This window comes from Arvicola amphibius, chromosome 15 (assembly GCF_903992535.2).
Source record: "Arvicola amphibius chromosome 15, mArvAmp1.2, whole genome shotgun sequence".
Classification (NCBI taxonomy): domain Eukaryota; kingdom Metazoa; phylum Chordata; class Mammalia; order Rodentia; family Cricetidae; genus Arvicola; species Arvicola amphibius.
In genome coordinates, this window is record NC_052061.1 from 24,924,104 (window position 1) to 25,068,282 (window position 144,179).

The 144,179-nt window shown below is 43.8% G+C and overlaps 2 protein-coding genes across 8 annotated transcripts; both read right to left on the reverse strand.

The window, feature by feature from the left end:
- Positions 1-18,761: 18,761 nt before the first annotated feature.
- Tom1 (target of myb1 membrane trafficking protein) lies at positions 18,762-54,461 on the reverse strand. 4 transcript variants are annotated; one of them, XM_038312693.2, is made up of 15 exons: positions 54,310-54,461; positions 41,001-41,085; positions 37,377-37,455; positions 36,120-36,269; positions 35,728-35,862; positions 35,489-35,635; positions 33,136-33,252; positions 30,463-30,596; positions 29,488-29,521; positions 28,869-28,962; positions 27,130-27,250; positions 24,659-24,734; positions 21,382-21,441; positions 19,707-19,746; positions 18,762-19,613 (listed from the first exon to the last, which is right to left on the reverse strand). In XM_038312693.2, exons 1-15 carry the CDS (start codon positions 54,359-54,361, stop codon positions 19,459-19,461), a joined length of 1,479 nt encoding a protein of 492 aa, XP_038168621.1. In that variant the 5' UTR covers positions 54,362-54,461; the 3' UTR covers positions 18,762-19,458. The 4 variants fall into 4 exon arrangements, with proteins under 4 accessions (XP_038168621.1, XP_038168623.1, XP_038168622.1 ...); XM_038312695.2 differs by having other exon boundaries at positions 41,001-41,096; positions 54,310-54,442; XM_038312694.2 differs by lacking the exon at positions 54,310-54,461 and adding an exon at positions 46,821-46,935.
- A 1,615-nt stretch (positions 54,462-56,076) lies between these two features.
- On the reverse strand, positions 56,077-97,688 carry Hmgxb4 (HMG-box containing 4). Of its 4 annotated transcripts, none has more exons than XM_038313325.1 (11): positions 97,634-97,688; positions 92,403-92,507; positions 91,672-91,820; positions 91,488-91,566; positions 89,770-90,722; positions 68,323-68,404; positions 66,283-66,347; positions 64,824-64,929; positions 63,515-63,684; positions 58,409-58,531; positions 56,077-58,018 (listed from the first exon to the last, which is right to left on the reverse strand). In XM_038313325.1, exons 2-11 carry the CDS (start codon positions 92,431-92,433, stop codon positions 57,974-57,976), a joined length of 1,803 nt encoding a protein of 600 aa, XP_038169253.1. In that variant the 5' UTR covers positions 92,434-92,507; positions 97,634-97,688; the 3' UTR covers positions 56,077-57,973. The 4 variants fall into 4 exon arrangements, with proteins under 4 accessions (XP_038169253.1, XP_038169252.1, XP_038169256.1 ...); XM_038313324.1 differs by having other exon boundaries at positions 97,515-97,687; XM_038313328.1 differs by lacking the exon at positions 92,403-92,507 and having other exon boundaries at positions 97,634-97,672.
- Positions 97,689-144,179: the final 46,491 nt, after the last annotated feature.

Below are 144,179 nucleotides of genomic sequence, written 5' to 3' on the forward strand. Positions count from 1 at the left end.
TAAAACATTTTCAAAAGGCAAAAAAAAAGGTGGTGCATACTTGGGGATTGTTGTTTCAAACTAATTTATTAATTTAAAGGCAAGGTCTCATGTAACACAGTGGGGCTTGGAACTGATCCTCTTGCTACTACCTTCTGAGTGCTGGGATTACAAGACTGTACACCACACGTGCTGGATGCTGGGGATCAAACCCAAGACTTTCTTGCTTACTGTGCAAGCACTCTAACAACTGATGCATGTCTTCAGCACTAAAACTCTCAATGAAAAGCCCAGGGATGTTAGTGCAGCTGGATCGTAGAGTATGTGCCTAGCATGTGTGAGGCCCTGGATTCATTCAATCTTTGGTAAAATTCTACACCAAAAAAAAAAAAAAAAAAAAAAATCACATACACACGTTATTTAAGTGCAGCTGTACCCAAATCCTGTTCATTTGAGGGACAACTTTGCTGTTTCTGTACTCTGTGCTATCCTTAACCTCTGCCTTGTCACCTTAATGTGTTTCAAAAACACAAGCCAGCTATTTTCTTTGTGTTGGAACCGAGTCCCGTGCCCAACCCCCCCCCCCCCTCCGGCTATGTAAGCGCTGGGAATGTGCGAGTCAGCACGTCTGCTCTCCTTCCTGCCAGGACTCCTCCTCCAGGAGTTCAGCCAGAAGCAGTTCAAACCATGACTCAGCGCAAACAGACCTCGGGACCGTGACTCAGCACCACGTTGCCGGTACCGTGACCCAGCACCACGTTGCCGGGACTGTGACCCAGCGCCACGTTGCCGAGACCGTGACTCAGCACCACGCCGCTCCGAACCTTGACTCAGCAGAAAAGGCTCAGTCGGGGGATTGGATTGCTCGATCCTAGTGGATTGTTTAGGACTGCAGAGCTCCGGGCGGGGTCGGCTCAGGCTGCTGCTGCTCCCTGGGGATAGCTGGCTCACTTTGCACCCTGGCCCCTTCCCCTTCCATCTCTGAACCCTGGAACCTTGTGTGGGACTTGTTTGGAGACCTTGCTGAGAGCCTCAGAAGCTTCGGAAGCAGCTGCATTTTCACACCCACAGTGGGATGCTGGGGAGATGGGTTAGTGGTTAAGAGCACTGACAGCATCCACATGGCAGATTACATCTGTCTGTAATTCCAATTCCAGGGGCAAAGTAAATAAATTAAGAACAAAACAAACCAAACAAAAAAACCCTGTACAACAGGCTGGATGCGGTGGCACATGCTTTGTTGTTGTTGTTGTTTGATTTTTTTGGGGGGGTGGTGGTCTTGAGACAGGGTTTCTCTGTGTAATAGCCCTGGCTGCCCTGTCCTGGAACTCTTTCTGTAGACCAGGCTGGCCTTGAAATCACAGAGGTTCGCCTGCCTCTGCCTCCGAGTACTGGGATTAAAGGCATGTATCACCTGTTAGGCCCAGATCACAGAGTCCCCCCCCCCCCCAAAACCAACCTAGGAGACCCAGTCCTGTATGTAAAAGCAAAGCGCCTTTATTCTTTTTTTTATATTTATTTATTATGTATACAATACTCTGTGTATATGTCTGCAGGCCAGAAGAGGGCACCAGACCTCATTACAGATGGTTGTGAGCCACCATGTGGTTGCCAGGAATTGAATTTAGGACCTTTGGAAGAGCAGGCAATGCTCTTAACCACTGAGCCATCTCTCCAGCCCCAAGCGCCTTTATTCTTATACAAGTTTGCAAACTCAGACTCTCTCTGTGTCCATCGTATTGGAGTGGTCAGAGAGCTCTAAGCTCAGCTGAGGTTGGGTTTTTATAGGAGCAAAGTGGGGGTGAGGGATTTCTAAGGTTCAGGACCCCTGATTGGCTGACATTTGTCTAGGGGTGTCCTGGTGAAAAGCATGGGTGTATGCTGGCAGGTGACCCTAGCTACAGTGGTTGGAATGTTAGGAATTTCCTTTGGATGGTCTGTTCCTGGGTGGTGCCTGGGTGGTCTCAGTTTGTGGTCTTTCTTGGAACCAGGGTAAACTACTGAGACTCCGGCCTCGATTGAGCTTGTCGTGTCTGGGTCCTACATCACCATGTTCGGTTGTCACTTGCCTTTTTAATCCCAGTAGTTGGAGGTGGGTCTCTGAGTTTCAGGACAACCCGGTCTACAAAGTGAGTTCCAGGAAAGCCAGGACTATACAGAGAAACCCTGTCTCAAAAACAAAACAAAACAAAACACCTTGCTCATCAGGAGTCTGGAGACAACATTCGGAAATGATGGAATAAAGGTAAAGGCTGACAGAGATGAGTCCTCTCTGAAAGCAGCCATGCGACTGCCCAGGATGTGGCCCAGAGGGGCAAGGAGCTGGGCATCCCTGCCCTGCATATCACTCTATGCCACAGTACCAAGACCCTGGACTTAGAGCCAAGTCAGCCTTCAGCTCTTGCACACTCAGGCATGAAGATTGGTCAGATTGAGGATGTCCCCTCAATCCCTCTGACAACACTCGAAGGAAGAGGGGTCATGTGGACACCATCTGTGATCAGGGCTTCTCAAATTATTTTCTAACAAAACCCTGCTCAACAGACTGTTTTCCTTCCACTTAATACTATCCTTGGCTGTTACACAAAAATTTAAGTAGTATGTTTTAAAGCATGCAGTACAGTCCTTGATCCATCTCCCACAGAGAAAACAAAACAAAACACATTTTAGACTCACTAGTTGTGGAAATGATGCCTAGTGGGCTTAGGAGGAGCTGGCTCAGTAGGTAAGATCCACCTTCTTTGGGAGTGCCTCCACCGCCCGACTGCCTCCTAATTTCTTATCTTTATGCCCATAGATGAGTGGATCACTCAACTCTCATCAGAGAAGCTTCTTTCTAAGGAAATGGAGATTTACACAGAAGCTAAGAAATAGTAAATGAGCAGAGAAGAAGAGACTGTGGAGTGCTCAGATCAAAGTGGGACCCCCTTCCAATCCTGAAACTCAGAGATCGTCTCTCAAAGATTGTTAGAGCCAGAGGGAGTGGATGTCTGTGAGGAAATAGTCCTTGCTGGGTATCCCAGCACAGTCGCACATGTACAGTGACAGTAGCTGGGACCAGTCCAGCCCCAAATCCCAGCACAGGCCTGGAGGAAGGGGAATTCACGGAAGTCCTACCTCTATCTGAGGATCACTGGAAGTGCTGTGTTAGTTTCATCGGGGCTGTGGTGGCTAATTGTAAACCCGGCACGATTGCCTGTGATGAGCACACTAGTGATCACTTTCAAGACCTCAGTCCTCAGTCAAACTGTGTTGCTCACAAGAGACTCAGGCACAGGCCTGTGTGGGCATGAAGGGCATTGTGAAGGTTCCCGGAGCAGGAGATGGGAGAGATGAGCAGCATGACTAAACAGTGAGACCTTGTCTCAACCAACCATCCAAACAAGCAAACTAACAAGCAAAAACAACAACAGGAAAAATCAACCTATTAGTAATAAACTGTGGGATTAAACTTGACTTCCTCTCCTATTTTACATTTACTTATTTATGTGGAGGTCGTGCATGCAGAGGCGAGAGAAAAACTTGCTGGACTTTCGACTTAGTTCTTTCCTTTCATGTGGCTTCTAGGGACTGAACTCATGTCAGGCTTGATGACCAGTGTCATTCCTCAGGGGGCCCTCTTGTGGTCCCTCTTTCTCCTTTAATGTTGTCAAAACTTGAAACCAAGGCTTCGCTTGGGGTCAGCAGTAGCTTTAGCCCCCCAGAGCCCTAAGCCCTCTACAACTGGTCCCTGATGGAAAGACACAGGTGTGTCCAAAAAGCAAACCATGCTCTTTCCCTCAGTGCTGCGTCCTCCCTTCCTCCTCTCTGCTCTTCCTCTTTCTTCCTCAGCCTCACCAGCCAAGCCGCTTCCCCTTCCTCAGACACTGTTCAGCTTCCACAATTTGGCCAGGCAGCCATGGGGGCAGGGATAGTCCGGGTCTTGTGCCTTTAAACAAAGTGTTTATAGATGGAATATTGGGTTCATAAAGCTGGGCAGAACCCAGTTCAGGATCAACCCCAAGCGGTGTGGATGATGTCATGTGATGGGGTGAGAGGTGGTTACTGTAGTGTCAATGACTGTGCTCTGAAAGGGGACACTGATGGCTGGAGGGGCCTCGGAGATGTTTGGAGGACTTGAGAGGGCGCTCTGTGCCCCACAGAGATTCTAGATCTTCCTAGTCCCAAATGAGTTACTTATTACCTGTGTGACCTTGGGAAAGTCGCTTGCTCACCAAACTTGCCGGTGATACTGGATTGTTAGATTAGAATTCAGGGGACTGCAGGGAGGGCCGGCCGTGTGACAGGTGCTGTGTGCAGGGACTGTGGCCTTATGGAAAACAGTGATCCTCACTTTGTAAGATCACTGGAGGGGCTGGAGAGATGTGGTTAAGAGGTCTGGCTGCTCATCCAGAGGTTCTGAGTTTAATTCCCAGAAACCACATGGTTGCTCACAACCTTCTATAGTGGGTTCTGATGCTATCTTCTGGCATAATTTTGTACATGCAGATAGAGCACTCATATATAAAAAAATTAAAAAAAAGATGAATGCTAGAGTCTCAGAGTGGCAAAACCAAAGCAATTTATTTTTCAACTTTGCAAAATTGGACATCAACCTAAAGAAAAGACAAAATGGCTAGCACCAGCTTAAAACAAAACAGTGAGTTTTATAGTTTCAAGTCACAAAAAATTTGTTGCTCTCTTCTTTCCATAGGCTGATACTCCAGAGAGTAACAGTCTCTCCCCACCTCAACTCCCCTATTGTCTTGGGGGGTCCAGTTCCCCACTTTCCTCCTAGTGAACTCAGTCATGCAGCTGATTGTAACTTTTCAACTCCAACCTAAGTAAGCAGCATCTGCCCTATTGGGGGATGACAGAAGCCTAGCGCCTCCCGCTTCTCCGTTATTCATTGATGAACTCTAAATGTACATCACACTGAAAATAGACAGAATGATTTACTTCTTATGGCCTGATGGAGTTCACATGCTTCAATTAAAGAAGTAGATGGATTTCAGTTCAAACAGATTCTTGCCAAGGTCTCACATAACCCAGGTTGGCCTTGAGTTCCCTAGGTAGCTGAGAATGACTTCGAGTCTCTGACCCATTTGCCTCTATCAAAGCCAGGGCTACATCTCCATCTCCCCTTACAGTTTCTCATAAAAACTTAGAAGCCTCTCATATAACATATATAATAGAGTGAACTAAAAAAAGTAAGAAACTAGCTGGGTGGTGGCATATGACTTTAATCTCAGCACTCGAGAGGCAGAAGAGGCAGAGGTAGGTAGATTTCTGTTAGTTCTAGATCAGCCTGGTGTCCAGAGCTAGTCAGGACAGCCAGGGCTGCACAAAAAAGCCCTGTCTCAAAAAAAAGAAAACAAGCCGGGCGGTGGTGGTGCATGCCTTTAATCCCAGCACTCGGGAGGCAGACGCAGGCGGATCTCTGAGTTTGAGGCCGCCTGGTCTACAAGAGCTAGCTCCAGGACAGGCTCTAAAAAAAAAAGCTGCAGAGAAACCCTGTCTCGAAAAACCAAAAAAAGAAAAAAAGAAAAAAAAAGAAAACAAACAACAAAAAAAAAAAGAAAAGAAAAGAAAAGAAAAGAAAGGGAAGGGAAGGGAAGGAAAGGAAAGGAAAGGAAAGGAAAGGAAAGGAAAGGAAGGCATAAGCCAGACTGGTAGAGGCTCTGGGCTAGCCTAGGCCTTATGCTCTCTAGTTGGCTGTATCCATGGGGTATGGGTCCTGAGGTGGTGGTGGCTTCGGTTATAACAACTCCTACCACCTTGCCTCTTCTTCACCATATGCTGCTCTGTCACTTGACATTCCCCAGAGGCCAATAGAGATTGGGCCTTGTATCATCTTGTGCTGTTGTCATCCAAGAAGTCAGGCAGGTTGCCAGGGCCAACACCCAGGAGGCCAGCATCCCCAGTGACCTTGTGGGGTCAGGAACCCTACAGCTTTCCATCAATAAATGAGTCAATCATTTGATGGATCAGTCAGTCGTGGGATCAAGAATAGTGACTCTTCCCTGGATATATTCTCAGCACCCAGCACATTAGACCGTGGTGTGGGAGGATGCTGGTGAAACAGAAGAGGTGGGAGAGGCCTTCACTGAGTGAGCTCTCCAGGGCCTCGCCTCTCATCCCTGCAGGCAGGGCAAGCACTCCTCGTCTGAACCACACCCTCTGCCTCTGCCAGTCCAGTCCAGTAGCAGTGCCCTTCAATCCCAGTACTCAGGAGGCAGAGGCAGGTAGATCTCTGTCAGCTCCACACCACCCAAGCCTACATTAGACACAGTCTCAAACAAACAAAATAAAAAGTAGCCTGTTATAAGAATGCAGCTTGTATATTAGGAAACTTTGCTAAAAACTGTGGCAAAGAGGCTAGGGAAAAGGTTTTGTTAGTAAAGTGTTTGCTGTGTAAACACCAGTACACAGGTCAGGATTCTCAAAACCCTTGTAAAAGCCAGTGCTAGCTGACTGGGGGCTCAGTGGTCTACAGATCTTGTGGTTCTTGCAGAGGCCTTGGCTTTGACTCCCAACACCCACATGGTGGCTTACAATCTTCTGTAACTTCATCTCCAGAGGGTTCAATGCCCCCTTCTGGCCCTTTGTGGGCACACATGTGGTGTACACATGTGGTGTACATCACCAGTGCAGGTAGAACACATATAAAATAGAATAAATAAATCTAAAACCAGAAATGTTTTTAAAGTCAGTGCTGGGGATCACAGACAGGAGGGACAACTGGAGCTCACTGGCTGGCCAGTTTAGCCCACTGGTCAGCTACAGGTTTAGTGAGAAGCCCTGTCCTGAAAAGCAAGTGTAGAGCGATTGAATAAGACACTAGACATTGGGCTGGAGAGATGGCTCAGCGGTTAAGAGCATTGCCTGCTCTTCCAAAGTTCAATTTCCAGCAACCACATGGTGGCTCACAACCATCTGTAATGAGGTCTGGTGCCCTCTTCTGGCCTTCAGGCATACAGACAGAATATTGTATACATAATAAATAAATAAATATTAAAAAAAGACACTAGACATTGACTTCTGGTCTTCAGGGACACACACGTGTATACATGTATACATATACAGGAATATGCACAGAAATAAGAAAAATAAAGGAAAACTTGTAGTAAACACATAATCATACTGTCCATCTCTTGAAATTTCCCACCAGCCTGCACCAGAACTCTATGGACTCCACTAAATATTGTACCAGTTTACTTCTATGGCTTAGTTTGTGGGCAGAGTTGGGGGATGCTGGGAGAAATGCCCTAACATTGGAGGTGTGCCGATAAGACCTAGGGCTATGATGTCAAGGTTGGCTGTTGTGGTATGCCAGCCTATGACTGTGTGAGTCTCTGCCGGCTGCCAGTTGAGGCAACGGCCGATTTCTGGTTGCTCCTGAGAAGATGGTTTTGCTGTAGGGATGGGTTTTGTGCTTCTCGGGGACATGTTTTGACCTGCAGCTTCCCTGCATTAAAAAACCAGCAGAGCCGTAATCAAGCTTCCTGTCTCCCAGGGCCCCAGGCTTCAGCGGGCCACCTCAGGCCCATGACAAACATGGAGAGCTCATTCTCTCTCCTGGACGGGAGGGTGGGTCTGAGAGTGTGATTGAAAATATGACAGGCACTGCTCCCAACGGCCACCTCCTCCTCTCCACAATGGACCTCCAATTTGTTTTCATGTGGACAATACATCTAGGGATGGTGCTGCTGATCCATGAATGAGTCACACATATCTAAGGTGTAATGAGCCATCTTATGATCCTTTCATTCATCTTGCTATTGTAATCACAGACAATTCCATGATTGTTGAACATCTGGTCAGGAGGTTAGGGATGACTAGGCTGAGGGAGATGACACATTGAAGGACAGGTGAGATAATTTGCGGGAGGGGCATGTTTTACAGGGAACAACAAACATCTTCTGTGGAGACCATAGGGTGGGGGCACAGGAGTTTGAGGCATGTGTATGTGGAAACAGTCTGTGTTCTGAGTGTTACAGGGGCCAGACCCAGGAGCAGGAGCCTTGGCCAGGACAGAACATGAGTGAAGGATTTGATTGCTTGAGGTACTGAAAACATTGGTCAAGGCAAGTGAGATGGCCCTGTTCATAAAAGTTCCTACTGCCAGCCTACTGACTTAGATAACCTGATTTTGATCCCTGGGATCCATATAGCAGAAGGGGAGACCTGAATCCTGAAAACTGTCCTCTGACCTCCCTAGCAGGCAAGTACACATACTCATAAGTAAATAAATAAATACACAGACAAATAAATGCAATTATAAAATTAAATATAAAACATGGTCAGGCCGGGCGGTGGTGGCGCACGCCTTTAATCCCAGCACTCGGGAGGCAGAGGCAGGCGGATCTCTGTGAGTTCGAGACCAGCCTGGTCTACAAGAGCTAGTTCCAGGACAGGCTCCAAAGCCACAGAGAAACCCTGTCTCGAAAAACCAAAAAAAAAAAAAAAAAAAACATGGTCAGAAGAGGACACAGTTTGGTTCCCATTACCCAGGTTCCACGTCAGATAGTTCACAATCACCTGTAATTCCAGCTCCAGGAAAAGCAATGACCTCTTCAAATATACACCGTGCTCTCAAGCACCTATCTATAAACACACATATACATATATACACATATGTCTGTATGTGTGTGTATACATATATACATATATGCACTTAATTGAAAAATTAAAACAGCTGGGCAGTGGTGGCGCACGCCTTTAATCCCAGCACTCGGGAGGCAGAGGTAGGTGGATCTCTGTGAGTTCGAGGCCAGCCTGGTCTACAAGAGCTAGTTCCAGGACAGGCTCCAAAAGCTACAGAGAAACCCCCCTGTCTCGAAAAAATAAAAAAAAAAAAAAACAAAAAAGAAAGAAAAATTAAGATAGATACCTACTAATAGAATATATTTTTTAAAAAGAACATCCTGGCAGCCAGGCAGTGGTGGCACACGCCTTTAGTCCCAGCACTCAGAAAGCAGAGGCAGGCTAATCTTTGCGAGTTTGAGGCCATCTGGTCTACAAAGTGAGTTCCAAGATAGCCAGGGATGTTACATAAAGAAACCCTATCTTGAAAAACAAAAAAACAAAAACAAAACAACAACGAAAGAGCACCCTGGCTCTGCGTGGAGGGTCTCCTACAGGGAGGTCAGTGCCCAGTGCCTATGCTTTACCCCTAACAGCAGATGATAGTCCAAGTCCTCCAGGACACTTGGAGGTGTGGAGGGTGGAGGGGAACTTCTGCTTTTCATGGAGCCCCAGCACCCAGTTCTTCACAGGGCTTCCTGTTCTGTGCTGACTCAGGCATGAACTGTCACCCTTCTCCTGTTCCACAAAGTGCCACTCTTGACAAATATTTGTAGACAGAGCATCTGAGGACACTGGGAGGGTTGCTATTAAACCACTTAGAGAAGAAAGTAACATGACACGTTAGCCATTCTTCTGGTTGACTTTGGTCTCCTCTCCCATCCAGCAATTCATCTCAGAGCCTGTAGACTCTGCCTGGTCCCAGATCACTGCTACTCTCTGGTCTCCTCTCTTTTTCTCCTTTCTGGTTCTGTTTGTTTTTGTTTTGTTTTGGTATTGGATTTTTGAGACAGAGTAACTCTGTGTAGCTTTCGCTGTCCTGGAACTTAAGAGGACCAGGCTGGCCTTGCATTCACAGAGATCTAGCTGCCTTTGCGTCCTGAGGGCTGAGATTAAGGCGTGTGCCACCATGCCTGGTTTCCTTTCTGGCTCTGTGCTCTGATGCCCTTCTTCAAAAGTACACTGGGATGGTATGGTCACTGCTCTGTTCCTGGGAGGAGCCTCAGCTCTTCCCTTCTTCTTGGGTTTCCAGATCCGACAGCATGATTCACAATTTGAGCAGACTTGGCTCCATATCATCCACTAGCTGCCCTGGAAGTTGTGAGCCAGTTCCCACTCCTTTGCTTGCTTTTTGACAGTTTGGGCAATGCCACTCACTGTCTTGTTCTGTTCCTTTTATGCAGGAAAAGTTCTAGCCTCGGTCAAGCAAGGTGGATTATGTCTGCATCCTCAATTTAGGTGGTAAAGGAGGAAGGATTGCGAGTTTAGGTCATCTTCAGCTACACAGGAAATTGGCTGGCTTGGAACTTGTTGTGTAGACCAGGCTTGTAGTGATATTTCTTTTGTATTTTAATAAATAAAACTTGCCTGAAGATCAAAGAGTAAAATAGCCACTCTGGTCAGCCTTATAGACCAGGCAGTGGTGACACATATCTTTAATCCCAGTAGCCACACTAGCTTGCCATAGAAATTGGGCAGTAGTGGTGCATGCCTTTAATCCCAGCTCTACAGAGGAATATAAAACGGGAGGAGACAGCTCTTACTCAGTCTCATTCTGAGGATTCCTGGAGGCAGGATCGCCATTTTGGACCAAAGTAGAGGTAAGAGCCAGTGGCTGGCTGTTTGCTTTTCTAACCTTCAGGTTGAACCCCAATATCTGTCTCTGGATTTCTATTAATTGTGCTACACAGGCTGGCCTTGAACTCAGAGATCTGCCTGACTCTGCTTCCTGAATCCCAGCACTTGGGAGGCTGATCTCTGTGAGTTCAAGGCCAGCCTGGCCTACAAGAGCTAGCTCCAGGACAGCTACTGCTGTTATACAGAGAAACCCTGTCTCAAAAAACAAAGCAAAGCAAAATAAAGGCGTCCAGCATCACTGCCTGGTCCTACACAGTCAATTTGAGGCCAGCTTTTGCTACAGGAGACCCTGTCTCAAAAAAGAAATTAAACAAACAAACAACAAAACAAACAAAAAGACCCCACACAATGGGCAGGTATGTGAGATGGCTCATCCTGTAAACACTAGGCCTGCAATCCTGAGTTGGAGAGCAAAGAGAAACCAACTCCCATTTGCTCCTCCCTGACCTCCACATGTTCAGTTGTGCACATGTACACTCAGGTAAGTGTGTGTGTGCATTTAATATAATAGTAATCATTTAAAAACTGTTTAAAAATACAGGGACTGAAGCAATGGCTCAACAGTTAAGAGCACTGACTGCTTTATGAGAGTTCCGGGGTTGGAGTCCAGGCCTCCACGTGGATGCTGACAGACCTGTAGCTCCAGTTTGGAAGACAAGTCCTCTCTTCCTCCTCCTCCTCCTCCTCCTCCTCCTCCTCCTCCTCCTCCTCCTCCTCCTCCTTCTCTTTTGTTTTTCAAGACAGGGTTTCTCTGTAGCTTTGGAGCCTATCCTGGAAGTAGGTCTTGTAGACCAGGTTGGCCTTGAACTCACAAAGATCCGCTTGCCAGTGCCTCCCCAGTGCTGGGATTAAAGGCGTGTGCCACCACTGCCCAGTGACAAGTCCTCTTCTGACCTCCATTGGCACTGTATGCAAGTAATTCACAGACATACAGCAGGCAAAAACACCTCTAGGCTGGAGAGAAGGCTCAGAGGTTAAAAGTTCTTTGCTCTTACAGAGGACACAGGTTCAGTTCCCAACACCCACACCAGTGGCTCACAGCCACCTGCAAAGGCACACATGCACACACATAATAAATAACAAATAAATCTTTAAAAAAGTCAAACCTTGACAGTTAAACCTTAAATCTCATGAATACCCTCTTCTTGTGCTCATGCAGCACCCCAGGTATGCCTAGAGGGCTCCTGGTGACTGGAGGTTGTGCGGCCCTATGTGCCTGAGCACTGCAGCTAGGATGGCAGCGTGGCAAACGGGCCAAGGCTGAGCCAAGAGGAGCCTGACAGAAGAGGAGGGGTTGGAATGCACCACTGTCTGGATGTGGAATGCTCCAGTCTGTCTCCAAGCCACACTTTGTGCAATACAGGAGAAAGCATAGGTGTCTGCTCCTGACCTGCAGCTAGCTGGTGGACTAGAGTTAGCGCTCCTGGCACAACAGTGACTGAGGAGGGGTGAGGACATGGACACCAGGAGGGGATAACACAGACAATGGCAGTAAAACAAGAAGCCAGCGGAAGGCATAGGCTGCAGAGCCGGGAGAAACGCCTTCAAGGACAGTGTGTGCTACTGGTGGTTAATGAATGAGCATGTCCACAAGGTTGAGGTTAAGGTTGACCAAGAGTGTTTGTCTCAGAGGCTGTAGCGCAGTGAGTCTGGTTATCCTCAACTCCTGTCCTTTAGGGTCAGGGGTTCTGCCGCAGGCAGCAGGACTGCACAGCCTAAGGCTGGGCAGGTAGAGTGTCTCTGATGGGCAATACTGGACCCAGTTTGATTACTGAATTATAAAAGGGAGAAACAGTAACTGCCTAGCATATTGAAATACAATGCAGACAAAAGCACAAATGTGTACATCTATACATGAATGTATACACAATGATGTTCCCAGCCTCCATGTAGCCCTATGCACAATCCCAGCATTTAGAACATACCAGCCTAATGCCCTCCAGAGTTCCTTCTTTAAAAAAATTGTAAAAACAATTTGTTTTTATTTCATGTGTATTGATATCTTGCCTGCATATGTATGTCTTTGTGAGGGAGCCAGATTCCCTGAAACTGGAGCCACAAACAGCTGTGAGCTGCCATGTGGGTGCTAGGAATTGAATCTGGGTCTCCTGGTAAGGCAACCAGTGCTCTTAACCACCGAGCCACCTCTCCAGCTTCTAGGGTTCCTTCTTGAAATGAGGCAGAAGTGGACCTTGACCCAGCTGGCCTCACCAACCTCATCCCTAGGGCTCTGGTAAGGGCTGCATCCCATAGGAGCACAGTTACCTGTAACTCCCTCCATAGTCCCCTTTACTTCTTCCTCTTGCTAGGGGTGGGACCAGGGGGCAGGAATGTACCCTAGCCTGAATTTCACTTCCCCCACTTTTTTTTTCATGAGACAGGGTTTCTCTGTATAGCCTTGGCTATCCTGGAACTCACTCTGTAGATCAAGCTGACCTTGGACTCAGACATACTTCTGCCCCTGCCTTCTGAGTGCTGGGATTAAGGGCCTGTGCCACCACCCAACTGGTCTCTTTCTTTGAGGCCTGCTGGATCTTCCCATCTGCTGTCCATCCAACCTGCCGACAGATGCTCTCTTCTTTTGGTGGTCTGGTGGGCAGCATAATCTAACCCTGCTTTCCTGCCTCTACAGATGACTAGGGCTTCTTGTCTTGTGTTCTCTTCAGCCTTCTCTGTTTTGAGACAGGTATCCTTCTGTAGCCCAGGATAGCCTGAAATAATGTAATCCAGGCTGGCCTTCTACAGATGATTTGGGCTTCTTGTGTTCTCTCCAGCCTTCTCTGTTTTGAGACAGGTGATGTGAGAGTCCCCTCTCTGTGTTGCTTTTCTTGGTTAATGAATAAAGAAACTGCCTTGGCCTGTTGATAGACCAAGTAGGCTGGGAAGACAGAACTGATTGCTGGGAGAAGGAAAGAGTCAGAGAGATGCTGTGAATCCTCCGCCAGAGATAGACGTCCTGGAACTTTGCTGGTAGGCCACGACCTCATGGTGATACACAGATTAATTAAAATGGGTTAAATTCAGATGTAAGAGTTAGCCAATAAGAAGTTAGAGCTAATGGGCCAAGCAGTGATTTAATTAATACAGTTTCTGTGTGATTATTTCAGGGCTAAGCTAGTCGGGCAACTGGGAAATGAACAAGCAGCCCCCTGTTCCTACAGACAGGTATCCTTCTGTAGCCCAGGCTAGCCTAAAATAATGTAATCCAGGCTGGCCTTGAACTTCTGAACATGGGGATGATAGGTGTTTCATTCTTTCCTGAAGGGGGTGGAGAAGTTTGAAGGCAGACTGGAAAGAATAACATAGGGGGTGACACTTCTATGGGTTAATGAATGGGGCAGCTGAAGCCATTTGCCTCAAAGCAAACAGTATGATACACGGATGTGTGAGGCAGAAGCTGGTCCTGCTTGTTGACTCCCAGGAGGACTCCAGCCACAAAGCAACTTTCTCAGAAAAGGTAGGCCTGGGGGTCCCCATGCTCTGGCCCTGCACTGCCTACCTGGTGCTCACATCTGGGTGGGAGCTGTCTTTTCCCTCAGCTAGGCTGAGACAGTGGTATAGGTAGAGGTCTGAGTTCAGAGGTTGCCTGCCTCCTGATTTTTGTGCTCCCATGCTCAACTAAAGATTGCACCAGGGACACATAGTTAGAAATAAACTAGAGACTGTTTATTAAGAAAGGACAAACGGCTGTGCATGGTAGCACACTTTTAACCCCAGCACTTGGCAGGTAGAGGAAGGTGGATCTCAGAATTTGAGGCCAGTCTGGTGCATAGAGCGAGTTCCAGGACAACGGTGCTAGTGAGCAAGGAAAAGACTTCAAGTCTCCTCAGCAAGTTGGCCTGAGCAAACGCCACTCATTGTATGCAGCCTGGGTGGGGAAGTTTTCCAGCCTTTGTCACCTGGCTTTTTTTTTCTGGTATGTTAATCTTTTTTAAAAACAAGATGTAGCCGGGCGGTGGTGGCGCACGCCTTTAATCCCAGCACTCGGGAGGCAGAGGCAGGAGGATCTCTGTGAGTTCGAGACCAGCCTGGTCTACAAGAGCTAGTTTCAGGACAGGCTCCAAAGCTACAGAGAAACCCTGTCTCGAAAAACAAACAAACAAACAAACAAACAAAAAAAAACAAGATGTATTTTATGTGTCTGAGTGGTTTTTTTTCTTGTATATATGTCTGTGTACCATGTGTTAGAATTATGCTGACCTTCCCTGTCACCTGGTAGGATGAGCCCAAACAGTAGCCTGGCCCTTTAAGAGACAAGCTCCGCCCACTCCCAAAATCTCCCTTCCCGCCAGGGCAAGCTGCCCCCCCCTCTCCGCCCCATTCTTCTGAAGAGGCAGCCTCCTTCTCTCTCTCTTCCTCCCCTGTACACCACATTTTAATAAAACTTCACATTCAGTCTCTGCCTGCACGCCGTATTCCCGACCACGTTCCTAACCCACCATGGGACCCACTAGGGTCCCTCTCGCGCAGTAAATTTGAACACCATAGACATGTCTGGGACCCATAGAGGCCCAAAGATAGCTCTCAATTTCCCAGGAACTGGAGCTTGTGACCTTGTAAGCTATCATGTGGGTGCAGCTGTGGGGACGGGAATGCAGGGTGGCATCTGGCAGGGGAAGAGTGCAGAAAGGCTAAGCAAGGGGGCGGGGCGGGAGGATGGGGATCCAGATGGGGGCCAGTGAAGCTTGATTGTTGACTGGTAGGTGCTCCTTTCAAATGAGTAGACAGTCGTAGTACAGGTAGAAGCCCCAGCTGTACTTGCTGGACCTGAGTCCTTTCTGTCTCTTGTTCCAGCTCTGCTCTGGGTGGTTCTGGAGCTGGGCCAAGTATGATCAGTCATTGCAGATCTCCATGAGGACAGGGATGGAAGCAGGTGTTACATGCCACTGCTCTGTACAGTGGAGTCTGTGTGTGATACTCATGGGCAGGATATGTCCTTCCAAATGCATATGTTGAAGTCTTTGGGTGTGACTGTATTTAAAGTCGGCACCTCTGAAGAGACTAAGGTTCTCTGTGGTCATTGGATGGGGGTAATCCAACAGAGCTATATCTTCCTAAGAGGAGGGTGTCAGGGTGAAGATGGCTATCTCCAAACCAAGGACATCTTTGCCACACCTGAATCTTGGACTTCCAGTACAAATGTCTGTTGTTCAGTCAACTGTGTGTGACTCTTTGCTGGAAAACCATGCAAGGGAATTGAATGGACCAAGGATCTCTGTGGAGCTTTCTGATGTTGGAGGTGGGGAGACCTCCTCCAGGGACAACTACAGAACTGCCCAGATGTGGGGTCTGCCTCGACAGTAGGTTGTAGATGTCACTCCACTGTCTGCCCTTTCTCCCATCTTCTTCCCTTCCTGTCCCAGATGAGTAGCAAGATAGCCACTTGTAGTGAGGGGATTGCAGTGGCCTAGAGGGAATACAGGAACCTGAGCAGGAGGAGTGGTATTTGGACACAGACATGGGGTCCAGGGGATGATGGCCTGGAGGACCTCAGATAGGGACAGCAACAGATTGGTGGTGATGGGACGAAACAAGAAGCAGTAAGAGTGGACCAAGTCAGTCATGAGATGATGCCCGAAACCACAACACTCAGAATTTGAGGAGGGAGGTTAGGAAGTTTGTTCAAAAAATGAAAAGTAAGGGCTGAAGAGATGGCTCAGAGGTTAAGAGCATTGTCTGCTCTTCCAAAGGTCCTGAGTTCAATTCCCAGCAACCACATGGTGGCTCACAACCATCTGTAATGAGGTCTGGTGCCCTCTTCTGGTCTGCAGGCATACACACAGGCAGACATTGTATACATAATAAATAAATAAATGTTAAAAAAAATGAAAAGTAAGTGGGGTGGCGCCTACTTTTAACCCCAGCATTTAGGAGGCAGGGGCAGGTGGATCTCTGAGGTCATGGCCAGTCTGGTCTTCAGAGTGAGTTCTAGGACAGCCAGGCCCACACAGAGGAAACCCTATCTTGGAAAAAAAAACAAAAACAAACAAACAAACAAACAAAAAAAAACCAAAAACCAACCAACCAACCAACCAGAAAAATGAAAAGTAAAATATGCAGTGGAGCTGCTTCCCTTTACTGGAGAAGTTGGGCTCCAGGACAGCGCTGGGCTATACCCAGTGCCATTCCTGACTTCCTGCATGCATAAACAGCTGCAGCTGTCCATGTGCAGAGGAGCCACTAGCCTGCATGTCAGGCTTCTCCAGGAGCACTGGAAGATGGGCTCTATCTAGCCACAGCCTCCCCTCCAGTCTGCTGCTGACTCCCTACAGTTCAAAAGGCAGGTGGGGTCAAAGCTGAAGGTTCTGGGAGCAAGTCCTTAGCTGAATTTTGAAGGAGGAACTTCAGATCCTTCAGCCTCCAGCTCTGTTTCACCAGTCAGAGAAGTGAGGGTAGGGGTGGGGAGGTATTTGTGTGTACATATACACTCTGTGTGTGTGTGTGTGTGTGTGTCTGTGTTCAAGCTGGGGAGGAAGGAGAGTCCCTGTGCTTGCAGCACTGCTGCCATCTTGTGGTCACAATGAGACACTGATACTGAAGCCAGGCCCACACAAGTCAGAACAAGACAGCCTTCCAGCTATCATGGAGTGGGAGAGGCTTCATGAAGTGCTGGCCTGGGCAGCAGACTTAGAACCAGAATCTGTGGTCAGTCTCCGCTTCACTCCTATTGCTTGGATCGAGTCAATTGTGACTATCTTGGGAGGGGAGAGCCTGTGCTGCCTTCTAGGTCTCCAGCAGTTGTCCCGAATGGACACATACTGGGAACTGGGAAGCAACACTGCAGGCTGCACTGAGGAACCAGAACAGCTGTGTGTCAAGCCATGCTGCTGCCAACTGACCACCCTGGTTTCCTGCCAGCATACCCTCTCCTAGCTGTCTGTATGGTCGCCAGAGAGAGAACCTGTAGTCTTGCCCAGTCTTGGTGGAAATCTGGGGGTTGATAGATTCCCACTTCACAGTTAGTGCAGTGGCCCCTTTATCTCAGATCTAATCCTTACTGTCCCTTCCCTTTATTTACAAGTCCCCAGGCAGGAACATTTGTCACATTCCCATATGTATTCCTCACACTGAAAACCATGTCTGCCCTACAACCAGCACTTACGACAATATCGAACCCTGATAACACACAAGATGGTAGTAGTGGAGGGCTGGAGAGATGGCTCAGAGGTTAAGAGCATTGACTGACTGTTTTTCCAGAGGTCCTGAGTTCAATTCCCAGCAACCACATGGGGACTCACAGCCATCTATAACGAGATCTGGTGCCCTCTTCTGGCTTGGAGGCAGAATGTTGTATACATAATAAATAAACCTTTTTTTTTTTTTTTTTTTTTTAAAAAAAAAAAAAGAGCTGAACAAGATGGTAGTAGTGACTACTGGTAGGGCCCTAGGCTTCTGGAGTGGTCTGTGGAAACTTCCCCGGGTTTTCTAGTTTAGACAGGAAAGCAGCAGCCTTGGCTTTGATCATTCCAAAGTCAGCTTCCCTAAAGGGGTTCAGATATGGAGAGAATGAAGGAAGCAGGCAGAGAAGTAGACTGGGGTCCCTTTCCTCCATGACTTAATTAAGTTACCAATCAAACAAGGCCCTTCTTATCTACTTGTAAAGGGTGGTAATACCATGGATGTTGTTGGACCAGGCCAGAGGTAGATGGGCTTGGCCTGGACATGTACTCAGCCCTTCCCATGCTTAAAGATAGAACAGTCAGGGGCCATGCATGCTATCCCTAATCTGGTTCCTTCATGCAATTGTCCCTAGAGAGCTGGGTCAGGTCTCAAAATGCAGGTACCACACCCTGTGTGCTGACTACTTCAAGCCTTCTGCTCTCTTGCTGCTAAGGGTTGGGTTAGCAGGTACCCACAGCTCAGAACAAGGCCTCTTGAGGGTATGTTGAACCAGGGAAGGTCTGGATGCTTATACCTGATGTGTATGGCTTAGTGCTGTGTGCCAAAGTGGCCATGAGTTCTAGTCACCAGCATGCAGACAATGCAAAGTACCTGGGCCATGGCCGGCACCAGTGTCCTCCCTGTGGCCTGCTACCCCAACATGCTAACACTGTCTACCAATACTAGGCTTCTTCTCTTGACCAATGTGCCACTGTCATAGGATGGGCAGAAGCATGGGGGTAGTAGTGTGTGAAAGAACCCAAAGAGGCTGATGCTGTCCTGTGCAGAGCAGATGGAGGCTGGATTTGTGTGGTGAAACAGGGGTTGTATCTGTGAGTATGGCTGTGCACTCCACCCTGCTGTGCCGTGAGTGTGGTCTCCAGACCACACTACATCTATAGATGCCCACCTCTCAGATGGCTCAAAGTAGGCCCTGCTCATCAAAATGCTTCCTGCCAGAAGCAGATCACGCCAGCAGGTGGCTTTCTACTTTTATTTGAGGACACAAAAGGCACCTCTTCCTGTCTGTACCTGAGGACCAACCAACAGATGAGCCTCAGGTGGGTGGAGCCCTGCTGGAGGAACAGAGCAAAGATGGGGGAAAGGCAGTGGAGGAACTGGGGGGCTCTGGATACCCAGAATCCCCAAGGTCGCATCTTGACACCTGGACTGGTGAGGTCTTGCCTCACTGGGTGCAGTTTCGTACCTGGACAGTGGGTAGCTCAGCAAGGGCCACCACAGTCCACCCCAACAGGCAGTCAAGGCCTTCTTCAGGCCCTGCTCTGCTGGTACAGGGATGGGAGAGGCTGTAGTAACACCTCCTCTATCACCTAGACTGGAAGTGTGGATTCTGGAGGGCTCCCATGAGCTTCCTTGGGGAAGGAGCCAGGGGGATTTCATGGAAGCAGTCTCACACCAGGACAATCAGGTCAGCTTGTCTGGGGCTCCAGGTCTCAGCAAAGTCAGAGTGGGCAGGAGGATGGAGGAGGCATGACTAGTCAGGATCCCAGTGGAGGGCTGACCTGTTCCCCCAGTTCATTCCACTGCTGCCCAGGCTCCAGGAGGAAAGAAGGGGGGGTAACACCCCCAAGCAGCCTTAACACCAAGGGAAGGAGGGAGGGGCCCCAGTGGGTATGAGAGTGCCAGGCCTGGGCTGCAGGGTGCCAGGCCCTACATTCATAAGGCAAATAGCATGTCATCATCCTTCTCCTGGGTCTTCCTTCGAGGAGCTATGCCAGGAGAAGGTCCCGGAGGTCCCTCAGCTGAAGGGCTGGCCAGGTTGGGCAGTCGATCGGCAGCCTTGGCCCGTTCTTCCAGGAATTTGTCAAATTCTAGTGAGAAAGAGTAGGCTTGTAGGCTAGAACTGGGGAGGGACAGGGCTATTAGTTTCAGGGGAAGAGTAGGTAAATAGGGTGGTCTGTTACCTTCACTGGTGACACCAGAGGGATCCTCAGAACTGTTACCCTGAGAATGCAGACGGAAAGATACAGAGGTTAGTACTGCTGGGAGCATGTATAACCTGCCACACAGTGGGCAAAGGACCAGCCTCGGTGTTGTACTTAAGTTAACACCAGCCTTGGTGTCAGGACCTGAGCATCAGGGCTCTAGGTGTCCTAATTTCAATGAACCATGACTTTATTCTCCTTTGAAACAGGGAGGCTGGGTTTTAGCAGCTGAACGCTCACACTATTCCTACAGATGACCTGAGTTCACTTCTTAGCACACATATAACAGCCTATAACACCAGGTTCAGGGGAACCAATGACCTCTTTTGACTTCTGCAGGCACTGCACTCACATGAATACACACACACACACACACACACACACACACACACACACACACACACTTAAAACATAAAATTAGGGCTGGAGAGATAGCCCAGTGGTTAAGAGCACTTTTTGCTATTGTAGAAGACCCAGATTTTGTTCCCAGCACCCAAATGGCAGCTCACAATCAATTGTAACTCTAGTTCCACGGATCTGATGCCCTCTTTGACCTGTTCAGGTACCAGGTATGCATGTAATGCATATACATACGTATATTAAGGTAAAACATTCATACATATAAAAATAAATAAATCTTAAAAAATTAAATCTTTTTATGTTAAGAAACAGGAAAAATGGCTATGTGTAGTGGCACATGTCTTTAAACCCAGCACTTGGGAGGTGGAGGCAGGAGGATCTCTGAGAGTTCAAGGCCAGCCTGGTCTACAGAGCTAGTTCCAGGATAGCCAGTACTACATAGAGAGACCCTGTATCAAAACAAAAACAAAAACAAATGAAGGAAAAAGAAAGAAAGAAGAACCTGCAGCCGAGGCTAAGCTGGTGGATACTGGAAGCTAAACACAGATAGTCAAGCCCTGGTGTGGTACCCAGCAGCACATTCCTTTCCTCCAGGATCCAGAGACAGGGTCTGTCTAGCTCCATGGATGGAAGGTCAGCCCCCACTGGGGCTGTTTGAGCTAAAGCTGTGCCCATGTCTGCTGGAGGTGAGCTACAGCCCATTAACCACCTGAACATGCGGGGCATGGGGTGCAATGAGGCTTCTGCTCAGTGAGCAGGGCCTGAATCTTGCCTAGTCCTTGATCTGATTTGGTTAGAATCAAAGTCTTGCTGCTTATGGGCAGCGGCCCTTGGAAGGGAAGTGCCCAAGCTGTCACTGGGTCGTTAGTGTCCACAGAAGTGGTGGTGGAAGCTGGGGGAAAACCTTGTTGCCAACTCAGGACTTGTGCCTTCTGGTCCCTTTATAAAGTGGTAGCCAGGAGCTGGGTCCCTTGTAGTTATCAGCCTTTTTGATATGAAATGGGGTGAGAATGATGCCTCCCTCTGAGTGGATTTAGGTCTCTAGGGGCTACTGTAGGTACACAGCTTAGTATCCCTCTTGGTCTATAACCAATGCCATCTCCTGAATGATGGCTGAGACACACAGCGACACACTGAGGTGTGATCTGGGACAGGGAGGCTGTTGCCTGGGAGAGGATGGTGGCTAACCAGATGAAGATATTAATACTTACCTCTCTTTACTAGTCATTCACCAGGCCCCTCTATAAGACAAATGGATCTTTGCTTGGTAGGCAAGAGGGGAACCCCAACTTACCACATCTGTGGACAGCCACTGTTCAATGTCCTCCATGATGCGGGCCTGGGTGGCGGGGATCTGGAAGGAAGGTAGGAGTGAGGCAAGGAGGAGCAGTAGTCTGGGTGCTGAGAAGGAAGCTGAATAGTCCTTGGAATTCACTTCCCCACCTGGATCTGAGTTTCCTCCATCTCCTGCTGGGGTATATATCCTAGAATTACCTGTTCCAGCTATTTAAGACCACTCTGCAGTGGTGCCAGGCTGTGGGTTAAGGAGTACAGATGCAGAAGAGTAAGGAGGGACTGTGCTCCCAACAGCCGGAGTAGGCAAAAGGCAAATAGAAGAGAATGCATGTCTGGTCCCGACAATGGGAAGTGTGGGGAGGTATTCCAACTGGAGACAGGTTTTATGCCATGATCCAGGACAAAGACAACCCTGATCACAAGTGTTCAGAGCACTGCCAGGGAGGCCCAGTCAGTTAATGGGAGAAGCAGAAACAGTAGGATCCAAGAGGAAGGAGGCGCTGAGTGCTTCAGAAAGGCCAGGCTCGTGGTCTCAGCTTTCTAGATGGGCACAATTGACTCTGGGCCCAACACATGATGGCTCCTAAAGGGAACAGGGGCTGGGGTCTTCCACTGTTAATAGTTTCCACAGTGTCTATCTGGTTGGAGGTCACGAGCACAGCATGGTCTGTTATGGCCCCTGGAGTGACTCCTGGCATCTTACACAATGTTCTGGTACTTGTCTTCCTGACAACATGACCACCATTCAGAGTGCTGTCAGGAGGAGGTAAGGCAGGCAGAGAGCCCATACAGAGAAAGGCTGGAAACTCCAAGTTCCCATTTGGCTGCTTTTGGACAGAGGAGAGTTAGAGTTTCTGATCAAACCAGTTTAGGGGCCAAGCTTATCACCTAGTGCAGGGAAGAGGCGGGGGCAACTTTCCAGCAGCAGGTGCTCTTGGCAGGCCAGGCCTGCCCAGCTAAGTGTTGCCCTTTGACTGTTAGAGGAAGGAGTAGTTAAATTGGAGCCTTAGCCCTCCTCTCTTGGGGCTGCCTAGGGTCATGCTCACTAGTACCAATTCTGTGGCCTGACAATTCATGTAGGTTCTTTACACGATCACCTCTCAACCCAGGCAAAAAGCCTCACCATGGTGGTGGGCAGTAGCATTAAGTTCAGGGCCAGTGGCGGGCTGGTAGCCACTTCCATCTAGATGTTCATGTGTACACATGTGACTGTGTGTGTAGGTGTGTGCATACACTGGTATGGCAGCAGAGAGACAAGGGATAAAGGAAGCTACACAGTGTGTCTCACTAATGGGAGAACCACGATGGTAGGAACCCAGAACTTCCAGACTGGGTTAATGTGAAGAACAAATAAAAAACAGTAACTCCTTGCCATTCCCACTGAATTCCAAAGGTTGGCGTGCACACTCTAAACTGAAGCCAGATTAGGACTGGCCAAGGGCTTCTGAGGGGCATCCAAGTTTCAGAAAAATTGCTTTTCCCACCGCTTTCATAGTGACCAACAGTAAACAGGAAGCCTTCTAGGCCCCAGAACAGGTAAGGGGTGGAGGGACTCTGGTCCATTATTCACTGACCTCCCTGTCCACTCTACACAGACCAGTGTAGGCCTAGGCCACTGCTGCATCTCAGGAAGAGAAGGAAGAGGATCTGGCCCTTTGTGCAACAATGTACACCACACAAGTTGTGAGTTCTGCTGAGTCTTGGACAAAGGCACTGCCTACCGCTTCAGTTTGGACTTCAGTCTTGAATCACATCCAGGTAGTCAGTGAATTATGTGGCCTTGACTGACTGCCTGGGAGTGGGTGCTGGCTTGGTCTTCAAAACAGAAAGCTGCCCAAGTAAAGAGGAGAGGGCATAAATGAATGTCATGCTTCTCAGTGAGTGGGGCTGTTCATGTATTTCTTACTGTGGGCTACAGCAAGGTGCTGTGGGAGTCTGGAAATACAACACTGGTCATGCCTGTGGTGGTTGGTTGTCCTGGAAGATGCCCCCATTTCTGGGTGGCAGCAGGAGTGGACTATGTGCTGATTCCTACGAGGGGAACGTGAGGGCTTAATATAAGGCCAAGCATATAGAGCATAGGCTCAAGAGGTGATGGCTCAAAAGCATGGATAGGCACTGAGGCCCAGTGCAGGTGTGCTCTGTTCTACCCAGCTGTGGCCCTTAGACTCCATTAAGCCTGCCTGCCTCAGTGTTCTGTGCCTCTTCTACTCTGACTTGAAATGGACCCCAAGCAAGGAGCTAGGAGGCACAGGAGTGCAGATGGAGAGTTCCTGGGAGTCACCAGATCTGCTCCATCTGAGCAGGACCTCCTAATGGAGCTCTGGTTTCCTTCTGGAGTTGAGTGAGGTCCCTCCTGTGCCCAAGACTTTCAAATGGCTTTTTATCTCACAATGTCCACGGTCCTACCCATCCCTTAGACCTCTTTTTCCACTTCTCAGGCCCACTTGGCCTCAGAGTCCACCTGCCACACTCCTCCTTTGTGACCTCCTGGCCCTCCCCTACCTCCTAAGTGGGGTGTGCTGTTTATCGCTACCCCACCCTCCCAGTGACTTGGCTCACTATAGATTATACTTGGAAATCTTGTCACTGGGAAGGGTGGCCACAGAATTCTCAGTCTGGGCATGTGGCTTCCACTCAACACACAGCCAAGAAATTAACTGAACTTAAAAGAGTACCTGGGAGCCTGGGTGGTGCTAGTGCACACCTTTAATCTCAGCACTTGGGAGGCAGAGGCAGGTGGATCACTGTGAGTTCCAGGACAGGCTCCAAAGCTACAAAGAGAAATCCTGTCTCAAACAAACAAACAAACAAACAAACAAACAAAAAATGAGTGCCTGGGAATTGTGCCTCTTGTTCTAGGGACTCCATTTTATTCCCCTCTGCCCATGCTCCTGTTAGTGACAGGATGCTGTTTTCTCACAGGCTGCTCTGAACAACTACTGCTGTTAAAAGTTCCAGGGAAAGAAGATGAAACAGGGATAGTGGGTTGATTGCCTGATGACCCAAGTTGGTAGGGATGAAGTAGGATGTGAACTAGGACCACACTGGACACGAGTTCCTGAGGCAGGATTGTGTTTGAATCCTTGCTGGGTGAGTGCCTCCTTGGCTCTCAACTGGGGAAAACAAAACAAAACAAAACAAACAAACAAAAAAAAAAAAACTGAGAGCCAAATGGGAAAGGGCTGTGCCAATCCAGTGCTGAGCTCGTAGTGGGCCCATAGTCCCTTCCTTTTGGAAGGCTATGGGTAGAACAGGACTTTTTTTGTACTTACTGCTCCAGTGTTTTGCTGCCGGGCATCCAGGGCCCCAGCCAGGCCATCTGTGGTTTGGGGGGCTTCATATTTGACCCTGAAATACAGAGCAGCATGATATCAGATGCTACCTGACCACACTGGGGCTGACAGGCAAGCCTCAGGTCATAGGATGGCCTGACCTGAGGCTCCTCTTCAAGCCTGGGAAGAAGGGGCTCCGTTTTCTGCTATTGGGGTTATGCTCAGATATGTGCCCCATAATGATGTGCATCAGCCAAGAATGAGAATCTAGGGATGGCATGTGACCAAACACCAGGAACAAAATCACACATGGCTATGACCACACTGGGCCAAGTTGAGGGACTAGGAAATAGATTCTGACTCAATGTCTATGGAGAATTTTTTTCTTTTCTTTTTTCTTTTTTGTTTTTTTGAGACAGGGTTTCTCTATAGCTTTGGGGCCTTTGGAGCCTGTCCTAGAACTACCTCCATCTACCAGGCTGACTTTGAGTTCACAGAGATCTGTCTGTCTCTGCCTCCTGAGTGCTGGAATTAAAGGTGTGTGGGACCACTGCCTGGTGAGAATTTTCATAGGTTCATTTTTGAGCAGTTCCCATCTGAATTTCATCAACTTAGTTCTGTTTAAGGGTCTAATTGAATGGAGGCATCCCTTCTACTGTCAAAATGAGTGTGACTATCTGACATTGGCTTGCCATCAGGAAGGCTCCCTACCTCTCTGATGAATGTGTTACAGATCTTCTACATGTCCCCAAAGGGAGGTCAGCCAGGCAGGCAGGTGGAAGGCTAGGGCTGGGAGGGATGGGGTTGGCACCTGGCTGCTGGGACATGAGGACAGGGAAGGAGTATGTTGTGTGGTGTGTCTGAAGTACAGCCCCAGGGGAGTAAGAGGTCACCCTGGAGTGGGAGAAAGGTCAGGACAGCAAGGAAACTATTTGGGAGAAAAGGTCATCCAGGTGACCACATGAGAGGATCTATCACAGCATGAAGGTGGGCTAGCCAGTCAAGAGAACAAAGAGAACCTCATAGCTAGGGCCCAGTTCTGTGTCTGTGGGTACATTCTATAGGGTGGGGACCAAGCACAGTGAGGGGTACAGGTAAAACAAAGGCCTAAGAGGGTACAGAATGGCTATGCTAGTCAATGGGAGCTGCAGAGATGCAAATCTGCTAGGAAATGCTTCCCCTGCCCCTGTTGTCCTCATGCCAACATGAGGTCCTCTAAGTATCTGCTCCCTTTCTCATATGTGTGCCCAGTGAAGGGCCAGAGCTCAGCTTTCTCACCTTGCCTCAAGCCTTTGCACGTGCTGTTTCTAGAACCTAAACCACTTCCTAAACCCCTGTCTGGCCTTGAGTCCTCTGAGAGCTACCTGCCCCATCAGTCAAGCACGGTACCACACAATGGCCATGCACCCTACTACATAAAGACTCTGCCCCACAGGGCAGGCTGCATTTGTGCCTTCCCTGTGGAGGGATGATGGTGCAACAGTGCATTCCAGCCATGCTGGCAAACCAATTCAGCACCAGGCACTCTCCAGTGTGCTCAGTCGTTTTTGTACACTTGAGTCTACGTGGACAGGCCACACTCTTGAGTGCATGTCCCACGAGACTCATTAGCTTTCATCTGCATAGCAGCTTCTGCAGCATCCTTAACTCCATGGCAATAGTAAGCTGCTAGTCCCAGAGCCTCTTGGGCTCGGCATAGTATGGACCTGCTGGCTGCAGACTATTAGATTGTATCTGGATCTGTAGTGTACACAGGGATTCCTCTTTCAAATTTCAAATTTCCTAATGACAGAATAGTCACTAAGGAGCCATATGGGAGCAACTAGGAGGCTTCTAGAACTTTCCTTGGTTGTAAGACCCATAGCTGCCCATAGCTCAGTCAAGGTCGTAAGCAAAGGGATAAGAAAATAGTAGCAAACCTATTTCCTTCAACAAGCCACATGCGGAGAAAGTACAAGATCAGCCAAAGCAGGGAGTGGCCTTTGGAGAACTACTCCATTACAGGCTCTGACTGACGACATGGCTCCTATCGATAGCCATAGGAAAAGACATACCTTCTCTGGGGATGAGGGTGGCTATGGGACAATAGTTAAGACCTGGAAGTCCCTAAGGCTTTGTTAGGTGCCTTCTTTGCCCATGGGGGTTTGGGACTGGCTACACATTACATAACACAGTGGGCCAGCCAGACATAATATTTTGAACAAATGGCCAAAGGCTCCCAACATGGTGCTGTCCTGTGGCTTATGGTCAGCTCTGGTTCTGGTTCTGGTCAGATGCTGACATTTCTTCCCTGCACATCCCTTCCTGTCTGTGGACCACAGTGCTCTCCAGGCCAAGCTGGACTGAATTTAGGGACTGTGTGTCTTTCCTTATGCCTGCCTACTTCCAATCCAGACTCAGAGATCCTGAGTGATGCTCTCTCCAATGGAGAGCCCCATCTGCAGGAGAGCAGGACGGAACAGAAAACTTACCCTTTCCTTTGGTCAGCCAGCGAGCTACCCCGAGTCAGAGCAAACATGTCAAAGTCATCTTCCAGGCGACCTGAGGTCTCCAGAGATTGTAGGCCAGCTCTCACACTGCTGGAGCCAAGGTCTGCAGAGACAGAAAGGCCGGGTAAGATATCCACCTGTTTTTCCCATGTCCCATCAGGGTCTAGGGCTGTCTGCTGGAGGAGCATCAGGGCTTCCTTTCTGTTGAGTATACTCATCTCTAAGGTGGTCACACAATCACCTTCTCCTGGCTGTGGTGAGGATTAGAGAACAGGAAAAACACCTGCTAGAGCAGCAGTTCTCAACCTGTGGGTTACGACGCCTTGGGAGGTTGAATAACACTTTCACAGGGGTTGCGTATCAGATACTTATATTACGATTCATACCAGTAGTAAAATTATAGTTATAAAGTAGCAATGAAATAATTGTATGGTTGGGGATCACCACTGCACTAGTGGAAGAGGCTGGCAGCAGGACAGTGATGAGATCTGACTTTTTACAAGAATAGTGCCAGTTATTCAAAGTGGGAGATGAATGGATTCTTAGGGCTTGGCATGGAGTAGGCAGTCAACATTACACCCAATCTTAAGCAGACCTGGTGGTGCAGGCCTGTAATCCTAGGTCTAGGGGAGGCTGAGGTTAGCCTGGGTTACAAAGCATGTTCTAGGACAGCTCGGGGAACTTTGTGAGGTTGGGATACAGTTCAGTGGTAAAGCATTTGCTTGGCATACTTGAGGCTTTAGGCTTTATCCCCAGCAATGCACTGTATAAAACAAAACACCAAAGGGTGAAAAACCCCAAATAACAACAAAAAGATCAGGATGGTAACTGTTCATATTTATCAAGAGTATAGTCAGGTGCACTCACCTGTAATCTCAGCATTTACAGAACTAAGGCAGGAGGATGGAGAAAGTTTAAGGCCAACCTAGACGGGTTACTAAGCATTTTTAACAACATGGATCAAGCCAGTGGTGGTGCTGCTCACCTTTAATCCCAGCACTTGGGAGGGAGAGGTAGGTGGATCTCTGTGAGTCTGAGACCAGTTTGGTCTACAGAGTGAGTTCTAGGACAGGTAAAGCTACACAGAGAAATATGTCTTGAAAAACAAACAAACAAACAAACAAACAGATCCAAAACCATAAAAATCAAAAAACCTAAAACTATCCACTCTTTTCAAAACATTAAAACACCAAAAGAAATCAATAAATGAGCTGGGAGCATAGCTCAGAGGCCGAATGCTTGTCTAGTGTGTGAAAGGTCCTGGGTTCTACCCCCAAGTACCACCAAAACACAGAGTGCCTTCTGGCTCAGCCCTGCTGGAAGCTTGTTTCTGGCAGTGTCTTGTTCTACCCTCCCAACCTTGAAAAATGAGCCCACTCCTTTAAGTAGGAACTGATTACTGAAGCTGAGCAGCAGACTTTCCCAGTGCCCTCAGGTTGTATAGGTGGGGGTAGGGTGGGGAAGCTATCAGTGCAGAGGTATGGTCAGAGCACAGTGGGATTTATTAGACCCAAGGGGCTTCGGAGCCTTGGTACTACCAAGGCATTCTCACAAATTTTGTCTCAAGTGCTCAACCCTGCAGTAAGATTTGGGTTGGGATCTAAGCAAAGTGAGACCTGGACCAATGCATTGCTGTTGGGAGTACAGGAAGGCACCCCCAGAACTTTGAGGCTACATATGCATTGTAACATACCCTTGGCTGGAGCCCCCAACATACTTACTCATTCCTGCCAGTTGGGATGAGAGGTTGTTGGTGGCTGTGGGGTCAGGACCCATGTCAATCAGGTCGGCAGCTGACTCAGTTTCACTGGAGGTCTGAGAGAAGGGAGATGATCCTTTCTGGATGCAGTGATATGTCTCCAGGCCCCAGCTTCTCTGAATGGGAGTTGGGGAGCTTCTCCCCCTCCACTTGGGCTCTAGTTTGGCTGTACCCCTGGGAGGCTGGGAAGGCCTGAGGTACCAGCTAGTTGTGGCAAAGCCTTATTTCCCTTAAAGGGGCAGTGGTATAAGAAGTCAGAAGAGGGATGGAGAGGTGGCTCAGAGTTTAAGAGCACTGGCTACTCTTCCAGAGGTCCTGAGTTCAACTCCCAGCAACCACATGGTGGCTCACAGCCATCTGTAATGAGATATGGTGCCCTCTTCTGGCCTGAAGGCATATATGCAGACAGAAAACTGTATACATAATAAATAAATCTTAACAAAAAAAGAAGACAGGAGAAACTTCCCTATGAGTCTAAAATGTACCAGTACCCTGTGCAGAGCTTCAGGGAGAGGGTGAGAACTTTCCTCTCACTTCCTATCAATACAGCACAACCTAGTCCCTTAGGAGATGCCTCTTACCTTGGCTGTCTGGCCTGTTCGGAACCGTTCAAACCTACAAGACAGAAAAGACCCCTGTCAAAATGTCAAACTGACACAGTCCCCAGAGGACCCCTACGAGGGTTTGAAACCACAGGTCACTAGCAGGGTGATGAGATACACGGTCCTCCCTAATAGATCCAGTGCATAATTGTGGTTCCCACATCACCACTAGTTGAGCCCCTCTTTTACTTGCTCAAGGGCTGGGAGTTATATTTTCAGTTAGAGAGCCACCCTGTAATTGTCAGCAAGAAACAAGTTGACAAAAACACAGAGGAAAGAAAGAGACACTAGCAAGAAGAGAAATGTGTTGTTTTGTCAACTGACTCAGCTACCTGCTCTACACTAGGGAGGATCTAGCCCTGACCATCAAGGGACTGAGGAGGTGGATGGAGAAGATCCTGTGCATCCTACTGGAGTTGTGGCCTGGTGTAAAGGACATCACTTCTGAATTCATCTTCTGGTCTAGTATAATGTCTCTGGGTACCTACCTGCCTGCCAGCTAAGGTGATGACTTAGTTGAGAAACTAAGTAGCAGTGGTTGGCACTGGAACAGACTGATGAATTAGAGGCCTGATGATAGGGTATCGGGGGTCTACCACACAATGTACCTCAAGATGGCAAGGAGGAGGTCTTGCATTCTACTGGGCTAATAAATAGGAGAAGCTGGCCCATTGTTGCTCTCAGGGGCCCAGCCTCTCTCAACTGACTGCAAATCACACAGCAAGTGGGGAAAGATAGAAAAGAGGCACACAGAGTGAGATGTGGATAGATAATAAACCCTGTTCCCAGGGAAGCAGAGTGCTCTGCCACCTTCTTTCATGACTCCTCACTACCCAAGCATCTCAGTGACGGGCCGGGAGCTAGAGGCATGTGCCCCTGCTGGTGTCTGAAGAAGGCACAGGGAAAATGACTGTGGAGAAGCCAAGGCCAGGGCCCAGGGTGGAATGGGACTACCGTTCATGACGCAGAAACACGTTGTTGAGGTTGTCATTGACCATGAGCAGTTCCTCAGTCAGTTGCTCATTAGAGATGCGTGGAATGAGCTCCAGGACCCGCTGCTGCATGGCACGGCAAGTGCGGTTGAGTTCCTGTGTGGAGAAGTGGGACATTCAGGCCACGTGGCAGGACAAGGCTATCCTTCATGGATAGTACTTCATCTGGGCCTGTTGTGGAGGAAGGGTCTTCAAGGCACCACAAAGTAGGTTTGGGGGCTCTACAACCCTGTTTTCAAGATCACTTCTCAGGGTGCTCAATTGTAATTACATTATTTAATTGGGAGATGGGGGTCTTACTATGCTGCCTAGGCTGATCTGGAGCTCTTGGCTTCAAGTGATCCACAGTTTCTGGAGTAGCTGGGACTGTTAGGGTTCACGCTAACATTTAAAGTGCAGGAACTCATCATGTTAGAGATTCTGCTGGCTTAAAGGGACTGCATGCAGACTGAAGAGTCAAGTTTCTGATACCACATTTGCTTCCTGGACCAGCTAGTCTGGCACATGTGGTGAAGCAGCACAAGAGAGACATTGTCTCAGGCAGAGTGGAAGGAGAGGACCGGCTCCCTAACGTTGTTCTCTGACTTCTATATGCATGCCGTGGTGTTCGCATGTCTTCACTCTTACACACACCATACACGCAGATGCTCACAAAAGGGAAAAACAAAGGAGGATGGGAAGGATGACGGCTGTGACAGGTCTGAGAATGGGGGTTAGGGATGGGAACAAGTTGTAACATCTTTGACTGTTACCCCCACATATCCTGATTTTGAGTTTTTGCCTCATTATTCTCATTAACTGGCTTTTTTCCTTTTGATAAACCTGTTTTGGGATAATTTTTCAGATTTATTGAAGAGCTGCAATGATGGCTCAGAGTTCCCTGTGCCTTTACCCAGTTTAACATTTATCCAGACTAAGACATTAACACTGGTATTAACTAAACTACATGGTCATGTTTTTACCACCTTTTCTGCTATCTTTTTTTCTGTTTCTGGATCCTGGCATTTAGTTATCATGTTACTGACTGGTTTTAAATCACAGTTAAACTTGTTTTGGAAAAGGAAAAATATTAAGAGGCTGGGTATGATGCTATGCACCTGTAACACTGGCAGTAAGTGGCTGAGGCAGGGGGATAGAATGCTCAAGACTAGCTTTGGCTGCATAATGAGACCTTGATTCAAAAATTAAAAAAAAAAAAATAAAACCTCCTTTGGTCTATAGGCAACTGGTAAGACTGGTCACTTCTTACCCAGTACCTGTCACTAGGCTATGGACCATGGTCACATGCCAGCACACTTTCTCTTGTGGGGATCAAAGATGAGGCTCTGCACTAATCTTTGGCTTCCTGTGGGCCTTGTTCCCCACCCACTCCTAGGTCAGGCGTAGTGTTTCTTTATCTGCTCAGGGTGACTTCCAACATCCCTGGGCTCCCTTTCTGTGTCTCCCATGATGAAGCACACCTGAGAATTAGTTTGTTTCCTATTGGGCCCCTCTGGACAGCAGAAGAACACAGCTTGAAGCTGTTGCTTCAAAAAATGAATCCTAGCTTTGCTACCTATCAGCCATATGCCCTAGACATGTTACAAGACCTCTCTTTGCTTTGGTTTCCTGATCTGGAGAAAGGGTGTAGTTAGGGCTATGAGTGACTGTGTACCAGGTACCTACATAGAGTTTGACACATGCAGAGTGCCCATCATGTGGGCACTGACTCTGGGTCACCCTGCCAGTTGGTTACAGTCTTCTGAGTATCCCAGACTGCACATATCCACGTGAACTTGGCTTGGGACAAATAAAATTAACAACAACCCTTAGTGAATTCCCTTTCTTCATCTAGTTCCACACTCCAGAGTCTACTCAGTTAAGATACTTCTATTTTACCCCACCCCTGCCCCCACCAAGTATGAGGATCTCGGAGCAGTCACAGGGGCATAAAGACCTTGCCCTAAACTGCTCTCTGGGGGCTTGTGGGAGAGCGATGCATGAACAGCCCACTGAGCATTCTGCACACACATCCTGCCCTCCATGCATTCTGGAGATTCCTAAGCTTTGGCACTTTCCAACTTTCTTATCTTCTCCCTGAATATCCTCCACAGGAAGGCTGCCTAGCTCCCTTCACTCCGGTACTGCACCCCATATGAGAATAGGATCAAGTGAATGTCATCGACAGTCAGGAGCAAAATTCAGTATTTCCCACCTGCCTCAGATCCTCAAGACCAGATATTCACTCTCTCAAAGCCCATATTACTCTGTTCCTCCTGCTTGCTCCCTCAAATACTGTGAAAGGTAGAAATCAGCCCTTCCAGCTTTTCCCAGTGCTGCTCATGCTATCAGTACTGGGTGTAGGACTAGTTGGTTCACACATACTATCTCATTTAATTCCCATGTCCCACTTGTAGCAAAGCAGTCACATAGATGGAGAAAATGAGGGGCTAGTTTGTTCAAGTCAGAAAGCAGCAGAATTAAGATCTTATTTCCCATATGATGAAAATCCAAGGCTCCTCTTTGTAATATTTTCTATTGCCTCAGAGTTCCCAGCAAAACCAAAAGAGTGCCATGTGGGCAGGGAAGAAACAGGTATGCATATACACAGGGTCACCTGGGTGGGGCTGAACCTGGAGGCAGGCTCTTTGCTCACCTGCAGTAGTTCCAGGTCTGCAGGCTCTATCTGGGTGGGTACCAGCTCTGTCAGCATCTCCGACATCACTCGAACATTTCCACTCACCATCTCCAGCTCACTGCGCAGCTTCCCAATCTGAAATGCACCAGAGTGAGGGGAGAGAAGGCAGAATCTAGAGCCCATGCTGTCCCTACAGACATATGGCCCAAGAACTGCCCCACCAACACTTTCTCTGCACAGCTTCTCTCCTGACTTCTGGGTATGGTCTGTACTCAAGAATCCCACCACATAGCCCCTCACAGAGGTGCTACCAACCGCTGCCATCTCTAAACCAGGAGTCAGGTGCAGAGGAGAGGTTGAAAGAAGTGTGACAATCAGAGAGGAATAAGCCAGTGAGTGTGGTTGGAAGAGCACCAGCATCTCCTTGGGCAAAGATGGCAATTAATGAGGCCCTAGAGAGTGGCAGTTCTCCCAAGGGAGTAGGAAGGTTGTAGGCCCTTATGTCTAGGAGGACAAAGTGTTGTTCTATGTCTTTCCCTCTCTTAAGAGAATTGGGATTTTGTCTTGTCTCGGTTCATTTTTGGGCACAGGCTCATCCAAAAATAAGTCCCAGGCCTGCTACCCACTCGAACATGAAACTCAGATCCAGTACTTGTACCCGTGATTAAAGACCTGAAACATAACAATAAAGTTGGTCAGTGTCCTCAAACATATTAGGTTGTGAGGGTCACTGTGCAATGTCTTTTGTGAACTCTGAGAGACTTCATATTAATATGCTCATGGGCACTATGTCTACTTTGAATGCTGTGAATCATACAAAGGTTCCCCCAAATGTATCTGGATCAAGACTCACCTTATAATGGGATGGCTCATGAGTCTAATGGTTAGAAGACTACATTTTGGGAAATACTGGTATATTCCAAATTGTGTGGCTGAACAACAATGAATTTTATGATTATGACAACAGCTACCATTTACTGACTAGTTAATGAGTGCCAAGCACTGAACACATACCATCATGTAGGCTCAGACACCTTTAAGGAGCTTGAGGATGAAGAAACAAGCATGAAGAGACAAGTACCATATCCACTGAAGCTGACCAACAGCACACCCACAGTGTCAGGCAGAGTGACTCGTTTAATAACTCTCTGGTGTAAGTGGACAAGCTGCTCATCACCAACAACCACATCCAAACCCAAAAGGACCTAACCACAAAGGAGCTAGGAGTTACATCACCACACTGCAACATCTTAACATGCCCCAAAAGGCAAAAGGGGCTATGAAATCAAACAAAAATACTCAGTTTTGTTTAATAAGAATTTTCTAGCACTAAAGTAATCAATCAGTCTTAATACATAGACATTAGAAAAACCAGTTAAAACTAGAAGCAAGGTAGACAATTGCTTTGGATAGCAGGGTAATTTTACAGTTTTTTAGGCTTTAATTACTTGCTTAGCATGCTAGCCATCTCTAGTCATGTTTGCTCTGGTGCATGGTTTCATAACTTGCTATAAGATAGCATGGAAGTTTCTCTTTGTGGAGCTGAGACTGTACACTGCACACAAGTGGTCAAGAGACCGTTCTTTGGAATGAAGCTTATCTAGATCATGTTTGTGAACCTTCACCTCCATCACACTAAGCATCTAAGTGAAGCATCTAAGTGAAGTATGCTTCACTGATGGTGGTCGAAGGTCTGTGAAGACCTCCAGTCCAGCTCCGTACCTCATCTCAAGTGACTGATGATCTAGATTACAGCTACCTGGTCTGGGGCAGGTAACCCTCTATAGGCTAGGAAAATTTCCCCAGAAGCTAGGCCTCCAAGCTTTTTCATGTGGCTTGTGGGAGGCCTCACTGCGGTACATATGCATGTCTCATTCTCCCCCTCTCTCCACCCTACCCTCTTTTTCTGAGATGAGGTTTTGCTATGAAGCTCTGAACTCACACCGAGCCACCTACCTCTACCTCCCAAGTGCTGGGACTGAAGGTACGCCACCAATCCCAGCAAGCATATAGATCCTTTAAGGTTGTCCTCAATTAGAATCTTAATTCAGATGAAATTCTATGTGAGCCTATTACCACAAAAATAATGTGGAGTGGCCCAAGTGGAAGAGACTGCCTGCCTGCTGGCCATTTCCTCTCCTTGGTGCTGCACAGGAGGCTCCATGGAAGGAGGAGTTTGGAGGTACTGCCTGCACGCCAGTACAGATAAACTGGAACTGGAATCCCAAAGGATTCTGAGTGAACTTTATCCTGAACATGGTAAGAATAGTATACATCTGTGGGCTGCTGGGAGGACAAAGAAATCTCCAGTGCTGGGACCATATCTGATACTGCCCTCGACCTATGGTTCTGTCACAGCTTGTCTGTTTACCTGCTCAGGAGTTGGCGTGATGGGTGAGTCACCTGGGAGGACAGCTGGAGTGGGCAGAGGGGCGGCATGTTGGCTTAGGTCTCCTCGCTGACTGGTGTCGGAGACCACAGAGTTCTGTGCAGGAGGTGTCTCTGAGTTGAACACAGTCTAGGGGGCAAAATAAAGGGTAAGTGAGGCCTCCTGGGAAGGCACTCTAGGCCCCTCAAGATAGCTCCTGTCTCACTCAAAGTTCTCCTTACCCTCTGCGGTGTGTGGATGGGTGACAGCATGTCCAGGTCAGTCATGGGGAACTCCAGGCCTTTCCTTCGCAGGTCCTCATAGACAGCAACAACACCTGTCAAATCAGGTGAGCTGCGGAACGCGTCAGCCCAGGACTGAGAGGGGACAAGGACATGGCCGGTAACCACTGCTCACCTTCTTTTTGGTGAGACTGCCCCACCGTGGCACCTAGACAGAGGACAAAAGTGCTTCCCCTTCTTCCTTCTGCCTGGTCTTCTAACCCCGTGCACCAGGCTCAGTAGACAGTGATAAGAAGACAGTGAAAGGCAGTTCCTTAGCTGACAGAGATCAGCCTCCGCACTCCCTGACCCCTTGAGGTTACTAAGCTACCCCACCCTGTCAAAGAGCTCACCTGGATCAGGTTCAACACCTTGTCATGCACAATAGTTGGTGGATTGTTCTTTGGCAGGATGGTCCTCACCAGTACACTCTCCACAAAGTCCTGGCTGGCCACCAGTACATGGAAGCGGTGCCCGCAGTTCTTAACACATGTTTCCAAGACCTGTAGGTGAAGGTGCCCAAGAGAGAGTCCTATCAGAATAGGTGAAATGGCTGCCACTCCAGTGAGGCTCCTCTTCTATCCCAGAGGGAAGCCAAGCAGAGGAAAGGAGGGTTCCAGAGGGTATCTCCTAGGACATGGGGATGGGAGCATTGCTACATTCGGGGGCTTGCCACCTAAGAGACTGGGACATGCAGAATGATCTGACAGACAGAACTCCCTTCCTAGTAGGCCAAGGACTACTATAATATAACCGTACTTCGTAGCTCATATGGTCTTGATCAGTAGTTCTCAACTTCCTAATGCTACAACACTTTCATACAGTTCTTCACGTGTGGTCACCTCCAACCATAAAAATTATTTTCGTTGCTACTCTATAACTGTAATTTTGCTATTTTATGAATCGTAATGTAAATATATGATGCAGAGGATATCTGATATGTGACTCCTGCGAAAGGGTCATTAGACCCCCCAAAGGGGTCATGACCCATAGGTTGAGAACCATTGGTCTAGATAGAGTTTCAGAGGTCCTCCAGTAGGAGTCAGAGACAACTTGAGTTTTCCCTATTGGTAGGTGACACTATGACTCAAGGACCAAGCACTGACCTTCTCTTCCTATACCTAGTCAGAGTTGCTTGTGCTTTGCAGGGTAGTAGGACCATCTGGATCTAAGTACCACCATGGTAGAGGCTAGGACAGGGTGTTCTCCTACCCACCCTTCAGCCAGGCTGTCCTAAAGACAGGATGGATGTCTGGTTTGTGGCCCATGTTGGCCTGGCTCAGTGCTGTGGCCAATGCTGTTCTTAGATACTGGCATTTGTTTTATGTTCATTTTTCAGGGTGCAGTTTTAGAGGGACATGGTTCCGGTGTGTCTACCTGCCATGCTAAGGCTAGGAGCTCCTTCTCAGCTCTCTTGCTTTGCCATCCACCTCTACTAGCACTGTGGATGGGAAAACAATTTCCCCATGGTGCTTTCCTTTCTTAGTCCTCGGACGAGAAAACCAAGCATTGATAGGAGCCCCACTAGACCTAAGTAAGAAGCAGCAGCTTTCAGCAGACCATGATCCAGCCATGGGAGCAATTATGGAGGGATAGACAGACAGACTTACCGTGAGGGCCAGCATGACCTCATGGAAATTCTTATTACCCACGATTCGCTTCTTTATTGCTCGGAAGGCATCTTTGGGGCTGGCAAAAAAAAAAAAAAAAAAAAAAAAAAAGAATGGTGGGTGTAGGCCTAGAACCCTCTTCCCCAACACAGGAGGCTAGGCGTCCAAGTTCAGGAGACTCTGCAAAGCTAGAGTGGGTAGGATCTTCCCTCCTGCCTCTGCCTGATCTGTGTGCCCTGGTTCTGATCATATCAGGATACTGTTGCCCCACTGTGGCCTTCTCAGGAAAGCCTGATACTAACACCATGTAGACCCTGGGCCTTCTGTCACAGACTCATGTTGGGCAAGGTATGAGTGCCTGTCTAAATTGCAGACTCCTAGGCCTCAGCTGAGATTATCAGAACTCATGAAGTGGGGAAGTCCCAGAATTTGCTATTTCTCATGTACCCCACAGCTCCCAGGGCCTTCTGGGTGTTGGTGTTAAGGACAAATGACCACAGGGAGAGTGTTCTAATCCCATATCTTAGATAGTTCCACTATCCATCTTTCTGTCAAGTCTAGCCAAGCACCTGTGCGTGCATGTATATGAGTGCATGTATACAAGTGCGCATATACATTACTTCCAAGGATTCTGGGATAACTGAAAGAAGAAGCAGTCTTGAGGGAGAATGGGGTAGGGTCTAAAAGACTCTCAAGGAAGTAGTCAACCCTAAAGGATGGGGAGGACAAATGGGAGGATAGCAGAGAGAATGGGTTCAGGTGCAGGAAGGGCTTGGTGGGGAAAAGCTGCTTTGGAAGGACAGAGGAGACAACACAATGTAGAGATGGAGGGCCAGGAACCTGGATGTGCCTACATACAACAGGTGATCAGAGAGAGCCTGGTGGCCTCCTGTCTTCCCTGATCCATTTGCTAACTATTCCTCCCTAGCATTGCCAGAGCTGCTCTGCCCTGAAGGCCTCTGTGGGACCCTGCCCATGGTTCAAACCCAAGGGAAGGTCTAGTGATCCACGAAGCCTCCAAGGGGTTTTCCCCTCTAGTGTGTCTTGTCATGGAACACAAACCTATCTGGGCAGAGAAGACAGTTCCGAGACAGCAGGCAGGCAATGTCCTTTAGTCACTGTCTTCAGAAGAGCTGGCCCACTGCAGGTGCCCTGGCAGAGGGGCTTTGACGTTTATTCTGACTCAGCCTGTCTGCAGAAGTGAAGGCAGAGGCCAAGCTGTGCAGGTGCTCAGTGCTACAGTGGAGAGGCCAGGGCGGTACAGGAGGCTGTCCAGAAGGGTGACAACAGTCTGTACTCAAAACCTCGGACAGCTCCCTGCTTTTCCCTGGCCAGTTCCAGAGGCACCTTGGCTTCAAGAGTCCTTGGTGTCAGCATTGTGATACTGTTTGGATCCTGAGTATCCCCCAAAGGCCCCATGTGTTTGAAAAATGTTTTCATGCTCACAGTGGCACTTTTGAGACACTACAGAAATGTTGAGGTGGGGTCTAGGCTGGGGGAATAGCTCAGTGACAGTGCTTGTCAAGCACGGAAGACCTTGGATCCACCCCAAGCGTGGTAAATACATGGGGGTGGGGTGGCGCTAGAACCTGCTGGTGGTCTTTGTGTCATCAGAAATGTGGCTTTAAAGGGCACTGTGGAACCCTGGTCCCTGTCACTTTTCTTTGGTTCCCTGGCCATGAGGTGTGAGGTTATAGCTCATTACACATTCTTCATGGTGCGTAACATCAAGACTGTGAGGCAAAATAAAAACTTCTGCTTCAGCTCCAAAGTGAATTTGAGGCTAGTGAGACCCTGTCTCAAAAACAAACAATCAAAAAGCAAACCAAACCAAAGCAAAACTGAGATAAATTTTTTTCTTTACAAGCAAATCATCTCAAGGAGATTGCTATGGTCATGAAAAGGTGACTGACATAGTTGCTGACTTGTGGACCACGTTAGTATTTGTAAGGTACTTATTCCTACTTATGGAGTGGCTTGGAGAAAAGGGGTCAGCACTGACAGTGGGCCATGTATGCACAATAACACAGATAAAACATATGGCAATGGTATGATATCAATGAAGACATAAAAGTTTAGATAAGATTAGTGAGGCCAGGGGCTGGAGAGATGGCTCAGCGGTTAAGAGCATTGCCTGCTCTTCCAAAGGTCCTGAGTTCAATTCCCAGCAACCACATGGTGGCTCACAACCATCTGTAATGAGGTCTGGTGCCCTCTTCTGGCCTGCAGACACATACACAGAATATTGTATACATAATAAATAAATATTAAAAAAAAGATTAGTGAGGCCAAGAGTCATGCCTGTCATTGCCTACTGCTGGATCCTCAATACCCTGTGCCATGTTTTGAACATTTAAAGTGCTCAGATGAACAGTGACATAGCCAGTGAACTCTGAATACAGTGCTTTCCAAGTTTACCATGGAGATGGGAACACTGTCTGCTAGGCCTTTTCAGAGGCTCAGTAAGCATCTCTGCCTTCTGTCTTCTTTCCTGGTGGTCCTGACACCTGCCCACTTGCATCCCATCCTCACTAAGGTCTAGATGCAGATGTGGGAGTGAGTCACAAAGCACAACTGAGGTTCCCTGTACTTCCAACTGTATTCCCTGTCTCCTGACTGGGAGAATGTTCTAATTTAACAGAGCAGAGGCTCATCCTGCTGTACTCCCTGTCTACTATGGCTACCCACACTCCATATTCACCCTACCTTCTGCTCCACTCAAGGACTTAGACTAGAGTTCTGGCAGTTTGAGGAAAAAGCCCTGGAGAGGTAATGTGATTGTCTATGGTCCTATCACACAGCTGGCTTGCATTAGGTAGAGGAAGACAGGACCCTAACACCTTTCCCACACACACCAAGTGCTCTGGCTGGGCTCATCATTCTAAGTAAATGCCAGGGCCCCATGCCTGGTTGCCTGTAGACACCCACTCTGACCTATAGCTCTGCTCTGTTTCACTGACTGCCCTCTCCATGCCCCGGAGGCCCTGCTGCTTTCTAATCTTAGGAAGAGAAAGTGAGGAGATGTAGCTGTCCTAGGACTCCAGCTCTCAGCATGCAGAAAGGCACCAGGAACTCCAGCTGGCTTTGTCCCAGGGAGGTGATGCACCAAGGCTGGGGCTCCAGATCTGTGTGACATCTGGGCACAAGTTCAGAGATACTGTGTGTGTGTCACAGGACATAGGAGGCAGCTGGCCCTTCATTTTTTTTTCCCTGAGACAGGGTATCTCTGGGTAGCCTGGTTGTCCTGGAACTTGTTCTTATACCAGGCTGGCCTTGAACTCAGAGATTTGCCTGCCTCTGCCTCCTGAGTGCTGGGATTAAAATTGGGGGTCACCACCGCTTGACTTACACTGTGTCTTTGAATATAACATTTCTGAGCTTTTCATCCACCTGGTGAAGGCACTGGACTAGATCATGGTCAAAGATGTTTAAAATGCCGTGTTGTTGTCTAGGCTGGGGCAGGACACTGCATAGCAGGATTAGACTTTGTGACTACAACAGTGGGGGCCTAGGGAGGATCATCTAGTAGGTCACAGATATGAATCAGTGTTAGTGTGTACAGTGTTACAGTTAGCTGTCACAGCTTGTACCACCTCCCACACCCCTCCTTCCCAGGGCCCTTACCCTTCCTCTGTCTCGTTGATGATGTCACAGATCTCCATGTTGAGGGCCCAGTCCTCGCTCTGTAGGGAGCCATCTGTAGCTTTCTCTGTGAAGAAACTATGAGTCACAAATGTATGGGGGGGGTCCTAAATAGGCAGACTCAAATAGTGGAGAAGGGAATAGATAAGACAGAAGATAATGAGTGCTTGCTTTCTGGGCACCCAGGTTTATACACTGTCCCACTTGTCACTGGATTGTACCAGTTATGTGAGGCCAGAAGTGTCCTTGCTTGTTCATGGGTAATGAAATTGTAGCTCAGAGAGTCACAAGTACATAAAGGGGGCCAAGAACTGAGGCAGGCCTGGCCTCAGAGGGCTTGTTTGTAATAGGGCAGCAGAGACCATGTATTGCTTTATTAGTGTAGGCAATACACAGCTCTTCACTTCATATTATCCTTTGAGTTGAAAGTAGTCACATGATTTAAAACATAAAAAGTTACAAAGAAGTATTCAATGGGGAGAAACTGTCCCTACTCCAGGTCTCATTTCTACAGGCCGCCGCACATGACACTCACACTCTGTTCTACCTCCTGTCATGCCTGGGCTGGCAAAGCAAATGCATGCATTTTTATCACATGTAAGTGGTAGCATGACAGTTTCTTCTTTTCTCTCCCGGATGGGACCTGGCTTTCCATACCACCATGAGGCAGTTCCTCTCCATAGATTGGGCCAATGTAACAGTCTCAAGCTCAGGCAATGTTCAAAAGGCATTTTCTCAGAATGGCTATGAATGCTGCTGGGGAATTATTCTGTTCCTACTGGGGCCTGAATGCAGGGTCTCAAGCATGGCAGGCAAGTGCTCTACCACTGAGTTGCTTTCCTAGCCCAATTCTTCCTTTTAAATCGATACAAAAGTCATAACACAAAATAACACCTCCAATTGTGTAATTAGCTGGTACAGTCATAATGCTGTGTAACCACTTCCACCCCTCACAGTATTTTCATGCTAGGCTAATCCTTAAGGTAAGCTCTGATGGGTAGGTGAGCATGGTGGCATGCATGCAGAGGCAGAGGGACTGAGTGTTCAAGGCCAGCTTGGTGCTACACAGCCAAGTCCAAGGCCAACCTAGGTTACATAATAAGACCCCATCTCAAAGAGCATCAATGGTGTTAAGTGAATGATGAATCCAGGAAGACAATGTGAGGGCTTTCACCAGCCCTTCACACACACACTACCATGTCTATTATTCACACACAACACTCACACTTTGCTCTACCTCCTGTCAGGCTCGGGCTGGCACAGCAGATGTATTTTTACCATAAGTAGGTTGTATGATAGGCTAACATTCAATATTCAGAGGGTGAGATCCTTGATGTCTGCCCAAATTCCCCTCCTCCTTAGCTGCCATGCTGTTCTACCTCCTGTCATGCCTGGGCTGGCAAAGCAAATGCATGCATTTTTATCACATGTAAGTGGTAGCATGACAGTTTCTTCTTTTCTCTCCCGGATGGAACCTGGCTTTCCATACCACCATGAGGCAGTTCCTCTCTATAGATTGGGCCAATGTAACAGTCTCAAGCTCAGGCAATGTTCAAAAGGCATTTTCTCAGAATGGCTATGAATGCTGCTGGGGATTATTCTGTTCCTACTGAGTCTGAAGACTCTGGCTGTAGGTGGTGTACTGCTGATCAGCCAGTTTGGCTGGTAGTGTCACTTGTCTCACAAGGAAGACTGTCTTTATTGCTGGGTGGTGCTGACAGCTTACCATTGCATAGTTATTTGTAAGCCAGGCCTACTCCAGGCACTGAGATGCCTGGTGGACAAAATGGTACAGTTCTCACCCCATGGAATCTGGAACAGGCCCTAGTATATTCTCAACAGCACGAGGAGAGGATGAGGGTGATCTCCGTGTGACCGAGAGGCCCTGCTCCTTTCAGCCTGCAGCAATGCCCCTGCTGGGCTGGGTAAGCAGCCTTCAGTTCCACCTTTGGTTCCTGCAGACAGACAGATGCTTGTGTGGCCCAAACATACGACAGGAGGCTGAGATAGAAGGGCAGCTGCTTTGCCACTGGCTTATGGCCAGGGGAGGAAGACAGGCCTTTAAAGGGCTGGAGATAAGGCCTATTCCTTCCACAAATATCTACTGAATGTGGCTTTTGTGCTCCACTTCTCATCTTGAACCCAAGTGTCCCCTTGAACAGGTTTTGACCTACTACAGACTGCCTGGGAGCAGGGGCTGCTTAAACATGAAAACTTGCTCCCCTTCCACAAGCTATACTCAGTCAGATGGCCAGCAGGTACCGAGTTATCCTTGACCTCAGACCTATCTCTAATAGTCACAGTGTCTTGCCAGTCCCACCTCCCAAGTCTGTATTGTATCCATTCTCTTCTCGCTCCCTCCCCATATCTACCTCTTCCATGAAAATGACCATGTCCTTCCTGTGCCTCACAGCCTTCCAGGGTTTCCTAGTCTTTGTCTACAAAACCCTTCTGTAATACTTTAACCTCTTGAGCTATATATTACATAATCACCAGTGTAATTAGCTAGTTATATAAAACACAAGATTTAATTGTCACCCCATGAATTGTATACTACTACCTCATCTCACTAGTGAGGAAACCAAGACAGAGGGGTTAGTCCCTTAAAACAGACACCCAGGCTGGCCACAGTGGTGCTCACCTTTAATCTCAGCACTTGAGAGGCAGAGGCAGGCTGATCTCTGTGAGTTGGAGATGAGCCTGGCCAACATAGCAAGGCCATCCAGAGCTAGTGAGATCCTTTCTCAAAACATCAAAGCCAAAACCCAAAAAACTCAGAACAAAAAACAAAATACCAGCCATCTTATGGAAAGGGGTGGCTGAAGAAGACAAAAACAAAACAGCAGCTATCCTATGGTGAGGAATGGCTGGTCTTTTGCAACAAACTTGCCAGGTTTGCCTTGCTGCCTGGCTCTTACTGGGGTCAGGACATTCCAAAGCATCCTCCTGACCTTCCTGGGCTGTGTATTCTGCCCTCCTGGAACTCAAGTCTTTCAAGGGCCTCTCAGCAGTTCTGCTGCTGTTGGCCACTGACACACCCTGGTAACTGAGCACCTTCTTCTCCTGGGGAGAGAGCTAAAGTTTCAAAAGGGACATAGCTCTGTGGGAAGGCCAGAGGCTGGGGAGGAAAAGCTGGGAAATCACAGGTGGTTATGAGGCAGGGGCAGAAGTAATCTAACTAGTGTGGCAAGGGCACCAGCAAAGCTGAAGATCTGGGTGACAAGCAGAGGGGAAAGGGACTATGACCTAAACAGAAGGGGGAGAAAAAGAGGAGGTGATGGCAATGGTAAGACCATCTGAGCAGTTTAAGTGGAAGTTGGCTGAAGGAAGGCCTGGTGGGTCTGCACAGGCTACTGCTTCTCAACCCAGGTCTTCTGGGGACTGAGTAGCTGCAGAATCCTGGACTTCCTTCTGATGTGTCCTGAAAGTGTGGAATCTGACAACGTGTCATGTTTTGCTTTTAACCATGAAAATAATTTTTTTTTTTGAGACAAGGTTTCTTTGTGTAGCTTTAGCTGTCCTAGAACTAGCTGTGTAGTTCTGGGACTTGAACTCACAGAGATCCACTTGCCTCTGAGAGCCTCCCAAGTGCTGGCTGTGCACAACCACTGCACGGCATAACTTGGCTGGGTGGTAGCACACGCCTTTAATCCCAGCACTTGGAAGGCAGAGGTAGGTGGATCTGTGTGAGTTCAAGAACAGCCTGGTCTACAGAGCAAGTTCCAGGACAGCTAGAACTGTTACGCAGAGAAACTCTATCTCGAAAAACCAAAACTAACAACAAAACAAAAAACCAAACCAAACCAAACCAAAACCCACTAACTTGGTTACTAGCTCCCAGAGCACAGTAACTGACTCCTTCACCTCCAGATGCTTGGGAGGTGACCTTCAAGGGCTGCTGGGCAATGGCTCTTGTCTCCCAGCTCCTGCAGGTATCTGCTGTTATTAAGGGCTTGCTAATGCTTAGGGATAGCAGTCCTGTGGTCAGCAGTTTGTCCTGATGCAGTATGTTCTGTCTAGAGGGTCCCTCGTCTCTTATCTGGCACAAAAGGAACACTCCTCCCTTTATAGTGACTTGATCTGGGCAGTGGCCTGGGCCTGCTGGCCATATCTCGTAACTCAAACAAATTCACTTATGGGCCAAAATGAGCAAGTTCATGTCTACATGTATCAGATCAGGTTGAACCTGCCTGCTTCATGGCAGTGTGGCTTCTCAAGTCAGTTGTCTCATGTCAGGTGAGAGCGGTGATGATCATCTGGGTCTGACTGTAACTTGGGCCAAAGGAAAGTAATGAGCCACAGCCAAAGGTCATGCACTTGACTGTGCTCCAGGCAGTTGCTAGGTGCCTGCCTGCCATCTGTTCATCGTCAGTGCTGATCTACAATCCCTGGCAGGACAGCTGCCCTCGTGGTACCACAGGGGTCCTGCTCTTCTGTCTCTTGGAACCATTTTGTAGGTGCTCAGTAGAGCTACAGATAGAATTACAGCTATGGCCCATTGCTTTCCTGTTGCCACATTGTGGTCTTCTCACCTGCACAGGTCAGAAGCTGCCAAATCTCTCATGACAGGCTAGCTCTGGACAGGTGCCATCAGCTGCCCAGGCCTGGACTGTCACCCCCACGTCCTTTTCCTCTAATGTGATTCTAAGCAGAACACTTTTCTGTTGAAAAGTTATCTGTAGCTTTGCTACAAGGGTCATAATCCAAACTCTTCAGAGAGTTAGGGAAGCAGTCAATATCGAGTCCTACCTTTAGAACCCTTTCTTTTTCACATTCTTGGGTCCTACCTGGAGGCCATCCTTCATGCAGTCAGACAGCCAGTTCACACATACATGAAACATAGGACTGAGAATGATCTGCACACAGTGACACTCACTACCCTCAGAACAGGCTAGAACAACTGGGGGAACAGAGAGGTCTGTAACTTGTCCACAGCTACATGATTGGTAAGCTGCAAAACAGAGACTCACACTACAAAAGGTCTTCTCCTCAAACCCACTCACTCTTTTTTGTTTAGAGAAAGAATTTTGTTTTAGTATTTTTTTTTGGTTTTTCGAGACAGGGTTTCCCTGTAGTTTCTAGAGCCTGTCCTGGAACTAGCTCTTGTAGACCAGGTTGGCCTCGAACTCAGAGATCCGCCTGCCTCTGCCTCCCGAGTGCTGGGATTAAAGGCGTGTGCCACCACCGCCCGGCTCTTGTTTTAGTATTTCATTGACACTCCTGAAACTTCTTCTGTAGCCAAGGCTTTCTCTGTAGAGAGGAATGGCTTAGGACTTACTGTGTAGAAAGGATTTGTTTGGGATTTACTGTGTAGACAGAACTGGCTTGGGACTTACTGTGCAGACTAAAGCTGGCCTTAGATTTACTGTATAGATAAGGTTGGCACAGAACTTACTGCATAGACAGGCTGCCTGGTGCTCACTCTGTAGGCAGGGCTAGCCTGGGACTTGTATTGGTCCTCTTGTCTTTGCTTCCCACCTGGATTACAGGCTTAAACAGACCTGTAACCACTATTACATGTCTCACAAATGCCTTGAAACAAGTCCAGGCTCTGGAGGAGACATTGGTGCGCAAGGCTAACAAGGTCCTGCCATTAGCAAATGTATAGTCCAATGGAGGTTATGGTGGGTGATGCAGACAGCGAGACTGAGTCAGCACATAGGCTGTGGGGCTAGGAGGCAGAAGAGGAAATGAGTCTGCTAATCCACACCCCACCCACACCCACCATTAACCACCTCCTCAGCTAGCCTCCTCCAGTACCATGAAATCACTAGAAAACAAGATCAAATGACCAGCACTCACGAAGCAAGTGTCTGTGCAAGAGCTCCATGACCCTCCTTTTCCGTGTCACCTTGGTGGTATGTCAGCCAATGCTGAAGAAGACAGGCAAAGTCTGCTTGTTTACACTAACCCAGAGAGCTGGCCGCTTGCCGTGTCCTCTGAAATCGACTACTTGCTCAGCTAATAATTCTCCAGGTCCACACTCTGGGTGTCAGAGAGGAGAAAGTCCTTGTTTGTTTGTGCAACAATGTGCTGAGTCTCCATGCTGCCAGGTGTTTGGTTCAGTGCGATAGCCTGGACCTTCTTCTCCCAGTACTGTTTGTTGCATTTCATACCCCATCCTCCATGCTAATGACAGAATAGAGCTTTGGTAAGGACAGTATTGAGAAGTCAGCCCATGGGAAGCTGTCTCTCTCCAGATTTCTTGATAGGTAAACAAGTGGTTTCCTGTTGCCAGAGGCAAGTGGATTAGGATTCCTCTATTGGGACCTATGCCTGGCTTTCCTACTGGCTATGCTGTGGTACCTATAGCATGAATTTGAGTATCCTAGGCTTCCTGGAGTTTGACAGTCAGGATCCAAGTGCTGGGATGGTCTGAACCTTCTCATAGCTCAGCTTCCTATCTGCTGTGTCTGGGCCTGACGGCTCAATTCTTCTGGGACTGTGCCCTTGTCACTTAAATCAGGTCCTAGGTCCAGCAATAAGGTCAGGTGGTCTTCTGGATACCTTGAGTCCTCTCTGTTTGCTCCTGCATTCAGTGGGCCACCAGCATTCTGCACAGAATATAACTCTTAGTAACTCTCCAAGAACCCAGGTTTGGTCTGTCTGTCCTTTGCATTAGAGTGTGATGCACCTGGAGACAGGTTAGAGCTCATGAGTCTCCCAGTTCTCTACGGATGACGCCTGCAGGACCTGTTTGCAGCGACTGGATGGTGATGAGGCTACATTTTCAGCATTGTTACCTGTACAGCTGAAGTGCTGAAGTGAAGAGAAGCACCACCTCCACTTGACATTCCTTGATCTCTTGTAGCTATTCTTCTCCCCTCCCCTCCCCTCCCCTCCCCTCCCCTCTCTTCTCCTCTCCTGTCCCCTCCTTCCCCTCCTCTTAGTGCTTTTTCATGACAGGGTTTCTCTGTAACAGTCCTAGCTGTCCTGGAACTTACTACGTAGACCAGGCTAGCCTCAAACTCACCTGCCTCTGCCTTCCAAGTGCTACCATACCTGATCCAGTTCTTTTCTTAATCTGCCCTTTGACCTAGCATCCTTGCCCCTGATGTGAGTTGATTCTGGACATAATCCCCACAGCCAGCACCATCCAAAGTGAGCCCTGGGATGCAGGATGGTTGTGCCAGCCACCTGGAAGTACAGGGTGGGCATCTACACATGATTGTAACTCATCTGCTCACAACGGATACTAGGGCTCTGTGGACACCTGACATATGACATTCGTGAGAAGAGGATCAAAGTGTGCATGTAGAGCATGTCATGTCCACTGAGTACAGTGTAAGCACCAAACAAATATTACCCACTACAAAAGTATCAGTCATAAAACCATAGTCCAAAATTTATCATACAGAGTAGCCAACTATTTTTTTTTTCTGTAGCCAGCAAGTTGTCTTGAAGCCTATTTTCCAAATGACCAATTCTTTCCAGACCCAGACTGGAAAGTTCTATCAGTGCTGAAACACCCTTTCTTAAAACCCTGGTTGTCTCTCCCTGTCATTTTTTTTAAAAACCATGGCCACAAAAGAAACTTTAAAATACCTTATGGAAAACAAACAAACAAAAAAAAGCAAAAAACAAAAAAACAAAAACAAAGCCGGGCGGTGGTGGCGCACGCCTTTAATCCCAGCACTTGGGAGGCAGAGGCAGACGGATCTCTGTGAGTTCGAGGCCAGCCTGGTCTACAAGAGCTAGTTCCAGGAAAGGCTCCAAAGCCACAGAGAAACTCTGTCTCGAAAAAACAAAACAAAACAAAAAAAACCCCAAACAAACAAACAAACAAACAAACCAAAAAAACAAAATACCTTATGGAGGGTACTGCTTTCTCAGTCCACATTTTTCAAGTTGATGTAACTGTAATTCCTTGCTGAGAAACTTTCGGTTAGACAAAGGGGAGTTTCTTAAGCTGTTTAGGCAGGAGGGGGTGTTGGTAACATTCTCATCCCCACTTGGGATTGTGAAAGATGTGTGGACAGCCTGGGTATAGGAGGTGAAGAGGGTGCTGGGATTAGTTAGGGTTCAGAGAGATGGAAGAAAGGCTAGAGAGACAGTTTGATTGGTTATGTGCTTGCTGTTTTTATTTAGACCTTGTTTCTGATCCCCAGCACCATGTAAGAAGCTGAATGAGGAGGTGTGTACCCAGTGTGCAACACTGGGGAGGCAGAGACAGAATACCAGGATCTGCTGGACAGGTAGTCTTGCTGAATTGGTATGCTTCAGGGCCAGTGAGAGAGCTACTCTCAAAAAAAGTGAAGAGCAATCAAGAAAGACATTCAACACTGACCTCTGACTTCTACACACATTCACACAAGTGCACATGACACCATGCATACACATATGCATGCATATATCATGCAACACATGCATTCAAAATAAAAATAAAAGAGAAGGCTGGAAGAGTCTGCAAGAGAGAGCGTGTGAGCATACAGATAACAGTAGGCTCATTGACTTTAAGGCATGCACACCTATGACTGTAGAGGCTTGGCAGGCCCAAAATCTCAAGTCAAGTGAGAATCAGCAACAGATGTGTCTGTTGGCAGTTTCTCTTGCTCTGGGGGGATGTCAGTCTTTCCAGGAAAGTCTTCAATTGATTGGGTAAGGATCATACACATTAGAGAAGGCAATCTGCACTTGTCAGAGAATACTATTTCATTATTAACCTCATCTAAAACAGCTTCATCAGGCTGGTGAGATGGCTTAGTGAGTAAAGGCGTTTGCTGTCATGACTTCAAGGATGTAATTGTGAAGGATAAGGTTAAATGAGTGAGTGAGTCAATTAAAGGAAAACACTAGGAAAATAATAATAATAAAGGAGGTATGCAGATACAAAGGTTAAAGGGCAGCAGATGAATGTGACAGTGTGAGAGTATTGGCCTAGATCAGGACCTCCTTCATCAGAGGGTTAAGAGTTAAAAGTATCCTGAATCCATGGGCTCCACACTGAGGGCTTTAGTTTAGCTGCCTAAACACTACCCCCGGAGAACAGAAATCCAGGACTTTACTTTTATTCTCAGTGCTCCATGTGAGAACAAAACCTATTCAGCAGCTCAGTCCATAGCCAGGTTGAGCCCTATCCTCAGGAGAAGCTGCTCCACCCTACAGCTTGAAACATAACCTGCCTGTGAACAAACATGCTGCCACCCAGGCAGTGACTGCTCATATCCCAGGGACACAAAGACCAACACAAAAGCTGCACTGGAGTCTGGGCCCTGCATTGTTACCTTAGCTCTGCCACTAAGTGTGCCTAGGAACAGTGACACCACCAAGGAGAGTCCCCATGGCTAACAGCTGTGGACTCCTCTTGTCTGGCAGGCGCCAGGCCAAGTGCTTCAAATGCCACACATTACACAGCAATCCTACCTGACAGGTGGATTTTACAGACAAAGAACTAGAAGATAGTAAGGTTAATAACCTATTCCAGGTCACAGAGCTATTGTTCGGACTCAAGGTCACCTTGGGCCTTACTAGTATTTGTCCAGCCAAGGCAAATCCTTACGTAGACACTGTTTTGAGATAGGGTCTCACTACGTAGACCAGGCTGGCCTGGAACTCAGAGATTTTCCCGCCTCTGTCTCCTGAGTGCGGCATTAAAGTCATGCAACACCACACCCCCCAACAAGAATAACATTTAATGGTACATGGAAATGACATGAACTCAAATTCTATGGCCCATTTAGTTTTATTGGAGATGGCCACACCCATTCATTTATCTATTATCTCTGGCTACTCTTAGGCAATAAGTGCCTTGTTGAGGTATTTAACAGAGACCATATGGCCTTCCTAAGCCTTGAGGATTGACTATTTGGTCATTTGTGGAGTAGGCTTGGTCTAGTACACCCTGTCAATCGATGCAAGAGTCTGCTGAGGCTCCCTGTCCTTTTTCATCAAGAGTGGGCAGGGGAGCTCATTATAAACAAGATAGCTGGCTTATCTCTGACTTCCTACTCTAATACCACCCTGCCCCTCTGCCTTGTAGTGGGGGTGCCTTTGTGTTTCATCACAGACGGGGATGGGAGAGATAGGACTGCACTAGTCAGCAGTAGACAGAGAACGATACCATCTCTTCTAACCCAACCCAATGACTACAACATGGCCTAGCCTGTGGGTTTCTAGCCCATCTGCTCCAAAGGAAACTCAGAACTCTGATGCTGATCATTCACTTCTGATTCCTGTCTATGGGCCCATGGGTAGGCTTTGAAAAGCCAAGGACAGCTCTAACCTGTGTGGGTGTGTGTCCCCTCCCTATCTCCTCAAATAGGCTGGCTCACTGGCTATGCTCTCCCTTTAATCTACAATAAACTTTCTCCTCCACCATGCTTAGGAGCAGTCATGTCCTTTTCTTTTTCTTTCATTCACCCATTCACCTTCTGCTAGGTGCTGAGACAATAAGAAAGGAAGGGATAGATAGCTCCTGACCTCAAGTCAAAGCCCAGCTTGAGGGCAGACTTGCAGGGATAGTGGTGCATCAGTGTGGTGGAGGTGGAAACAGTAAATTACAGTAAGGCAGCAGGAGCTGATGCTCCTCAAACCCTCTCACTGTGCAGGCACTCTGCAGAACTGGCTTTCTTACAACCACTCTCAAGCAAGAGAGTTTAAGTTTACAAACCAAAGCTCCCAGAAAAGCTACACAAGGCTGACTGTCTACAACTTTGTGGTTGTGGAGAGGGGAAATGTTGCAGATCTCGAGACCAATTAATAGAAAACTAGTGTCCACCAACCCAAGAGTCATCAGCTAGCACCTGAGACATGCAGCATAAATTTTTGTGCTTTGAGGTAACCTAATTGCCTGATTTCTGGCTTGCTTTTGTTCTGCAGTGACAAAAAAAAAATCATGAAACCATTTCCCACATTGGAACATGTTATTTGGGGTGATATGAATCTGTGTTCCTGGGTCACAGAAATTCATATTTGGCTCAAGGATAAACTATCTCTGATTTCCCTTGAGGTGAGAGCTGTGTTGTGCCTCTGGGAAGCACAGGGACAAGAGAAAAAAAGAGCAGAGATTGGAGCAGGAGTTAGGAAAGGCCTCAGAGGGGAGGTGATGGTGTTCGTGCTCTAAGGGATGAGCCCAGCTCACACAGAAACAGACCAGCAAACATCAAGGTGTCTGTGAATTGTGAGGCCAGTAAGGTCCTGATTAGCACCATTTAGTGACGCTCTCCTCTTATGCTGACCATACAAGACTCTCCTTTCAGAGCATGAGGTCAGACCTGAGAAGACACCATTTTACTCCTGTAGCAAGGAGTGGCCTTGATTACAGGAATACAAGCAGTTAACACCTGGCTGCCAATCATCACAGCCAGCTAGGCCCACTGTACAAGTGCAAAGTCTTTAATACTTGTAAGCTGGTGGGGGAGGATTGCTTAAGTTCATAAATTCCAGGCCAACCTGGGCAATACTGAGACTGTCTCAGACAGACAGACAGACAGACAGACACACTTTCAATCTCCAGTACTTCTGTCTACATACGGATGAGTATGTCACACTGATATTGCTATTCAAAGTCGGGTTCTCTATGTAGTCCAGGCTGGACTTGAATTCAAAATATTCCTGCTTCAGCCTCCTGAGTGCTGGGATTATAGGCCTGCTCCACCACACCCGGCTTTTACAGCCTCTTCAGTAGCCCCAGAAGGCCTGTTTCAGTTGTGTTATCAATTCACTGGGCTTTTGGGATTCAGTCATCACCATTTTCCCTCTGTAGAACTCAGTCCCTCCCCTCAGTAATAGGACTGTGCAGATTGGTAGTTTTGTTTTGATACAGGGTCTTACTCTGAAGCTCATACTGCTCTGAAACTAGTCCAGATAGCCTGGGATTTGGTGGTACTCCTCCTGTCTTAGTCTCCCAAGTGCTAGGATTACAGGTGTGAGTCACTGCTTCTGGTGGGAGGTTCTAAAATTTGTGGTCTCCCAGCCAACTGCAAAAAGCACTACTGGTAACCCCACAGCTGCCAGCCTGAATCTCAGATGGGTCCAGCCTATTCTGACATGAATCCCAAGGCAGAGAGAGCCCAGCAGGGATATTTAGTCAGTGTGCTGAGGTATTGATGTAGCAGCATTCTGTCTGTCCAAAAGATTGCCCAAGGAAGGCAATCTTTCAGGGCAGGAAGAGATGTTGAGTTTTGAACAACTTTAAGCATACTGAGCCCAAATAAGCTTATCCAGAAAGTCTCAGGACTTTGTGGCTGGTTTTTCAGACCAGACTAATTTGCTTGATTTTACATAGAAAGTCTGTGAAGAGGGCTGCCTTCTCTTTCCAGGTCCCAAACAAGGATTCGCGATGGGGCTTTTGTGAAGCACCTGGGTTTCGGACACTAGCAGTCTCCGGTAGAGAACTGACTAGAACCTCAAAAGTGCCACTAATTGCCGCAGTGGCGGTTACAACACAGAGCTGAGCTAACGACTTCGGGGAAGCCTTGGCTGCCAAGGCAGGAAGAATGCAAAGAATGATTTAACTAAAAGATCCAGTCTTCCCAGTCTGGACTCAAGGCGAAACGCCACCAAAAAGAATTTCACAATGCTGTCGGGATCCTTCAGGCAAGAAGTGTGTGTGTGTGTGTGTGTGGTCACACCAAGACCACCCATCTCAGGGGAAACCCGAGAGTAGGTGCTGGGAGCCGGCACCTTCCGACAGGCTTCAGCCCCACTAGGTGGTATCATAGTGACAATGACAAGCGTTAGTCATGTGTCAGCAGCATCCTCAGTGCCTCGCGCTTATTAATGCATTTAATGATCAAACAAGTCGAGGAAGGCCGGGCCACCGTCCCTTTACTACATGCGAGGAACACCACTGGGGCGACGTCACACAAACCCGAGTCTCCCGACCGCGGTCGAACCCAGACACCTCGACGTGCCGGAACGTGAGGGGCCGGCGACGCGGCGAATGACCTGAGCGCGGTCAACCCGGGAGGGGCCCTCAGCTTGCGCGCGCCCGGCGACAGCGCGGCCCAACGCCTGCTCACCACAGCAGTCCCTTTAACCCAAACTTTCTCCCTCTACTCTGGACCCCAGCACGCACGCATTGGCTGAGGCACACCCGCCTGGACCCGCCTTCTCCTCCTGCCTACTGGTCATCCCCAGCATCAATCCCCACACGAGGCTTACGATTGGCCCGTGAGCTTGTCAATCAGGTGAAACATAGGAGGCGGAGCCAAGAGCGCCGCGCCAGCCTCGCCAGCCTCGCCAGCCTCGCCGCCCTCCTCCCAGCTCTGACTGGGGACTCCGACAGGTCCCAGGGCCGAGGCCAGAACGGCACACAGGGGCGGGTCTGCGCGCGGCTCCCGGGACTCACCGATGCGCTGTCCCACTGGAGAGCTGAACGGGTTTCCCAGGAGAAAGTCCATTGCCGCGGCTACCGCTGCCACCAGCTCCCAGAATCAGGTGACAGCAACCGCCGGCGCCGCCGACCCGTCACGTGACCCGCTGGCCGACCCGAGGGGCGGGGGCTCTGGAGCACAGCCACGAGGCCCCGCCCTCTAAGCCACGCCCCTGGAAGGCTTCGGGTCTCTCTGCGGTGGAACCTGGAAGCCTTCACATCCGGCTACCGAGTCTCTGGCCTGGGAAATACTTGGGTCAAGTTACACAGGCTCAAGCTCAGGCTCCTATCGTCTTAGCCTTTAGTCCGGGCGACCTAGCACTGAGTGACAGCCTCCTACACTCTGTTGGACTCGGACTTTCTTTTTGATGTCTCCCCGCCCTGTGTGTACCCAAGATAAGGCAAGTGCCTGGGTTTGTGTTCCTTTGAGACAGAGAATGAACTTGGTCTACGCCAGGACTGTGACATACCACCTCACCGGCCTCTGTTCTTACTTGGCAAATGGGAAAAGTGCTTTTTCTGCATCTGTTCCCCTGAATTGTAAAGGGAGACAATATTCATAATGCTCCAAGAGCATTAAAATCAATAACATGCCGGTGTTATTTCTTCCTTGATGTATCCTTATTAAAAAAGTTAAATTACATTATTTTTTACTTTGTGTGTGTCAGCATCCGTGAATCATCTCACTCCTCATCACTCCCCCCCACCCCCTTCTTTGGAGTCAATCCTGCCTCCTGAGTGCCATTATTAAGGCGTGTACCACCACGGTCCAGTTTCATCTTTCCATTTTTTGGCAATGCTGGGGCTCATGCCTTTAATATTAGTTTTATTTTGCTACTTAGAATTTTCAACATCTTGAATTTCCACAATCTTTTTTTTTTTTTTAACCATGAAAGGTCAAATTTCCATATAGTCAATGCTCATAATATTACCAAACATTCACTTTAGGCAGGCTGGCTTTAGACTCAGAGACAGGGACTTTAAAAAAAAAAGGGGGGGGGGGCTGGAGAGATGGCTCAGAGGTTAAGAGCATTGCCTGCTCTTCCAAAGGTCCTGAGTTCAATTCCCAGCAACCACATGGTGGCTCACAACCATCTGTAATGGGGTCTGGTGCCCTCTTCTGGCCTGCAGGCATACACACAGATAGAATATTGTATACATAATAAATAAATAAATAAATCTTAAAAAAAAAAAAGACAAGACAAGACTCTGGAAGCTCCTGGAACCATAAGCTGTATGTTTTCAGCATAGGATTTTCATGTAACCCTGACAAAAGATCGATGGATACTTACTTTAGGCCAATACCATAATGTACATGGTTTTATTCGCCAAGAATTAGTGCCACAATGATCAGATTCTCTAGTTTTACAATATGCAAGTGATATTTGGGACCCCAAGACCCACGATAGATAGGAATATGAAGACTTGACCTCTATTTCAGGTTTTGGTTTAAAATTGTTTAATTTTAATTATGTATATGGTGGTATATCTGTGTGGGTATATGTACTTGTGTGCTAGTGTCTAAAGAGGCTAGAGAGGGTGCCTGATACTCTGGAACTGGGATCTAACTTGGGTCCTTTGCAAGAGCAGGAAGTATTCTTAACCGCTGAACCATCTCTCCAGTCCCCATCCACTTTTAGAAAAAAATTAGGGTAGAATAGAGTGAATGACAGGTTTTATAATTTTATAGCAACTATAATTAACCCAATTAGGGAAAAGACAGCTAAGACTGGACTACAAATATTAAAAATGAGATCTTTAATATAAGTACAAAATTTTGTTTCTTTATACAACTGCAGTATGATTTGCATCAAACCACTAGGATTTATTTAAAAAACAAAACAATGATATAAAAACAGCAAGAGGGCCTGAATCCAAAGTTTTTCCTCTAATAGTACCAAATACCACAAGTTACAGATTATTATACAAATGTGTACAAATCTTTAATACAAATACAGTAGGGCTAGGCTCCAGAGGAAAACAAACACGCAAAGGCCGGTTCTCACCAGTTCATTGCTGTCTGTAGCAGTGACAATGGAGGACTGACTGACTGGCTGCGTCCTGCACCATGTGTCTTCTTGGCCTCTCCTTCACACCATTTCTCAAAGGAAACTTCTGCAGGTTCAAATGAGGTTCTGACCTGTTAACTCAAATTTAAATTTCTGCTCTTCTTGATTTCAGTTCCCGCATATTCCTGTTTCTTTCTCCACTTGCCAGATTAAATCTCAAAACTGTTCTGAGCTGAGAAAGGGACTGAATGTCCAGAACACTGTGAGACTCTCAGCTGTGAAGCAGAGCGAGGCTATAGGAAGGAACTAAACAGGATGGCAGCTGGCTACATGGTCCAAGCGTTTATTATTATGCTGCTCTGTTCCATGTAGGCCAGAGGAAGAAAGCATGGTTACCTCAGCACAGTTTTGGAGGGAAGGGCATCTCACACCAAGTTTCCAAACAACCCTGGAGTGCTCAACTATCTTCTAATGGGGAAGCAGATCTGGTACTTTGGGAATCAGGGCAGTTGGGAACTGTGATATTCCTATTTCACTTTCCTAACATTATTGAGAGCCATGAAGCTCCTTTTTGAATCATAACATCTTAACATGGATGACCTGGAGCTTTTAGGCAGACACGAAGAAATGACAAGTCTGTGTGCTCCACATGCTACTGCTGGTGGAGGCTTGTTATTAAATTATATATACAGAAATTTACAGGATAAATTAAAATCTAAAAATTCTAAATAAATACACATAATTAAAATATACGCTCACACACAGTTATATAGATATAACCAACTGAGAACTGATGACTCCGTTGTGATCCACATGTGTGTGGGATGCAGAGCATAATCTGCCTGCCAGGGGAACCAGAGCTGAACCAAGAAGCTGCAGATCTCCCAGGATTCGGTGGTTAACCAATGCTGCCAACGAAAGATACCAGCTTTGGTTTTTACAGATCATGCTTTCTTGGCTAGCCAAAGCAGGTTCCACAGGTGGCACCAACAGTTTTGGCCTCTCCAAAGTATTTCTCTTCTGCCAAGAATCACATGACTGTGGTACCAACAGTTACAATAAAACTGGAGACACAAATACCTGCTTAGTAGGAATTGGAATGAGTCCCCTATCAGTCCAACTAAGTCATCTATCTCCAACTCTCCCGGGTCACTTTGAGTCAAACAGTTTGTAGTCAGCTGGCATCCTCCCATAATCTTTACTATAGTTCCAATTATAAGACAGGTAAGGCAAATGGTCAGTGATGGGTTTGGAGGTACAAGCAAGCTTGGAAAAAAAATCACATTTTAGCTGTCTATAATGAGATACACATGGCACCCAGAATAAGCCCCTATTCCCCAAATTACACTGATTTTTAAGGCAGATATTTTTTCACACAAGAAATAATCCAAGTCCACATTCATGTCAAAGTCCTTTTTAGCTGAATCCTTGCCATTTCATAAAATTATTAAAAGCAGTTATAATCCTATGTATATACTGTACATTTTATATATATATATATATATATATATGTATATATAGATATAAAAATTTAAAACCTACACCCAGAGATCAGTGGAAGATCTGGAACAGTCATATATACATAAACTAGTAAAGGGGTAGACAGGTTTTTGTCCCAGGCTTCTTGGAGGTCACAGTCCAGGCATGATGTATGCAATGTTGTCCAGCGTGCTTGACTGCAAAAAGGAGAAAGGGCTCAATTGCAGCATGCCTCAGTGTAGTCCCTAAGACATGTTATGTGCAGGGAGAGAGGGAAAGTGAGCTGGGCATGCTGCTGTCAGCTATGCCAGGAGCTTCTTTGCTTATGCCTCCTCACCTTAGACCCAGCAGCAGGAAGAAGTCCCTCTGCTGCCTTTTGAGTTGGAGCCCCGTAAGGACTAGATTACACTGCTTCTCTCTAAACTACTGTTGTGGAAATGGCATGTTCTGAGGGACAATAATATGTGACAGATGTGCCATGTGCCACCAAGCCTCAGGGGCAGTGCTTGGTATGCTCATTAAGGAGGTTTTTTTGGCTCCAAAAGGCCCCAGTCTAAAAAAGTTAAGGAAAACAACAACAAACTCACCAAGACCTGTTTGGGACAGCCATTCAATTCAGGTAGTTGTGTGGTCAGGCATGCCAAAGGGCCAAGAGCACAGATAATGGAATCCAGGAGCACTGACAAGCTGCCGGACACTGCTACCATGCCCTGCAAGAAAAAAGCAGATGGCAACTGAGTTGCACCTTAGTTGCTCTTCCTGCTCAACTCTCTCCTGTTTGTAAGGTCTTGTTCCTCTTTTCTACCTTCCTGATAAAACACAGCAACAAAAGGCACTGTGGACAGTCAGCAGAGGATCTGTGAGAGGCCGGACCCACAGGCTACTGGAATTCACTCGCATGCAATCAATAACTGCTAAGTTTCTGTCACTTCACCACATTGCTGCTGTACCTTCTCTCCTCAGTGCTGGTCTCCTCACTCACAATCTAAAACAAATTTTCTCAGAAGGTCAAGTAAAAACTCTACCTGCCCCACCCCGAAAAAAAAAAAAAGCCTACTCAAAAACCCTCTGCAGTCCTAGAACAGTAAACTACAAATACTTCTGTGTATTTGGCTTGGATGTCTGCTTTCTCTTCCCACCTCAACAGTAAGTAGGAAGATTCTTCTAAAGATCTGCTTAAAATAGGCTGGAGCCTAAAGCCTCAATGGCCCTTCTTCCATCTTCCTTCCCCTTCCCAAGGGGGTGAACAGGGACCTGCTGTCTTCTGTTCACATCTCTCCAGCTATCCACCCCACCCCCTTTCACCAGGCCTTTGACTCCCATAACCCAGTACAATGTTTCCTGTCTCTCCTTTGGAGAGAGACTCACTTTTTTTTTTTAGCTCAGTCTGGCCCAGAACTCAAGTTTTTTGTTTTTTTTTTTTAAACTATATTTATTTTTCTTTTAAGCATATCGGTGTTTTGCCCATATGTATGTCTGTGTGAGGGTGTCAGATCTTGGAGTTACAGAAAATTGTAGGTGCCATGTGGGTGCTGGGAATTGAACACAGGTCCTATGGAAGAGCAGTCTATGCTCTTAACCACTGAGCCATCCCTCTAGGCCCCTAGAACTCAATTTTTTGAAACCCACAGCAATCTTGCTGACTCAGGCTCCTCACAGTAGAACTACAGTCTTATGCAGCACCAACCCTAGGCGACACTGTTCTTTTGACAGTCACAATAATACAGGAGAGCAACACGAGGAGGGGAAGCCAGGTGGGCACTATTTTTCGTATTAAGAGTTGTCTAAAATTGTGATGAGGCTCAGGTATTCAATGCTTACACTAATGAACTATGTAAATCAATGCTCCTGAAAGTGTGGTATGCAATTTCAGGCAGCATACACATGGACTTTAACTATTTTAATAGTTACAAACCCACTATGCTGTTCATTACTGGAGAGATGGTTCAGGAGTTAAGAGCACAGGCTGCTCTTCTAGAAGACTTGGGTTCCCAGCACCCATGTGGTAGCTCACAACCACTTCTAGCTCCAGCTTCAGGGGAGTGGAATCCTCTTGGCCTCCATGGTGACTGCACACTTGGACCTTAATTACACTCACACACATACACCTTTGGGAAACCAAATGAGTGCTAATGGACTTTGAGTTTCTTTTCTTTTAAAAATATTTATTTATCATATAATAAACATATTATATATACACATATATATAATATTATATAAATATACAGTGTTCTGACTGCATGTATGCCTGAAGGCCAGAGAGGGCACCAGATCTCATTTTGGATGGTTGTGAACCACCATATAGTAGGTGGAATTGAACTCAGGACCTCCAGAAGAGCAGTCAGTGTTTTTAAGCACTGAGCCATCTCTCCAGTCCCAGGCTTTGAGTTTCTTTCTGGGGTAATGATAATGTTTTAGCGATAGTGAAGGGCCCAAAACTCTGAAGAGTATCGCCACTAAATCCTGCACTGTAAAAGGTGAAATTTTGGCATGTGAATCATATTTTTATTAAGGCTGTTACAAATGATAAGTGGACAACAGAATCTATAAACTCTTTCTGGTTATGGTAACCATTCCTTATCTGCTGTTCCCCTTTCCATGGTTGTAGTTACTCAGGTTTTTTGGATGTTTCTTTTGCAGACACTGTTATGTTATGTACTGCAGGCTGGCTTCAAATTTGTCATCCTCCTGCCTTAGCCTCCCAATTTCTGGGGTTACAGGCATGCTCACCACTCAGCCTCAATTCCCAATTCTAAATAGCATACATGCTGTTGGAATGGCATAATATAAGCTCAGTCCTATGTGGACTGTGAGTTAACTGTATTTAGCACATTGATGCTGAATGATATAAGATCAAACACTGTACACAGGGGTAAGTGCTAGCTGTGGGCATGTAGCTGGGTGTCTGTTGCCTATGGTGTATGCACAAATTCTCAAAGCAGCTCTTCACACATGTGTGCATGTTTCTGACTGTTTATTACATAAAATTACCTTCCAATTAGACTGTAGTAAGCATCCTAAGACAGTCAACAGACATTTAGGTTTTTCTACTCTGTAAATTCTTGGAATAATCTCATAGAAGTCAAAAATATTATTTGACAGGTGGGTGATGGTGGCGCACGCCTTTAATACCAGCTCTCAAGAAGCAGAGACAGATGGATCTCTAAATTCAAGGCCAGCCTGGTTTACAGTCTGAGTACCTGGACAGTTTGGCTGTTACACAGAAAAACCCTGTCTTAGAAAATAAAAGAAAACATTTCCAAACAAAAAGTAAGGATATGGACAATGAATGGTGCTTAAAACTGTTTTACTCTCAACTTTTTAGAAAATATAATGGTTAAATGTGAAAATTCAATAATGATAACAGCGTTTTATTGGAAATACTTTTTTACCTACTTGGGTGTTTGAGCATTTATGAGAAGGCCCACATTCTTTCACCTCCTGTTGAATTTTTAGAAACTAGCCAAAGAACTCAGATATAGATTCAATCCTGGAGCTTTGAATGACAATTTAATATTTGCATAAAAACTAGTCATTAGCTTTTATATTTCTGCATTGACTTTTTAACTTAAAAATGGTTTAATAGCATACAATAATTCCTTCGCTAAAATGTCTCAGAGGTGAGCACTGAAGTGCCACCCCTGAGTTAGCTGAGGAGCAGACGGGTTAGAAACGAGCACTTTCAGAGGACAAATAGGCACCAGCACTGCACCATTTATCGTCCACATTCTTTTCTTCTTTTAATTCTAATCAAAGCAACAAAAGATTGTACTTCTATGTGTGAAAGTGTACTGCCTGCCTATATTCTGTGCACTATCAGTGTGAATGGCTAGAGAGGGTGCCTGGATCCCCTGGGACTAGAGTTAGGACAGCACCCATGTGGCAGCTGACAGCTGTCCATAACTCTAGTTCCAAGCAGCCTCCTCTTCCAGCAGTTGTGCTGTTATTCCAGCCCCTTTCTTTCTCTTTTTTCATTTTTTGAGACAAGATCTCTCTATGTAGCTCTGGGTGTCCTGGAACTCACTGTGTACAGCAGGCTGGCTTCAAATGCACAGGAATCTGCCTGTCTCTGCCTCCTGAGTTCTGGGATTAAAGGTGAGTGCACAGCTCCTTTCATTCTTTTGAGATTGTAATATAATTACATCATTTCCCCCTTTCCTTCCACCAAACCCTCTCACATTCCCCTCTTTGCTCTCTTTCAGACTTATGCCGCTTTTACTCATTAACTGTTGTTACATATGTGGGGATGTCATGTGTGTATTTTTCTCCAAAACACATAAATACAACCTGCACAGCCTGTATAATGTTACTTGTATATATGCTTTCAGGCTGACTGTTTGGTACTGGATAATCAATTGGTATGCTCTTCCCCAGGGAAGACTATTTATTCTGCTCTCAGCATTCCTTAGCTGTCTTTGTGTAAGGTCGAGCCCTGTGAGCTTTTTCCTAGGACCCTTTCTTTTTCATGCTATACCTCTAGTTGGCTTCAAACTTGTGATTATCTTCCTGCTTCTGGCTCCTGAATGCTGGGATTCTCAGAGCATGATGGGAACTCTTCTTATTCCTGTATAATCTTTTTTTTTTTTTTTGTTTTGTTTTGTTTTGTTTTGTTTTTTCGAGACAGGGTTTCTCTGTGGCTTTGGAGCCTGTCCTGGAACTAGCTCTGTAGACCAGGCTGGTCTCGAACTCACAGAGATCCGCCTGCCTCTGCTTCCCAAGTGCTGGGATTAAAAGCGTGCACCACCATCACCCGGCCTAATCTTTTTTTTAAAAAAATATTCATTCATTCATTCATTCATTCATTCATTCATTCATTCATTTATGCCTACAACATTCTGTCTGTGTGTATGCCTGCAGGCCAGAAGAGGGCATCAGACCCTATTACAGATGGTTGTGAGCCACCATGTGGTTGCTGGGAATTGAACTCAGGACCTTTGGAAGAGCAGGCAATGCTCTTAACCTCTGAGCCATCTCTCCAGCCCATTCCTGTATAATCTTGTCTGATCATTCAGAATTGCAGAAACTGCATTAAAACAATCCCAGCTCTCAGAAGGTGCCAGGGTGTCCACTATTTTTTCCAATGCATTTTAATTCACTTGGGCTTATTTTTTTGAGACAGGATTTCAGTCTGTAGTCTAGGGTGATCTTGAACTTGCAGCAATTCTCCTGTTTCAGCCTCCCAAGTTCTGGGATTATTGGGCTGTGCTGCCATGTGTGGCTTACACTTAATTTTTTTAAAGAAATTATTTTATATGTATGGGTGTTTTACCCACATGTATGTCTGTGTACCACATGCATACAGTGCCTAAGGAGGCCAGAAGAGGGCTCCAGATTTCCCAGAACTAGAGTTGTAAGCAGTTGTGAGCTACTTGTGGGTGCTGGGATTTGAGTCCTGATCTTTGGAAAGGGCAGCCAGTGTTCTTAACTACAGAGACATCTCTCCAGTTCTTCCACTGACCTTTTAAAGACTAAAACCTTGTCAGGGTATCTTGACTTCTCTTAGTGCTGTTTATAAAGAATAGTATAATGATGTAACTCTGAGAGTCAGTAGTCAGACTCTGAACTTTTAGACAGCTTTTCACTATACCATGGGTACTTGGCACAGTTTTGCATAAAGTAGTTGTTCACTAAATGAACAAATGGATCTAAATGGCATAGGACACAAGAATCCTGCTAGTGAGTGCTGTGCTTACCTCTGTCTCCTGCAGGCGGTGTCCAATGAGGCTGAGGGACTCTCCCAACAACTGGAGATGAGCAGCAACATCAATGGGCTCTGTTTCAGGGGCTTTGGCTGGTGAGGCTGGCAAAAGCATTGTAGTGGGTGGAGACTTCTTTTGGGGTGACAGTACTCCCACAGAAGAAGCTGAGAACAGAGGGATAAAAATTTGTCTATGGCCTTCAACATCACAAAAAAATGACAATTTTCCGTCTTAAAAAACTATACCAGATGGAGGCCGAAGATGGCTCAGAGGTTAAGAGCATTGGCTGCTCTTCTAGATGTCCTGAGTTCAATTTCCAGCAGCCACATGGGGGCTCACAACCATCTATAATGAGATCTGATGCCCTTTTCTGGTGTGCTGGCATGTATGCAGACAGCAACAGTGCATACATAATAAATAAATTTTAAAAAACAAAACAAAACTATACAAGGCATTAATTAACTTATGTTTGTGAGCTAAAATTAGCTTGACTTTGTTTGTTTGGAGACAGGGTTTCACTGTGCAGCTTTGGAGCTTGTCCTAGAACTTGCACTGCAGGTCAGAATGGTCTTGAACTCGCAGAGATCCACCTGTCTCTGCCTCCCAGTGCTGGGATTAAAGGCGTGCACTACCACTGTCTGGCTACTTGACTACTTTTGTGTGATCCTTGAGATAATAGTTTTGCTTAAAAAATGTTTTATTTATATTTATTTTATGTGTATGGAGTGTTTGCCTAACATGCAGGTCTACATACCTACATGTGTGCAGTGCCCAGAGGTCAGAAGAGGAACTGGAGTTATAGTCAGTTGTGAGCAAGGTTGAGGCTGGGGTTTGAACCCTAGTCCTTTGCAAGAATAGCTAGTGCTTTTAACTGCTGAACCATCTCTCCAGCCCCTAGTTGTATACATTTAAAGCGTTGCAAGAAAAATAAGCAAATAAACAAAAATGCAGGTATGACTGGGAATGCACTCAGATCCTTTTTATTTTTTTAAAGACAGGGTTTCAGTGTGGCCCAGACTAGTCTACAATTTGCTATGTAGCTCAGGCTATAGCTTGGAATTTGTCACTCTCCTGCTTACTGGATTACATGCAGGCAGAAGGCCCCTGCCCTGACTTACTTTCTGGATCTTTAAAGCAAAGTCTCTGACTTCTTACAGTTTCTAAATTTATACTTCTTTTATGTAGCCTGTCAAGGCTTACTTCTATTATAAGCTGTTTGCTCTCCCAACTTCCTAGCAAAGAAGCAGAATTCACAGGGCATTAGAGAAGATCCGTTCAAAGCAGAAGAGAGAAGTGACTGTACCTCTGACTTTCCCAGAACCTTCCGCACTGGACGCTTTTCTCTTCACAGTCGTGGCTTCAGCTTTGTTCTGTTTGTGCTGCAGATATTGAGCCTTTTGCTTCCAGATCTGCAACAGATTAGCCACACAAAATTCAAAAAGAAAGGCAAAAGAGGAAGCAGAAAGGGAGCAAAGAGCTGGGAGAAGTTGGAGAGGGAACAGTAACTTAGGATCTTAGGTCACTCAAGTGGGTTCAAGCTGATAAGCTGGTATCTTAAATGCAGGCCTATAAACATCCACTCTTTAGAGCTAAGCGTCAAGTGGCAGTACCGTTAGAATACTCTAAGGTTAAACGCAGGTCACATAGCAAACACCTGGCTCAGTATAATGACCACGTGGCTAACCACTTCCTCTAACCTGCCTGGCAGTGGAAAACAGCTATCAAGAATAATCTGGGTGGAAAAGAGCTGCATCATCTAAAAAAGTCGTTCTTTAAAGGAAGAATTGCAATTCTAGCTCCCACACTACCTTTGTACCAAAGACGGGGATGCAACTGCATGTGATTTAGATGTGCTAACATCGCCTTGCTGGCTCTTTTTTATTTTTTAAAAAACAAAAACAAAAAACAGACTTGTCATATAGCCCAAACTGGCCTTGAACCCACAACTTTCATGCTAAGTGCTGAGATTACAGGCATGAGCCACCATACCCAGAAGTCTTATTAGCTTCTTGATAAGAGAATACATTGCTAATGGCTAATGAGAATGGAGTCCCAGAGTCTGGCTAAGGGAATCCCACGCTTTTCTTATTTAGAGGGTGAGGATCCTCAGTCCCAAGACCATGGCCAATTGGCATCTGCAGTAGGGTGCTGTGACTTTAGATTTTTTAAAAATATTTTAATCACCTTTTTGTTTTACTTAAACATGCTTTTTGGGGAAAAGTAGACAGCAGTAGAAAAGGGCAATCTCCTTACAGCAAGAAAAGCCTGTAAAAAAGGCTCAACAGTGACCATGTCCTCTGCCAGCCCCTTCTATGGCTTCTTTCTCTCTATTCTCAGTGTTGTGTTGCAATGGGATGCTTCTGTACACTGTAAATATGTATTGTTCCCATTGGTAAATAATAAAAGCTGTTTGACCAAGAGCCAGGCAAGATAGGGTTAGGTTGAACAATCAAACTGAAGACATGGATGAGGAGGGGCAGAGTGGAGAAAGAGGCGAGCAGCACCCAAGAATCAACCTGACAGCAGACTAGTAAAAGCCAAGGCCACATGGCAATATACATAGGTTAAGAGAAATGGGTTACTTTAAATGTAAGTGCTAGTTAGTAATAAGCCTGAACTACAGGCCCAAGAGGTTGTAATTAATATGAGTTTCTGTGTGATTATTTGGGACTGTGCAGTCAGGAAATGAAAGTGCCACCTCCATTTACATTGTGTGGTGGGCAGGCAAAATCAATGAAAACTAGGCAAGAAAACAGACTTACCAGTTTGTCTTTTTCTGGTAACTGCTTCCATACTTCGGCCAGTTTTTTACTAAGTTCCCCAAAATCTGATACAAAAGAGTTAAAACAAAACAAAACAAAACAAACAAAAAAAGCACTGTAAGAAAACAGAAGACTGGGGAAGCAGAAACTGGAAAAGGGTTTGGTGGAGCAGAGTTCTTTTTCTTTTTTCCCCCAAGACAGGATTTCTCTGTGTAGTCCTCGGTGTAGTTCCATCCTGGAACTTACTTTGTGGACCAGGCTGGCAGAGACCCCCCTGCCTCTGCTTCCCAAGAGCTGGGATTAAAGGTGTGCCCCACCATGCCTGGCAATATCTACTTTTCCACAGCACCTCTGTGGCGTGGACAACCACTTTATATATAAGCCCAATGAGACAGAGATATAACATGACTTGTGTGAGGTCAGGGTAGTGTCTGCTCATCTCACTAAGTGCTAACACAGAGACAAGCACCAATACTACAAAATACATGCAAGGGAGCTCAAAGCCTACACTCTTGGAAATACAAGGCATATTTTGCATTATTTATGTGCATTGATGCATTGGTTTTTTTGTTGTTGTTGCTGTTTGTTTCTTTTGGGACAAGACCTTGCTATAACTGCCCAGGTTGGTCTGAAACCTGTGATCTTTTTAGATTAGCCCCCCACAACCCAGGGATCACAGACATGGGCCTGGATCCTATATCTGTTTAATTTATATCATAAAAAGGGGGGGGGGTTGCTGGGTGGTGGTGGTGCACAACTTTAATCCCAGCACTCAGGAGGCAGAGGCAGATAGATCTCTGTGAGTTCGAGGCCAGCCTGGTTTACAGGAGCTAGTTCCAGGACAGCCAGAGAAAACAGAGAAACCCTATCTCAATAAACAAATAAATAAATGAATAAATAAATAAATAAATCAATCAAACAAACAAACAATAACCCCAAACAAAACAGAAAAAAAGAAAAAGAGCACTGACATTAAAAGTGTGTGCCACCAGCACCCAGCATATTTTCCTCTTTCATTGGTTAGGAAATACATACTGGGACTATGGCTCTATGGACAGAGTGCTTGCCATATAACCACGAGGACCTGAATTTAGATTCCTCAAAACTCATGTAAAAACCAGGTGTAGCAGTGCACATAGAGAATCTCAGCACTGTAGAGACACGAGGAACTCTGGAGCCCACTAGCCGTACGGCCTAGCAGAATAGATGAGTTCTAGGTTAAGTGAGAGACCCTGACTCAAAAAGAAAGACGACACCAATAAAATGGCTCTGAGGATAAAGGCACTCACCTCTAAGCTTGATGAACCTAAGTTTAATCATTGGGACACATATGTCAGGGAGAACCGACTCCTACAAGTTGTCCTCTAACCTCCACTGTCATGGATACACACATGTACACACACACACACGTACACACACACACACCCCTCAATAAGGATCTGGAGAGATGGCACTGCCTGCTCTTCCAGGTCCTGAGTTCAATTCCCAGCAAACACATGGTAGCTCACAACCATCATGGAATGTGATGCCCTCTTCTGGAATACAGGCATACATGCAGACAGAGCACTCATACATTAAAAATGAAAAAATAAGTAAATAAGATGGAGCTGACATGGTGGCACATACCTTTAATCCCAGAGAGGGAAAAAGGCTCTGTGAGTTGAGGACAGCCTAGAGGGAGTTCCACAACAACTAGAGCTACGTAACAGAAAACATACAAAATACTAATAATAATTAAAAATGAGGTGGAAGCAACTGATGAAGACCTCTGACATCATCAATCTCTGGAAAACTCTTTTGTAGGCAGGGTGAGATAAAGTATTTTGCAGACCTGAGGAATTACAATCTGTTTGAGATAGGGGCTTATTCTGTAGCACAGCCCCTCTCAGCCTCCTTGGGATTGCAGGAATGAACAGCCCAAGATCACTTCAATTTGTATTCTAATGCTGCATGATAATCCAATTAATTAAATGCACTGCTTCAGAGAGTAGAAAGTAAAAACAAAACAGAACAAAACCCAAAGCTAGGAAAGGTTCTTACCTATACCCGGATGGTCAGCCACAATGGTTACCCGGTACTCTTTACAGAACACCTGGTAGGCAGACATGTTCTTCTTTTTCGGCTAGCGCCACAAAGAAAACAGAATAGGGCAAAAGATAATTAGGACACAAGTAATATATTTTCTATATTCTTCAGCCACAAAAGAGTTATATTCTATGATTTTTCAGAACAAAATCTGTATTCAAGCCAGTTAGTTCAGCAAGGGAAATACGAGATTCCTTCTCATATTTTATAACCCTCCACTGAGGGTTATACTGTTTAATGTCCTTATCTGGAAAAGCACATCAGATTAAGTATCTATCCAAACCTCCCATTTGTGGGTGAAAAACAGCAAACAGAAACAGAGATTTGCTGAAGGTCACGACTGAGTGGGTAGTGTTAGCCCCAGAAGGACTACTGTGCTGTTGGGGCGGCTGACCAATCCCTTCTCTGAGGGGCGTGGCCGCTCCAGGGGCAAAAGGTACCTTTAAAAAGAACCGGGTTTGGGATAGGCGGCCCTGTTTTCTTCGGCTTGGTTCTCTACTTTGCTGGAACCTAGTCTTTGTAAGTGTACCCCACTTTCTCCTTTTATTAAAACAGATTCATTTTAAAAAGGCTATTTTGGTTATTTCAAATCTCCGTTTAAATGTGTCTCAATGTGCATTTCTTTATAAATATTTAGAGCTGGTTTTTGGAGTTGGACTCTGGCCCAGTCCCTCTCCAATTCCATGCCTGTTTATAAAAGATTTCTCAGAGTTTCTATCTCAGGTCAGGAGTCATGTTATGGGACAGAATAATAATAATAATAATAATAATAATAATAATAATGATGATACTAATATATTTGCCTTCTGTGCCTTCCCTCATATCTGTGTCTGTCTTTAATACACCTTTCATTGAATATATATATGTCTGTATATATCTTTGTAGATAATGTTTACCTTTCCCGTAACAAACAACAAATTTTTTCTTCAGTAATCTTTGAAATTTCCAGGATGAAGATGGGGCCCCACAACATCAACTCCAACTGGTTATTATGACATCATGTTTTTTATAGTGCTAAAATTAGGCCTGTTTTTTGGTACCAACTGCACAGAACACTTTTGAATAGTGCGCATTTTTGACAACATTCTGGCCGATCTCCTCAAAACATTCAGAGGCTAGATACATTCTTCTTAGATCAAATGTTACCCTGGGTATTTTACCATCATTTGCTTTCACAGAACCCCCTGAGAAGAAAGTCGCCCCTATGTCAGCTGGAACCAATCTTAGATGACGACGCCCCCCTCTCCCAACAGAGTTTGCCCTCAGGTTTAGGGACACTAATTGGTGGTTGGTATAGGGTTGAGGGGATGAGGGAGGTATTATATGGACTCAGTGGTATATATATATATGTATGTGTATATATATGTGTGTGTATATATATGTGTATATATATGTATATATATATATATACATACATACATACATGTAAAAAAAAGGAGGGATTAACTGGTCTGAAGGAATGATTGATATTTGTGAGTTGTTTTTTTAGAAAACTGTATTGATGCTGATTCTTATATATTGATATATTGAACATTGTATGAGAGTATGATCCTACCTGTTTGAAACAATTGTTATATTGAGATATATATACCATATTACAATGTACATTTCTACCTCTGATATTATTTATGTAATGACATTGTTTACCATATTACAATGTACATTTCTACCTCAGATATTATTTATGTAATGACCCTGTTTACATTTGGAAATCATTGTCTTCATTTATTACACAGTTGTTTATCCTATTAGTCATAAAGTTAGATAGGTGTTGAGAATTATATGTTTGTCATATTTATATTTAGGATAATCAGGTTTTTTAGATACATAGAGACTATATTTAGTATAGATAGTATAATCTTCGACCTCTTCGAAGAGCTGTAGAACATGGCCTTTAATCTAACCTAGAGTTTTGTACTTATGAGACACAATCACTCCTGGCAACAATGCTCTACTCCCGAGAAAACGTTGAACACCAAAGACACTCCACTGGGAGTTTGTCTTCTTGGCAGAACTGGCCTTTGGGCAAAGAAAAGCCCATACCTCGACTACTGACAAAGATACAAAATATCCATAAGTGGATAAAACAAAATTGTCTTATCTTGCCAAGACAGGATAGGATAGTTCTACTAAAGGTCCCTTGCCGTTGAAAAATGGTATGTCAGGTTGTGTTAGGCCTTAGCCAAAGTTGGTTGCCTCAACATTGCTAACGAGACTTTGTGTGATTGCCCAGGTAGTCAGTTGTCTCTGTCATCTGTTGCACATTTTGGAAGTTTCTCGTTTGTACTTCCTGGTTGCTTTAGTAATATTACTTCCCTTCTCAGATCTTTGATGGGTTAAAGATTAGATAATTGTAGCTACCTTCTATATTATTTAGACTTCCTAAAGTAAAATGTTTAGTAAAATTTCTGTTATATGTTCCTCGCTTAATATTGTTTGCTTCTTGTAATTTTATATGATCTGTTCCCATTGTATATAGTTGTATTTGGTTTCTGAATCTGTCTTATTTAGACAAAAAGGGGGAGATGTTGGGGTGGCTGACCAATCCCTTCTCTGAGGGGCGTGGCCGCTCCAGGGTACCTTTAAAAAGAACCGGGTTTGGGATAGGCGGCCCTGTTTTTTTCTAATCTGTGTTTCTAATCTATGATTTTTATGTGGGTATGTTACCTTTACGCTGTAATGCCCATGCTGCTTGTTCTGTGTCCTGGCATCTACACCCTTCTTTTTCTGAGCATCCTCTGTGCCTGGAAATCCTGCCTAGCTACTGGCTGTTCAGATTATTGTTAAACCAGTGGGTGACGCAGCTTCACAGTGTACAAAAAGATTATTCAACAACATTTCCCCCTTTTTGTCTAAATAAAAAGGAAAGGTTTTAACTCTTAACACAGTAAAACTATATACAACAACCATTATGAGGTAAGAATTCACATGTCTAGTCCTTTTATATTTGGCATATTTGGAGAAAATACTCTATTGTTTGTTTTATTTTTTTTATTTTTTTTTTTTGAGACAAAGTTTCTCACCTGTATATGGAGCCAGTCCTGGAACTTACTCATTACACCAGACTATTATCTATCATATCTTGTTGAATATAAAATTTTTATACCTAAACCATTTTCTACCATAACTTGTATTACCATCCTAAAATATCTTTTTAGACTGTAAAACATCATTTTAGATTAACAACCTTTTATGCTTTTATGTTTTTCCATCTTACAAACTTTGTTTCTCTTATGTAAGTTTCTTTTCTGAATTTGGTAACAAGGAAAATTTTACAACTTTAAAAAAAAAAAAAAGAACCGGGTTTGGGATAGGCGGCCCTGTTTTCTTCCGCTTGGTTCTCTACTTCGCTGGAACCTAGGCTTTGTAAGCTACCCCACTTTCTCCTTTTATTAAAACTGATTCATTTTAAAAAGGCTATTTTGGTTATTTCAAATCTCCGCCACATCACTGTGCAGAGTGGCTACCATGGGTCAAGGAGACAGCAAAGCTTCCTCACAGAAAATGGAGCAGTATCATCCAGTAAGGGTATCCTAATGAAGATGTTTTCAAAGTGTCTTTTCTCACAAAATACTTCAAAAACAACAACAACAACAACAACAACAACAACAACAAATCAAACCAAAGAACAGGGAAAAATAAATAAACAGATAAAACCCTCTCACTTTCTTAATCTAAATGTTTCATAATCCTAAGAAGTCTTTGTGGTCTTATAGTTAGTATAAGGATACAACCCAACAATACAAAGCCACTGGCAACTTGTCTGCCTTAAGAGTCTGATTTGTGACTAAAACCCAAGTAACAACACATCCCTTTGTGTCACTTCACAGAGCTGCTTGTTTGATCAGGAAAAGCCTGACTGTTTCCTTTACTGCCTTGGTCACCAACACTTACCTGAACTATAAATGGTGTGTTTATTGTGAATCTATGCTGACCTATTTGTATGCCTGAAACACACTTGAGACTTATCTCAGTTTGCTACATGGTTGATCCTGAGTAAGCACACAAGAAATGGGTAGCTCTTCTGATATGTGGCAAAAAAAGTATTCAAACCAGGGTGGGGTGGCTCACATTTATAATCCCAGGACTCAGTACGCAGGTAGATTACAAAGAGTTCTGGGCAAGCCCATTCATTATTAGAGACCCATTCATTTATAAATATTTACTGAATACCCATCATGTGCCAGATGCTGGGAATAAAATAGCCGGGACTGAGATGCATAATTTAACAGATAAGACATACATTTTTTTTTAATTTTGGGCAGGGCAATGGTGGCCCCCACCTTGGGAGGCAGCTGAATCTCTTGGAGGTCAAGGTCTGTCTGGTCTATAAGGTTAATTCCAGGACAGTCAGGGTTGCAGAGAAACCCTGACCCAAAACAAACCAACAAACCAACATTTGTCAGAATAAAACACAGAAGTCGAAAGGGTGGTTGTGGCATACCCTTTAATCCCAGCATGGAGGCAGAGGCAGGTAGAGCTCTGAGTTGAGGTTAACCTGGTATGCAGAGTGAGTTCCAGGACAGCCAGAGCTACACTGAGAAACCCTGTCTCGAAAAACTAAAACAATAACAAAACCCCACAGAATCTGGAGACCAACAGAGAGATCCTGACCAAACCAAACACCAGTTACACAAATGGTTTCATTTTCCTGAGTTTTAGCTTCTTTCAATAAAATGTAGATGGCTGAAGAGGTAGTGTGAGAGCCAAAATTACATCTTAAGTTTTAATTACTACGCCTGAGAGAGCCAAGAAACCAAAATCTCTTATCTGCCAATCCCCTTGCTCAAGGACAGACAGTTCCAGAAATGCTGTTGCTTATGGGAGATAAGCCACACGACTACACTCTTCTAAACAAGCTAGTTTGACCCATCTGTACTAGATTCCAGGCAGGAAAATATCAGGATGTATGCTTGCTTCTGACTGGACCTGATGGGGGTTTTCCTTCCTAACTGCTGTAAAATTGTGACTTGGGGCCATTTCCCAGGATCCTGGGTATGGATCTGGCCAGAGTGCATCCACCTAGCCAGTATTCAATTAAAGCTTGCTTCAAGGGGTTGGAGAGATGGCTCAGTGGTTAAGAGCACTGGCTGCCATTCCAGGACTCAGGTTCAATTCCCAGCACCCAAGTGGCAGCTCACACCTGTCTGTAACTCATTTCCAGGGAATCTGACATCTTTACACCAATGCACATAAAATATGATTAAATAAAGTTTACTTCAAATTTGGCTCTGGTCTTATTCTGATCAGTGGGATTAACAGTAGCCCAGTGGTGGAGCACTGGCCTAGCATGCAAAGACATCCTGAAACACACCATTACTCCAAGGTGGAGTTAATCAAGTGTTCCAGACTTCAGCAACTGCTCAATGATGTTTTTTGTGGTAGGAAGATTTCCAAGATGCCCTCCAAGACTGTGCTCCCTGATGTGCATGTCTTGTAGCTATCCTTTTGTGAACAAGGATACTGTATATTATATTACACAGCAGAGATTTTGCAGTCATAACCAAGGCATCTAATAAGCTGAATCTGAGTCAATCAAAAGGGAAGTTTTCTTGAATGAACTCTTAATTAAAAGAGACAAGACCAGGATGGATGTCTGATGGTACACACCTTTAATCCCAACACTCTGGAGGCAGAGGTTGGTGGACCTCTGTGAGCTCCAGGCCAGTCAGAGCTACATAGTGAGACCTGGTCTTAAAAGAGCAAATCAACAAATGAGACAAACTGAATCAAAGTTTGTATAAAGAGGTAAAAGACCGAAAAAGAACCAGCATGGTAATAAAGGGGTGCCCAAAGGCACCACTCAGCACAGTGGAGCAAGCAGTACTGACTGGTACAGGGACACACATGCACACTGATGGGACACAGCAGACAGTCCAGAAATATTTACAGCAATGTGCTCAACAGATCTCTGACAAACAACAAGGCAACACAACAGAAAAGACAATATTTTAAATGAACCACTAGATAATTACAAGCTGGGGGAGTGTGGGGTGCAGGGTGGGGGAAGGTCACCACTACAACAAAACAAAAAAACCTACCCACAGACTTTATATCCTTCAAGAGAATTAATTTGAAAATAGGCTTAAAGATAAACACAAAGCCAAAGACCAGCAAGATGGCTCAGGGGTGGGAGTTAGGGGGTAAAGGTGCTTACTTGTTGCCAAACCTGAGGACCTGAGCTTAATCCTGGGAGGAAAGAACCAATTTCTGCAAGTAGCCCCCTCCCCACCCCCCAAAAAAACCAGCCAGATAGAACTCATGAAAAATCTTCATGACCTGAGGTATTTTAGATAAGATGCCAAAGGCTTAAACCCCAAGAGAAAGAACTGATAAGGACTTCTTTAAAATAAAAATTAATCTGGGTGTGATGCATGCTTGTCTCAGCTTTTAAGAGATGCACTGTCAAATCCAAAAACTTAAAATTTTTTGCTTTGCAAAAGGCACTATTAGAAGAATGGAAGTCCACAGACTGCGAGAAAGCACTTGCATAAGACCTATCTGATCAGGTACTGTTATCCAAAGTGCACAAAGAACTCTAAAATCAACAAGTAAATATAAACTGGGTCAAGAAGCTAAAAGACACCTCACTAGTAAAGATAAAATGAACACAGACGAAAAAGGATCCACATCATGCTCTCAGAGAAACACAATGAGACATTATCAGATCACTGACCATACAGACGGCTCCTTCAAGGATATGTAGTGGCAGTAGTTCTCAACTGGAGATGTTTGAAATAATCTTCTTTTTGGATTTAGTAGAAGTGCTGAGACAATTTCAGCTGTTCACAGCTTTAGTAAGGATGGCCACCTACAAAGGAGGAAGCTGGGACAGAAGAGCCCACGACACTGAAGAACAATGGAAATGCCTTTTCTTGAACACTTTAGAGGGGAGGAGGCTTCTAAACTTAGAGGGAGGAATTTAAACTTAGCATAATAGTAAAGTCATTAGATTCTATTGTACAGCCCTGCTTAGTGGTTGCTGCAGGCTAGGTTGGGGAGGGTACTAGATAAGAGTGGCTGATCTCCTACAGAGGAATCGGTGTAGGCAAGCGGGTGGAGGTGGGGGATGCTTGAAGACTGTTAAGGCAGTTTTTATAAACTAAATATGCCTCATCATACAGACCTTCACTCTCCTTTGTATTTACCCACTGGAGCTGAGAGCATCTCTCCATATAAAACAGATGCACGGATGATATCTATAGAAGCTTTTGATCCACAACTGCCCAAACTTGAGAGCAACCCAGGCAGCCTGCACTTGGTGAACAAATGAACTGTGGTTCAACCAGACAACAAAGTACAATTCAAGAGACAAGTTTTGAAAAAGGCAAAATATGGAGACAAAAAAAGGTGAGGTGAACAGGTGAAGAACTGAGAATTTTAGGGTAAATGTACTTTGTGATGCTACCACAGGAGAGAGAATATTTTTCACATTCACAGAATGGACAACACTGACAGCACAAACCTATGTACACTATGAAGATGTGCCAATCTGAGTCTGGATTCATCTATAATAAGTATACTGGTAGGGATGCTCATAGTAGAGGGCCATGCACGGGCAGGACAGGGAATATATGGTATATGGCCACATTTTCTTCTCAATCTTGCTGTCATTCCAAAAAAAACTTTACTTGTTTTGTTTTCTGAGATGGGGTCTCACTAGGTACACGCCCTGGCTGGCCTGAACTCAGTATGTAGACCTGGCTGGACTCAAACTTGCAGCATTCACCTGCCTCTGGAGGGCTGGAGGCACTAAGTTTTGCCTAAAACTTTAGAAATTTTGCTCTACAAAAGTAGTCTGAAGTTTCTTCCCAGGTGTGGTGACTGCTCACTTAGAAGGCTTAAGCAAGAGTATTCCTAGTTCAAGGCCATCCTGGGCTACAGAAGAAAACTATCTCAAAGAACTTAAGAGGCACAAACCATTAATTGACTTCAGTCTTGTGAGATCCCAAGAACAGAACCTAGGTTTCCACTCCACAGAACTGGATGAGAACACAGGGATGCTGGTTTAAACCACTATGTTTGTGATAGTCTACAAGTTATGTTGTTGCAGTAGTAATCAAATAGTTCTTCTCATTCCCTCTGTATATTTAAAAATAGAAGCAGTGGCATCCAGGGAGCCAATACAAACTTTTTAAAAGTAGAAACTGTGGTGGGGGGGGGGGGACTGAGTGAAAATGTTTGACCTACTTGACACAAAACAAGGAAAGCTCAGGACTAACAAAGTTGTCATGTAAATAGTAAAGGTCACTTGCAGAGGTATTACAGACCTTTATTCTCAGCATTTGGGAGACAAAGGCAGGCAGATCTCATGTACCATTGCAGCCCCTCCTCTAGTAGATCACACGATCCTCTCCTCCCAGCCCCCTCTCCACTCTTATTCCAGACCCAACTCCAGCAGACACTCCCTGGGAACCAATCCACAAGTAGGCTAACTGCAGATCTTCACCTCTTTCTTCATCTATCCCTCCAAGTCTCACCCCCAGCTTTGAAGTAGACCTACTACAGTTGAAGCTCACTCTCTGCCCCATTCCTAGAAGACTAAGCAGACCCTGGTGGAACACCCCACTTTCCTCATTCCTGTGGAACCTTCCCAGCCCCTCCCCATTCCTGTCAGCTTCTAATATTCAAAAACATATTTTACATAAAATCCCTAGTTGCCACACCTTTCAGGACCCTAGAAAAATTTCCTATCAGACAACACAGTCACCACACACTCCTAAGAACCAGGAAGAAAATAGAAACCAAGGAACTAAATACCCAGCCAAAAAGTACAAAACCAGATACCAGCACCTAGAATTACAATCTTCCCAAACCCAGATGCTTAGATGCCTATGTAAAAACAACCAACAAGCCGGGCGGCGGTGGCGCACGCCTTTAATCCCAGCACTCGGGAGGTAGAGGCAGGCGGATCTCTGTGAGTTCGAGGCCAGCCTGGTCTACAAGAGCTGGTTCCAGGACAGGCTCCAAAGCTACAGAGAAACCCTGTCTCGAAAAAACCAAAAAAAAAAAAAAAAACCAAAAAAAACCAAAACAAAACAAAAAAAAAAAAAACAAAAACAAAAAAACAACCAACAACAACAGCCAGGAAGGTAAGTCTCCACTAGAGCCCAGGAATGCTACCACAGCAGGCCCTGAGTACTCCCATATAGCTGAAGCACACAAAAAAAGACCTTAAAACAGCTTTTATGAATATGATAGAGGTCTTTAAAAGAAATCTATGAAAGAACAGTGAGAAGAAATAAATAAAACAGTTCAAGACCTGAAAGTAGAAACATAATAAAGAAAACCCAAACTGAGGAGATTTTGGAAATGAAAAATTTAGGACCTGAACAGGAACTACAGAGGCAAGCCTCACGAACACAACACAAGACAAAGAAAAATCTCAGGCATAAAAGACACAATAGAAGAAATATCAAAGAAAATGATAAATCCTAAAAACAGAAAATCTGGGACACTATGAAAACAAATCTAAGAATAATAGGAATAGAGGAAGAAAAAACCTGGGTCAAAGGCCTGGAAAATATTTTCAATAAAATCATTTCCCTAACATTCCCTAGTTATAGGAGATAACTATAAGAAGCTTTCATAACACCAAATAGATTAGAACAGAAAAGAAAGTTCCCCCATCACATAATAATCAAAGCACTAAACATACAGAACAAAGAATACTAAAAGCTGCAATGATAAAAGACCAATGATAAAACACACACAGACTTGGGAATTACACCTGACTTCTCAGTGAAGACTCTAAAAGCCTGGGCAGATGTGCTGCAGACTCTAAGAGACTGTGGATGCCAGCCCAGCGAAACTTTCAATCACAATAGATGGAAGAAATAAGATATATTCTAGGATAGAAACAAATTTAAGCAGTAACTATTTAAAAATCCAGCTCTAAAGGTGGCACTAGAATGAAAACTTCAACATAAAGAGGTTAACCACACCCAAGAAAACACAGGGAATCAATAGTCCTAGACCAGCAAACCAGCAAATTAAAAGAGAGGAAGTGCAACCTCCACCACCCTCCACTCCTCCTCCCCCCTCCCCCGAAGTAACAGGAATCGACAAATACTGTTCATTGATAGCTCTCAAAATCAATGGTCTTAATTCCCCAATAAAAAGACACAGACTAAAAGAATGGATGAGAAAATAGGATCCATCCTGCTGCATACAAGAAATATATCTTTTTTTTTTTTTTTTTTTTTTTGAGATAGGGTTTTGCTATAGCTTTGGAGCCTGTCCTGTAACTAGCTCTTGTAGATCAGGCTGGCCTCAAAATCACAGAATCTGCCTGCCTCTGCCTCCTGAGTGCTGGGATTAAAGGAGTGTGCCACCGCTTGGCTAAGAAAAACAACTTAACATGAAGAATAGCCATCACTTCAGGGTAAAAGGAAGGAAAAAAATATTCCAAGCAAATAGACCTAAGAAGCAAGCTGGTATAGCCATTTTAATATCTGACAAAATAAGACGTCAAACCAAAACTAATTAGAAGATCTAGGAAAGGACACTACATACTCAAAGGAAAAATCCAACAAGAGGACACTGCAATTCTTAACACCTATGCACCAAACACAAGGGGGCATTGTAGTGGTTTGAAAGAAAATGGCCCCCAAACACTGAACACGTGGTCTTCTTGGTCTTTCCCCTCTCTGTGGTTTCCTAATCTTCCTGGGGGGAGGGGAGACCTGGAAGGCCACCTGGGAGTGCTGGCATCCATTAAACCTGGGCTTTTCCTAATTCGGTTTGATTTGGATTATTGCATTGGCGGAAAGGTTTATCAGGGCCGTAAAAACTTTTCATCCACCTGAAATTAAATGTTTTCCTTTATAAGAGCTGCCACGGTCATGGTGTCTATTCATAGCAATATAAACTCTAAATAAGACAGGCACCCAAGTTAATAAAAAAAAAAAAAAAAAAAACTATTACAAATCACATATTGACCCTACACACTGACGGTAGAACACTTTAATATCTGACAGGTCATCTGGTCAAAAACTGAACAAAGAAATGCTAGACCTAACTAATGTTATAAATCAAACGGCCTTAACATATATTTACAGAACATTTCATCCAAACATAAAAGAATATACCTTCTTTTCATCACCACATGATGAAAACCTTCTGCAATATTGACCATATACTTGGACATAAAACAAGACTCAACAGAGGCAACAAAATTGAAATAACAATCTACATCTTATCTGACCACCATGGAAAAAAGCTAAGTATCAACAATAGAAACAACAGAAAGGTTACAAACTCATAGGAACTGAACAACTCACTACTGAACAAAAAATAGGTCAAGACAGAAATTAAGAAAGAAATGAATAAAAGCAGGAGGTAGCAGGCCATGCTTTTAATTCCAGAACTCAGGAGGCAGAGCCACACAGAGTTCAAGGCAAGTCTGGTCTACAGAGCAAGTTCTAGGACAGCCAGTGCTGTTACACAGAGAAACCTTGTTTTGAAAAACCAAAGAAAAGATGAAAGAGAGAAAGAAATAAAAGAGTGTCTAGAATTGAATGAAAATATAACACACATTTATGGGAGACAATGAAAGTAGTTCTAAGATAGAACTTTTTATGCCTATATAAAAAAATTGGAGAGATTGCACACTAGCAACTTAACAACACACCTGAAAACTCTAGAGTAAAAAGAAGAGATCATATCCAAAAGGAGTAGGTAGCAGGAAATAATCAACTTAGGGCTGAAATCAATTAAATGGGAACAAACAAAAACAATATGAAGAATCAATAAAACAAAAAGTTATTTTTTTGAAAAAAAATTGACAAACCGCTATCCAAATTAACTAAAAGTCAGAAAGAGAATATTCAAATTAACAAAATCAGAAATGAAAGGGAGGACAAAAACAGACACTGAGGAAAATAGAGAATTATAAGAACATACTTTAAAAATCTGTACTCTAACAGAAAATCTAACAGAAAGGGATAACTTTGTTGATACATACTACTTACCAAAGTTAAATTGAGATAAAAAAATTTACTGAAACAGAAGCTGTCATTAAGCCCCCCCCCCCACCAAAGCCTACAGTTAGATGTCTTTAGCACAAAATTCTACCAGACTTTCAAAGAATTCATGCCAATATTCCTCAAATTATCTACCATATAACAAACTGAAAGAAGAAAAGATATGATCATCTCATTAGATGCAGAAAAGGCCTTTGACAAAATCCAACAGTTCATAAAAAAATTCCTGGAGATATTAGGGATATACCTAAACATAATAAGGGTAGTTTGCAGTAAACTCATAGCCAACATTAACTGAAATGGAGAGAAGGTAATTCCACTAAAATCAGGAACATGACAAGTTTGTCCATACTTTGCATACCTATACAAAATAAAACTTGAAGCCTTAGCTAGGCAGTAAGACAATTGAAGGAGATCAGGGGAATACAAATATCCTCTGTATATGTGTGTATGTATGTATGTGTATATATGTATATATATGTATATGTGTGTGTGTGTGTATATACGGGCTTCCAGTTTAATATGTGATATTAAAGGTACTTGCTATTAAGCTTGATGACCTAGTTCAATCTCTGGGGACCATACTATGAAAGAAGAACCAATTCGTTCAAATGTCCTGACACATTAGTGGCATATACACCAACACACATTCTAAGTAACAAAGGAAGAGTAAAGGTTCCATTTCCAGCATTTTTCTAGTGACCGAGACTGCAATGTTGTAGGGGAGCTCTGGGGAGTTTCAGTGGCTTCATTTACTTAGCAATAGTCTTACATCCCTACATTAGGAAAAGACTTATTTTAAATACGTGCACACGTGTCTGTGTATGTGCAGTACCCCTGGAGAACAGAGGTTGTCTGCTTCCTTGGAGCTGGAGTTATAAGCAGTTGGGGGAGCCGAATTCAAGTCCTCTGCAGGGAAGTGTGTCCTCTTAATTGCTGAGTAACTCTCTAGCCTCAATCCTAAATGTGTCTTAACTAAGACCCTTCCTTTCATATGCCATTAAACACATGCAAGCGCGCACACACACACACACACACACAGAGGTTGTATCAGGGCATTTGTACACATGATATATGCGGTTGGGGAGAAGAGGCTGATGACCCTGTCATTCATTCTACCCTAAGAATCTATATTTTGTAGAATTATTGGTGTGTATGTGGAGGCCGGGATAGTTCAGCATTAAAAACACTGGCTGTTCTGACAGAGGACCCTGACTGATTAAGTCCTTAACACCTACATGGATGCTCACAACCATCTGTGACTCTACTTCCATGGTATGATTCCCTATTCTGACCTCTGTGGGCAGTAGGGATACAAATGGTGCACAGACATAAATGTCAAGAAAATACCTATACACATAAACCAGTTAAAATAAAACAAAACTAAGGCTCCCGAGCCTATGCCAATGACAGACATCATACAGCACCAAAAAGAAAACTAGGCTACATTAGGAGATACTCTGTAGGCAGAGGATCTACTCATCTTCAAAGTGAAGCCTTCCCAAGGGGTTTTGACAGGAAGTTCTACCTACTACATGATGAAACTGCCATGCTGATTTGGAACCTAGCCATTGTGTAAGATGCACATCCAGCCTGTGGATCTAAAGTTCAGATTTCCAAGTGAAGGGCTGAGCATTTTCTACAGCACAAGCAGTTAGAAATGTAGGAAAGGTGGATGATATTCTCCCACACAAAATGGTTGTATGAGACCCAAATGCAAAGCCAGGCAATCCTCCCATGGGTTGCAAACAAAGCAAGCTTAAGAGCAAATCAAAGCAAATCAAAGATGGATACAGGTACTGAGTCTATAAAATGGTAACATTCTCAAAACTTAGATACTAAGTTACCAGAAACAAAGTACTTGTAACAAGCAAACTCACTAAATGTCCTTAGATGCAATGTTACAGGCAGAAGTGGTTTGGTATTTGATGAAGCAAATCACAATAGGAGGTTTCAAAAACCAGCTTCTTGATCTTGTTTAATAATCCTGTTGAACTTTTTTTGGATTACACAACCAAGAAACGGATGAAAATCCCTCTTCGTGATGGTAATTTAAGAGTCAGTTTCAACAAAACAAAGGTTATGAATCTTAAAATTGGGGGTTTGCAGAGTAGCTCAGTAAAGTGCTTGCCAGGCCAGTGAAATGCAAGTGTTCAATTTCTAGCACATACTCACAGGCACGTGAACATACATGGACACAGAAATAGCATGCACATATGCAGAGTTAGCTTTCTTCTGTTAGGAAGGAAAAGTGGGAATCAAATCCTCTCATTTCCCTAATGTGACTGATGGGGACAATATCTCTACTGTAGCCAGTGTTGACACTGGCTAGAAAGGAGACACTTAAGACAACTAGACCCATTTAAGCTTTGCTGACCTGAGAGCCAGAGTACAAGACTAGAGGCCGGAAGGCTAGCCTGTGAATACATGAGCTGGCTTCCGGGACACACTGGTATCCTACCCTTGTCTGATCCACTTGACTGATAACCCAAATCTAACTGAAGGGAAAGAAAGACTGCAAGGAGGTTAGTTAGGGCTTCACACTAAACCTTCAATTCAGTGGAAATGGTTTTAAATGGACACTATTCTCCATTGCTCTTACAACAAACCCCTGAAAGTACATTAGAAAGAACACAGATCCAAATTCTGAAAAACTTGAATCTAAATTCCTGCTATGCAATTAATAGGGTAGCATTCTGTGCAGGTTATTTCATGTCCCTTATGTTGTGAGACTGGAGGGTGTGGGGTATCCAGACTTCCTTGGATCCCAGTGGAAAGTTCAAGGGCCTACCACAGATAAAATTAGCATTACAAACCTCAATGCCTACAGCACATTAAGTACTCCATGTTCTGTACCTACAGCATATTAAGTAATCCTGGGACTGTGATTTAATACCCACTCAGCTCTCCCTCTCCTTTCATAAAAGGCAGGCCTCACACTGATCCTATTCTTGCCTTCTATAAGTACACTGTAAATTTCTACTAGCTTCAGGCTGGCATGGTGGTGCATGTCTTTAATCCCAGCACTTGGGAGGCCGAGACTGGTGGATCTTTGTGAATTTGAGGACAGCCTGGAATAGTTAGTTCCAGGATAGATAGAGGTACACCGAGAGACCTTGTCTCAAAAGCCAAAACCAAACTCAAAACTTCTGTTGGCTTCTTTTCATGTATGTAGACTTTGGGTTCCTCTCAACATGAAGACACTCATGTCTCAGCATCTTCACCTATATTTTTCTGTCCCCGACCAAAGTGCTTGCTCCTCTTTTCCACCTATTAATTCCTACATGGCTTTAAGGTTTGGTTCTGATGACACCTTCCACAAAGATGCATCGCCACGCCTGGCTGCAGACACCATCTTATTCCTCTCTGTGTCCTTGGTATCAGGCAAGTGCCTGGCACTATACAGCGCTGAATACATCTGTACTCAATGTACACTGGAGTCTCAGTAGTGTACAGAAGAGGATAGAGTACAGGGAGCACTACTATCCCACCTTAGCCTCATCACACTTCTGTAAGTGAAGGGGCTGGGTGCTGAGTCTTTCTTTTAAGAATAAAGGAATAGCAGAGTGCCCTAGGATCTCTCTCATTCCTTTCACTGATCATGACCCTCTGTGATGAAATCCTGTGGATTCCTGGAAATATTTATAACACCTACTTTTGCAATTCTACTTCATTTCTTACTTTTTTCCCTCCAAACAAACAAGCCATGCCGACCCTGGTTCCCTGAAGCGAGGTATTAGATACACAAGAGCAGTCACCATGAGCTCCTGAAAGCTGTACTTTGACCTTCACATGTGCACCGTGTCACCTGTAACAACACACATCTGCATGTGTCACACACATCATTTTTAAGAGTCTTTGTGCTTGCTGGGCGGTGGTGGCACACGCCTTTAATCCCAGCGGAACTCTGAGAGTTCAAAGCCAGCCTGGTCTCCAGAGTGAGTTCCAGGACTGGCTCTATAGCTACTGAGAAACCTTGTCTCGAAAACAAAACAAAACAAAACAAAACAAAACAAAACAAAGTCTCTGTGCTTAACCCAATATGTAAAACGAGTGACTAAGCGGTATCAAAGTAGATTTAGGTTTCTGCAGAACAAAGATGACAAGTGACATCTACAGAGCTGAGTTATATTCTAAACATACGTGTCTTGGGTTTGGTTCCCTAGCACAGCAAAAGTAGAAGAAAACACAGCACTAAAACTAATAAGGTGCTCAGTAGCCATGTACAAAAGTTTTATGTATAGTGGAAGGATTATAGGCAGAGTTAAGAGCTCTGTGTTGATGATACTGATCAATCATGACTGATGACTGATAGATAAAAAGAAAGACTGGCACATGCAGTAACTAAACAGATAGTAATTCTTACCATTTATTCCTGTTTGTTATTCAGCCTTGGTTTAACCAGAGGAATAACTTACACAGCACTGTCCTAGGTCAACTGTATCTTAGAATTTAGTTTATCAGTGGATTAATAAGTATGCTGGCGCCCTCCACCTTCCTGTCCCCCCCACAGACAAATAAATAAATGACTATAATAAAAGTTTTTTTAAAAGAAAACTTCTATCCTAATGTGATTAGCCTTAATTGGAAATCAAGACATTATTATACAACTTCTCTGCTATTTCATAGAAAGCAGGACTCAAAGTGAGTTATAACTCCCTCACTTCCTTCTTGTATACAAGTACTTACCAGGCTAATGGCATCTATTTTTCCCCATTCATACACTTACATAATCACCTGGTTTTTATTCTAGTTTCAACTATTTTCCCAAATTCTGGGTTATGCATTCCATTGCCCCCTGACTGGATGATAATTTTAACAACTAGCATTTACTGAAAGCTAGCCATAAAGCAAGCTATAGCAAAGACAAAGTTCCTAAAGGTTGCTGGTTCTCAATGTTCAAGTGGTTTTTGCAGTGCTAGGGATTGAACCTAAAGTTTTTTTAAATATTTATTTATTCATCTATCTATCTATCTATCTATCTATCTATCTATCTACCTACCTACCTACCTACCTACCTACCTACCTACCTACCTATCTATCTATCTATTATGTATACAATATTCTGTCTGTGTGTGTGCCTGCAGGCCAGAAGAGGGCACCAGACCCCGTTTCAGATGGTTGTGAGCCACCATGTGGTTGCTGGGAACTGAACTCAGCACCTTTGGAAAAGCAGGCAATGCTCTTAACCTCTGAGCCATCTCTCCAGCCTGAACCTAAAGTTTTTGGAAATAAAAATGACCGTTTCTTGAGCCCTTTCCTTGAGGCTTTCGATGTGGTACTTGTTTTGATTTGTATCATAGCAATCCCAGAAAATAACCTTTTTTTGTAGGCACCATCATGACCCAAAGAAATGCAGGAGCTGCTGAGTCTGGAAATGACTTGAGATAGTAGCTCCTAAGACACCTAAGGCTTGTCACTGGGGCAGCAACACCCCCTTAAAACACCTAAAACATAATTGAGGCAGACCCCAAGTGAGTTTACATGAATCATTTTACTTAATAATCCTCAACAGCACTACGTGAAGTAGAGCTGTTACCCTTCACAAGTTACAGAACTTGTCTAACATTACACGGCTTCTGTGGTTAAAATAGACTTTTAAATTACATTTATCTGGGGGATAACGTATGTCCTGCTGTGTACATGAAAGTCAGAAGACAACCTGTATGTGTCATTTCTCTCTTTCCACCCAACACCTGCCCCTTGGGTCGAACTCAGGTTGTCAGGTTCCTCCATAAGTAACTGTATCAGCTGAGTCATTTCTGGCCTCACCCTACTTCTAAGGACCCACTCACCTATGTTAAATATCCTGATGCTTGTTTCTCAAAATCTCAATGAAAATTACCATCCGTCAAACTAACTATTCTTCTCATCTTTATTTTTGCTACAGTCCACCACAGAATCTAAGGTGAAGTAGGTCACTGAAGTTTTAGCACTCCTACCAGGTGGCCACACAGTGTCCACTCATTTCAGACTGAGGGAGCATACCCAAAGCACTTTTCCTATTTCTGGATGAACTTTTCCCTCAACTTATCTTTTTTATGTGTATGTGTGCATGTGCATGTGCAGGCACACAAAGTCTCCAGAAAATGTCAGATTCCCTGTGCTGGAGTTACAGGCAATTGTGAGCCACCTAGGTAAGGATACTGGGAACCAAGAGCAAGTTCTCTGCAAGAGATTCAAGTGTGCTAACCAGCTGAGCCATCTCTCCAGCCCCCCTCCCTGATTTAATGTCCCTTTTCAGACATGTATTTATTGAGCATGTACGTATGTGGATGTGCATGACAGTGCTGCAGTAGAGAGGTCACGGGAAAACTTGCAGGACTCAGTTCTCTTCTACCATGTGGGCCCCAGAGATCAAACTCAGGTAGTTTAAGCTTGGTGACAAGTGACTTCCTTTACTTTTCCAGCTACTTCCCCTGAGGACAGTTATTTTTTTATACAAAAGTTCAGGAAAAGATACATTTTAAACTTCATTGGGAATTCTATGTCTACGTCATGTTTAAGAAACATTATATATACATCATAAACATCTGTTGAATAAATGATTCTATTCAAAATAAAACCATTTCCCACTTTATACTTCAGCTATTTGCAGCTTCCCACTGGTAAGATCTTATTCACATTTCCCTCAGTCTCCTGAATCTATTCCTTCTCTCTCCTCAGGGTCCTATCAGTGTCCTCCACTGCTGCAATCCCTATCTGTTAGCTGTTCCGTCCTAATTTACCTGTTCTTGTACAGCTCTGCCATTTCATTGTCAAACTGCCACAGAGAACATACCAATGCGTGCCTTAGAAACCAGTTAGCTGCCTTTTTTTCCATTTAAGAGATTCTCCACACTCTGACCCCTTTCTACGTTTTCAATACTATTTTATCTACATACTCACCTGCCTGACAGACAGATAAAAGAAAGGCACCAAGGATGATGTCAGATTTAACAGAAAAGAAGGGAATGGAAAAGCCAAGGTGAGGAAAGTTTGGCACTGGGTGAAGGAACTCTCAGGAATGATGGTGATGTCTAGATAGCTTAAAGGTCAGTCTGTGCATTTGTCAAAAAAAAAAAAAATCATAAAATGGTTTACTTTCCAAATGAGCATTTTGCCCTATGTAATTTTTATGTAAGAAAAAAAATAAAAAAAGGTCAGTAGGTAAGTGATGATCTTGTTAAAGCTTGACCTTGCTACCTCGCAGTGTGGTCAATAAATTATTATAGCAAAAGGAAAGACAAGGAAACATCATTGAAAACTAATGTTCAATTCAAGTTAATGACATACAAGTTGAATCTAGCCATGATGGTACACATCTATAATCCCAGCACTCCTGAGGTGGGTGGGTAGAAGGATCATCTCAAGTGCAAGGCCAGCAGGGTTTATGATAATAAAATCATACACAGAATATCAACCCGGATTTCATTAAACAATCTGCAAATAAACAAACAAAAACCTACCATATCCAGATCTGTGCTCACAATGACTCTTGGATCCAAGGTATGGCTTTTACACACACACACACACACACACACACACACACACACACACACACTGGATGGTGGAGAAAATAACTTACAACCTACTCTTTATAGACAGAGATAAAATTCTCATTCCCAAATTATTTTCACTTTATTTTAAACTTTGAGACAGTCTTGCTGTATAGCAAAATATGCTGGCCTAAACTTGATTCTCCTGCTCTTCTTTCCAAGTGCCTGTTACCACATCTGCCTTTTCTGTTTTCTTCTTCCTTCCTTTTTCCTCTCTCCTTCCCTCCCTCTTTTGTTTTGTTTTCAAGACAGTGTTTTTCTGTGTAGCCCTGATTGTCCTGTTTGGAAAAAATTCCCACCACATTGGGCTGGAGAGATGGCTCAGCAGTTAAGACAGCTCTTCCAGAGAACCAGGGTTCAATTCCCAGCAACCACAAAGCAGCTTACAACTGTCTGTAACTCCAGTTCCAGGGGCTCTGACACCCTCACACAGACACACAGACATTTTATGAAGGCAAAACACCAATGCACATAAAATAAAAATAAATTGTTTTAAGAAAAAGAAAATTCCCACCACTATGGAACCAGATAGCACGATAACTGTCTATTCCCACACAAGTCAACACTAAGCTGCCACAAAATTTGGATGAGTAATGTATGCTTGATAAATAAGGTATATTTGATATATACCTTCTGAAGGTCTACTAAGGCTCACAGTTTATCTAGCTCCATCTTTGCTCACTCTTAAGCTTTAGCTATTTGGGTAAACTAAGTCATACAAAAAACTACAATATATTCTATAATGAAACATCTGATCTCCCCTCCCCCAAAGTCCTTTTCCCAAGGTCAGGCACTTAGACAATTCTTCATTTCCTCAGGGGCTTGCTAAAAATTCTTATTCTTTCCTCTTGCAAGGAGAGGCTGGTGCTTATTGTCAAGGTCAACGTTAGCTTCCTCAAGCCCTGGTCTAAAGGTACACCTCAGTTCACACATATCTTTTCTCCCATTTAATCCTATGTGCAACTATAGAGTTTAAATGTTGTATTCTTGCTGGATGGTGGTGGCACATACCTTTAATCCCAGCCCTTGGGAGGTAGAGGCAGGCAGATCGCAGCCTGGTCTACTAAGTGGGACAGCCAGGACTGTAACACAGAAACCCAATCTCGAAAAACCAAAAAGGCAGCCCCATCACAATTCACCTTCAGACCATCTCCTCTCCTCCTTTCCCTCCACACATCATCTTTGGAACACCCCCACCCTACCTCCCACCCCCTGCTACCAAAGCTGGTCTCCTGCTCTCCTGCCTCAGCCTCCTTAGTGTTGGAGTTACCTGAATGGGCCACCGCACCCAGCTGAGTCTACAAGTTCCTAACAAAAATAGGTATTATTTGATAACAGGGTCAATCTGTTTTACCAGTTCCTAAAATACATCTGCTGGAAACCTTCCCAAGTGGTGAGGTGACTGATTTCTCACTCCCATCTCTCCAATGGACAGGGAGTTCCCCAAGGACAAGAACTGTCTTGGGTTGGAGTGATGATAAGCCATTAAGAATACAGACTGCTCTTACAGAGGACACGGGCTCAGTTCTCAGTAACCCACATGTCAGCTCATAACATGGGTCATTTTAGTTTAGAAAATCTCCTCCAAGATGACCAAAAGGGTACCTTTGCACATTTTTCAACTACCCTGGCAGACAGTGGGTGCTAAGGGAAAGAAATGGGTATAGATGCTTCTAGGACTTTTAAGAATGATGGTGTTTGATCAACAAACTGGGGAGAAAAGCCAGGAATAATTACACTGCTGCCACTTTTGCCCCAGACAAATCTAGCCATTGGTAATAATTTACTGTTTGTGCCATCCCATCAGATCAACAATGACTTGGCTCAAGGTGACTTCCAACTCAGGGAAAACCTGTTTCATGAAGACCCCTTCTCCTTACCTTTTCTCCCCTCTCTCTCTCTCTGTCCTTCTCTTCCTTTTTCTTTTTTTTCTCTCCATGTCCATCTGAGTGGAGAGCAGGAAGTGGTAGGGTGGGGATACTGGGGGCAGGGCTGGGTGTCACCAAATGCTCCCGAGCAGTGCCATGCTCTCGGGCAGTGCTGGCCGCCAGCCCTGAGCTTCTCTTGGTACGGGAGTGCCGCTTCTCCTTGTGTCTGTCCTTGTCCTTCTTCTTCTTGCTCTTCTTTGACTTCTTCTTCTTCTTGATTTCCCGGTAAGAATCATCTATGATCAGCTCACCGGCTTCCAGTTCCCCACCAGAGGACGACTCCGAGTCTACTAGCATAGGGTCAAGCCCTGTAATATCGAGGTTAGCACTGTGGGGTTCTGGAAGCTGGGAGGCATCAGATCCACAGCCTTCTGGGCCAGGAGACGAATGTGAGTCTGAGGAGGACTTGTGCTTCTTCCTGGCTGTTTTCAGGAGGCTCTGTAGCTCGTGTCCTAGGAGTAAAGCACCTGGCTCGTCCCGAGCCAATTTCTTGGAGGACTTTTTCAGAGAAGTCTGTTGGGCAGGGTACTGAAAAGCATCCTCCTCCACTGAGCTGCTTCCCTTCTCCTTTGGTGAAAGAATAAGTTTCATCTTTAAGCCATCAGGCTCCCGAAGAGTCAGTGTCTCTGTGTTCACATAGAGTGGCTTCATTTTTTTGGGTTTGTGGGCACTGCTATCCTCCAAGGAGAGCTCCCCACTGCTTCCGTTGCCCTTCTTCTTATGGTGTTCCTTTCTGCTCTCCAAATGGCTTGAAGAACTGGAGGACTTCTCCCCTGCTTTCTTGGAGGACTTGGCACCTGCTGCCAATGGGGAGGTGATGGCTTTCAACAGGTCCATTGCTGTGTCGGCAGATTGTGGGCTGGATTTTTTCTTTTTCTTCTGTGATGATTCCAAAGACGAAAAGTCTAGAAACAATCAAGAGAAGTACTGTCAACAGGACTGGAAGTAACTTCTATCAAGTGTTCTCTCTCAACAAAAAAACACCCAACTGGCATGAGGAAAAGGCTAATAGGAGCGATTTTGAAGGGAGGTACTTTGGTTCCTAACATTCAGAACCCCCATGTACTTCTTGGCTTGGTAGATTCAGCCTTTGGCTCTCGAGACCATTCTTGCTGCTAAAGTTGATTCTCTTCCTTGAGTCTTCACAAGAGACAGAGAAAGCATACAGCAAACAGAGCTGTGGGATTAAGGGTAGTTACAATCTAGATTAGATTGCAGATGGAGTGTCACTGGTTCTTGTGCTGAGGACAAACTCATTCTAGTGAGAGGTTAGTCTCATCAGCTACATGTAGAGCACAGCTAAGAAAATGGGTTTTGTGCATGGATATATGCTGGCTGAGAAATGCCCCATAGATATACAGAGGGCCCAAGGATTGCATTTGGCAAAGGGATGCTAAATAACAATGGCATAGATAAGTGGATGATTCAGGGGAGAAGGAACCTGGTACCTTGTTTATCACAAATGAAGACTGTTCTTCTATGCTGAATCCTCCAAAATACCAGCCCTCCACCTCTCTCCTCCTTCACACTGGTTTATCGGCACTCAGAACAAGAACCACTGTCCTGTTAAATAGGCCACTGAGTCAGCAATATCTGGGATCCCTTCCCCTACCCCGACTCAAAGAACCAGAGATGTGCATATCCCACCTGCAGCCCATTCCCATTCTCACCTCCATAGTAGTAATCATCAGGGGAGTACTTCCTCTTCTTCCTGTGTGTGTCCGTCCCCAAGAAGAACAAGTCACTGTCCTGTGGTTAAAGAGGGAGAAGAATTGGCGAGCAATAAGATGGCGAGGTAACGGTTTGGAGCTGCTCTCCTGGGATCCTGGCTTTGAAAAGACACCTGGAACTGACCTTTGACTTCTTCTTGGAGGAACTCCTGACCTGTGCAGCAACCTCTTCTTCTTCCCTTAAGAAGTCTTTGTAAGACCGTTTCTTTTCTCGTTGGCTTCGGCCAGCTGCAAGTCCTATGTCTTCAAAGCTGTGATCACCATCAAAGCAATCTGGGAAGCACAGGTTCATTTAGGAATGGAAATGACTAAAGCACATAAGAAACATAAATGCAACAGTCCCATTTCCAAGTTCAAGTTACATCTCAGTGCAGCCAGTGAAATGCACGGCTAACCCCAGAGTGCCAAGATGACTTCTGATGACCTGGCTTCAAACACAAGACTCAAACCCGAAAACACAATGCTTCCATGCTATGCAAACGCCCACTGTGCGTCCTCAGATATGGTTTCTTAGTGGTGATTTGGCAGGTAGACACAGACTTGCGAGGGAAAGCTGAAAAGGGTAAGGATTCATGTGCTGTGCTGCTCTGTGGGAGTCCAGTGTGAGATTCCTAGTCCCAGACTCATGCACACTGGAGCTGGCAAGGACTAAGAGTGCTGTGGGGATCACCCCAATAAACTAAAAGACTCTTATTTCAGACTCTGGTGTAGGAACCCCTGTCCTGGTTTTCATTTCCATGGGCCCAGTCTGGGAATGATGGAGGCTGTGGTGCCCAGTCTTGGTCTCTACATCCATGGACTGCAGGGAATGAAGAGGTTATGCCCTTTGGAATGCTTCTGAGTAAGGGGTCATACCTTCTTTCTTCATGGAGTCATCATAAGCCATGGTGGTCCTTGCAGGGCCTTTGAGAATGTGTTGTGTCACTGTGTCCAGGCTCCTTCCCGTCTACAGGACAAGGTCTGAGGAACAAAGAAGGAAAACCTTCCTGTAATGTGAAATCACTGTGGAGAAGCAACCTTCCAGGTGGAAATTCCAAGTAATCCAAGGGCTGACTGGAAGGAACACAGGAGTGTCTTGTCACCTCCACAGTCTGTGCATATATTGGAGCTGAACTTGCAGAGAGGATGCTAAGCTTAACTGGATTTAATTCATGTATCAAAGTTGACATATGAAGAAATATATAAAACACTTCTTAGATTAAAAAACTTCCAAAATTAATTGAGAATTTCTGGAATGCCAACAGGACTAATGACACTGAGACAGGGTGGAAACTGACATTAAGTCAGAGGCAAGGGTTCAACCATGGTCACAGGATGCACAGATGAAGCCAGATGCCTAGGAAGACAGAGAATATCAAATACCAGAGGACCACAAAATCCTATTCATGACTGGTGAGCCAACAGAATCTGTTGTGTTGTAATTTAAACAGAATACATACAGATATTAATAATTTTTAAAGCTTTGCATTCTGCTGGGCTTTATGAACTTGTTCAAATTCACTGAAGTATGAAAATGGGCATACTTCTCACATTTGTTGGCTATATGGAAACTTCCAACACTAGCAAGTTTTTTTTGTTAGGCTAGAAAGTAGCATGGAGAATTGCCATTTATCAATTGATAATGAAATTATGATTAAGATTTTCACTAATTTATAAGCACTATAATTTAAAAGTTCTAAGTACTGGGTTTTGTTGAGACAGGGGTCTCCTTATGTAACCCCAGCTGGTCCAGAACTCACTATGTAGACCAGACTGGTTCAGAGATCTGCCTATTAAGCACTGGGATTAAACATGTGTGTCATCAGTTCTAAATATTGTAGTACTTAAAGCAGTGGTTCTTTTTTTGGGGGGAGGGGGAGGATTGGAGACAGGGTTCTGCTGTGTAGCCTTGGCTGTCCTGGAACTCACTCTGTATCCAGGATGGCCTCGAACTCACAGAGATCTGCCTGCCTTTGTCTCCCGAGGACTGAGATTAAAGACGTGCCACCACACATGGTAAAGCAGTGGTTCTTAACTAGTGGGTTGTGACCCCTTTGGGGGGGTGTCAAACAATTCTTTCACAGGGGTCATATAAGACTATCAAAACCACAGATTTACATTATGATTCATGCCAGGGGCAAGATCACAGTTATGAAGTAGCAATGAAAATAATTTTATGGTTATAAATCACCATAAGATGGGAATTGTACTGAAGGGTCACAACAATAGGAAGGCTGAGCACCACTGCTATAAAGCATTTTGGGATAGTCAAGTTTAGATGTCCACATTGACTTTGAAGGTGGCAGTTACAGACTGCACACTGTAAAGTAAAATCCTTAAATTACCTTTAGGACAGAAAATCTTTGCAGAATTCTCTCTCTCTCTCTCTCTCTCTCTCCTCTCTCTCTCTCTCTCTCTCTCTCTCTCTCTCTCTCTCTCCCTCTCTCTGGTTTGAGATAGGGACTCACTATGTAGCTCTGGTTGGCCCAGAACTCACTTCTTTGCAAAATATTTAAAATGATAATTATTTTGAAAATGTTTTCATTTAGTCAGTCAAATGCTTAGAAGTTAATCTAATTGGTAATTTAATTTTATTTTTATGTTCATTATTATAAATGGATTTAGGACTACTCATTATTGAGGATTACAGACGACTAAGCCCCTTAGCTTGGTATGGAGAAAACAGCATATATTTTGGGAGGATGGAAACATTAACTGAATTAACAGGGGAAAGTTTCAAAATTTAACAGTTCAGAATTTTTATTTAGTGGAGTGTGGTGGTGAACGCCTTTAACTCCTTTAATCTCAGTCCAATCTGGTCTACATGAGTTCCAGGCTGACCAGGGCTTCAAAGTAAGATCATCCTGTCTCAAAAACAAAACGACAATAAATTTTTTTTTGTTCTAAAGCCACATAAATTCGATGCACAGCTAGGCCAGAGTTGAAAACACGAAGAGGAAAAGCATTGCCAAGGTTTTCTAAGTCTAAGAAATAGAACACGTGAAGCGAGCAGTGCATTTGCTCCAGGTAAGGAAACCAAGAGTGAACAAACATGAACGGGATTACTCTGAGAGTCTGCATACTGCTTGCTCAAAGGGCCTTTACATGAAAGAAAGGGTGAGAATGTAGGGTCAGGCCTCATGTAAGAATGTGAAGAGACATTCAGTTTTTCCTGTTCGGGCATTTAATTACTCAAGTTTCTTAATTAGATACTGTCTTTTGCTTCCCACACATTGGTGAGGACTTAAAAGGGAGTGAAGGTGGGTCACTGGGAATGATATTCATTCATTTAAAAAGGGCAATTATCGCCAGGTGGTGCACACTTTTAATGCCAGCATTCAGAAGGGAGAAGCAAGTAGATTCGTGTATTTGAGGCCAGCCTGGTCTACATAGCGAGTTCTAGGGCAGCCAGGGCTATTTAGAGAGATCTTTCTCAAACAATGGCAATCTTCTCACTAATACAGAAGGACAAGTTTATTAGAAAGCCATATAGGACACCTTGCCTTTCACAGACTGACACCAAGTAGAAAAGCTTGAACTGCAATTTTAGGCTTTTCACACCAGATAAATTTTGGCACAAAATTCCTGAGAAACAATGCTCCTTGCCCGCAAATTTCAATGACACTCTTACTTAACCTTATAACACAGCCATCAGTCCTTGGTCAACACCAATAGACTTGTAAAAGTAGGCAAAGGTAGGCCCAGAGACTCATGTGTAGGCTTCCCCTAGAGAACACTGAATAGAATTAAGGAGGGAGATTGGGTTTTTAACTATACATGAAAAAGTTATTTTTCTGACTGCTGTGAAAGACTAGTAGATTTTTAGAAAGATGTTGAAAGGAACATAGAACTAGGAAATGCTCCTGAGGGCAACTTAACACAGACGGCTGGCTTTATGTAGTAGGGTTAGGCCTGCTATTGGAACTTTCTCAAAAATACTGAAGAACATTTTACAGGATATAAGACCAAACGTCTATGGGAAAAACAAGTGAGCCCTGAACACAAGTCCAGTTCACCAGTATGTGAGGCAGTCCAGAACTTGAGAAATACCATGGACCAGTTCATAGGCTGTGTAGACGGACGGGCCGTGAATCGGGGCTGACCATTAACAGGTAACTGAATCACTAGAGAAACACAGTACCAGGGGGAAAACGTCTCAAGCAGCAGCGTGAAAGGGAGCAGAGCTTAGGTAACATTTATACAAGAGTAGATGAACCCCTGCTATTCCTTCCAAGTCTCAAATAATATCCAAGATAAATTGAGGGTTCAGAGGTCGGAAGCAAACTGGGAGGGTCAATAAGGACGAAAAAAGATTTAGGTTTGATTTTCACATCAGAAAACAGCTACATTAAATGTTGGCAAACATAAAATAGGTGCTAAAAACCATTCTCTTGAATTCCATAATTTTGGAGTTTACAATATTCGATGTTGTCAACTTCATGAGGCAGGATAATTTTAAAGCTAGTGTTTGCCCCAATGTGCAGAGAAATGACAACACAGTAAAAATAAACGCTCATTATTTAATACTGTTTATGCCATTATAAAAAGTGAATGCTTAGGAAACTTGAAAATTGTGAAGTGGCTCTTCTGAGGTTTTTCTTCAGGATTTGAAAAAGAAGCAGGCTGTGTTCCACTTGAAAGTAAAACTGCAAGTCAACCTTCAGGTGCAGGCTTTTTGGATAGCCAAGTAATTATGAAAAAAAAAATCTTCAGAGGTCATATTTTGTTACTTTGGAAGCTCAAACTAACTATGAAAAAAAGTTCCAGAAAATAATTTTTTGAAGGTAATCTTAGTTCCAGCAATCACTAACATGTATCACCATCCCAGAATAGATAGGAGAATTGGAAAAGAATACATAAAATCCACCCAGTAAACTGGGCATGGAAGGTCTCCTCCAGGCGGGAGTTTTCTCCATGGCTGTTTCAGGAACTCAAGATTGCCAGTCCGAGCAGGCAAAGGAAGAAACACATCCAGTTATTTACAGTTTCTGAAATTTTGTTGTTACTTTAGGACGGCGCAGGTGAATTCTTCTTATTTCAGTGAGTTTCCTTCCATCAGTAGTATCTCCGTATTCTTGCCACACCTTTTTCCAAGGACCTACCTATGCAGCACTCCCAGTCCCTGCCAGCTTTGGAACCTGCAGAGATCTCCACAGCCAGGAATGGGCATTGAATCTTCTCATTGCAATGCAATTAAGCGGAACCACGACCACTGACTGCACAGATTGGCTGACAACACACAGTTCCACGAGACTAGCGATCCAAATTTTGACAAGCCATGTGCAATCAACAGGCTTTACTTCGGATGTAGTTTTTAAAATTTACTTTGCTACAAAGGAACAGAATCGGCCAGTAGCTTAGAAATAGGGGTGGGGTGGGTGGTAGACATTTCTTCTCTTCTTTATGATATAAAATAAAGTGAATCTACAAGTAGTGGTTCTGGAGGGAGAAACGGGCCTGTATGGAGGAGCCTCCAACTAAGGCATGCTCAAATTGGGTCGCACGCAAAGAACACACACAATACGAGATTGTTTATCCGCACAGTCCCCAAGACCACCGTTGCGGGGTCCGCGCTGTTACCCAGGCAGGTCTGCTCCAACAGCTACTTCAACAAACCTCGGCGCGGCGCAGGGAGCTGCCCGGCTCGCCGCGCGCCCAGCCCTCCCGTCCGCCCCGGGACCTCTCCTGACAGCCCCAGACTGCCCGCGCCCCGGTCCGCAGCCGCGCTCCGCCAGCCCCGGGTTCCCGCGTCCCGGCGGCCTCCGGCGCCCCGGAGCGCCCAGACGGCGGCGCAGGGGGAGGGGCGGCACGGGCCGCGGGTCCCCGGGGCGGCCGCACGCCCCCTCCCGGCCCCGCAGCTTTCCCGCCTTCCCCGTTTGAACAGCTCCCGCCGCCTTCCTCCTGCGGCCCGCTCCAGCCCCTACGCCGGGGCGGCCGCGGCCGCTACTCCAGTCCCCGGCTTGGTCCCCGAGCTAGGCCGTAGCGGACCTGGGGCGCCTCCGGGACGGTGTCGCGGGGCCTGAGCGGTGGGCGGAGGCCGGGCGGGGCCGTTGCCGCCACGGGGTGGGGGTCCGGCCCGGCCTGGTGGGGGCTCCGCTCGCCGCTACCTTCACTCGACTCGCTCGGATCCCGCCTCAGCGCCGCCGCCCGCCGCCATCTTGGAGAAGGAGAGAAAGCGCGAGCGACCAGGGAACCTCAGTCGAGCCCAGAGCGCAGACTCCTACTGCAGAGCGGCTGTCGCGCCGGCCGCAGAGCGTCGAGTGCATCGAATGGCACTCGCTGAGCGCGGTCGCGGTAGCATTTGAGAATAAGCTCAGTGCCGAGTTTGGGCTAAAAATCGCTCTCAACATATCACTTACCAAGTCTTCTAATCAGTTTTCAGTAAAACAAAAACAAAAACCAAAACAAAAACCACACAAATCAGTTTTCAGTAAAAAACAACACAAAACAAAACAACAACAATAACAACAACAACAACAACAAAAAAAAAAACCCCAAAGAAATCACAAATAAAAAAATACCAGGCAACTAGATTGACTCAATCATTCAAACACCTTCCCTGATCATCTCTGTAAAAAGTCTTTACAGCTCCCTGACCATCTATGAAAATAGAACAGCCGTCCCGAAAGTGTGGAGCTTCACTTTGGATCTTACAGGTTCACTATCAGTTACATTTGTATGCTCTTCTCTACCACATACAAAACAAAACAGACACCTGAAAACACACAAAACCAAACCAACTAAAGAAAACACCCGAAAACTCCACGTCAGACAACATTAGAAAAACAATTAGTTTTGTATTCTCTTGTACAAATTCGTAGTCCTATCTACATTCTCCGGCCTTCCTAGTCACCTAATAATACCCTTGTTCTCTTTTTGCCTTCAAATCTTCTGATTCTTGTTTGTGTTTTTTTTAAGATTTATTTATTATGCATACAATGTTCTGTTAACATATATACACCAGAAGGGGCACCAGATCTCATTACAGATGGTTGTGAGCCACCATGTGGTTGCTGGGAATTGAACTCAGGACCTCTGGAAGAGCAGCTAGTACTCTTAACCTCTGAGCCATCTATCTCTCCAGCCCCCAACTCCTCTGATTCTTAAGGCAGTGATTTTTTTCCCCAGTAGACATTCAAGACATGAAGATAAATAGCAGTATTTATTTATAATTTAACATCTATGTCTGGATATTAGCTGTGTGAGGTGAAGTGGAAGAACATACATTTGTAGGGCGCGCTGTAAATTTGTTTTCTCACCAAATCGTCACCCCCTTCCCCCCACATGCACACTTAAATTTTCATTTAAATGTTTACAGAACTGGAGAATTGGTTCAGTAGATTAAGGCACTTTACACCAAGCCAGTGGGTATATTTTTGACACCAGGAGCCCACATGGTGGAAAGGAAAAACTTATTCACTCATGCAGGGGAGCTCTTATTTATTCACTTCTTTTCCTTCCTTCCTTCCTTCCTTCCTTCCTTCCTTCCTTCCTTCCTCCCCTCCCCTTCCCTCCCTTCCCCTCCCCTCCCCTCTCCTCCTATCCTTTCCTCTTTTCTTTCTATTTGTTTGGTGGAAAGGTCCAAGTCCCCCTCCTGGGAGTTGCCTTAATCCAGACTCCAACTTCAAGAAAGCTCACCAAAAGGTGACCTCTCCCCAGGGAGGGTCAAGACCACTCTCACAGGCTATTTAAACTGCCCCCCCTCCGAGAATGAACAGGTGGTCTCCCCTGTTCTCCCCCCCCCCCTTTGTGTTTTCCGGAGGGCCACCTGGGAGCGCTGGCATCCATTAAACCTGGCCTTTTTCTAATTTAATTTGGTCTGATTTGGATTATTGCATTGACAGAGAGGCTTATTGGGCTGAAAAAAAAAAAAAAAACAACAAAAACAACTTGACATTTGGAGGTCCCACAAAGAGGGCTGTTTTCTTCCCACTGGCCCAGGGCTACCTGTTGGAAAATGCCCTTGTTTCCTGTGCTCTTCCCCAGGCTAAGATGGCTTCTTCTTTTTTCTTCCTTCCTTCCTTCCTTCCTTCCTTCCTTCCTTCCTTCCTTCCTTCCTCCCTCCCTCCCTCCCTCCCTCCCTCCCTCCCTCCCTCCCTCCCTCTCTTCCTTCCTTCCTGTCTTTTTCTTTTGGTTTTTCGAGACAGGCTTTCTCTGTAGCTTTGGAGCCTGTCCTGAAACTAGCTCTTGTAGACCAGGCTGGCCTCGAACTCACAAAGGTCCGCCTGCCTCTGCCTTCCAAGTGCTGGGATTAAAGGTGTGCACCACCACCGCCTGAGGAGTTCCCCATTTTCAAGTATATGCCCCTAGGGCCCAGGGCCTGTACATTTGTGTCAGGTAGTCTGTTGAAGCCACGGCCTGTGCCAGAGCCCAGTGGGATTCCTTGGGATGGAGACATCTGTCCACGAAATTTTCACACCCCTCTGTTTTTTGACTCAAGAGTCTTATCACAGTGGATGCATTGTGGTAGGCACTGAGTCCCAACATTTGGCCATAATTTGAGGCCTGATCTCCAAATACCCTTGGGCTGCCTTTTATAAAAATCCTTTAAAATTGGGGCTATCTAATGTAAAACAAACAAGGCTCCGAATGCCCATGGTTTCTGGATGCTGTGCCCCCACTCCCACCCCCCTCTCCACTCCCTACTTCTCTAGCTGTTTGCTATTTGTCTCATGCTGGGATTCTCTACAATGGGTCTCTTCCCCCCCATCCTTCCACTCTAAAACTGTATAGGTGTTCCGTCCTTATGTTTCTGTTCTCTCTTGCAATGTCTGTTAATCTGGTCTTTAATGGAACCACCTGTGTGCTTCCCTGGCTTCTGCCATCTGCCTACGCCAGGATTTTTAAATTAGTCAGCTGACACAGGTTCTTAAAAAATAAAAAGTTTTATTTGTCTGTCTGTTAAAATGATGCAGCCACACTATGCTTTTATGTCTACATGTGTTTGTTTCCATAGCATGTTTGTCTTATTTCTTTGTATATGTGTGTGTTTTAAGATCTGAAAACTTGTAACTCCAGATTATAACAGTTCTGGAAAAATACAAACTCATGAGTAACCTCCATTTTAACCCCACCACTATCTTTAAAAAGAGTACCCACATGTGCTAGTATTTTTTGACTTACTAAAATATTCCTTTTAATCTTCTTAGATTTGCTAGCATTGGTAAGCTGTAACTAATTGGGTAAAATACATGTCTAAATTTGACTTATAATGTCTAACAAGTGCCTTTACAGACCTGAGAGAACAATATTTAACAAAAGAGCTTCTAACACAGAGACATGCCAGCTCCTGCAGCATCTGATAGCTTCTCCAAGAAGATGCATGGTTGCAGAAGATCTTCTGCCTGGAGGTTTGCCTTTGGGTATGACAAAGCCACCCATACAACAAAAAGTGACCTTTCACCGTGTAGGCTTCCTATATGCTATACCTGGGAGGGGGGAATGATGGTCTCATCCTGCCAAGACAGGTAGACTAAAGCTTCCCTGTAGTAAGAGCAGGTCCTTTTTGTTCTGTCCAGCTAGCTTACACCCGAAATAATTAAACAGAAACTGTATTCATTTAAAATGCTGCCTGGCCCATTATATCTAGCCTTTTATTGGCTAACTCTCACATCTTGATTAACCCATTTCCATTAATGTGTATCGCCACTTGACTGTGCTTACCAGCATGAGTCCGTCTCAGGCAGGAGAATCATGGCGTCTGCCACACTTCCTTTCTTACCAGAATTCTGTTCTGTCTACTCTGCCCACTTAAGGGCTGCCCTATCAAAAGGCCAAGGCAGTCTCTTTATTCAACCAATGAAAGCAACACACAAACAGAAGAACCTCCTATACCATTTCCCCTTTTTCTGTTTAAACAAAAAAGAAAGGCTTTCATTTTAACATAGTAAAATTACATATAACAAAACAGTTATCAAGCAAGAATTACAGCTACAATATTTATATCTATTTTATCTTTTATCATAACAATGGAAAACTATAACTATCTATCTATTCTTCAACTCTATCAAAGAATCCAGAAGGATCTAATATTACCTAAGTAAACAACTCCCAAAACTCTAGAAATGACAGAGACATCTTGCTGCCTGGACAGTCACCCAAAGTTCTTCTGTACTGTTGGGGCATCCATCTTCAGCCTACAGGCCCATAATATCCAGCAGAATTTTCCATGATGCAGGGAATTTCAAAGACAGTTCAGTCATTTTCTTTTGTGTACTGCAGAATGTCTCGCAGACTCTTTCATGAAACAGTAACCCCAAAGGATCATCTCACCTTTAGGCAAGTTCATCAGTCCTCTCTCTGCGGGTTCTTCATATCCAGTTTATGCAGTCCAGGCAAGAGCAGTTACTTCCCCAAATGGCTAATCAGCTCCATAAGGAGCCTCTTCGATGCCCATCTTTTTTCTTGAAGTAGATTGGTGCTGCCAGGAGCAGACATGTCTCATTGTCATGAAAAGCTCTAAGTTATTAAAACATTTTAAATGCCATATTCTGTAGTCTTTGAAAGAGATGAAGAATGCCTATCTAACTGAAATATATATATATATCTAGAATATCTAACTAACATGACTACAAGCTTGACTATTATTGATGATTATCCATTAACAACCTATATTTTCTAATTAAACATTACATTTTTAAATGAGCTACACAATCACAATACCTTAATTAAGAGTAGAAATATACATATGTAGAATGAGCGGTGGGGCTGCGTCCCGCCACCCAGCTAGCTTTACCCAAAATAATTACATGGAAACTGTATTCTTTTAAACACTGCCTGGCCCATTAGTTTCAGCCTCTTATTGGTTAATTAACCCATATTTAATAATGTGTGTAGCACCATGAGGTGGTTGCTTATGAGGAGAGATCTTAACCTGTGTCCATCTCAGAGAGGAGAAGCATGGTGACTCACTATGGCGACTGCCTGAAGTGTCTCCCTTCTCTTTCCCAGAATTCTGTTCTGTCTACTCTGCCCACCAAATTTTCTGATCTATTGGGCCAAGCAGTCTCTTTATTAATTAACCAATGAAAGTCCTCCATCATACATATAACAAGATTGACCTTAAATTTATATCAATAGAGCAAAATTTATATCAATGAAAATTATTCATATCTATATCATATCCTCCTTTAAATGTAAAAGAACATTTATAAACAATATTTGGAAATATGGGCATAGTTATTTCTCTCCAAACTGCTTCCTGCTGTATGGGGGAACTGTTATTCAGGTCTTTCATGGTATAACCTGTCTGCTAGGTTCATCTTAGTCGGCAGTTGAGTGAAGTAATTTTTTGAGGGTATTCAAAGCAACCTTTCAGGAGGGCATGGTCTATGAAACCATATTATTGGTCTGGAAGCAATCCACAGGTTCTCATCTTCTGTGAAAACAAAAGAAGAACCTCTTTTCCCAAGCATCATAGCCTTAGACCCAAATTCTGAAGTTATGATACCTTTATAATATCCATTCTGGTTTAGCTTGGCAGACCTTGGCACTGCTTCTAGGTTGGTGTTCTCCAAAGACTACAGAGAGACTTGGGATTGTCTGCATAGCTAAAAAAAGCTGTCTCATTTCTGTTCATTTATCCCTCCCAGATCTGTCTAATGGCATTGGATGACTTAAAGTACTGGTAGCTCATTACTTCGTTTATTAAGTTTCCTGCTAAAAATACAGGCAGTAGTGCCTCTTTCACAGGCTTCGTAGTCCAGTATTAACAAGTTTCAGGTGTATCTTTAAATATCCAGAGCTCCCAATTCCCTTTAACTGTCTTCTAAAATGTATCTGTTCCAGTTGTCTTACAGATACCTGCAGGTTCCTGAAAAATTCTGCTGCTGAATCAAAAATCATAGCCTATTTTAACCCCACCCATTTTCAAGCATATTTTACAGGTCATCCCTGCTGTCTGGACCAAGACCAACTTACAAAGGGCTCTCCAGTTAATGCCAACACCTACCTGTACCAACTCCTGGAACTTCACCATTGGTACCAAGTCTTCTGACTCAAAAGGACATCTACCAGCTAAAATCTAGTTTTAAAAGGACATATCTTCTCTAGTGTCTCACTTATTCACCTATGCCTCTCCTCTACAACCAGGGCATTTCTCTGTTCTATTCTTTCTGGCAGTCAATGACCCTTCCCATGGCTAGCCCCATTCATAGGGCCAAGAATAACAACATATTTTTTTCTCCTAGCCATCTGCCTTCCCATCTCCCCCAAGGAACAGATGTCTGAGGTCTCCAGGATGGCAGTAAACCAGATACCTCTCCAGCCACACTCTCGCTGAGTGTGAGTTCACCAGCTCCCAACTCTCCCCTCTCCCATGTCATCCCATGCCTGCCGGAAGTAGACAGACTTGAGCCAGCATCCCCTTTATCCAAGGAGTCTGTAATGTTTGGTTGGAAGCATCACCTCAGCCCCCTGGCATCCATATATACAAGGAGTCTGGAATGTTTGGTGGAAAGTTCCAAGCCCCCTCTGATGTGGGAGTCCCCTCTGTGTGTTGCTTCTCTTGGTTAATGAATAAAGAAATTTCCTTGACCTGTTGATAGGGCAGAACTTAGGTAGGCAGGCAAGACAGAACTGAATGCTGGGAGAAGGAAAAAGTCAGAGAGATGCCATGGATCTGCTAGAGATAGACACTGGGAATTTTGCCTAGTAAGCCACTAACATATGGCAATACACAGATTAATAGAAATGGGTTAAATTAAGATGTAAGAATTAGCCAATAAGAAACTAGAGCTAGGGCTGGAGAGTAGGCTCAGCAGTTAAGAGCCCTGCCTGCTCTTCCAAAGGTCCTGAGTTCAATTCCCAGCAACCACATGGTGGCTCACAACCATCTGTAATGAGATCTGGTGCCCTCTTCTGGCCTGAAGGCATACATGCAGACAGAAAACTGAGATTACTGTACACATAATAAATAAATAAATCTTAAAAAAAACTAGAGCTAATGGGTCAAACAGTGATTTAATTAATACAGTTTCTGTGTGATTATTTCGGGTGTAAGCTAGCCGGGCAGGACGGAACAAGGGGCTGCTCCCTTCAACAACCATGTGTTTGTTCTCTGGGGAGCAGCAGTTTAAATAGCCTTTGGAAGTGGTCTTGACTTTCCCTGGGGAGGAGTCATCATTTGGCGGGTTTTCTTGGAGGTGGAGTAGTCTGGACTGTGGGAACTCCCAGAGTAGGGGTGTAGGCGGAGTGCCTGCTTGTTCATCCTGGCCCATTATCTCTAGCCTCTTATTGGCTAACTCTCACATCTTGATTCAACCCATTTCTGTTAATCTGTATGTCACCATGAGGTCACGGCTTACCGGGAAAGATTCAGCATGTCTGACCTGGTGGCTCTCTCTCTGCTTCCTTCCTCCCAGAATTCAGTTTTGTCTACTCCACCTACCTAAGTGCTGCCCTATCAAAAGGCCAAGACAATTTCTTTATTCAACCAATGAAAGCAACACATAGACAGGAGAACCTCCTACACCACGTGGTCTTCCCAGTTTTCCTTCCCCCCCCTCCATATTTTCCCCGAGGGCCACCCGGGAGCACTGGCATCCTTTAAACCTGGGCATCTTCTAATTCAGTCTGATTTAGTCTGATTTGGATTATTGCATTGGCAGAGAGGCTTATTGGTCTGAAAAAATTAACTCTATCATCTATTCACTCACTTGTTTTATTTATTTAGGTTTTAGAAGACAGGGTTTCTCTGCATAGCTTTGGAGCCTGTCTTGGAAATTGCTCTGTAGACTAGGCTGGTCTCAGACACAGAGATCCACCTGCCTCTGCCTCCCAAGTACTGGAATTAAAGGTGTGCACCACCATCGCCTAGCAAAAGGAGAACTCTTAAATACACACAAAATAAAAATAAATAAAACTTACAAATGGTTCTTAAAGAAAGAGTACATATTATTCTTAAACAGGAGGGAACCCAGTTCTTTCTTATTTGCTGAGAGGACTTAGATCAAATAGAAGTTTACAATGTCCAGAACATGGTTTAATACCAAGACCCTGCTTTTCTAGCATAGCACTAGTATAGTTTGCTTCCATGTGAACAGTGAATTCTTCATCTGTCCGAGCAAAAGCTGGTACTCCAGTCACTGTAGATGGCAAGTGATAGACATACAGGCTTGTTTCTAGGGTTGTGAAGCCCATGAAACTGGAAAACCACATTATTGTGCCTGTGGGTGCTTTATTAGGACTTAGGACCTTCTCCTAACTGACTTTCCATTACAGAAGAGAATTCACGCTGAAAAATTTTGCTGTGGGGAGAACAGGAAGAGCAAGGCAGCTTGTCTCATACTCAGTTCTCAGTGATCAAAGGTTTAAGGATACACTGACAGTGTCTTTGCCCAGTATAGTTTTTTCCTGGTTTTGCTCTCTTTCCCTCTGCACTGAGTAGAAGATTGGATTTTAATTATTGCTCTTACATGTGTCAGATGTTGGGATGCAAAAACACCTGACACAATGTTGCTGGATTTATAACCAAAACAGAAATGTAAATACAGTGAAAATGGTGTATTACAGCCCCAGCTTCCTCAGTTCTCACCCACTGCACAAAAAGATAATCAATGGGTTTCACAAAAGACAATAATTTGTTTTTTCTGGGATGCCGTCTCTGAATTAGGTTTCATTAGAAGCATTTAAGAACCTTATAATATATTTTATTTTTGTTGTTTAATTCCTGAGTGCACTTGCCAGCATGTTTTCTATTTTAAGTAATAAAAACACAGTTTAAAATAGTTAATCAGAATGCTGGGCAGTGGTGGCACATGCCTCTGATCCCAGCACTTGGAGGCAGAGGCAGGTGTATCTCTATGAGTTCAAGGAAGGGAAGATCTCTGTGATTTGAGACCACCATTGTTTACAGAGTGAGTTCCAGGACAGCCAGGGGTATACACAGAAATCCTTTCTCAAAAAGAAAGAAAGAAAGAAAGAAAGAAAGAAAGAAAGAAAGAAAGAAAGAAAAAAGTTAACCAGGAAAGGGAAATTTATTGACTTATATTATTTATTATTGAAATGCCCAGTAGTTCCCTCTGTACTTCTTCTCTAAGCTTCTCTTTGGTTGTATTTTCAGACCTCGCTTAATACAAAGACCCTGTTTTTCTAGCATAGGGTTAGTATAGAATGGGCTTCCATGTGAATAGGTCACTTTCCATCAGTCCAAGTGGAAGCTGGTGCCCTAGTTACTGGGAAGGCCCAGTCTTCATCTTCTGTACTGCTTGCAATAACTTTAGGGAGGAAGCAGTTTTCTTTTCTCTTTTGCTTTGTTTGCTTTGTCAAAGTCACCGGAGGTAAGTGTGTTTTAGGGGGTGGGGGCAGGTCTTACTTTATACCCCTGCCTGTCCTGAAACTCCCTCTGTAGATCAGCTTGTCTGAAGCTCACAGAAATCCTCCTGCCTCTACCTCCTGAGCACTGGGATTAAAATCACACACCACTATGCTCATTTGGTCTAGCAGGCTGACTATTTTTCTTTTGAAATTAAGATATAATTACATCACTTTCCCTCTTTTCAATCCTTCTTATTTATTTCTTTCAAATTCACATCCTCTATTTCTTTAATTGTTGTTACTCGTGTGTGTGTGTGTGTGTGTGTGTGTGTGTGTGTGTGTGTGTGTACATACTCGTGGAAGCTGATGAAAATACCAGATACCCTGGAGCTGGAGTTGCAGACAGTTCTGAACTGTACAGTGTGGGTGCCTGGAACTGAACTCAGGTCTTCTGAAAGAATAGTATACACTCTTAACTTTTGTGGGTGTGGGAATTGAACTCAGGTCTTGTGGAAGAGCAGTATGCATTTTTAACCTCGGAGCCGTCCCTTCAGCCTCACAGTCTGTTCTTGATCACAATTTATTATGCAATATACTTGCTCCTAATCTTAGATCACTGTACATGCATTCACTCATTTATTGAAACAGTCTTTATGGAAAGCACGGCCTATATCAGGTGCTGGGTGCTGAAGTGGGACCAAAGCCAAGGGCACCACTTTGGCTGGGAGTAGAGAGGAAGAAAATCTAAAAATGTGTTATATTCGGTGATGATGTGCTGATTGGTTAAAAACAGTACTTCATGCAGGTAAGGGGAGGCCTGTCTTATAAAGTGACTCAAGGGAGATTGTTGTGATGGGGTTTCTGGTGGAGCTGGCCTCACCAGAAGAGGAATCAGTGGTGAGATCCAGGATGTCAAGGCTCTTTGAACAAACTGAAGCTCCTCAGAATCTTCACTGCTTCTATGAGACTTTTCACTGTTTGCATGAGCATCCTAGCATGACTCTCTGGAATCTGGTGAAAGAAGGTGGAAGAAGAGTGGTGACCCCTCAGAGTTCTCCTCTGACCTCATGAACATCTGTGAAGGCATGCATACACACATACATACATACTCTTTCTCACACACTATAATAAACAAATGAATGAATTTAAACATACTACTACTAATAAAATTAATATACTAACATTAAAATCATTGAAAATAAAACAAAAAAACCCATAAATTGTTAAGAATTAATGTGGGGCTAGAGAGATGACTCAGCGTTAAGAGTACTTGTTTATGCAGAGGACCAGGGTTGGGTTACCAGCATACACATGGGAACTTACAGTCATCTGTAATTCCAGTTCCTGAAGATCTGATGTCCTCTTCTGGCCTCTACAGACACTGCATGTGTGTGGTGCACAGATGTACAAGCAGGAAAAGCCCCATACACACAAAATAAAAATAAATAAATCTACATAGTGTTAGAACATGGTCAAAAGAACGGTGCATGGTGCACAATGCCTGGGGGACTGTGAGAGAGGCCCCAGGGGAAAAGGCAGAGGGACTTTTACCTCAGGTGCACAATGCCTGGGGGACTGTGAAAGGCCCCAGGGGAAAAGGCAGAGGCACTTTTACCTCAGGTGCATTTTGTTCCCTGGATTGTTCTTGATGTGATTTCATGCCTCATGTAGCAAACATTTGCATTCATTGATAAGACATGTTTATTCTTGCTGGAGGTCAGAACATAGCTATAGAACCCAATCTGGTGAAAGGGTAGCTAAGTACCATCCTCCGTGTACCCTGATTCTGCCTTGCTTTGTGCTTTCTCAGATATCTATAGCAGGTGCCAGGAAATAGTGTTGAAATTGGTCTGTCCTGAGAAAGTTCTGGGAAAGGGTTGTTCTGTTAACGTTTACTACATGCTTATTGACATTTATTTCCGTGTTCTGATCATGTTTTTCTGAACTCAGACAACCTTTCTTTATTACATTTGTGCACAAAAGTACACTGAAATGCACTAAGGTTGGGTACAGCATTAGACTGTAGTCGGCCTCATTCTTTCAGGCCATCAGATCCCAGGTCTCAGATACAGATCCTCACAGGTTGATGGAATTTGATAACATAGTGTGAGAGACTGGGTAGAGTACATGGTGGGAAAAGGCTAGTACCTACAACACATGGAAGATTTTCATGCGGGCGTGGCAGTACACCCTTTAATCCCAGCACATATAGGGCAGAGGTAGGCGGATCTCTGTGAGTTATAGGTAAACAAGTGTTACATACTGAATTACACAGAACTCCCACTTCTCAGCATTTCTCTCATTAAAATTTGCATTCACCCCCAAACCTGCACAGAAGCAGGTATAGGCCTAAGAACTTGTCTTATCATTGGCAAGTTCTGTTGCTGTGATAGAACACTGTGACCAAAGCAACTTGAGGAGAAAAGGGTTTATTTCAGCTTCTACTTCCAGGTCCATCCCTGAGGGAAGTCAAGGCAACAACTCAAACAGGGCAGGAACCTGGAAGCAGGAGCTAATGCAGAGGCCATGGAGGGGTGTTGCTTACTGGCTTGTTCCTCATGGCTTGCTCACCCTGCTTTTTTATAGAATCCAGGACCACCAGCTCTGGATGGACCACCCACAATGAGCTGGGCCTTCCTCATCAATCATTAAGAAAATGCCCTACAGTGGGATCTTATAGAGGCATTTTCTTAATTGAGGTACACTCCTTTAAGATGACTCTAGCTTATGTCAAGTTGACATAAAACTAGCCAGGACAGAGCTCAATGTGAAGACAGTTTAGATATACTGAAATCACCAAGCACGTACCCAGACTTTGCTATGTCCATACCATGAAACAGTATTAACAAATAAAAAGTGACAAATTCTCCAGAATGAACTGAGTGAGAAAATCTAGTCCCCAAAATGACATACTGTTCAATTTCATTTAAACAACAATTTAAAATTGTTGAAATGACAAGATTATAAAAAAAGAGCTACTAGGTGGCATATCTAATCTCTAGATTATAACATGATATTGTCATTGATGAAATTCACACTCAGGAATGTGGTATCAAGTCACAAAAGGGTTTCCAGTTTTGTGTTGGGCTATATCCTGGGTTACCCTGGGACACATGCTGCCCATGGGCTGCAAGTTGGACATATTTGGCAGAATCAGCTGATAATTAAAGACAGGGTTAGGTCGGGAGAGAAGTGGGAGTCCAAAAAACCCATACTAAAGCATTTGGTATAAAAGAACATAATACATATATTTTACTATCAAATGACTCAAAAAGTGACTACCTATGAGGAAAGGAGGAGAGAATAGGAGAGTGAGTATGGCAAAGTGGTAAGAAAAATGATTTTGGAGCATAAGTAATGCATTCATTATATTGATTATAGCTGTTGGTTGGTGTCAACATTAATCAAAACTCTACCAAATTTCACACTTTAATACATGGCAACTTGAAATATCTCTTTATTCATCAATAAAGGAATCAAAATGTCATAGAAGAGACACAAATACAATTTCTAGAAATAAAAGTTACAATGCCTGGGATACCTGGATACAGTGAAAGCCAATTAGATGCCGATAAGTATCTTAAAGACCCAGCAAAGATATCACCTAAATGAAACACACAGAGAAAAAGCCCAGATTGAAGTTTCAGTAACTATAGAACAACTTTGAGCTTAAGATAAATGCAATTAGAGGAGCTACAAGAGGAAAGAGAATGAATTTTTATTTCATTTTATTATTATTTTTTAAAATTTAGAGTGCATAGTGGTTAAGACCATAGGTGGCTTCCAGAGGGCCTGAGTTTGGCTCCCAGCACCCACAGGGCAGCTCACAGTAACTGTAACTTTAGTTCCAGGGGAGGATCCAATGCCCTCTTCTGGCCTTTGAGTATAATGTACTCAGGTGAGGCATAGATCTACATGCAGGCAAAACATACATATACATAAAATAAGGTAAGTGTAGTGGCATATATATGTAACTACTTTGGATGCTGAGGCAGGAGGATATCTTGAGCCCAGGTCTTTGAGGCCAGCCTGAGGCAACCTACAGATAGCCTAGTTCTTACCCAAAGCTAAAACAAAAAGCAACAGCATCAGAAAAGGGCCAGCAAGATGGCTCAGTGAGTAAAAGCACCCATTAGGCAAGTCTGATGACTTGAGTTCAGTCCTGGAACCCACCTGTAGGGAAAGAAGGACTTCTGAAAGTTGTCCCCGACCTCCGCATGTACACCCAGAAGCACATAGTGCCCACATTGTCATCATCATCATCAACTTAAATTAAAGAGACATCAAAGAAGTGACAGAACAAATTAAAGAGACATCAAAGAAGTGACAGAACTTCCCAAACCTAACAGTTTCACCAAGGACCATCAAGTTAGATGCATAAATGATAATCACGAGACAGTGTTCAAGGGCAACTAGAAGAAAAGGACACACGTGCAGAAAACACTGAACATAGTGTGCTGACTGCTGTTCTTGAAGTCTTCTTGTAGCTTTGGATGTTGGTCATTGGCTCTGGGAACCTGGATTCCTGGAGACAGCTTTCGTTTTCCTGTCCTTCCAACAGAAGGTTGACAATTCTGGCTCATGATCAGTCAGTCATTCAAAGAACAAAATCCCGAAGTTTTCTGTATGCACAGCCTGTATATACATTGATCAATATCCATGGCTCAGAGCTCTCTGCTTAGAGGGACCAGTTTCCTTCTGCATTTCCAGAACGTTCCAGGTGCCAATATACATCATTTACCTTCTATTAACCTGCCCTTGTCCTAGTACCTTCCCCAGAAACCTCATGACTTAAAACACGTGGTGACATGGCTCCCATGACCTTCAGAACACGTGGTGACATGGCTCCCATGACCTTCAGAACACGTGGTGACATGGCTCCCATGGCCTTTAGAACACGCAGTGACATGGCTCCCATGACCTTTAGAGCACGTGGTGACACGGCTCCCATGGCCTTTAGAACACGTGGTAACATGGCTCCCATGACCTTTAGAACACGTGGTGACATGGCTCCCATGACCTTTAGAACACGTGGTGACATGGCTCCCATGACCTTTAGAACATGCAGCGAAACAATGTGAACATACTGGTCAAAGAGTTGACTTATTTCCTGGATAAGAGGCATAAGAGTTCAGAACACTACTGTGGTGCAGATTTTAAAACGCACATGTGTGTGTGCACATATTTTCTTTTTTAAAAATTTATTTCATTTTTTAAAAAAAGAAAACAAAGTATCTTTTTTCATTATACATACCAATCCAAGTTCCAACACCCTACCCTCCTCCCATTTTCTCCACCAACTCCCAACCCCACCCCCATCCACTCCACAGAGAGAGTAAGGCACATTGCTTTGGGGAAGGTCCAAGACCCTCTCTTCTATATCTAGGTTGAGCAAGGTATCCATCCAAACAGAATATGTTCCCAAAAAGACAGTACATGCAGTAGGGATAAATCCTGGTGCCACTGACAGTGGCCCCTCAGTCTGCCCCAGCCATGCAACTGTCAAACCACTTTCAGGAGGACTAATTTAGACCTATGCTTGTTCCTTCCCTGTCTGTCCATTAGCTCAGGTAGCCTGTTTCAGTGGGTGTCCCCATCATAATCTTGACCTCTTGCTTATATTCTCACTCCTCCCACTCTTCAACTGGACTTTGGGAGCTCAGTCCAGGGCTCTGATGCTGGTCTCTGCCTCTGTTTTCATCAGTTGCTGGATGAAGGTTCTATGGTGATATTTAAGATATTCATCAGTCTGACTACAGGGCAAGGTCAGTTTGGGCCCCCTCTCCTCAATTGCTTACGGTCTTAGCTGGGGTCAGCCTTATGGATTCCTGGGTATTTCTCTAGAGCCAGATTTCTTGATAGCCCCCAAATCAAGGTATCTCTTTCCTTGCTCTCGTCTCTGTTTTTCCTCCATTTCAACTATTCTGTTCCCTCAAATTCTCCTTTCTTCTCCCTTTCACCCTTCCTCCTCCCCATTCACTCTCTCTTCTCCACCCACCCCCGTGCTCCAAATTTTGTCAGGTGATCTTGTCTATTTCGACTTTCCAGGTACATCTATACATGTTTTTCTTAGGGTTCACCTTGTTTGTTATTTAGCTTCTCTAGAATCATGAAATATATATATATATATATATATATATATATATATATATATATAGGCTCAATATCCTTTGTTTATAGCTAGTATCCACTTATGAGTGAGTACATCCCATATTCATCTGTTTGTCTTTTTGGGTCTGGGTTACCTCACTCAGGATGGTGTTTTCTAGTTTCATCCATTTGCATGAAAATTTCAAGATGCCATTTTTTTTAACTGCTGAGTAGTACTTTAATGTGTAAATGTGCCACATTTTTTAAAAATCCGTTCTTCAGTTGAGGGCCATCTAGGTTGTTTCCAGGTTCTGGCTATTACAAATAATGCTGCTGTGAACATAGTTGAACAGATGTCTTTGTAGCATGATTGAGTTTCTTTTGGGTATATGCCCAAGAGTGGTATTGCTAGATCCTGAGGTATGTTGATTCCCAATTTTCTGAGAAACTGCCATACTTATTTCCAAAGTGGTTGTACAAGTTTGCATTCCTACCAGAAATGGAGGAGTGTTCCCCCTACTCCACATCCTCTCCAGCATAAAGTTTTTGATCTTAGCCATTCTGACTGGTGTAGGATGGTATCTCAGAGTTGTTTTGATTTGCATTTCCCTGATGGCTTAGGCTATTGAACATTTTCTTAAGTATCTTTTGGCCATTTGAGATTCTTCTATTAAGAATTCTCTGTTTAGGTCTACCCCATTTTTAATTGGGTTATTTGAAATTTTGATATCTAATTTCTTGAGTTCTTTATATGTCTTGGAGATCAGTCCTTTGTCTGATGTGGGGTTGGTAAAGATCTTTTCCCAATCAGTGGGCTGCCTTTCTGTCTTATTGATCATGTCCTTTGCTTTACAGAAGCTTCTCAGTTTTAGGAGGTCCCATTTATTTATTGTTGCTCTCAGTGTCTGTGCTACTGGGGTTATATTTAGTAAGTGACCCCCTGTGCCCATGCGTTGAAGGCTATTTCCCACTTTCTCTTGCATCAGGCTCAGTGTGGTGGGATTTATATTGAGGTCTTTAATCCATTTGGACTTGAGTTTTGTGCATGACGATAAATATGGATTTATTTTCATTCTTCCACATGTTGACATCCAGTTATGCCAGCACCATTTGTTGAAGATGCTTTCTTCTCTCCATTGTACAATTTTAACTTTTTTTTTGTCAAAAATCAGATGTTCATAGGTATATGGATTAATATCTGGGTCTTCAATTCGATTCCATTGGTCAATGTCTCTGTTTTTATGCCAATACCAAGCTGTTTTCATTACTGTAGCTCTGTAATAGAGCTTGATGTCAGGGATGGTGATGCCTCTGGAAGTTCATTTATTGTACAGGATTGTTCTGGTTTTCCTGGGTTTTTTGTTTTTCCATATGAAGAAGTTGATTATTGTTCTTTCAGTCTGTGAAGAATTGTGTTGGGATTTTTGATGGGGATTGCATTGAATCTATAGATTGCTTTTGGTAAAATTGCCATTTTTATTATATTAAGCCTACCTATCCCAGAGCATGGGAAATCTTTCTATTTTCTAGTATCTTCTTTAATTTCTTTCTTCAAAAACTTAAAGTTCTTGTCAAATAGGTCTTTCACTTCTTTGTTTAGTGTTACCTCAAGATATTTTATGTTATTTGTGGCTATTGTGAAAGGTGATGTTTCTTTGATTTCTTTTTCAGCTTCTTTATCATTTGTATATAGGAGGATTACTGATTTTTTGAGTTAATCTTGTATTCTGCCACATTAGTGAAGGTATTTATCAGCTGTAGGAGTTCCCTGGTAGAGTTTTTGGGTCACATATATACTATCATATCATCTGCAAATAACAAAACTTTAACTTCTTCCTTTCCAATTTGTATCTCCTTGACCTTTTGTTGTCTTGTTGTTATAGCCAGAACTTCCAGAACTATGTTGAAGAGATATGGAGGGAGTGGACAGCCTTGTCTTGTTTCTGATTTTAATGGAATTGCTTTGAGTTTCTCTTCATTTAATTTGATGTTGACTGTCAGCTTGCTTCTATTATGTTTAAGTATGTTCCTTGTATCCCTGATCTCTCCAAGACCTATATCATGAAGGGGTGTTGGATTTTGTCAAATGCTTTTTAAGCATCTAATGAGATGATCATATTTTTTTCAGTTTATTTATATGATGGATTACATTGATAGATTTTGTATGTTGAACCATCTCTGGAAGGAAGTCAACTTGATCATGGTGGATGATTTTTTTAATGTGTTCTTGGATTAGGTTTGCCAGTGTTTTATTGAATATTTTTTGTATCTATGTTCATGAGTAAGAATGGTCTGTAATTCTCTTTCTTGGTTGAGTCTTTGTGTGGTTTCAGTATCAGGGTAACTAGCCTCATAAAAAGCATTTGGCAATGTTCCTTTTGTTTCTATTATGTGGAACACTTTGAGGAGTATGCATATTATCTCTTTTTGGAAGTTCTGGTAGAATTCTGCACTGAAACCATCCAGCCCTGGGCTTTTTTTGGTTGGGAGGCTTTTGATGACAGCTTTTATTTCCTTGTCTATTTAAATTGTTCACCTGGTCTTGATTTAATTTTGGTATATGGCATCTATCTAGAAAATTGTCCATTTCTTTTACATTTTTCAATTTTGTGGCGTACAAGTTTCATTTTTAGTATGACCTAATGATTCTCTGGATTCCTCAGTGTTTGTTGTTATGTACCCCTTTTTTCTGGTTTTGTTAATTTGGATGTTGTCTCTCTGCCTTTTAATTAGTTTGTAAAAGGGCTTGTCTATCTTTTTCCTCAATGAACCAGCTCTTTGTTTCATTGATTCTTTGTATTGTTTTCTTTGTTTCTAGTATATTGATTTCAGCCCTCAATTTGATTATTTCCTGTGTTCTACTTCTCCTGGGTGAGTCTGCTTCTTTTTGTTCTAGAGTTATCAGGTGTACTGTTAAGTCACTAGTGTGAGCTTTCTTCACTTTCTTTATGCAGGCACTTAGTGCTATAAACTTTTCTCTTAGCATTGCTTTCATAGTGTCCCATAGGTGTGGGTACGTTGTGCTTTCATTGTTTTGTTGAACTCTAGGAAGTCTTTAATTTCTCTTTTTATTTCTTCCTTTACCCAGGGTTGTTTCAATAGTTTACCGTTCAGTTTCCATGATTTTGTAGGCTTTCTGAGAGTAGTATTGTTGTTAAATTCTAACTTTAATCCATGGTGTTATGATAAGACACAGGGGGTTACTCCAATTTTTTTGTCTCTGTGGAGGTTTGCTTTGTTACCTAGTGTGTGGTCAATTTTAGAGAAGGCTCCTTGAGGTGCTGAGAAGAAGGTATATTCTTTTGTGTTTGGGTGGAATGTTCTGTAGTTGTCTGCTAGGTCATTTGATTCATGACATCTGTTAATTCTCTTATTTCCCTGTTAAGTTTCTGTCTGGTTGACCTGTTCATTGGCGAGAGTGAAACCCCTACTATTAGTGTGTGGGGTTTGATGTGCAATTTAGGTTTTAGTAATGTTTCTTTTACATATGTGGGTGCTCTTGTATTTGGGGCATAGATGTTCAGGACTGAGACTTCATCTTGATGGGTTGTTCCTGTTTAAGAGTATAAAGTGTCCTTCTCCATCTCTTCTGAATTATTTTAGTTTAAAGTCTATTTTGTTAGATATTAGGATAGCTACACCTGCTTGTTTCTCAGGTTCATTTGATTGGAAAATCTTTCCCCAACCCTTTACTCTGAGGTAATGTCTGTCTTTGAGGTTGAAGTGTGTTTCTTGTATACAGCTGAAGGCTGGATCCTGTTTTTGTATCCATTCTCTTAGCCTGTGGCTTTTTTTATGGGTGAATTGAGTGCATTGATATTAAGGGATATTAATGACCAGTTAATTTCTGTTATTTGTTTGGTGGTAGTGTTTCTGTGTTTCCTTTTGGGATTTGCTGGTGGCAGGTTATCTGTTGCCTGTGTTTTTGTGGGACCAGTTAGCTTCCTTGGGTTGGGGGTTTCCTTCTAGTAGTTTCTGTAGGGCTAGGTTTGTGGATACACATTGTTTAAATCTGGTTTTGTCATGAAATATCTTGTGTTCTCCACTGATGGTGATTGAAGGCTTTACTGGGTATAGTAGTCTGGGCTTGCATCCATGGTCTCTTTGTGTCTGCAACACATCTGCCCAGGACCTTCTGGCTTTCATAATTTCCATTGGAAGTCAGGTGTCATTCTGATAGGTCTACCTTTATATGTTACTTGATCTTTTTCCTTTGCAGCTCTTAATATTCTTTATTTATTCTGTATGTTTTGTGTTTTCATTATTATTTGGCAAGGAAACTTTTTTTGATCCAGTTTATTTGGTGTTCTGTAAACTTCTTGTACTTTCATAGGGATATTCTTCTTTAGGTTGGGAAAGTTTTCTTCTATGATTTTGTTGAATATATTTTCTGTGCCTTTGAGCTGGAGTTCTCCTTCTTCTATCCCTATTATTCTTAGGTTTGGTCTTTTCATGGTGTCCCAGATTTCCTGGTTGTTTTGTGTCAAGAATTTGTTGTATTTAATGTTTTCTTTGACTAATGAATCTATTTCCTCTATAGTATCTTCAACCCCTGAGATTCTCTCTTCCATCTCTTGTATTCTGTTGGTTATGCTTGCCTCTGTAGTTCCTGCTCATTTGCCCAGATTTTCCATATCCAGATTTCCCCTGGTTTTTCTTTTCTTTATTTGCCTCTATTTCAGTCTTCAAGTCTTGAACTGTTTGCTTTGCCTGTTTGATTGTTTTCTCTTGTTTTTCTTGGATTTCTTTGAGGGATTTATTAATTTCTTCCATTTTTTGTTTGTCTTTTCCTTAATTTCTTTAAGGGAGTTTTTCATTTCCTCTTTAAAGGTCTCCACCACTTTTATAAGGTTACGTTTAAAATAATTTTCTTCTGCTTCTTCTGGATTAGGATGATCAAGTCTTCCTGTTGTATGACCACTGGGTTCTGATGTTACCATGTTGTTTTTTAGGTTATTGGATGAATTCTTGCATTGACTCCTACTCATCTCTTCTTACAATTGATGTCAGCAGTGTCTTTGTATCTTAGTCCAATCCTTGCAGTGGTTGTTTGTGTCTTTGGGAACTGTTCCACTCTGTACTGTCAATACCTGTGTCTCAGGGAGTCACTGAGGTCTGTCTTAGCCTGCTCTCTTGATCTGCTCTCCTGGTTTTCTCTCTTAGTCCACTCTGCACAGTCATAGCTTGTGCTTTAGAGTTCCTCTCTTGGTCCTCTCTCATAGTCCCCTCTATATAGTTGCAGCTTGTGCTTCAGCATTCCTCTGAGGTTGTGGGGTGGGGGAATTGGAGGGTTTGGAGGTGGAGTGGGTCTGATGGATGTGGGTCTGATGGATGAGGGTTTGGAGGTGGAGTGTGTCTGATGGATGTTGGAGCAGCCTAACTACAGGAAACTCTTGTTTGCTGTGTTGCAAGGAGACCACTTGTTCATCCCAGCTGCCCAGAACAGCAAAGTTTCAGCACATCTACCTCCGGCTATAGATCCATGGTGTCTCTCTGACTCCACCTTTCTTCCTCCTAGCATACAGCCTAACTTTCCCCACCTAGTTCTGTTCTTCCCTGCCATAGGTTCATAGCAGTTCATTATTCATTAACCAATGAAAGCAGAAGCAACACATAGACAGAAGGCCCTCCCACATTATTTCCCTTTTTCTGTTTAAACAAAAAGGACGGCTTTAACTTTGACATAGTAAAATTACATATATCAAAACAGTTATTAAGCAAGAATTACAGTTACAATATTTATATCTACTTTATTTTATATTATAACTAAGGAAAACTATAACTGTAAATTCTTCAACTCCATCAAAAACTCCCAAAGGATATTACCTAAGTAAACAGGAAGTGCATTGTAAGCCACTTTCAAAATTCTAGTATTGACAGAGACTTCTCACTACCTGGACAGTCACCCAAAGTTCCTCTGTACCATTGGAGCATCCATCTTCAGCTACAGGCCTATAGTGTTCAGAAGACTTTTCCATGAAACAGGAAATTTTAAAGACAGTTCTGCCTATATTGACAGTTTGCCAGTCATTTTCTTTTGTGTCCTGCAGAATGTCCTGCAGATTCTTTCATGAAGCAGGAACCCCAATGAATCATCTCACTTTTAGGCAAGTTCAGCAGTCATTTTTCTGCGCATCCTGCATGTCTAGTGAAACAGTCTAGGCAAGAGCAATTTCTTGCCTAATTGGTTAACTAACTCCATTAGGAGCCTCTTCGATGCCTATCTTCCTCTTGAAGTAGCTTGGTGCTGCCAGGAGCAGATGTGTCCCACTGTCATGAAAAGTCCTAAGTTCTTAAAACATTTAAATTCCATATTCTAAAGGTCTCTGAATAAAGAATTTAATTCTTTGAAGAATACCCAACTAACTGAAATATATCTCTATATATCTAGAAAACCTAACTACCGTGACTACAGTCTTGACTATTATAGATGACTATCTATTGACCTACATTTAATTATACATTACATTTTTGAATGAACTACAGAAACACAATACCTTAATCAAGAGCAGAAATAGACATATAACAAGATAGACTTTAAAATTGTATCAATAAACCAAGATCTATACTAAAGCAAATTATTCATCTCTACATCATACCCCCCTTTAAATGTAAACAAACAATTATAAACAATATTTGAGAATATGGGTGTAGTTTTGTCCATTCTGCTTCCTGCTGTTTGGGGGTGCTGTTATTTCATGGTATATCCTGTATGCTAGGTTCATCTCAGTCAGCTGTTGGGTGAAGTAATTTTTTGAGGATGTTTACAGCGACCTTTCAGGAGGCCTTGGTCCATGAAACCATATTCTCCTGGAAGCAATCCACAGGTTTTCATCTTCTGTGAAAACAAAATAAGAATCTCTTTTCCCAAGCAACATGTTCTTAGACTCAAATTCTGAAGTCAAAATATATATCTATCTCTATCTATCTATCTATCTATCTATCTATCTATCTATCTATCTATCTATCTATCTATCTATGCTGGTTAAGCTTAGCAGCCCATACAATGAAATATCTCTCTGTTCTTAGCCCCTTCACAGTCAAAAAATTCAAAGAAAATGCAATAATATACATAATCCAGACTCTCTGTGAATTTTCTATTTTTATGTGGCTTATTTTTCTTTGCTCCTTTTAATCTATAACTATCTGTACTCTGTCTCTTTAAAGACTTTTTAAAAATGATTTACTTCTTTTTCAACTCTATATACTCTTTTTCTTTTCTCTCCCAAGCCTATGTACATTTATCCAACACTGTGACCCATTAAGAGTTCTTTTATGTCTGAATCTGCCCTATTGTGAATCTGTAATTCTTTACTGTCCAGGAGCACTTCTTAAAATGCTAAGTGCTTCTTAAAAACTTAAGTTGTGCTATTTGTAGGGATAATACGATACCACCTGTTTGCCTGTCCAGTCTAAAACTTAAACTGCTCTGTTACTATGATAAATATGGTAGTTCCTGCTTGGTGCTTTGCACAGTTCAGCATGGCAGAGCCACTTGTGCCTCTGAGCTGCTAGTGCCTTTGAGCTGTGCACACCACCCTACTTTCAGGCACACAGCGAGTCCACAATGTCTAAAACACCCTCCACTGCTCAAGAATTTCATTCCACAAATTCAGGAGACCACAATCTTACCCTCCTAACTCCTGAGTTAAAGCCTTCCTGTGAGAGAGGTAAAGCCTCCTTGAAACTCAAAGACACCCCAATATTCTTGTATCATTGCTTCCTTACTTAAGAAATCCAGCTAATAAATGGATAAAGTTGACGGGATTAGACAAGTACCCTTTGTCAATCATAATAATCTATTCAGGTGGGAATTGTCAAAGACATTAATGCTACTGAATGGACATTTGAGAAGTAGCAGATAGCTACGTAATCTCACATTGGTTATCTATAAGCTACATGTTAACTCCAAAAAAATATAGTGTAACAATGAATCAATTGGAAGATCTTTTATTTTTTAGAGAAAGGGTTTCACTACGATCTCTGGCTGGCCTAGAACTCCCTTTGAGGACCAGCCTGGCCTTGAACTCATAGAATTTTGGTGGTAAAGACATTAGCCACAACAGCTAGCTGGAAGATCAACAAAAATTTATTTATTTTTATTTATGTGTAAGTAAAACTGTGTGAGTTTATATGCATCATGTTCATGCAAGTCACCAATGGAAGCCAAAAGAGGGCTCTGGATCTCCTGAAACTGGAGTTACTACCACATGAGTTGTAGAAACTGAACTTAAGCCCTCTTTCTGCAAGAGTAGCAAGTGTTCTTAACCACTGAGCCATCTCTTCGGTCTTCCCAAAAGATGCTCCTTTATGCCCACAATTGATATTAACACCATCGGTAACAGGGTAAAGTGAAAGCATATACTTCTTGGTAAGATGTACTGAGAAGAGCCACTACTGTCACATCTTACTAGAAGTGGATAATCCAAATCCTCCTCAAATTAAGTATAATCTATAATGTATCTGGCCTGCATTTCTTCTTTTTTTTTTCTTCCAAGACAGGGTTTCTCTGTGTACTTTGGAGACTATCCTGGAACTCGCTCTGTAGATCAGGTTGGCCTTGATCTCATAGAGATTTGCTTGCCTCTCCCTCCCAAAGCTGGGATTAAAGGTGTGTACCACAACCACTAGGCTTTGGTCTGTATTCCTAAAAAGTGTCAGTGTCTTGAAGAGCACACACACATTTGTAACATGAAGGCTGGGCTGCTTGTTGAGGTTTCTGTCCTGCCCTGTTCCCACAGCCAGTAGGTCCCAAAGAATCACACAGAAGTCTATATAAGTTATAAACTGATTGGCCCATTAGCTCAGGCTTCACATTAGCTCTTATAATTTATACTACAATTATTCTAGTATAAGTTAGCCACATGGCTCAGTACCTTTTTCAGCAGGGTAGGTTACATCCTGCTTATTCGGTGTCTGCATAGGACTGCAGAAAGTGCTTCCTTCTTCCTAGAATACTCCTGTTCTCCTTGCCCCGCCTCTAATTCCTGTCTGGTTGTCCCACCTATACTTCCTGCCTGGCTACTGGCCAATCAGCATTTATTTAAAACATAATTGACAGAATACAGAATTGTCCCGCACCATTCTCCCCCTCCCCCCTTTTTTTAAAGAAGACAAGTGTAGTGTGAAGCAGCAGGGCTGCGTCCCGCCACCCGCCGCCGGCTAGCTTTACCCAAAATAATTACACAGAAACTGTATTCTTTTAAATACTGCCTGGCCCATTATCTGTAGCCTCTTATTGGCTAATTCTCACATCTTGCTTTAACCCATATTTAGTAATCTGGGTAGCACCACGAGTTGTGGCTTACCAGGAGAGATCTTAACCTGCGTCCATCTCGGAGAGCAGCAGCATGGAGACTCCTATGGCGAATGCCTGAAGCGTCTCCCTCACTCTACTTCCTTGTTCCCACAATTCTGTTCTGTCTACTCCACCTACCTAATTTTCTCTTAAAGGGCCAAGGCAGTTTTCTTTATTAATTAACCAATGAAAGAAACATAGACAGATAACTCTCCTCCATCATTTCCCCTTTTTCTGTTTAAACAAAAAAGAAAGGCTTTAACATAGTAAAATTACATGTAACAAAACAGTTATCAAGCAAGAATTACAGTTACAATATTTAAATCTATTTTATCTTTTATCATAACTAAGGAAAGCTATAACTATCTATTTATTCTTCAACTCCATCAAAGACTCCAGAAGGATATAATGCTACCTAAGTAAACAAGAAATAAGTAACTTATAAAACTCTAGAAATGACAGAGACAACTCGCTGCCTGGACAGTCACCCAAAGTTCCTCTGTACCGTTGGGGCATCCATCTTCGGGCTTCAGGCCCACAGTATCCAGCAGACATTTCCATGAAGCAGAAAAATTCCAAAGACAGTTCAGTCACTTTCTGCTGTGTCCTGCAGAACGTCTCGCAGACTCTTTCACGAATCAGGAACCCTGAGGGACCATCTCACCTTTAGGCAAGTTTAGCAGTCCTCTTTCTGTGGGTTCCTTGTGTCCAGTTTATGCAACAGTCCAGGCAAGAGCAGTTTCTTGCCCAAATGGCTAACAAACTCCATAAGTAGCCTCTTCGATGCCCATCTTCCTCTTGAAGTAGATTGGTGCTGCCAGGAGCAGACGTGTCTCATTGTCATGAAAAACCCTAAGTTATTAAAACATTAAATGCCATATTCTGCAGTCTTTGAAAGATATGAAGAATGTCTATCTAACTGAAATATATCTCTACATATCTAGAAAATCTAATAACATGACTATAAGCTTAACTATTATCAATGATTATCCATTAACAACCTATATTTCCTAATTATACATTACAATTTTTAAAATGAACTACAATCACAATAGCTTAATCAAGATCAGAAATACATATACATATAACAAAATTGACCTTAAAATCTATACCAATGCAAATTCATATCTATATCATCTCCCCCTTTAAATGTAAAAGAACATTTATAAACAATATTTGGGAAAATGGGCGCAGTTTTTCTCTCCAAACTGCTTCCTGCTGAATGGGGGCGCTGTTATTTAGGTCTTTCATGGTGTAACCTGTGTGCTAGGTTCCTCTCAGTTGGCAGTTGAGTGAAGTAATTTTTTGAAGATGTTCACAGCAACCTTTCAGGAGGGCGTGGTCTATCATACCATATTGGGATAGAAGCAATCCACAGAGTCTCGTCCTCTGTGAAAACAAAAGAAGAAACTCTTTTCCAAAGCATCATGTTCTTAGATCCAAATCCTGAAGTCATACCGTTAAGATGTCCATTCTGGTCTAGCCTGGCAGCCCATATAATGAAATGTCTCTCTGTACTTAGCTCCTTTACAGTCAAAAAAATCAAAGAAAACACAACAAAATACATAATCCAGACTCTCTGTGAATTTTCCATTTTTACGTGGCTTATTTTTACTCTATCACTTTACTTCTTTTAATCTATAACTATCTATATTCTGTCTCTTTAAAGACTTTAACCTTTTTTTTTTTAAGGCATTAACTTTATTCTCTATATTTTCTTTTTCTCTCTTTTAAACCTACGTGAGCCATTTAAAGGCCTTCTATGTCTGAATCTTTTCTATTGTGAATCTGTAATTTTTTACTATCCAGGAGCACTTCTTAAAAGGTTAACCACTTCTTAAAAACTTAAGTTGCGCCAGGTAGGGGTAATACGGTACCGCTTGTTTACAGCCAAGTCCAAACCTTAACTGCGCTGTTATCATGGTAATTACGATAGTTCCTGCCTGAGGTCAGCACAATTCAGCGTGGCGGAGCAGAGCCGGAGCCACTCCTGCCTCAGAGCATGGTCTCAGAGAACCTTCTTTCCGATCCCCAGCGGGCACACAAACATCCAGTCCATAAAAGCCACTGAAATGCTTTATAGCCAGAGTTTGCACTGGCGGCACAGCGCAGGAAGCTGCATTTTAAAATGACTCAGCTTTTTTTTTTTTTTTTTTTTTTTTTTTTTTTTTGTGCCGCTATTGCGGAAACAGGAGATCTCTCTACAGCATGTCCAGGCAAACAGCAAAAAGCCGTGTTAAACTCTCTCTCTCCTTTATTTAAAGCTTTTTCAGGTTTTTACGTGGATTTGGTCACCACGTTGGCGCGCCAATCTGTAGTGTGAAACGGCGGGGCTGCGTCCCGCCACCCAGGTCACAGCCGCCGGCTAGCTTTATCCAAAATAATTACACGGAAACTGTATTCTTTTAAATACTGCCTGGCCCATTATCTGTAGCCTCTTATTGGCTAATTCTCACATCTTGCTTTAACCCATATTTAGTAATCTGGGTAGCACCACGAGTTGTGGCTTACCAGGAGAGATCTTAACCTGCGTCCATCTCGGAGAGCAGCAGCATGGAGACTCCTATGGCGAATGCCTGAAGCGTCTCCCTCACTCTACTTCCTTGTTCCCACAATTCTGTTCTGTCTACTCCACCTACCTAATTTTCTCTTAAAGGGCCAAGGCAGTTTTCTTTATTAATTAACCAATGAAAGAAACATAGACAGATAACTCTCCTCCATCAGACAAGAACATCCATAGTCCATTTTTTGGGAATGTGGGCGTAGTTTTCCAGGCTACTTCTGTCTGGTTGATGGTGCTGATAATCTTATGGGGACCTAAAGAAAATTTAGAATTGTGATCAAGTCCTGACTGGAGTATCCTGTGAGTCTTGATCATCTCAGGCAGCAGTCTTGAAGTTGTTCTGAATGTAGAACTCAGATATCTGGGCCATCTGTTCCTAGCAGAGATTTCTCAGGTGGTCTTCCTTTATCAAACCTGATTTTTCATAACTTAGAATGAGTTCACAGCCTCTCATTTCCTGTGGAAACAAAAGCAAAATCTCTTCTCCAAAGTAACATACCTTTTGACTTCACTTTTGAAGTCAAGGTATTTTCAATATACCTATCTTGGATTAATTCAGCAGCATTTATAAGCAAATATATTTTAGCAGCTGTTGCTCCTTCCTCAGCATCCAAACAATTCAAAGAGAGCATAATAACAAACAGTATCCAGATTCTTTGTATATTTTTCCATCTTTATGTGACTTTAACCTCTATTTCTTTTATTTTTATTTTTTGCTTTTTGAGACAGGGTTTTTGTGTATCTTTTTCCTGGAACTCACTCTGTAGACAAGACTATTTTTTTAAATATTTGTTTATTTATTTATTATGTATACAATACAATATTCTCTGTGTGTATGCCTGTAGGCCAGAAGAGGGCACCAGACCTCATTACAGATGGTTGTGAGCCACCATGTGGTTGCTGGGAATTGAACTCAGGACCTTTGGAAGAGCAGGCCATGCTCTTAACCTCTGAGCCATCTCTCCAGCCCCTGCCTTCTTTCTCTTAAGTGTCACCGAGGCATCTATAATATTTTTTTAAAAACTCCCCTTCTGTGATCTGTGAATTTTAATCTTTGAATATGTGTGACAAGTCTTTGGATGCCACTGACTCAGTGGACGCATCACCTGAACATGGGAGTCCAGCAGCCTAACTCCAGAGTTAAAGCCTTTCTCAGTAGCTGAGAAAGACTCTGCAGCTCTTACAGACCACTCGGAATTTACCACATCACCTATAGAGGCCCATGAGCTGGGGGTACTGAAGACATGTGGAGAAACGGACTCCTTCTTTGTTCTTTGGGTGCAGTGGTGCAGGAGAGACACCCTCTATACTTTGCACAGTGTAACTGGAGCTTCAGTGTTCTTTCATGAAAACAGAGTGTCTATGGAAAACACAGCCCTCACCTCAAAACAAGTAAGAGATTGTTCTGAGCCAAATATGAGGGACCATGACCTAGGAGAGGGGTACATGTTGACTGGACTAACATGGAAGTAGCATGAATTTTTCTTCAGTTACAGAACAAAATAAAGTCATGAATTAAGGTATTTGCCAACTGTATATGTGAAAACATCAGATGAACAGGTTCCGCGAAGCATGAGTCTGTGCTGTAGGTCTCAGGTGCTGCTGAAATGATGCAGGTAATGCCATCCTGCCCTGAGTCCATTTTGCATTTGCTTTGACAGTTCTCTATCTTCCTCCCCCTAATGGTCACGTCTGCCTTGGCAACACATTTGAAATTTCTATGACCTTGACTGTCCATATATATTAACAAAAATTGGCAAGTTATGTCTAAAATAGCTATCATGGTCTGCTAGGAATGGACATTTGGAGGTTACTCTGACTCTCATCTAACTCCATGTCCTTTCGTGATGTTTGCCTTTAAAATCTCTGTCTCCCTAAACTTGGACACCACGAGGATTTTTGGAGCCTGCTCTTGGTCTTACCATCCACAAAAAGAACTTGAAATTTTTAATTTGCTTTATCAGCTTGGTTGTCAACAACTATCTCAAGTGGAATGTGTCCTGAATGATTCCAGCTCCCCAAGTCTTTCCTCCACAAAGTCAGTAGAGGGAGCAGTTGAGCCAGTTTCAGCGTGCTTTCTGATCTTGAATTGCTTGCTATAAAGTTAAAAAAACTGCAGTTTCCTAAACAGACACCTTGTATTTTTACATACAATTTACCTTTATTATTTTGCATTATTTTTGCACAAAGAAATATCCAGGAACAAACATCAGTCTCTCAGATAAAATTAATATGAAAAAGAATTCCTTGAGTATTTGAGTCTCTCTCTATGAGTAGTGTGGTGAGATGTCCTGGGATTTGCCTGTGTCTTCCTTAGCTTCTTTTTGGAAAGCCTGGACTCCATCTTGTTTGACCTTGAGTCTTTCTCATGAAGCTTAGTCATCTGCAAATGAAAATTAAAAGTATGAAGTGAGGCTACTTTTACCTCCTCTTTGAGGCTAATCTCTAACTTAAGAACTGGGTTGTGTTGGCTGTTTCGATTGACTCTGGAGGTCTAACTACCCAGTACTGTTATTAGAAGAAACTGGGAGGCAGACACTGGCAAAGGGTGCACCTGCCAAAGGTGTGTAGCATGCTGTGGGTGGAACTGGTCACACAAGCTTTTAATCCCAGCACTTGGGAGGCAAAGCAGGCAGATCTCTGTGAGTTCCAGGTCAGGCATAGTTATATAGTGAGACTTTGTCTCTTAATACATACATTCATAAATAAAATTAATGCAGTTAACCTTCTCCCTCATCTTCAAACCCTGGCCCACAACTCTGGCAGAAGACTATTGCACTACTGGAGGTCACACCAGTACCTCGAATATCAGATAGAATCCTGGCCCGCAGAAATCCAGCACTTGCTTAGAGCCCTTACAGCTCTGGAGCAGCACCCTCTCCCCTTGACTCCATACCCTGGCCCACAACTCCTGCAGAAGCCCACTGCTCTACTGGAGGTCACACCTGTATCTGGAACCCTAGAGACCACGCTGGTTCCCAGAACATTAGGAACCCCCTTCTCTACCAGAGTCAGTGCCCAGAACCACAGAAGTCATACCAGTTCCCAGAACTCCAGAACTCCAGAGGCAATGCCAACACTCAAAACCCCAGAGTTCATGGAGGCTGCCAAATACCCAGTGGAGACAATCTATTGAAATTAGGACTTGCTAGTCACAAGAACCACAGAGAATTCAGGCCAGAAGACCAGAAAGAAAATGAAAACAAAGGAAAAAAACCCATTCAACAAAGATAAACTCAGAAACCGGCAATAAAACCTGTAATTACTCTAAACTCAGATGCCTAGAAGTCAACATAAAAACACAATTGTGTTAGTTTACAGAATATCAGTTATAACTAGACCAAAAGGGGAAAAACCATGTCCCATCATAATATAATAATCACAACAGTAAATATAAAGAATAAAGAAAGAGGTCAGATGGTGGGGTACAAGTTATTAATACCAGCACTCGGGAGGCAGAGGAAGGTGGATCTCTGTGAGTTCAGGCCAGCCTCGTCTACAGAGCTAGTTATAGGACAGCTAGGGCTTGTTACAGAAAAATCTTGTCTTGAAAAACAAAACAAAACAACAACAATAAAGAAAGAATACAAGAACTACAAAGGAAAAAAGTTTACATATCATGTAAAGGTAGACCTATCAGAATTATACTCAACTTCTCAATGGAAACTGATGTGGGATGTCCTTCTGTATATGTGTTACTTTTATTAGTCGAAAAATGCAGCTGTTTTGGCCAGTGGCTTAGCAGCGTAAAGCCAGGTGAAAAATCCAAACAAAGATTAATAGGGAGAGTAGGTAGAGTCAGAGATATGCCATGTAGCAGCCAAAAGAGAAAGACACCAGACTTTACCAGTAGACCACAGCCTTGTGGTGATATGTAGAAGAATAGAAATGGCTTAATTTAAGATGTAAGAGCTAGTTAGGAATGCACCTAAGTCATTGGCCAAACAGTATTATGATTAATATAGTTTCTATGTGATTATCTTGGTGGTAGGGAAACGAACAGACAGTCTCCATTTACAAAATGGCACCAACGTGGGCCAACTATATCCACATAAAACCTGAGAGAGCTTGAGAAGGAATTCTAGACACAAAAAAACAGTTAAGCATGGCTTCTTGGTAGCAGAATTTTCTTGGGTGAACTCTGCTTGCTAGATGATTCCCTTAAGAGAAGGCTTACTGACTCAGCATAGCAGCAAAAACTGCATGGCTCCTTTAAGAGACAGCTTTTTGGTTCCTGCTGGTGGCACAAATGACTCTGGCTCTTTCAGGAGGTCCTACTACAGAGCACTTACAAAGTTTGTGAACAGCATGTAATATATTGCTTAATGTCTGCATCATAGACCCACTGCATTCCTGGAACTGGGGCAATGAACATGGCTCCCAGAGCTTGTAGTAAATGTACCTCTGCCATATTAAAAAGCTGAGAGAAGTGGAGCCAGCATCCAGGGCTGCACTGACCATACCGCTTACCATTTTAAAATACTCCTTGTAAGAAAAAGATTTCATATACACAATAGGACAGATTCAGACATAAAAGACCTATAAACAAGACACAATGTGTCTAAAAAGTATACGTAGACTTGAGAGAGAAAAGAAAGAATATGGACGGTTATAAAAAAGTAAATAGTTTTAAAAATAAAGCAAAGTCTATAAAGATACAGTAAATGTAATATAAAAAAGCCTTATGAAGAGAGAAAATACACAGAGTGTATGGATTATGCATATTATTGTGTTTCTTGACTGTAAGAGACATTTGATTCTGGCAGCTGCTAAGCTAAATCAACATATATATTTTAAAGGTATTTCAACTTCAAAATTTGAGTCTAAGGATATATTATTTTGAAAAAGAGGCTATGCTTTTGTTTCCACAGAAGATGAGATTCCAGGCTAATGTGGTTTGATGGAACAAGTGCCCCAAAAGGTATACATGAACCCTAAAAATACTTCACCCAACAAATAACAAGAAGCAGTTTGACAAAAACAATGCCCAAATCCCCAAAATAATTGTTTATAAATGTTTATTTTCATTTAAAGGTGAATATGATATAGAAATGAATATTTACATTGGTATGGACTTTGGTTTATTGATACAAATTTAAGGTCAATTTTGTTATATGTATATTTCTAATCCTGTTTAATGTATTATGTTTATACAGCTCATTTAAAAATGTAATGTATAATTAAAAATTATGGTGTAATAGATAGTCTTCTATAATAGTAAAACTTGTAGTCATTTTAGTTAGTTTTCTAGATGTACAGAGATATATTTCAGTTAGATAGATAATCTTCAACATCTCAAAGACTTACAGAATATGGCATTTAAAATGTTTTAAGAACTTAGACTTTTCTCAACAGTGGGACATGTCTGCTTCTTGTAGTACCAATTACTTCAGAGAGGTTGATAGGCTTGAAGAAACTCATTATGGAATTTGTCTTAAATGTAACAAGGCTAGCCATTTGGACAAGAAACTGCTCTTTCCTGCATTGCTTGATGGTATGCTATATAAACCGAACATGCAGGTCCGACAAAAAATGACTGTTTATCTTGCCAAAAGAAAGTGAAACAGTTCTTCAGGGTTCCTGCTTCATGAAAGAGTCTGCCAGATACTCTGCAGGACACAGAAGACAGTAACTGATGAACTGCCAATATAGGCAAAAAAGTCTATTAAATTTCCTGCTTCTTGGAAAAGTCTGCCAGATACTATCGACCTGTAAGCTGGATGCCCCAACATTGCAAAAGAACTTTGGAAGTTTCTTACAATGCACTTCCTATTTACTTAGGTAATATTATATTCTTCTGGGGTCTTTGATGGAGTTTAAGACTAGGTAGTTATAATTATAGTTTTCCTTGGTTGTGATAAAAGATAAATTAGATATAAAACTTTAGTTTCACAAAGATAGGATAGATGATAGAGTATTTCCTTAATTTGCCAAATGTAAATGGACTAAATTTTGTAGCTGTAATTCTTGCTTGACACCTAGTTTGTTATATGCAATTTTACTATTATAAAGTTAATACTTTCCCTTTTTTTTGGTTTTTTGAGATAGGGTTTCTCTGTGTAACAGCCCAAGCTGTCCTGGACCTAGCTCTTAGACCAGACTTGCCTTGAAAATACCATACTTTTCATTTAGACAGAAAAGGGGAGATGATGTGTGATGTCCTTCTGTATATGTGTTACTTTTATTGGTTGATGAATAAAGCTGCTTTGGCCAATGACTTAGCAGAGTAAAGCCAGGTGAGAAATCCAAACAGAAATATATAGAGAGAGTAGGCAGAGATATGCCATGTAGCTGCCAAAGGAGAAAGACACTGGAAACTTACTTGTGGTGATACATAGATTAATAGAAATGGGTTAATTTAAGTTGTGAGTGCTAGTTAAGAATACTCCTAAGCCATTGGCCAAACAGTGCTATAATTAATAAAGTTTTTGTGTGATTATTTGGGTTTGGGTGGCAAAGAAACTAAAGTGCAGTCTCTGCTTACAGGAAACTCTGAAAGCCAGAAGGTCCTAAACTGACAATCTGCAGATACTAAGAACCCACGGGGGACAGACAAGATGAATATAACTACCAAAGCTCTCAATCACCATAGATGGAAAAACAAGATATTCCATGATAAAACCAGATTTAAATAATAGCTATCTACAAATCCAGCCTTACAGAAAGTATTAGAAGGAAAACTCAAACCTAAGGAAGTTAGCTGCACCCACAAAAACACAGGCAATAAATAATCTCACACCAGCAAACCCCAGAGAAGTAAAATACACAAACACTACCACCACTACCAGCAAAACCAAATGTAACAGGAATAAACAATCACTGGCCATTAATATTTCTAATATTAATGGCCTCAATTCACCTATAAAAAGACACAGTCTATTAGAGTGGAAACAAAAACAAGACCCATACAAGAAACACATCTCAACCTCAAAGACAGACATTACCTCAGAGTAAAGGGTTGGGAAAGGATTTTTCAAGCAAATATACCTAAGAAACAAACACACTATTAAGAAAGAATTACAGACTGATCCCCCTCATGAACATTGATGCAAAATACTGGCAAACAGAATCCAAGAACACATCACAATTCATCATGATCAAGTAGGCTTCATCCCAGAGATGCAGGGATAGTTAAACATATGAAAATGTGTCAATGTAATCCAGCATATAAATAAATTGAAAGACAAAGTACTAAAATAAAAAAAAAGCACATGATCATCTCATTAGATGCCAAAAATGCCTTTTACAAAATCCAGTACCCCTTCATGATAAAGGTATTGGAGAGACCAGGGATACAAGAAACATTCTTAAACATAATAAAAGCAATATACATTAAGCCAATAGCCAACATCAACTAAAGGGAGAGAAACTCAAGTGATTCAGTAAAATCAGGAACAGGACAGGGCTGTCCACTCTCTTTCCATATCTATTCAATATAGTACTCAAAGTTCTAGCTAGAGCAATAAGACAATGAAAGGAGATTAAGGGATACATATTGGAAGGGAAGAAGTCAAACTTTCACTATTTGCAGATGATATAAGAGTTTACATAAGTGATCCCAAAAATCCTACCAGGGAACTCCTACAGCTGATGAACACCTTAGGTGATATGGCAGGATACGAGATTAACTCCAAAATAAAAATTTTTAATAAAAAGGGAAAAAAGCAAAAACAAAAGTAAGCAGTAATAACTGGGTGGGGGTGACACATGCCTTTAATTTCAGCACTTGGGTAGCAGAGGCAGGCAGATTTTAGTGAGTTTGAGGCCAATCTGGTCTACAAAGTGAATTCCAGGACAGCCCGGATGATTTCATAGGGAAACCCTGTTTTGAAAAGAAAAAAAGAAAAAAGAAAGAAAGAAAGAAAGAAAGAAAAAGCAATAAAATACTTGCAAACCAAATCCAAGAGCACATCAAAAAGATCATCCACCATGATCAAGTAGGTTTCATCTTAGAGATGCAGGGATGATTCAACGTACAAAAAAATCTGTCAATGTAATCCACCATATAAATCAAATGAAAGAAAAAAACATTAGATGCTGAAAAAGACTTTGACAAAATCTAACACCCCTTCATGACAAAAAGTCTTGGCTATATCAGGGATACAAGTAACATACCTAAAGACAATAAAGGCAGTTTACAGCAAGTTCATGACCAACATTAACTGAAATGGAGAAACACTCAAAGCAATTTTACTAAAATCAGGAACAAGACAAGGCTGTCCACTCTCTCCATATCTATTCAATAAAGTGCTTGAAGTTCTAGGTAGAGGAATAAGACAACTAAAGGAGATCAAGTGGATACAAATTTGAAAGGAAGAAATCAAAGTATCTTTATTTGTAGATGACATGATAGTATACATAATCGACCCTAAAAATGCCATCAGGGAACTCCTACAGCTAAGAAATACCTTCAGTTATAATGGCTGGATACAAGATCAACTAAAAAAAACAGTAGCCCTTTTATATACAAACAATAAATGAACTGAGAAAGAAGTCAGGAAAACAACACCCTTCATAATAGCCATAAATATTATAAAATATTTCGTATTAACTCTAGTCAAGCAAGTAAAAAACTTGTAGGATAAAAACTTCAAGTCTTTCAAGAAAAAAAATCAAGAAGATATCAGAAGATGAAAAGACCTCCCATACTCATGAATTGATAGGATTAACATAGTAAAAAAATGGCCATCTTTTAAAAAGCAATCTATAGATTTAGCTCAATCTCCATCAAAATTCCAACAGAATTATTTACAGATCTTTAAGGAACAATACTCAACTTCACATGAAAAAAAATACCCAGAGTAGCTGAAACAATCTGTACAATAAAAGAACTTCTGTGGTTATCACCATCCTTTATCTCAAGCTCTACTGCAGAGATATAGTGATAAAAACTGCACAATATTGCTATAAAAACAGATGGGTATATCAATGGAATTGAATTGAAGACCCAGATATAAATCCACACACCTACAGACATCAGATATTTGACAAAGAAACCAGAATTATACAATGTAAAAAAGAAAGCATCTTCATCAAATGGTGCTGCTCTAACTGGATATTTGAATCTAGAAGAATGCAAATAGATCCATATCTATTACCCCACACAAAACTCAAATCCAAATAGATTAAAGACCTCAGCATAAAACCAGAAACACTGACTCTGATAGAAGAGATAGTGGGGAATAGCCTTGGTTGCATTGGCACAGGAGATAGCTTCCTGAACACCAACAACTCAGGTACTTGTGGGGACTCACACTTGTAAGCCCATTCCACCTTGACTGGATGTCAAAGAGTTTGAGCTTATTTTTGCTCTTTCAAAGTTGTTCACAACCAGTATGTCTACACATCCTCACCTAAGGTGTGGTGACTTGGTATTTTGGACATTAGGATGGCCCGTACAAGTGGATCCACTCTACCCTGACCAAAAGTCAGAGAATTCAATCATATTCCTGCTACTTTATTTTTAAACTGGAGGTTTGACAGGATTCTTGGTCTAGAGTGTGCTCACTGCATATCCTGCCCCAAACTTCAATGCTTTACTCAAGAAATAATGGTTTGATGTCTCAAGTATTGAATGAAGTAACTATTTAGCTTGTCCTTTGTGTCATGTTGAAGTAGTCTTTTGTCTTCTTCCCTCTCTTTTGTGTTGGGGTATAAAAGCAGATGAAAATTAAACACAGGTGAATTTGGTATTCAGTATTCACTGAGTTGCCCTCCTGGTGCTATCCTGTGTCTCTGCATTTCTTTCATATCTCTGTTCCTCCCACTAACATTTCTAATCCACATGCCCCTACCCTGGAACATATGAACTCATCGTGACTGGACTGCAGCAGAAGTTACCCCAAAAGGTGGCTTACGATAGGCACTAAGATCAACAATTAATAAATGAGACCTCATGAAACAAAAAAAAACTTCTGTAAATCAAAGGACACTGCCAATAACACAAAATGGTAGCCTACAGAATGGGAAAAGATTTTCACCAACTCCGCATATGACAGAAAGTTAATTTCCAAAATATATAAAGAACTCAAGAAACTATACATCAACAAACCAGGTAGTCCAATTAAAAAATGGGGTACAGATCTAAACAGAGAATTCTCAGTAAAGGAATCTCAAATGACTGAGAAGCACTTAAAGAAATGTTCAGTACCCTTATCCACCAGGGGAATGCAAATCAAAATGACCTGAGATTCCACTTTACACTTGTCAGAACGGCTAAGATCAAAAACACAAGTGACAGCTCATACTGGTGAGAATGTGGAGCAAGGGGAACATTCCTCTGTTGCTGGTGGGAACACAAACTTGTATAGCCACTTAGAAATCAATATGGTAGTTTTTCAGAAAGTTGGGAATCAATCTACCTCAAGACCCAGCTATACCATATATCCAAAGGATGCTCCATGCTACCTCAAGGACACTTGCTCAGTCATGTTCATTTAGCCTTATTCATAATAGCCAGAAACTGGAAACAATCCAGATATCCTAACTAAAGAATGGATAAAGAAAATATGGCACATTTACACAATGGATTATTGATCAACTATCAAAAAAAGATAGCATCATGAAATCTTCTGGCAAATGGATGGAACTAGAAAAGATCATCCTGAGTCAGGTAACCCAGACCCAGAAAGACAAACATGGTATGTACTTACTTATAAGTGGATATTAGCTGTAATGCAAAGGATAATCATACTGCAATCCTCAGACCCAGGAAGGCTAAGTCACAAAAAGGGCTTAAGGGGAGGGGAGTTGCATGAATCTCCTTGGGAAAGAGAAATAGAATAGATACCATGGGTAGACTGGGGTGGGTAATGGCAGGAATAGGGAGATCAGATGGAGGGAGGATGGAGGGAAAGAGTACTGGTAGACATAGTTGGAATTGGGGCACATCTCAGGGACGAGTTTGAAACCTAGTGCAACAGAAACTCCCAGGATCTATGAGGGTGACCCCTGGCTAAGAATCCTAGCAATGCGGGATATGGAGCCCGAATGGCCCATCTCTTGTAAACATGCAAGACTTCCAATGGAGGGCTTGGGACACCAATCCAGCCACAAAACCTTCAACCTACAATTTGTCCTGTCTACAAGATGTGCTGGGGTAAAGGTGACATAGAAACCATGGGAGTGGCCAACCAGTGACGGGTCCTCTTTGAGACCCATGCTAGGAGTGGAAGCCCACCCCTGACACTGCCTGAAGAGTCAGGAACTCAGCCTAATTAGTAAGCTCCAGGTCAAGGAGACTCCATCTCAAAGGAGGTAGATGGCATTCCTGACGGATTACAGCCTAGGCTGTCCTCTGACCTTCACACACTTGCGCATATATATTAGCAAACAAATAAACAGCCCCTGTTCAGCAGCTCTAACTGTAATGGGGCTCCAGACTTTAGTAAGCCCCCAGACCTTAGCACAACTAATTCCATGATGGAAGTACCATTCAGGCTGTGAAACTTACCAAGCTAAAATACAGGCCTAATCCACCGAAGTCCACCTTGCTTTTTGACTTGTGTAGTTCTGCTTCAGTTAACTGTTCTTGTTAACTGAAGTGTGTCAACCCAGGACATAGTCTTTGTACTTAAAATCTTACCCTGAGAAAGACTCAGTGCTATATTGGGGTGCTGAACATCCAGTATAATCACTTTACAGAAAATAAAGACTTTCCTAATGCTTAAGGGTATGCCTGAGCAGTCTTTTCTGGTAGATACCCCACAACATGATTCTCACTCCCAATTTGGCAAAACTGGAACAAATCCATTTTGTTTTTTTTCCATTTTTTAAACAATTGCTGTTTCCCAATTTTCCTTTTAAATAGTCATTTATTTTTATTTTTATGTATGTTTTACCTGCCTGTATGTCAGGGCACTATGTGCATTCAGTGTCTGCAGAAGCCAGAAGAGGGTGTTAGGTCCCCTAAGACTGGAGTTACCAAAGGTTGTAAGTCTTGTGAATGCTGGGAACAAAACCCAGGTTCCCTGAAAGAGCAGCAAGTGCTCTTAAGCACTGAGCTGTCTCTTTAGCCCCCTAAAGTACAGGGAAGCTATCCTGCCTCACCACAGGTTCCAAGGCAGTGGGAATGAGTAGCCATGAATTGAAACTTCCAAGACTGTGAACCAAAATGGAGCTGTCTCTCCATGAGAAGGTTAACCCAGGTAGTTTGTCACAGTAACAGAAAGCTGGAACTGTCAGGGTAGGAATGAAACACTCTATAGACACTTAAGCCCCTCCCCTTTGACTCTCAGACCTCTGAGACTATTTGCGCTAAAGAACTGGGATTTCCTCAGGAGTTTCAAACTGGGACAAAGAAAAGGCTGAAGCCTGGTGCCAGGTAAGGTGTGTCACACAATTCTTGCAGGAGAGTCTGGAACTGGGACAACGGTGATGGGTAGGGCCACATCTTGATTTGAACTGCTTAGCTGTGCATATCTCTTGCCTTCTTTCTTTTTAAAAAAAGATTTATTTATTTATTATATATAGTGTTCTGCCTGCATGTATGCCTGCAGGCCAGTAGAGGGCACCATATCTCATTATAGGTGGTTGTGAGCCACCTGTGGTTGCTGGGAATTAAACTCAGGATCTCTAGAAGAGCAGCCAGTGCTCTTAACCTCTGAGCCAATCCCCAGGCCCCTTGCCTTATTTTTAAACCTAAACAGCATGTCAGAAATCTGATGACGAACTGGGGATGCAGGATCTTTTTGTTATTCTTCCTGACGGGGCCACATTGAATAAATCTGCGTTCTCTGCATTTCTATATTACTTGTCTATTTTGTTGGCCTGAGGATGAGTTGTTGTTTAACACTAGCTTATTAGTGTTTAATTTCTTTCTTTTTTTAAAAATTTATTTAATGATTTATTTAACTTTATTTTATGTGCATTGGTGTGAAGGTGTCAGATCTCCTGGAACGGGATTTACAGTTGTAAACTGCCATGTGGGAGCTGGGAATTGAACCCAGGTCCTCTGGAAGAGTAGTCAGTGCTCTTAACCATTGAGCCATCTCTCTAGACCTAGTGTTAAATTTCAAACCCGGGACAAATATCTGAGGTGCCTATTTAGCACATTTGGCCTGGGCCCTTAGGTTCTCCTAGCATCCCTCAGTTCCTACCTGTTACAGAGTATAGGTGGAATGCCCTGCCCTCTACCCTGAACTCTTTAGCCCAGAGGCTGGGCTGCCCTTTCCTCAGAAGCTCTTCCCTAAACAATCTAGACATTTTGGTTTCCCACCCCTGTTAGGACCTCTGGCCGCCTGGCTGCTGCACTTGGCTCCCCTCTCTTCCCTCACCCTTCCCCTGCCCTTCGCCCCACATGGCCCAGCTCAGTCTGGTCATGTCCACTCTGGACTCTTCCAGATGTTCCTGCCTCTTAGTGTTGTAGTGTTGAAAACCAGGAGCTAGCACAGAGATGTTGTACGGTAAAAATTTATTAATGGCTGGGTCAATATTTTCAGTCTCCCATAGTAGGAGAATAAAGGTAGAGCAGTCTTTTTATATTAAGCGAGCTAGAGATTAAAAGTGTAATATTGCAGTTATTTTTATGATCATTGGAAAAGGGGCATGTTATGGGTTTATGGTCAGAATTCTATGGAATCTGTTTTAGTTACTTTTCTTTTGCTGTGAAGAGACACTACAACCAAAACAACTTATGGAAGAAAGAGTTTGTTTGTGCATTTGATTACAGTTCGGGGGGGGGAGTTTATAACCATCCTTTTGGGGAGCATAGCAGCAGGCAGGCAGGGATGTTGCTGGAACAGGCCTTGAGAAACAGCCATAAGGCAGAGAGAACTAACTGGGAATGGCATGATGTAATGGCTATTTTTGGTTGTCAACTTGGCTACATCTGGAATTAACTAAAATCTAAAGCTGACTGGGCACACCAGTGTGGGATTTTTGCTTAATTAAATAATTTGCAGTGTGTAGACTTGCTTTTAATCTGGATTAGAATGTTAAGACAGCAATGAATGGAGTGTAAGGTCTAAGTGTATATGACTAAATATGGCCTTTTCCTTTTCAGACAGAAACCTTCAATTTTCTGAGAATCTAATGAGCTAGCTAAATTCCATTTATGGTAAAAGATGTATCTCCCCTTGTGTGACCTACATGACCTATGATTTCACTTTTGGATCTTAGCCAAAGCATCCTGGAATTACCCTGTCATCTTATTTACCTAAAATTGAGAAAAGAAAAGTTCCTTAGAGAACCTTTGAACAATGTAATTTTAGAAGCCATCAGAATCACATTCGTGGCTATTGTTAAGATGCTTAAACACGACCCTCCCCCAAGCCTATGCCCACACTTGGGTGTGTACTACTCTTTCCCTACGCACCCCTCCCCCCAAGTCAATGGTCAATTTTGGATCTGTGTTAAAATTTCTTCCATATTCCATATTTCAAACTCATTGGCCAAAGGTTGCCCTGGGAGTTGTGAAGCTGAGGAGAATGCTGGAGTGTAGGCAGAGACTGCTCATTCGTTTCCTGTCTACCCAGACCCAAATAATAATCACACAGAAACTGTATTATATTACAATACTGTTTGTCCAATGACTCTAGAGTATTTCAAGATCGTTCTTACATCTTGAATTAACCCATTTTTATTAATATATGTATCATCACTAGGCTGTGGTTTACCAGTGCCGGCATGTTACTCCTTTAGCAGTTACATGGTGTCTCTCTGACTGCTTTCTTTCTCCCAGCATTCAGTTTAGTTTTCTCACCTAGCTCTATTTTGCCCTGCCACAGGCCAAAGCAGCTTCTTTATTAACCAATGCTAATAAAACATATTCACAACATACAGAGAGGAATCTTACTTCACTGGAGTACCCAGGGAGTCTCCTGAGCAGCCTTTAGATGCAGAACACCTAGAAGCCTTGGGATGGGCACACAGCTGAGGAGCAGCCAGCATGCAATGCCATGCTTACTGGCTCCAGGAGTAGTTGTATTGTTCAAATTGACTTTTCTGGCAATCAACACCTAAGCCGTTCCTGTTTGTCCTGACCCCAGTGTTTCAGTCCCTTCTGAGGGATAGAGGCCTGTCACAACTCCTGGAAGGGTATTTACACCATGTCTTTGCCCGAGGCTAGCCTCCCATTCTTCCATCGTCCATTACAACTCCTGGAGGGGTATGTACACCATGTCTTTGCCTGAGGCTAGCCCCCATTCTTCCACTGTCCATCACAACTCATTGCCATGCACATAAGCGTCAACACACATTGTGCACTTCTATAACACTGTCAGCTACCCATAAAACATCGAGAATATATTTCTCCACGTTAGAGTGCTGGTAACTTAATTTATCGCAATTTATTCCACAAAAGCAGGCAGTAACTCAATTGGTAAGAGGAGGAGAGGGAAAAAATTCTGTTAACCCACCACTGCTCCTCAGTGCCAGAAATCAAAATAGTGATGTGTGGAATAGATTTATGCAAGTGATAGGCTTGGTCAGCAGTAGTGTGAGCTAAGCTAAGTGCCTTTTAAGTAAATCTCAGTGTGAATTATTTGCTTGCTTGGGTGAGCAGGTATCAAGACTACAGAGTTGTGTGGACCTAGAGGGTACATGCTTGTAAGTTTAATTACCCCGCATTGGGATTCTTCATTAATATTTATAGTTAAGGCCACAATGTGTTTTGGAGTTACTGTGATAGGTGGCTACTAGTATAGTGTTGAGTGATTCATTCATTCATTCATTCATTCATTAATTCATTCATTCATTCATTCAATTATTCCTCAAGCCTAATTATGTTCAATTTGTATTAGGCAAAGAAGACACAGATGTAGAAATAAAGGGCAGGAAAATAGTTTCATGCTTGCTGTGTAAGTATGAGGACCTGAGTTTGGATCCTCAGCACCCACCTAAGAAGTCTGTATTCCCAGTAGTGGGGAGGCAGAGACAGACAGCTCCTTGTAGCTCATTTGCTCAGCAATTCAGCTCCACTCAAGAATCTTCAGTTTCTTAGCAATTGTTCACATAGTTTCAGGAAAGGGCCATGTGAGCTGTTTCCTTAGCTTCCCTGAGAACTGTGATCATGTCTTTTCCCCCAAGAAGGAAAGCTTCAAGTGAAATAAAAGAGATGCACAGTGATGTCACGTCTGGAAATACACTGGAGAAAGTCTCCCTCAGTATCTATGCTCCTCCCAGCACTTCTCAGCTCACAGCCTACCCTAAACCTCTCCCTTTCAGGCTCTGGACTTCGTTTCCCTTCCGTCAGCTTCTGGTTCCTATATAACCTCATTCATTTTGGCCTCATGCCTTCTTGGCTCTTCCCTTCCCTTGGTTCCCATGTGCTTTCTTGGCATCTCTCTTGGTCTGCTTGTCCTACCACCTTCCTCTCTCGCTCTCTCCTTCTGTCTTTCCTCTCATGGAGGGTTCAGTCTGGACTCTTCCAGATGCCTCTGGTATATCTACAATAAAGTCCTCCTCCTCCTCAACTTTGCCTAAGAGTGTTCATGTTTTTATTTTTTATTTAAATGCTTTCCTTACTGGCCTCTTAGAGTGAATGAGATATCAGGGGAAGTAATTTTTAGTTATAAGAAAGCGCCATGATTGTAAAGAAGACAGTGCACCTCTCTCCCCAACCCTTACTCCTTTCCCTTTCAAACCCTGGGCCTCTTTCCCCTTTCAAGTCAGTTGCTATTCCCTGGATTTCACCAGAATCAGAGCTTGTAGAGAACTTATTTGACCTACTTACTTGGGACTGTGGCAGAGAGCGTATCAAGTTGCCTCCAGCATGCTTCCTTCCCTCCCTTTCATAATAGCCTCGTTTGTGTTTCTTCAGGTGCATTTCCAGACCCTTGAGCAGGGCTGAGATGAAGCATTGGGGATAAGAAAAGTCACTTATGCTAGAAAGAGTAGGAAGCAGTGGGTGGGATTTGATGGGTGGGTGGAGCTCACAGAGGGAATTTAACTAGAGAGGATACACTGAAAGTGGGAAGAGGAGAGAAAGAAAAGAATCACACTGAAGTGGAGTGGGAAATTTGAAGAAGAGTTTTATTTGTGTGTGTGTGTGTGTGTGTGTGTGTGTGTGTGTGTGTGTGAGAGAGAGAGAGAGAGAGAGAGAGAGAGAGAGAGAGAGAGAGAGAGAGAGAGAGAGAGAGAGAGAGAGAGAGAATATGCCACATGCTCAAAACATCCTGCAGATATTGACTGGGCAAGCCCTGTTTAGACAGCCAGCAAGAGTTTCCAATAGAGCGAGCCCTGGGCAGAACAGAGTGTCCCTCAGGTGGGGCTTCCAAATAAAAGAACACGTAACGACAGCAGGAAGATAACATCACCCATTTGAAGGTCTCAAACATCCCACAGAAACTGACAGAGGCTGCCATTAAGACAGCCAGCAGTAGTTTGCCATGGAGAGGCTTAGGCAGAACAGTTAGGGCATTCTCAAGTGAGATTTCTAAAACAACAAACAGCAGCAGATAGAGTTTTCTTCCAGTGGGTGGGCTTTCTGTGGCTGAGCTTTCCATGGGTGAGCTTGCTGTGGGTGGTCTTCCTGTGGCTGGGCTTCCCTTGGCTGGGTTTCCTGTAGGTGGACTTCCCATGCATGGGTGGACTTCCTGTGGCTGGGCTTTCCTTAGCTGGGTTTCCAGTGGCTGAACTCCCAGTGGCTGGGCTTCCTGTGGCTGAGCTTTCCGTGGCTGGTCTTCTTGTGGCTGGTCTTTCCTTGTTGGACTTCCCATGGCTTGTCTTCCCATGTGATGGCTTCCTGTGGCTGGGCTTCCCCTGGATGGGCTTCCCATGGCAGGACTTCCCATGGCTGGACTTCCCGTGGCAGGACTTCCCATGGATGGACTTCCCGTGGCTGGGCTTTCCCTGGCTGGTCTTCCCATGAGATGGCTTCCTATGGCTGGGCTTCCCGTGGCTGAGTTTTCAGACTTCCTTTCACATTGCAGGAACTTTAATATCATGGAATAAACAATGGCGTTATCTGCTGGAAATGGATGCTCTTCTCAAGGGCATGATGTTTTTACTTGTGGATGATTTTGATGTTCTTTTACCTCCTGTCACAGAGTCTGCAAGGGGAGCCCATCCCTAGACAAAGACAAGACAAAGACACTTTGAGACAAACATGCTTGGGCAACTCTGTTTCCTGAGGCAGCATCTCAGTCACCTAAAAGAAAGAACACCTGATAATTTACCAACATAATGTGCATTCTGAATCAGGGAGGACAGGGTACTCTTCATGCTCCTGAGGGCAATGCTGGGGTGCCACCACTGAAAGGCCTGCAGTGGGACTTCAAGGAGGCCTCCGTATTCAGCTGGGGTGTCTATGTGTCACACACCTTTGCAGTGTAGTATTTCTTTGTCCCACCAGCTAGCTCTCAAATCATGACATGGAGACTTACTATTAATTATGAAAGCTTGGCCAATAGCTTAGGCTTGCCTCTAACTAGTTCTTATAAGCTAAATCAACTCATTTCTATAAAGTATGTGCTGCCACATGACTTGTGGCTGCTACTTGTACTGCATGTCTTGCTTGCTCTCCTTCTCTCAGCCTCTCCTCTCTTCTTCTTCCCAGTGTCCTCTCTGTGTCTGGAAATCCTGACTAGCTATTGGCTGCTAAGCATTTTATTGAACCAGTCACAGTGACATAGCTTTATCCAATGTAATCAAATATCTCACAACAGTGCAATGTAGGCTCTGGGGGCCAGAATTCCTCAGGTTGGCCATGGCTACCACCTTACACCCCAGGAATGAGCAGAAGCACATGTAGGAACTGAGTCTCAGAGGGTCCCGCGGGCCTCAGAGTATGTCTTCCTGCTCTCCACCCTGCAATCCTTAGCTCTGGGTAATGGGGTGATGGGGTGAGGTTGAGGTTGAACTGTGGTGGTAGTCAACCTTGGTCATATGACCATTCCCACACCACCTCCCTCCCAGAGTCCTGACAGGCACCAAGCCCTCTGTCTAGGTTTTATTATTTATTTTAAATTTTATTATTTGTTTGTGTATATTATTTACTTTTCTATTGTCATTACCAAGGAAACTTATAAACAAAAAGCATTTAATTTGAGGCTCACTGTTCCAGGGAGAGCATGTCAGAGAGCAAGGCAGCAGAGGGCAGGCATGGTGCTGGAGCAGTAGCTGAGACATTGCATCTGAAACACTAGGTGGAGGGAACTAGCTGGGAATGCCATGGGCTTTTGAAACCTACAACCCAGTGACTTATCTCTCCCAACAAGGCCATACCTCCTAATCCTTTCTAAAGAATTCTACTAATTAGGGACTTTGTATTCAAATATATGATCTTATGGGAGGAGTCATTCTCATTCAAACCACCAGTATGTGTACATGTGTGTGTGTGTATGTATTTGTGTGTGTGTACAAATGTGCTCATGCATGTGAAGGCTAGATAGTAACATCAGGTTTTTTCCTCAATTTCTCTCCATCTTAATTTTGAGGCAGGGTCTCTCCCTGAACCTGGAGCTTTCCGGTTCAGCTAGACTGACTGGCCAGTGAGCCCTATGGGTCC

Excerpts from the sequence above, each read along its gene's own strand:
- Tom1 (XM_038312693.2), bottom strand. The coding sequence starts at position 54,361 with ATGGACTTTCTCCTGGGAAACCCGTTCAGCTCTCCAGTGGGACAGCGC. Across the intron at positions 37,456-41,000 it reads ATCAACGAGACAGAGGAAGG|CCCCAAAGATGCCTTCCGAG; the intron begins GTAAGGGCCCTG and ends TTTTTTTGCCAG. Across the intron at positions 29,522-30,462 it reads GTGTTTCTGCGTCATGAACG|GTTTGAACGGTTCCGAACAG; the intron begins GTAGTCCCATTC and ends TCTGTCTTGTAG.
- Hmgxb4 (XM_038313325.1), bottom strand. The coding sequence starts at position 92,433 with ATGGCTTATGATGACTCCATGAAGAAAGAAG. Across the intron at positions 90,723-91,487 it reads TGATGATTACTACTATGGAG|ACTTTTCGTCTTTGGAATCA; the intron begins GTGAGAATGGGA and ends GATTGTTTCTAG. Across the intron at positions 63,685-64,823 it reads AGGTTCTGGGAAAGTCAGAG|CTTCTTCTGTGGGAGTACTG; the intron begins GTACAGTCACTT and ends CTCTGTTCTCAG.